Source organism: Stenella coeruleoalba, assembly GCF_951394435.1.
Source record: "Stenella coeruleoalba genome assembly, chromosome: 14".
Taxonomy (NCBI): Eukaryota; Metazoa; Chordata; class Mammalia; order Artiodactyla; family Delphinidae; genus Stenella; species Stenella coeruleoalba.
The window spans coordinates 66,381,032-66,523,373 of record NC_137160.1 but is presented as its reverse complement, the minus strand read 5'-3'; the positions used below and the strand labels follow the sequence as shown (position 1 = coordinate 66,523,373).

Sequence of the window (142,342 nt, the reverse complement as noted above, 5' to 3'; positions counted from 1 at the left end):
GCATGGTTTGCCTTTTTCCTCTCAGCATTTTGTGTTTAAGCACAGTTTCTTATTTCTGCAAAGTCATCACATATATACTGTGTGGTTCCAAATGGTTCCGTGATATTCCGTGAAGTTGATGAGTTAAGCATTCACCTGCCTTTAGGCTCCTCGGCTGCTTCTAGGGTTTTGCAACAAATGGCATTGGATGCAGAGCCTTGTTCTCCTTTCCCCTTGTTCACACTGGGTGGGAGGTGTAGACGTGCTTGTGGTTCTTATAGACCACGGCCACGTGCCCCTCCCCTCCAGTGCCTCACGCCAGTTTCTGGGCGCCTGTTCCTCTATTGCCTTCAGTACTGGGATGAGCAACAGTTGCACCCACCCACCAACACACACGGATACATGTGTATGGATTTTAGTTGAGTGTGTGTGCACCATATTATTGAGCAAAGGAGGAAACATGTCAGAACTTGAGTCTGATGAACAGTGTTCCAGTAGCAAGAGGAAGTGGGGAGGCTGGCTTCTAAGACTTGCCGCTGCCACCCGGGTGGGATGTGATGAGGTAAGTGGTCACCATCAATGTGAGAGCAAACCAAACACTTTATTTATTTACTTATTTTTTTAATATTTATTTATTTGGCTGCACCAGGTCTTAGTTGCAGCACGCAGGATCTTTGTTGCAGTATGCGGGATCTTTTAGTTGCAGCATGAGGGATCTAGTTCCCTGACCAGGGATAGAACCTGGGCCCCCTGCATTGGGAGCGTGGAGTTTTAACCACTGGATCACCAGGGAAGTCCCAAATCAAAGTCTTTAAAGTGACCAGATAAACTGGTCTTGATATGGGGTCGGATAGAGCTTAGAGGGAAGGTTGCAGCTGCCTCCAAGGGTTGCCAGCACAGGGTATTTGGGGTGAGTGGACCTCAGGAAGGTCACAGAGTTAGTGGCTTGGTTTTAGAAGGTCACATTTGCGTGTTGGGGACCATACATCTGGAGCTGTTCAGGAGATGCCCTCAATGGGTGAAGTGCAGAGCTGGGGTTCAGCCTCACCTGCACGTGGTCAGGAGGGAAACTTGTCTGGGGCCCAGGGTGGCCAGCAGAATGGATGGAATTACCCACCGGTCATCGTTTGCTTGGTGTCTTGGCCTTCTCACTGCTGGGTCAACTAAGACTTTTCAGCTAATTTATTTCCTTCTTTAAGGACAAATTGGCACCCTCTGAGTACTTGTGAAGCTAGGCTGTAGATTTTTAAGTATTTCACATGAGCAGAATCTGGTCATTGTTTGATGTGACTTACAGTGTAAAAGAACTATGTAGAAAGGAGAAATAGTGCATGTGTTTGCCTTGGTAGGAGTGCATGATTTTCTTCTGTATTTTCCTTTACTATTTTAGTTTCCTCCCCGGGTATGCTTTGTTCCCTATCTTCTCCTGTCGGCCAGGCATGGCTTTAGGTGAGGGTGGGTGGACAAAGCAAACAGGGTCACTGACCCCAGTACTCACTCGCTGTGAAGGCAACGCGAGGTCCTCAGCCCCTCTGCCTCCCCCTTTCTCAGCTCTGAGACAGAGGGCATGGCTCTGCATTTGAAAGATTCTTCCAGCTTCCAGAGTCTGGTTCAATATCCTGGGTTTACTGCACATGCCCATCCTATAAAAGTCACCTGTATGTTCATGATGCTCCTGTCTCACCTCATCTTTCCTCATGAGGCCCCTGGGGACCAGGAGCAGCATTCTGCTTAAGGGACCCCGCAGAGCACAGTTCAGGGTGTGGCCTCCAAGGTCAGCCAGAACAGGTCGGCTCCAAGCATGTTGATCCTGCACAAGTCATGGTATGTCAGAGCCTTAGTTTCCGCATCTGTAAAAAGGGTGTTTGAGGAACCTATCCTTGGGGCTTAAATGCAGAAACTCAAGGAATGCAGGTAAAGCTGACAGCCCAGCGCTTGGCACTGGTCAGCACTCTGTCACAGGTGGCCATTTGCACCATTGTTATGCTCTTCATTTTGTAGCCCCAAAACCAAGGCCCAGAGTGGCTAAATGTCTTATCCTCCCCAGGCCAGTGAATCTGACACCATCGCTAAGGATTTATTCTTTAGGTGGAAGAAGTACCAGTTGCTTCAAAGGTCCAGAAGGGAAGTGTAATGACCCCGCACCACCTTCCCTGAGTCTATTGTATGTTATAACAGGAACTTTGTTGTATATTTGAAAACCTTTAAATTGGTGAAAATTGATTGATTTGGTTTCAGTAAATTACACTTGATAAATTCCATGGACTGAGCTCCCAAGAGGTGGCAGTGTTGAGGAGGGCTTGGTTGGGGGTGGGGGAAAATGGTTAGAAAGCAGTCCTAGGGCTTAGTCCAATGGGAGAAACAAGACGGTAGGGCACAGTGAGGTTGGGGCAGAGGCCAACGAGTGGGGCTGGTCGCAGCTTGGACTGCTTTACTGTGTGTTCAAGCCAAGATGTCAGTGTTGCCGGAGCAGAGGGAGGGAGGGGAACTGGATGGGCCTGCTTGGGGACTTGGAGACCTCTGAGGGGAAGAGTGACAGAGTCTGACATATATTGGAATAGGTGTTCTTGGGATGTTACGCTGAGCATAGACGGTGGAGGCAGAGTGGAAGTGGGAGACCCTCTGGGAGGCTCTGGAAGAGTCCACAGGCAGGATGAGGGTAAGTTAGGCCCAGGTGGCAGCAGCGTGGTGGTGAGAAGGGACAGGATCCTGGCTGTAATCTAAGGGTAGAGTTGTGGGGATGTGCTGACCACGTGGAGGTGGGTCTAAGGTACAGAGGAGTCAAGGATGACTCCAGGGTGTCTGTCCAGAGCAGCTAGGAGGATGGTGCTGTCACTAGCTGAGGTGGGGAGATGGGGAAGGGTGGAGGCACAGGTCTAAGAGTGCCATGGGGAGCTCAGATTTGGACAATTAGGTTTATAATGCCCATCAGACATCGCATGGAGAGGTCCTGCAGGCAGCTGGACAGGCGAGTTGTGTTCAGAGAGGTCTGGGTGGAGACATTTATTTGTCCCCAGATACCCACAGCCCTGTGGTAGTAGCGCCAAGGGGGCCGGGCTCCCTGGGGCCCCGCCTGTTGCGTTCCTCCCTGACACTAGACAGGTGGCTGCAGGTGGCGGGATACAGGTGCGCCAGCCTCCACAGCAGGTCTTAGAGGTGACCCCGATTTCCTAGAATCACCATCAGGCCCTGGGCGGGTCATCCCCATTTCCGACTTGCCCCTTGTCTCTCAAGGGCATCTTTACCTTTGAAATAAAGCAACGCCGAGCCCGCTGCTGCAGGGGGCGGCACCTTCGCTCGGGTGTTTGTATTAGAATAGGACGTTTAAATGGGGGGCCTGCCCGGCGCCTAGGTCCTAGGTGTCCTGGGAAGGTCGCACGGGCGAACAGGCGGCGTGCGGGCGGAGACCGCGCTCCCGGGGGAGGAGAGGGGGCGGCCCTCGCACTGCTCGCGCTGTGTCCGGCTCCCGCGGCGTCTATGGGGTTAACGGGCTCAGCGGGCTCGTGCACCGGGCGGCGGTCGGGCGGCAGTGGTGCATTGTGGTAACGCGCAGCCCGGACCTGTGAGCGTCCGCCGCCTCCGCCGGGCGGCCCGCCGAGCTGTGCGCGCGTCCCTGCGAACTCCCAGGGCGCGGCGCCATGTAGCGCCCGGCTGCTCGGAGGCCGCCCTGCCGCGGGGATGAAGGGACGCGGCTGCTGGGAGACGGCCTCCGTGCGCTCCTTCTGCAGCTCCGGCTGCCTGAATAAATTTAAGAAGGGTTAGTGCTGCCCGGCTTCCGCCCGGAGGCCCGGCTCCCCGCTCACGCCCGCCAGGCGCCCGGCTTGCTGCATGATCAGTCCACGCGAGCCTCTGAAGTCACTCCCTCGCGGCGTGGGGAGCGCGGGGAACCCCAGTCCCCGTACGCCGCCGGCGTGAGCTCCGAACTCGCTTTACGCGCGGGGTATTTTGGAGACGGGGCTTCGGCTAGAGACCTGTCCGTCTGATTAATCTCTGCAAAAACGAACCAAAATATAATCCAGAGCTTTCTGGAAAAAAGGGGGAAGTGGCGGCCTTGTTTAATCCTCCCACCTACCTCTCCTTCTCCAGGGTCGGCTTGGGGTCCGCATGCCCTGGCGCCTAGGCAGAATTGCTGCTTTGCCCGCAAGGGCTTCTTCCCTTCCAGGGGCCACCCTGGGTGTTGGCTATGCTCAGTGCATGACCCAACCCCCTCCCCTTTGCCCTCTGAGCAAGCTGCAACAGATGAGGCGAGTCACTGTAAGTGGCCGCCTAGGTTTGAGCAAGCACGAGCCCTGAAGCTGCTGCCCCCAGGGATGGTGGTCCTGAATGACAGCTCCAGGCTGTGCAGGCGCAACCGCCTGAGAGCCCTTTGTCAGCAGTGGGGGAAAAAATCTTAGCTGTCTTATAGGCTAAAGCCTTGCAAACTCGTTAAGCTCCTTTGTGCAGTTTCTGATGCTTGAACATCATTATTGGAGATTTTGTGTGAGTGAAACTTGCTGCGTTTTCCTTAATGAAAGTTTATGTTATAATTTGAAACTGGAGAAAAATTAGGATTTTTTGTCCCTGTAGACCTGAAAGACACAGATGGAGTTAATTTCACTTAACACCAATTTATTAGAAACTGGCTCCTTTTAGGAATTAACACCCTCTGATCTGTAATAAACCTTGTCATTAACTTTGCCTGCTGACTGGTCACACTAATGGCTTCCGAAGGCCCTGGCCCAGCACCGACTCCAAGCCTCAGTGCCTGAGCCACATTTAACATTGCAGGCTCACCTGAAAACAGCATCAAAGTCGTTGTACACGTTTTAAATTTATTTCATCGGGAACTGATACTACAGCTCTGTCCTAAGGATCCTTTAAAGAAACTTGCAAGTGAACTTTGTCCAAAATATGTCTTCTGGTTTTAGAAGATTGGTCTTAATTTCCAGTTTTTATTTTGGCTATAGTGTCATTTGTAATGCAATTATGTTCTTTATGCAAAGTTTAAATGATGTTCCTGTTATCAATTTGGATGGATTTATTCTGAGGGTGAATTTTGGAGTTAGGAAAAAAACAGAAAAAGTTAGGTGTTAAAATTGTATTTCGTCTACCGGCCTGCCTGATGGTCTTCTTGGTTGCTGTTCTCCAGAAGATTTGCTGCTAACTGGAGCACTGGGCCTGGTATCCACTTGCTTTTTGCTTGGTTGTAGGAGGGATGTTCATCTTTGTCTGGAAGCTCAGGTGACCAGAGCAGCTGTACTTCGAGAGTGGTGACAAGGTAGCCTCTTTGGTTGCCAGAGCCCTGCAGGCCAGGCCTTCCTACTCCTCCTGTCAGTGATTCACTCTGCACGGTGGGTCTGGGGAAGAGGAACTCAGCAGGTGGTGTGTCTGGTACAGTGCTTAGAACAGAGCCTGGAGCAGGACTCGCTGTGCTGGCCAGAGGAGGCCCAGGAGCCCACAGAGCACGCAAGAGCAGCCAGGACTCAGCCCAGCATCAGAGGCCCCATGGGCAGACTGCAGAGTGTCTCCCTTGGGCACCCTGTGTGAAGGTGGGCCTAGGAAGGCCAGAATGGAGTTTTCAGGAGAAACTGGATATCTCTCAGTTTTAAAATATTGGCCAAAAAACGTTTTTACATACTCTTCAAAGCCAAGCGGTATTTCTGTAGGCAGGAAAATGCCTGTGAACCTTGCTGGCTAAAGAGAGAGGAGCAAGGAGGCAGAGATGGGGGCATTGGGAGGCCTGGTTAGCTGTCAGTCCTGGGAGGTGGGAGCCTCCTGGCCCCTCACACCGTGCGCATGGCAGACACAGGCAGAGGCCCCTCATCCCCAGCTTGCAGACAGGGTGAGACTGGTCTCGCGCCTCCTTTCAGACACATTGAAGGATACTGAAATGAGAGGTCACTCCAGACAAATTTCCGCTACAAAAGGGTTCCAGTGAAATTGCGTCCCTTCCCTGAGCCCATCTTTGTGCAAGTTGAAGGGGAACTGGGCTTGCTGCCTGCCCCGGGGGACTAGGGACTGAGGTCCAAGCAATGATCACTTCAGTGGCAGGACAGCATCTGGGCTTATGGAGGTTTTTCACATGGGTTGTTGTTCTAGGGGTCCCACAGTGTAGCCGGGGGGCCAGGGGACCTGGGTTATTGTCCTGACTCTGCTGCTGGGCTTTGTGACCACAGGCAAGTGCCTGCCCCTCTGTGAGCCTCAGTTGTCCCCACCCCTGTCAATGACAGCAGGAGTGGGTTGACAAGGACCTGGGCGTGGGAGGAGGAGCCCGAGAGTCCGTTGACAAGAGGCTGCTCGTCAGCAGGCAGTGTCGTGTTCAAACCCCACCGCTTGCCTGACCTTCAACTAGCTTCTGAGCTGTTTTGATTCTCAATTTCTTCATCTAAAGGATGGCATTAAACTGACTTACCTGGCAAGGTGGCCGGGAGGTTGAAATGAGGTAATATGTGTCTATACCTACTAATCGGTCAGTCTGTCTATTTATCTGTGTCCCTCTCTCTGTGCTTCAAACAGAGCCAGGTGCCTCAAATGCGGAAATGCCCTTTCAGGATCTTTCGTAACATCTGAATTCAGCCCTTGGCGGCTTACTTCTTTGCCTTTGCGTGTGTACGTGTGTGTGTGCAGATGTGTGTAGGATTTCTGCATCTCTTCTGGTTGGAACGCAAAGCTCTGACATTGCAGAAAACAGGGACACCTCGCCCTGGCAAGGTAGACTTAGCAGAGGTCAGGGCCAGGTGGCCTTGTGCGGCCCTGCTCATGACACTGCTGAGGGGGCCCCACTTTCTCAATTGGGACCTCAGGGAGCCCCTGGGTGCCCACCAGCCAGCCTCCATCTTCTGATCGGCCACACTTTTTGCAGAAAGCTGAACTGAGCTTGGCAAAGACTGGCTGATGTGTCAGGGAAACAGGAAGGGATCACGGATGAGTGCCAGATACTATAGACAGAGAATCTGGACTCCCCAAGAACCTGGCTTGAGTGGAGGCTGCAGCAGGTGGGGCTGGGGGCTCAAGTTCTGGGGCAGAACCCGGTGATTGTAGAATGTGGTGATTTGGGGGGATTCCTTCTTGAAAGAGGCTAAATGCCAGGGGGAAGTTCCAAATGTGTGGTTGCTTTTGAGTCAGAGTGAAGAGCAGTAAACGGTAAGAGAAAACAGAAGCATTTGTCTTTTCTATTTAGCAGAAAATCTGGCCAGTCTTTCACTCTGTGCGAAGAAATGGCCCAGCAGCTGTGCAGGACCCACAGTGTCCACAGCCAGGCGACAGGAGTTGAGCCCGGAGGGGCTGGGCATGCTGGAACCCAGCCAGCGTCCTTCTGATCCCTCACACCCGTGCCCCCCCCAGGAAGGGACAGACGGTGGGGGACAGCCCTGGCTGGCCAAACTCAGCACAGGAGGAGCCGGAATGCCGTGTAGAGGAGATCTGAGCATATTCACACAGGCTGAGGCACACAGGAGTCCTTGGGCTCTGAGGGAAGGTGCTGTTGGGGGCAGAGAGGTGGGCAGGGCACCCAGCACAGAAGGCCCTCTGTGGGCAGGTAGCTAAGGGGTGGGCTGCATGCAGGCTGGCCCTGGGTGGAGGGAGCATAAGTGTTTGATTCTCTCCTGTTTGGGGGAGAATCAAACACTTGTGCATGTGCGTGTCACTGTGTTGCGGGCGCAGGCCGACAGGTACAGAGGGTGGAGAGCTACTGGCAGGGGGAGGGGAGGAGAGGAGGGAAGGGTAGGGAAGGCTATGCCAGGCTGTGAGGGCTCTAGAGGAAAGAGGGCCACGATCTGGAGTGCCTCTGCCTTGGGGAGGCAGAGAGTAGGAGCTGGTCGTCCGCTTGCGGCCGTTCCCTTGGGTAGCAGGCTGCCAGCGAGGAGGACATTGGCAGCGTGGGGATGACAAGGCTGTGACAGGCCCCAAGCTGCCCCGGCCAGCGTTCTGTTGCCATCGGTGGCCCCGTGGAATCTGGGGGATGACGTTTTCTCTCCGGGGAGCTGGTTTGTTTGTCGTTCATGGGTGGGTGTGCAGGGCTGTGATGGCCCACTTGGTGCCCATCTTTAGAAAAAGGCACCGTTTTTTCCTCAAGACCTTTTGCTTCTATGTATCCTGAGATATGTGGAAGAATCAGAATATGTTGTCATATTCTGATTTATCAGAGCAATACTCTTTTCTTTAATTTGCTGGATGTGTGTTATAATAAAAACAAATTCCCAGTGTCTGTGGTGAATGATGCCTCCTAGAGTTGTGCAGTGCACAACCTGCTCAACCATATGCAACAGCTCTGTTTATATAAACATGTATTAGGAGCAATGTTTGGCTGGTTCTGAGGATAACACAGTGACCTTTGTCGCCAGGCGAAGAGAGAATGAATGGGCTGCCCGGGTGCCAGGCCAAGCCAGGTGACCCTGCATGAGGCCTGGAGGAGGCCAAAGTGGGAGCCAGACTCAGAGTGGCCCTCGGAAGCTGAGTGGGGAGCAAAATGGCGAGAGGGGCCTCCAAGCCACTGTGGAGAGAGGGGCAGCCTGAGACTGGCCGCACGGGGTCAGGCTTGAGCCCCAAGGCCCCTCCTGCCCAAGACTGAGAGGTCTGCTGTGGGTACATCGTCCTCTGACCTCATCCAGGAGCGTCCTAAATCTTGCAGCACTGCCCTCTGTGGACACGAGTCAGTCCCCCGACACCTGGTTTTCCTGTAAAGTGCCAGTCAGCTTAGACCGGCAGCTGCATCTGATCAAATAGATGAGCAGTATGAATAAAGATGAAGTTGTGGGCCTCGGGCTGCCAAAGATAAATTTCCTTTTTTGTCCTGTTTCCCTCTGACGTGTGTGTTGATTTATGCCTGACGCACATCTTCAGGAATAGTAGTTGCTTAGGCTAGGCGATGTGGCAAGGCCGGAGGATGGAACCCCACCTGGGCAGCCCTCTGCGTCCTGGCCTGGCGTGCCCTGCATCCTTGTGGCCATAGGTGGGAGCTGGTTAGAGGACAAATGTTTTTCCTCAGAGGGCAGAACTAACAGCCGGCCAAGCCCCCGGGTACATTCCTCCGCCTGGGATATTTTTACATTAGAAGCAGCACAGTTCCCATGGGGTGGGGTCCCTGGAGCTTGACTCTTAGCTTGTTAACCATCTGGCAGCTGCTTTGCTGCTTCATGAACTCCCCTCCCCAACCTCACCTCCCCCCGCCCCCAACACACACACACTTTGTTCTTTGCCAAACTCTGAGTTTCATCTGGGCCTGTCCTCTGCATCCTGTACATTCAGTGTTTTTAAGGGTTATTTACCGTTAAGGCAGCAATTCCAGATGTTCAAGATCATGGTGTTTCCATAACTTCATTACCCCTCATGTCACTGTTTTTAGGTCTCTATTTTTAGTCAGTGTTTTTCCTTTATGTGAACATCCTTTTTATATCATTGAGATACAAAAACATCACTGTTGTCACATGGCTGTACATCATAAGCTCTTTCCCATGTTATCACAGACTTAATGTGTGTCCGCTGAATGGCTGTGGAAAGGCTTTTCCTTCTGTTAGATGTTTTGGTTCTTCCCAGATTGTAACCAGAGCCAAGCTGCCGCCTGAGAGTCTTGTGGCATGTGAACATTTTCTCTGCTGTTTCTTTCCGGACACACACCCAGGAGTGCGATCGCTGAGGCAAGGGGTGTGACTGCTTCCCTCTGGCACCCCATCACCCTCAGCCAAAGTGTTCTGGTCCATGATGTTCTCAGGGCTGGGTGTAGAGATCTGCTTCTCTCCACCTCCCCTGCATTCGTATTTTTCTGAGAGTATTTTTTGACCAGGCATAAAATTGTGCCTTGTTAGTCTTTTAATTTGCAATGGACTAACCGAAAAAGGATGAATTTTCCCCACAAGTTTGGTTATTATTTGTTTCTACCCCCCTGCGACTTGCCACCTGCATCTTCTCCTGCCCTTGTGTGGAAACCCAAAGGGAAGCATCGTAAATCTTGTTGGTTTATGTCGGATATAAACCTGTCTGGCTGGAACCCAAGCCAGACAGGACTTCTTGGGACCCTTGCACTGCTCTGCTTTCTTTGGTGGGTGGGATTCAGAAAAATGGTCCCTGGAACTGTCATCCTCTAGCAGGCTCTGCTGTGTAACCAATGGGGCCCCTGTTCAAAAATTAAGTTTCAGGACGGAGACAGCTGAGCATTAAACCAAGGGAGGGGCCCTTCTGACTTGGGGCCTTATTGTGACTGCACAGGTCATATGCCTGTGACGGCTACCCTGCCCCATGCTCTGGAGTCATCTAGTTGGAAGTGGACAGAGTTTGGAAGTGGCTTGCTTGACTGAGCTGAATCCACCTGTTAGGTTTCCCAAGGGCCACTCCAGACGCAGATCCAGGTATGGGTGGGCTCCTGACATGGGGCCACTTGTGGCCACCTGCAGCCCCTGCTCCTGACCGACACTGGCCATGCACCCCTCCACCCCCTGGCCCCATTCTGGTCTAGTTAGCCCTGGAGTTAGTTGTCCTTTTCTCTGTGGTCATTTCTTTTCTTTTCTTTTTAATTAATTAATTAGGCTGTGTTGGGTCTTCATTGCTGCGTGCGGGCTTTCTCTAGTTGTGGCAAGCGGGAGCTACTCTTTGCTGCAGCGCGTGGGCTTCTCATTGCGGCGGCTTCTCTTGTTGTGGGTTCGAATGGGCTCTAGGGCGCACAGGCTTCAGTAGTTGTGGTTCACGGGCTCTAGAGCGCAGGCTTGGTAGTTGTGGTGCATGGGCTTAGTTGCTCCACGGCGTGTGGGATCTTCCCGTGCCAGGGCTTGAACCTGGGTCCCCCGCATTGGCAGGCAGGTTCCCAACCACTGTGCCACCAGGAAAGGCCTCTGTGGTCATTTTTGTGCCGACTTTCACCTCACCCTGACCCCTGGCGGCTCTTTCTGGTGGAGAGCTGGCCCTTCTGCTCACCTTTGCCTGCTTTGGTCATCTCACTGCCCTGAATATTTAACAGTTCCTGCTGTTTTTCCAGCTAGAGCTTTCACTTCTGCCTTACCCACTTCTCTCTTACCTTACCTCCGAAGCCTTCTCCTTGCCATCCTGGGGCTAGGAGGAGCTGCTGCTTATATAGTGAGAAACTGGTAATCCCTGTGGCTGCAGATAACTGCTGATAATCAGTGAGGCTGGTTGCACTTGCTGTTAATTGGAAATGCCAGGCTGTCCCCCAGATCACAGTCCTCATGCTCCCTCCCAAAGAGCAGCAGTTCCTCGGTGGGTGTTAACTCTGCAGGGGACGCTGGGTCTCCATAGGAGGGGAAATGATCCTGTGGGTCATCTGGGAAGTGGCATTCCTTGGGCGACGGGCACCTGGGGCTGGCTGCCCAGCCGGCTGCAGCAGCAGAAGTATCACTCCAGGAGTTACTCCCCCATGAATTGCATAGAGTTTGGAGCTTTCTTAAATGACCCTTGGCTTGATTTAGCTCTTACTCTCGTGGGAAATGTGGCCTTATACTTGTGGGTTTTTTCCACATTTTTCAATGATTGAATCAGGAAGGTGTCGATGTGAGAGTTCTCACATTGAGCTGAGAAACATTCAGTTACCCACACAAAGGAAAATCATGTAGCCATAGAATCCCTGACTGTCACAGTTGGATGAGATTATTGCCATTTGGTGGTTAAAATAATTTTTGACCTTTTTCCCAGATTACAAAGATAATTCATCCTCATTGCAGAAAATTTAGTAAAGAAAAAGCATTTAGAATAAAATTAAAAGTGCCTGTAATTCCATTGCATAAAAATAACCTCAAATGACAACCACGGCGCATTGAGAACCTGTGCCATATGCCCACGTGTCTGGGTGATCTTCTCTGTCAGTCTCTTTGGTCTCTTTCACCCAGAGCCCCAGGTGGCTTGAGATCCCCCCGCACCCCAGTTTTGCAAGTGTGAGAGCTGAGACCCAGAGACAGACAGAATTTGCCTGGTCACACAGCCTTAGTAAATACTCAAACCCAGTGCTAGTCTCACCACACACCCGCATCAGCATTTAATAGCATTTTGAAACCTGCTGAGAATTGGAAATGGCATCTCATTCTTTAATGGGCATATCTTTGATTTCTAAGGGGGTTGAATCTTTTTCATCAATTTATTAGCCTCTTGCAAGTCAATGACTTCTTTGTCATGCACTAGTTTTGTCTAGTGTTGCATCTGAACCACATTGATATGATTATTATAGTTGGAAAGTATGTTTCCTGTGGTAGGTCGAGTCTTCCCTTATCAGTGTTTCCCCCCACCAACACTTTATTATGAAAAATTGCAAACATAGAGGAAGGTTGAAAGAATTGTGTAGTCAATACCTATACTCCCACTACCTAGATTCTACCATTAACATTCTATTATATTTACTTTATCACCTATGTATCCTTCTGTCCATCCCTCTATCCATCAGCCCATCTTAGTTTTTTAAATGCTTTTCAAAGTAAATTGCAGACATCAGTACTCTTTCCCCTCCCAAACACTTCAGCATGTATATCATTAATCAGAGTTCAATATTTCATATCGTGGATTGCACTAATCATCGTTTGAGTTCTGATAAGTGTGTGCACGCACCTTTGCAACCCAGAAGCTGTCAAGATACAGGACGTGTCCGTCACCCCAGGGTTTCCTCAGGCCCCTTCCCAGGCAGTCCACACCCCACTGCCAGAAGTACTGCTGTTCTGATTGATTTTACCACGGATTCATTTGGCCTGTCTTAGAACTTCACATAAATTGAATTATGCAATATGTACTCTTCTATGCAAGGCTTCTTTCACTCAGCTTAATGTTTGTGAGGTTCATCCATGTTGTCATGTGCATCATAAGTTTGCTCTTTTTCATTGCTTAGTATATTTATTTTACTGTATGAATATACCATAGTTGATCCATACTCCCGTTGATGGCCACTTGAGCTCTTTCCAGTTTGTGAGCTGTTACAAACATCTCTTAACACTAGAACTTGTCACCATCCCTCATGTGACACCAAGCTGTCCAGTTTAGACAGTCCCAGGAACAGCCTCATGCAGAGCCAGAGCACTCAGTGTGGTCCTCAGTTGTGGCACAAGGGGACTGAAAGGTTAAAGTGCCTCTCTTCTAACTTGTATTCCAGTGTTAGGGGTCCCTGGGGGTGTGATCATAAAACACTGAATTCCCTGAGAATAAGAATTAGGTCTGACTCACATCTACAGAATAATTGAAAAATATAGCAAAACATGAGGAAATAAAAAGGCATAAACCCACAAATATACATTTTGATGTACATTAAGTGTAAGTTTTTTGCAGATCTCTTATCATGTTGGGGAAATTCCCTTTTATTCCTAGTTTGCTGAGAAATTTTATGATGAATGGATGTTGAATTCTGTCAAATACTTTTCCTGCATCTGTTGAAATTATCATCACATGGATTTTTTTTCAGTCTGTTAATGTGATGAATTATATTGGTTTTTTATATTTTGGCCCTCCCCCCAGATTCTTCTGATTCAGTAGGTCCGGGGTAGGGCTTGAAGATTTGCATTTCTAACAAGTTCTCAGATGTTGTAGCATGTATCAGTACTTTATTCCTTTTTGTTGCCAAATAATAATTTCATTGCATGCATATATGGACATTTGGGTTATTTTCACTTCGGGGCCACTAGGAATAATGCTGCTGTGCTATGAACATTCATGTGCAAGTTTTTGTATGGACATATGTTTTCATTTTTCTTGGGTGTATACCCAGGATGGGATTGCTGGGTTATATAATAACTGCCAAACTGTTTTCTAAAGCAGCTGTATCATTTTTTATTCCCATCAGTAGGAAGGTTCCAGTTTTTCTTCATCCTTACCAACATATTATTTTCTGCTTTTTTTTTTTTTTTGGCTGCATTGGGTCTTAGTTGTGGCACGCAGGATCTTCGTTGCAGTGCGCGGGCTTCTCTCTAGTTGTGGCATGAGGGTTTTTCTCTCTCTAGTTGCGGCGTGCAGGCTCCAGAGCGTCTGGGCTCTGTAGTTTGTGGCACGTGGGCTCTCTAGTTGAGGCACAGTCTTAGTAGTTGTGGCGTGCGGGCTCAGTAGTTGTGGTGTGTGGGCCTAGTTGCCCTGCGGCATGTGGAATCTTGGTTCCTCAACCAGGGATCAAACCTGCGTCCTCTGCGTTGGAAGGTGGATTCTTTATCACTGGATCACCGGGGAAGTCCCTATTTTCTGCTTTTTTTTTTTTTTAAGGACTAATTATACTAAGCATTTTTTCATGTGCTTATTGGCCATCTGTATATCTTCTTTGGAGGAATGTCTATTCAAATCCCATTTTTTAATTGGGTTGTCTTTCATTGATTGATATTTAAATGTTGAGCCAGCCTTGCATTTCTGGGATAAACTTCACTTACAAGATGTATTACCCTTTTTATGTACTGCTGGATTATATTAATACCTTTCTGAGGATTTTTATGTCTCTGTTCATGAAAGATATTGGTCTATAGTTTTTGTTGTTGTTTTGTTTTTTTGTAATGTCCTAGTCTGGTTCTGTTATCAAATAATACTGGCCTCATAAAATGAATTGGAAAGTATTCCCTCCTCTTTAATTTTCTGACAGAGTCTATGTAGGATCGGTATTGCTTCTTCTTTAAATGTTTGGTAGAATTTGTCAGCAGAGCTGCTTTTTTAAAAAAAATTTATTTATTTATTATTTTTGGCTGTGTTGGGTCTTCATTTCTGTGCGAGGGCTTTCTCCACTTGCGGCGAGCGGGGGCCACTTTTCATCATGGTGCGCGGGCCTCTCACTGTCGCAGCTTCTTGGTTGCAGAGCATGGCTCCAGACGCGCAGGCTCAGTAGTTGTGGCTCACGGGCCCAGTTGCTCCGCGGCATGTGGGATCCTCCCAGACCAGGGCTCGAACCCGTGTCCCCTGCATCGGCAGGCAGACTCTCAACCACTGCGCCACCAGGGAAGCCCTGCTTTTTTTTTTTTTAATTGAAGTATAGCTGATTTACAATGTTGTATTAGTTTCTGGTGTACATCAAAGTGATTCAGTTATACACACACACACGTATATTCTTCTTCATTTTTCTTTTCCGTTATAGGTTATTACAAGATACTGAATACAGTTCCCTGCGCTATGCAGTAGGACCTTGTTGTTTATTTTATATATAGTAGTTTGTATCTGCTAATCCCAAACTGCTAATTTATCCTCCACCGCCCCCCCCCCCACTTCCCCCTTTGGTAACCATAAGTTTGTTTTCTACATCTGTGAGTCTGTTTCTGTTTTGTGAATAAGTTCATTTGTATCATATTTTAGATTCCACATATAAGTGATATCATATGATAATTGTCTTTCTCTGACTTATTTCACTTAATATGATAATCTCTAAATCAATCCATATTGCTGCAAATGGCATTATTTCATTCATTTTTATGGCTGTATTTTATTTATTTATTTATTTTTCAGTACGCGGGCCTCTCACTGTTGTGGCCTCTCCCGTTGCGGAGCACAGGCTCCGGACGCACAGGCTCAGTGGCCATGGCTCACGGGCCTAGCCGCTCCGCGGCATGTGGGATTTTCCCGGACCAGGGCACAAACCCGCGTCCCCTGCATCGGCAGGCGGACTCTCAACAACTGTGCCACCAGGGAAGCCCCTTATGGCTGCATTTTTATGGTAATATTCCATTGTATACATATACCACATCTTTATCGATTTATCTGTCAATGGACGTTTAGGTTGCTTCCATGTCTTGGCTGTTGTAAATGGTTGTCAGCAGAGCTTCTGAGCCCTAAGTTTTCTTCTTTGTGAGATTTTTAACTAAAAAAGTCAATTTTTTAATAGACCACTCAGGTTATTTATTTTTTTTTTTTTTTTGCGGTACACGGGCCTCTCACAGTTGCAGCCTCTCCCGTTGCGGAGCACAGGCTCCGGACGCGCAGGCTCAGCGGCCATGGCTCACGGGCCCAGCCGCTCCGCGGCATGTGGGATCCTCCCGGACCGGGTCACGAACCCGTGTCCTCTGCATCGGCAGGCAGACTCGCAACCACTGCGCCACCAGGGAAGCCCTCAGGTTATTTTTGTTCACTGAATGAGTTGGGGTAGTTTTGTATTTCAAGAATTTATTTCCTCTAAGTTATCAAGTTTGTGAGCACAAAGTTTTTAGTGATATTTTCTTATTATCCTTTAATGTCTGTAAGATCTGTAGTGATGTCCCCTCTTTCACTGATGTTATTGGCTATTGATCATATTGATATTTTCAAAGAATCAGATTTTGGTTTTATTGGTTTTATCTACTGTTTTTCTTATCTGCTCTTTAAAAACATATGTAATATAGATATCCTTCAAAAGGCAAATTGAATCATACTGTACATACTGTCGAACTTTTTCATTGACTTTTTCATTGACTATGTCTTAAATTTTTTTTCATATCACACAGAAGTCACATATCTGCGTGTCAGTAGGATACATTACTAGAACTGAATCAGTAGATGGTTATTCTTTTTTCTTTTAAAATCAACTTTATGTATAATTTTAATTTGATAAAATGAACTGATTTTAACTGTTCTGTGAGTTTTTACAAATGTATAGACCTGTATATCCACCAATCCAAATAAGATATAGAACATTTTTATCATCCCCAAAAGTTTCATCGTGCCCCTTTTCAGTCAGTGCCCCCCATACCTAGCCCCAGACAACCACTGATCTCCTTTTGGCACTATAGTTTTAATTGTTCTAGAATTTCATATAATGGAATCAAACAGTAGTATGTGTGGCTTTTTCATTCAGTATAATGTTTCCAAGTTTCCTTCTTGTTGTGTGAATACATAATTTGTTCCTTTTTATTGCTGACTTTTTTCCATAGTGTGAATATGCCACAAGTATTCATTCACTCGTTAATGGACATTTGGGCTGTTTCCAATTTGGGGCTACTATGAGCTGTGAAGCTGCTGTGAACATTTAAAATTAATGTATTTTTGTGGCCATAAGTTTTTATTTCTCTTAGGTATACCTAGAAGTGGAATTGTAGGTCGTGTCGTGTTGCAAGTGTATGTTTATCTTTATAAGAAACTGCCAAACGGTTTTCCAGAGTGGCTTTACCATACTACATCCCACCAGCAATGTCTGAGAGTTTGTTGCCCCACATCCTGTCAACCCTTGCTATTGTTAGCCTTTTAAAATTCCTCTATTCTTCTGGGCATGTAATAGTATCTCATTGTAGTTTTAATTTATACTTTTCTAATTACTAATGATGTTGAGCATCTTTTCATGTACTTATTAGCCATTTGTATATATTCTTTTGTAAAGTGCCTTTTCAAATCCTTTTCCTATTTGGTGTAGGGGTAGGAGGTGTATTGTTTACCTTATTAATGAGTTTCAAGTGTTCTTTATATGTTCTGAATACAAGTTCTTTTTCAAGAATATGTATTGAGAAAAAATTCTCCTAATCTGTGGTTTACCTTTTCATTTTTTTCAATTAATTTATTTTATTTTATTTTATTTTTTTGGCTGTGTTGGGTCTTTGTTTCTGTGTGAGGGCTTTCTCTAGTTGTGGCAAGCGGGGGTCGCTCTTCATCACGGTGCACGGGCCTCTCATTATCGCGGCCTTTTGTTGCGGAGCACAGGCTCCAGATGTGCAGGCTCAGTAGTTGTGGCTCACGGGCCTAGTAGCTCCGTGGCATGTGGGATCTTCCCAGACCAGGGCTCGAACCCGTGTCCCCTGCATTGGCAGGCAGATTCTCAACCACTGCGCCACCAGGGAAGCCCTACCTTTTCATTTTTAATGGCATCTTTTTAAGAGCATATAATTTTAATTTCGATTAGATCTCTTATTAAGTTCTTCTATGATTAGTGTTTTCTATGTTCTAAGACATTTTTGGCCACCTTAGGATAGTGCTGATTTCTTCTAGATGTTTTATAGTTTTAGCTTTTACATTTAGATTTAAGATCCATTTTCAGTTAATTTTGTGTATGGTGTGAGGTAGTTGTCAAGGTTTTTTTTTTCTCCATGTGGATATTCAGTTGTTTAAGCACCATTTTCTTAAAAAAATAAAGTTTTTCCCTTATTGACTTACCTTGACACCTTTGTTGAAAATCAGTTGATCATACATGTCAGGTCTGTTTCTGAATTCTCTATTATGTTTCATTATAAATCTATACTTATGCCAACACTATACTGTCTTGATTATTATAGCTGTATGGTAGATCATGATAACAGGTTGTATAAGTCCTCCAGCTTTATTATTCTTTTCCAGAACTGTTTGGCTTGCTTTTCCATATAAAATTTAGAACTGGTTTGTCAGTTCCTACAAAAATGTCTGCTGGGATATTGGCAGGATTGCATTGAATCTATAGATCAATTTGTGGAGAATTGATAGCTTAACAGTACTGAAGTTTCCAATCCATGAATATGGTTATTTATTTTTGTTTAATTTCTCTTAGCTATGTGTTTTCATGCACATATTTTACTAAATTTACCTGACAGTATTTACTGGTTTTGATGCTATTTTAAATGGTATTACTTTAAAAAATTTTTATTTTCTAGTTGTTCATTGCTAATATTACAGAAATACAGTTGATTGTTGTATACAACCTTTTATCTTGATATATTCACTTGCTAGTTCTAGTGGCTTTTCTTTAGATTCCTTAGGATTTTCTGTATTTGCTATCATGTTGTCTATAAATAAAGGCTTTTTCCTTCTTCCTTTTAACTTGTGTGCTTTTGATTTCTTTTTCTTGGCTTGTTGCACTGGCTAGGACCTCCAGTATAATAATGAATAGAAGTGGTGAGAGCAGACATGCCTTCTTCCTGATATTAGGGCAAAAAGTTCAACTTTTCATTGTTAAGTATGAAGATAGCTGTAGGATTTTTTTTTGGCTGCGTTGGGTCTTTGTTGCTGTGCACAGGCTTTCTCTAGTTGCAGCGAGCAGGGGCTACTCTTTGTTGCGGTGTGTGGGCTTCTCATTGCGGTGGCTTCTCTTGTTGTGGAGCATGGGCTCTAGGTGCGCGGGCTGCAGTAGTTGCAGCACACAGGGTCAGTAGTTGCAGTATGTGGGCCCTAGAGTGCGTGGGCTTCAATAGTTGTGGCATGCAGACTCTAGAGTGCAGGCTCAGTAGTTGTGGTGCGTAGGCTTAGTTGCTCTGCAGAATGTGGGATCTTCCCGGACCAGGGATCGAACCTGTGTCCCCTGCATTGGCAGGCAGATTCTTAGCCACTGAGCCATCAGGGAAGTCTCTAGGATTTTTATAGATGCGTTTTATAATAACGAGAAAGGTCCTTTTCTTCCACATTTTCTGAGTTTTTATCTTGAATGGGTTTTGAGTTTTGTCAAATGCTTTTTCAGTACTTATTGAGTTGATTATATTTTTTCTTTATACTGTTAATATGAATTGTATTAATTTCAAATGTTAAACCTTGTATTCCTGAGATAAACCCCATTTGTTCATGATGTATTATCCTTTTTAGCTGAATTTTATTGGCTAATAGTTTTTCAAGGCATTTTGCATCTATATTTATGAGTGATCTTGGACTATAGTTTTGTTTTCTTGTAATGTCTTTGCCTGCTTTTGTTATCAGTGTAATACTGGTACGTCTTATGATGAGATAATACTGCCTCATAAGATGATTGTGAATTGTTTCCCCTTCTTCTATTTTTTGACAAAGTTTGTATAACAATTGTGTTATTTCTTCCCTAAATATTTGGTAGAATTCACCAGTGCAGACATTTTTACCTGACCATCTTCTTTGAGGAAAAGGTCTTTAATTTTAAATTCACTTTCATTATAAAGCACTTTTTTTTTTCTTGTGTAATTTTTGGTAATTTGTTCTTTCAAGGAGTGTTCCAGTTCATCAAAGGTGTCAAACTTATTGGCATAACATTGTACATAATATTTTTTAAATATCCCTTTAATGTCTGGGGCTTCCCTGGTGGCGCAGTGGTTGAGAGTCCTCCTGCCAATGCAGGCGACACGGGTTCGTGCCCCAGTCCTGGAAGATCCCACATGCCGCGGAGCGGCTGGGCCTGTGAGCCATGGCCACTGAGCCTGCGCGTCCGGAGCCTGTGTTCCGCAACGGGAGAGGCCACGACAGTGAGAGGCCCACGTACCACAAAATAAATAAATAAATAAATAAATAAATAAATATCCCTTTAATGTCAATAGAGCTGTATGATGTTCCTTTCATTCCTATTATTGGTAATTTGTATTTTCTTTATTTCTTGATTATTCTAGCTAGACGCTTATCAATTTCATTGATCTTTTCAAAGAAAATCTTTTCAAAGCTTTTAGTTTAATTTTCCCATTGTTACTCTTCTCTATTTCATTGGTTTTTGCTCTTTTTTTAAACCATTTTATTCCTTCTACTCACTTTGATTATAATTTGCTCTTCTTTTTCTATTTTCTTAATGTGGAAGCTTAGATCACTCATTTTAAACCTCTCTTCTTTTTCATAATAAGCTTTAAAGCTATGCATTTCCCTCCAAGCACTGCTTTAGCTGCATCATATAAATTTTTGATATGTTGTATCATTCATTTTAAAATATTTTCTAATTTTCCTTGTGATTTTTATTTGACCCATTAGTTATTTTAAAGTGTGTTAAATTTTCATGTATTTGGGTGTTTTCCAGGTACCTTTTTGTTATTGCTTTCTAATTTAATTCTGTAGTAGCCAGAGAACATATGCTTTATCATTTTAAATTTGAGACTTGTTTTATGGCATAGCATTGCTGTGTCTTGGTGAATACTTCATGTACTGTTTTAAAGAATGCGTATTCTACCATTGTAGGATGTGGTGTTCTGTAAATGTCATTTAGGTCAAGTTGATTGATAAAGGGTACTTGAAGATTCACATGTTCTAAATCTTTGTTTTGTCTCTACCTTCTAGCAATTGCTAAGAGAGTAGTATTGAATCTCTAACTATAATTGTAGATTCCATTTCTGGCTTTGCTTCATATACTTTCAAGCTCTCTCATGAGGTACATGCACAATCAGGGTTTGTATCTTCTTAATGAATTGACTTCTTTTGTTGTTATGAAATTTCCCTCTTTATCTCTGTCCTCAAGCCTCTTTTCAGATGTTATTAAGGCCATACAGTTTTCTTGTAATTGCTGTTTGCCTGGTGTTTCTTTTTCTAGTATCTTACTTTTAGCCCATCAATGTCTTTACATTTAAAGTGCGTTTCTTATAGAAAGCATATGGTTGTTTATTTTATCTATGGCTTTATATTGAAAGGGGTTTTATATAGATAGCATATAATGAGTCTCGCTTTTTTATCCAGTCTGATAAAGCCTCTGACTTTTAGAGTGTTAAGACCGTTTTAATTTAATGTAGTTATTGGTATGGTTGGGCTTAAATCTACTATTTTGCTGTTTGTTTGGTCTCATCTATTTTGTTCTTTTTCTCTCTTTCCCTGCCATCTGTGGTATTTTTTTTTTTTTTTTTTTTTTTTTTGCGGTACATGGGCCTCTCACTGTTGTGGCCTCTCCCGTTGCGGGGCACAGGCTCTGAACGCGCAGGCTCAGCAGCCATGGCTCACGGGCCCAGCCGCTCTGCGGCATGTGGGATCTTCCCGGACTGGGGCACGAACCTGCGTCCCATGCATCGGCAGGCGGACTCTCAACGACTACGCCACCAGGGAAGCCCCTGTGGTATTATTTTTAGTATTCATTTTTTTCCTTTTATTAGCTCACAGCTGTACATCTATCTTCTCAGTGGCCACTCTAGGGTTTACATTATGCACATTTAACTTATCACAGTCTTCCTTCAAATCATATACCATTTCAGCTATAAGTAAGAACCTTGCAACAATATATTTACTTCTATGGCCCCCACCCTTTCTGCTGTGTCCCATTTTACTTTTGAAGATACACTTTTTTTACTTGCTCTATACAGTTACCTTTAAATGAAATTTTAAAATGAGAAAACCAGCATCTTTTATGTTCACTCACATACTTATTTTTTCTGTTACCAAACCGAACTTGGGTCCACTCACCCACCACACAGCAAAGCCAATCTACTGACACTGGTTTGTGGTGAAGGAAAGTTTGGTGCTTATTTGCAGGGCACCAAGCAAGGAGAACAGTGGCTTATGCTCAAAGACCCAAACAAGAGACAGATGGCTTTCAGGGAATGGTTTTAATTTAAAGGCAACGTTTGGGGTGAGGGCTGCAGGGTGCATGACCTTCTTCGGATTGGTTGGTGGTGAAGTAACAAGGTGATGTTTCCAGAATCTTAATCATCAACCTCCTGGTTCCAACCATTCTGGGGTCTGCATCCTTGTGTTCAGCATATAGCTACCATCCTCCACCTGGGTGAGGGTCACCATCCTGCAGAACTCAAAGATATGTGTCAGATTGTTATGTATATCCCTTGAGGAGAAACTAGGACTCTGTTTTTTTTTTTCTTTTTCCTTAAATTTATTTTTATATTTGGCTGCATTTGGGTCTTTGTTGCTGCATGCAGGCTTTCTCTAGTTGCAGTGAGTGGGGGCCACTCCTCACTGTGGTGCTCGGGTTTCTCATTGCGGTGGCTTCTCTTATTGCGGAGCATGGGCTCTAGGTGCACAGGCTTCAGTAGTTGTTGCACGTGGGCTCAGTAGTTGTGGCTCACGGGCTCTAAAGCGCAGGCTCAGTAGTTGTGGTGCATGGGCTTAGTTGCTCCACGGCGTGTGGGATCTTCCCGGACCAGGGCTCGAACCCATGTCCCCTGCATTGGCAGGCAGATTCTTAACCACTGCACCACCAGGGAAGTCCCAGGGCTCTGTTTATGCTGAATATTGTCATTACTTTTCTTGCTTAACTGCTTTTCCTTTGTTTTTACATTCCCCCACCTCCCTAACTAGTAAACGCTTGTGCCTGCTCTTTGGAACTTAAGGAAGTTCTGGGGAACGAAAGCCTTTTTCCTACAAACAAGACTTGGAGGGGCTTTTGTACCTGGAAGTCCCCGCAGGGTCCTGCCTGGTGTCATTTCTAGCCCTCTTCACTCCTTTTTCTGGATCTGAGTTTCCATTTGGTATCATTTCCTCTCAGCTTGAAGAACTTCCTTTAACATTTATTGTAGGTCAGGGAGCCACAAATTCTCTCAGGTTTTATTTGTCTGAACATATCTTTACTTCATCTTTATTTTTGGAGGACATTTTTATGAACTATAAAATTCTAGGTTTTTTTATTTCTCTCTCAGCTCTGTAAGGAAGCTGTTCCTTCTTTGTCTTCTGGCTCATGTGCCCACTGCCCTGGCACATCCCCGTTCATGGCCCCAGCATCCAAATCCCAGAATCAAGCTGCCCATCAGATGACTGGGGGCAGCACCTCGCCTCACAGATCCCCAGCACCCCTGGCACTTAAGGAGGCCAGAAGTGGAGCCCACAGCACAGGGGTGTGGTGACCCGAGTTGGGGCTGCCCGGCAGAGTACTTCGTGAACTGCGGAGTGACTTTGTGTGGCCAGCAAGCAGTGACCCTCTGTTGTTGCCTGAGTCTCTGCCTCAGGCTCACCTGCTCCAGAAAAGGGGTCTTTTGTAGGACACAGCCATTCCATGGCCCCAAGTCCTCCGGCCCTAAACGGCCTGAATATTCCTCAGCTCAGCACAGCCCAAAGGCCTCACGGCCCCCCACTACCTGTTCCATCAGTCCCTCCCCCTTCCAGCCAGGGTGGGCCTAGGACAAGGACACCAGAAAGTTGTCAGCCACAGTGACCTATTTAAGGGGAGCCCCGCCAGGCCAACGTGGAGCCAATCGGAAATGGGTCTCGGGTGGAAACTTGGCCCAAAGATGTTGGATCTCTGCAGACCGTCTGGTTGTAATTCAAGCCCGCCTGGCTGTGGGGTTTCAGACTGTGCAGGACTGTGTTCTGATGCCCTTGCAGACTGCGTGGTACCTTTGGGTGGGTCCAGGTTTCTCCCTCAGCCCCGTGGCCTAAGTGAGAAGCCCCTGGGCTCTGCAGTTGAGGGGAAGGTCTCAGCCAGGCTCTGGGGACCTTGCGTTGCCCGGGCTGTGAGGAGCCTCCCTGCAGGCTCAGGGAGCAGCTGCTGAGCAGGGGTCCCTAGGACTCAGGTAGAGAGCCCGCCGGCACAGCCCCAGGTGGGCAGGTGGCCCTCCTCTAGGGCTTTGCTCTGAGACAAGGTTCTTCCTTCCCCGCTCCCTCACCCTCTTCCCTTGTCTCTGCTGGATTTTCCCTCGCCTGGCCTCACAGTGGCTGTCACTTCCACCATCTCACCCTCCCCACAGTTCCCTGTGGCAGTATTCCCTGCTCCTAGTCACAAAGACTTGGCAGTTGGAAACAGCTCCCTTCTATTTTTAGGGACAATCACTTGCAGTTTCTTTGCAAACACCATCACACGTTGGAATTTCTAATTTCCATTTCTTTTAGAAAACAGAAAACCAATTTCTTGATTTACAGTAAGCAGTGTATCAGCCAAGAGCCTGAGAATGATGCTTGCTGGCCCGGAAGAAAATAGTTCTCCCCTGACAGAGGCTGGGCAAGCAGATGGTCAGAGCCAGGGGCCGTTGGGGAGGCGGGGGCCATGGCTTCATCCCTGCCCTCGGGAGCAAATGGCCAGCAAATCCCACCTCGTCTGTCTTTGGCCAAGCTCCTCGCAAGCAGGTTCCTCCCGAATGTGAATTTTTCTGGGGCCTCACTATTTTCAGATTGATTTTCCTCCTTAGCAATCACTGCTCAAGTAGCTTTTCCCCCTGAGCCAAGCCTTGGAAGCCACCTGCCCACAGTGGTGTCTGCACGGTCCTGCTGGTAGGGCCCCTCGGAGCTGTGAGGGGTGGCTGCCCTCCTTGTCCAGCAGGTGCGGGAACAGGGCTGGGGAGGCGACGGTGGACCTGGGCAGGGGCACAGCTGACTAATGGAGGAACAAGCCGTGCAGAGGGCAGGGGCACTGGTGACCGACACTCTCGAACCTTTTCCACTTCAGGCCTTTCCTCAGCCCTGTTTCCTTCCCCCGCCTCTGGGTCTGAGCCCCGCTTCTGACTCCCAGATCTGGGCTCTGCCTGCCTGGCTGGGATGCAGTTACTCTCACAATTAGCATTCTGCTCCATCTCACGGTGGCAGGGCCTCCACGGATCCTGGCCTCTGGCCTGGCTCCCAGGGCTTCTTCATAAATGACCAGTTCTGCTGAATCATCACATCCGGAGTGGGGTTGGGGTAGCTTGCTTCGTCACAGGGTTGTTTCTTTCTCCTCCCCATCCCAGAGCACAACTAGCAGAGAAGCCCCCAGGCCCAGGGTCAAATGCACGTACGCATTAAATTCTGCATTAACCATAGCTGGTGGACCTTCTCCGCAGAGCAGTGTGGGTCTGCCCGGTAGAGGCCCTTCCTTTCAGGAGCAAACACTGGGGCCCAGAGAAGGGAGAGACCTGCTCAAAATCACACAGTCTGTTGGTGGCCGAACCAACACTTAAGCTGAGGACCTGCCCACCCACCAGCCTCCCGAGCGACCTGGGAACATAGGAAACACAAAACAGAAGGCTAGACTGGGAATTGGAAAGCGTTGATGTCTTCCGGGTACAGGAATGCCTTCTTCGGCCGCACTGACCCTCATCCCCAGCCTTCCCCTGTCAGTTCTGGGTCGGGGCTCCCAAGGATGTGGGTCATGAAGAGGACTGTCCACTGCCCTCCGTGTCCTCCAGGAGGAATGTTCAGATGCCTGCGAACACAGGGCCTGTGCCAGGCTCCTAGCTGCATGGACAGTGACCCAGAACGAGGAGAGGAACAAAAGGGCCTTTGGAGGAGCCAGACGGCCTCCAAAAATGTCCCTACCTCCTGCCCCTTTCTCTCGGCCTCACTCTGAGCCGGGTCACTTTAAACACATTCTGCCAAGTGTACTCTTCTGGTGTTGCCATCAGAGACTGGCGGCCTTCCCTTCAGGTGACCCTTCAGGTGGCTGCCTCTGCCCACCTGGACCTCAGACTGGCAGGGAGCAGGCAGTCATGGTAACCTGGCTCCAGGTGTGCCTGGATCGCAGGGCACACGCCTTTCAAGTGACGGGAGTTCCCATCCACCCTCCTGGCCCCTGAGAGTTCCCTTGCTTGGGTGTTCTTGGTCGCCGGCAGTCATGGAATTGGAACAAGGGACAGTCCCCATTATGGGTAGCATGTGGGAGCGGGCGGGAAGAGATGCCACTGGCATCAGACAGGTTGATGAGGTTATCTTGAGGAGGATTGCTGGTGATTGTTTCTTTGCTACTTTATGCTTTTCTCTACAGGGCTTTTTGACTTTTCTACCTTCAGTGTGGCTCTTTTTTATAGCCAGGTAATAATGGCTGATGTTCGTGGCCTCACTGTGGCAGACACTGTGTTAAGCACATTACAGGCATTGACCCATTTTACAGATGAGGAACTGAAGGTAAAGAAGTTAAGTAGCTGCAAGGTCTCAGGGGTGATAAATAGCAAACTGGGACTTGCAGGTCTGCTTGACTCCTAAAGGGGAGAGCGTCTTACATGGGCATTTAAATGAAAGGGGTGGCTCTGTTCCCTTTCTGTTTAAGACACAACTTGGCCTGTCCACCCTGCATGGAGCAGACTATGAGATTCTACCACCCAGGCAGGGCCTGTGGGTCTCCTCCTCACCCTCCCCACAGAGCTTGGCCCAGGGCCAGGCCTCCACTCACCACCCACAGCAAGAAGCAGCGGGAGGGCACTCTGAGGTCTGCAGGGCGAGAAAGAGGAACTTTGCAGGGACTGGGCAGCCAAAGGGGGTGGGTCATACGGTGAGTGGGTTGTGATTGCTGCCTTCTCTCAAGAGCCAGGGGAAAACCCTGAACCCATCACCGCTCACCTGCACACTGCCCTGGGGTTCACAAAACGCTTCCCACCATCGTCCCTTGTGGCATCCATTCATTCAACAGGTTTCTGTTTGGCACCTCCTGCATGCAGGCCCAGGAGGTGGAGATCAGCCAGGCAGATGCAGCCCCTGCCCCTCCAGGGCCCGTCGGGCTCCTAGGTGGCGGGACCCCTCTCCCAGCCCTGCCCCACCCCACCCCGCCTCCTCCCCGACCCAGTCACTCTCTGTCATTGACGCCTAGAGGTGGCCACACATGGAAAGCTTGTTAGCATGATTACGTGGGCGTCCGATGATTTCCAAGGATAAGCAGCTGTGGCTGTCTTCGAGCCAGGAAAATGTAATCTGGCAGTTTCCAGCAAGTGGCTCAACTATGCTGGCGCCGCTGGGGGTGGATCAGTGGGTTCTCGTGTGGGTCGGCAGACCTCGCTTCAGTTCAGTCCCACTTGCTTTGGCTGTGAGACAGGTGTTTGTGCTGAGCAAGATTAAACACTCCCACAGGTGGGGCTCCTTGTTGTTCATTAAATGATCCTTCTCATTGGTCAGGGATCTCTGGACCCACAACGGGAAGCGGAGGGGGTGGGACCGTGGGGTGGGCGCCCTTCTCTGGTGGGGAGAAGTGTGAGGTGGGCTCAGTGGCCTCCGGGGAGCTGTGCTCACGGTTGGGCCAAGGGCAGTGCTTCCCCCTTGCCTACGAGGGCAGAAAGAAGCCGTTCCATGGTGTTCCCGCCACGGCCCCAGCAGCCAGTGCCATGGGGAGGCCACGGCTCGTAACCTGATGGGATCTGGGGCAGCTGCTAACAAGTAACGCCGTCGTGAAGAAACAGGACCAGAGGTGAGACAGCAACACCCAAACTGAAATTGTGTTCTGTGGACAAAGGCTGGATTTCAACATGGAAACAAGGGCGTTGTTTAATTTCCTAAGCTGGCAAGCCAAGAGAACTTTTTTCCTTTTCTTTGGTTACCCAGAAGGCAGTGTAGGGCCCCGGAGAGAGGGAGCCCCAGGAGCCAGATGCCTGGAGGCCACGTGAGCCCCTCGGCCTTGGTTCCTCAGTCTGCAGAGCTGGGAGGCAGCACCTGGAGGTGGGGTGCAGGGTGTGGGGGACAGATATGGAGCGCTGAGGAAACATGTGGCTGAAGCCTCGGATTATGAGGTGTTAAAGCTTGGTGAGGCCTCGCCAGCATCTAACCCAGCAGTTCTCACCCGGCTGCGGTGTGAAATCTCCTGGAGAAACTTTTAAAAAATACTGATGCCCTTCCCGCCACCAAGGCACCAGGCGGTCCCCCTGACCTGGAGGCTGGGCCTGCAGGGGGCTTTCTGTGAGCCAGGAGTGAGCAGACAGGTGGGATGGAGTTTAGAGGCTTGCAGTGGAGGCTGGGGGAGCATGGCAGCCCCCTGAGGAGGCTCACTGTTGTCTAGGTGAGGCGGGTGCCTCGGGGAGGAGCCACCGTGCTGAGACGCAGGTGGGTTCCTGTCTCGACATCAGCAGGTCGGAGGAAGAGGAGCGTCCGTGCTCCAGCTGCCTCTCTCGTGCCCCTTAAACAAGGGCTCAGGTGAGAGCAGCGGCGCCTCGCCCCCAGTCAGCTGGTACCGGCAGGGGGTGGGCTGCAGCGTCTCCGCCCAAACCCAGCTGGCGTGGGGTCCAGCCCTCACGCACCTGCCTCAGGTTGGCAGAGGGGCAGCCCACCTCTGCACCTTGGGACCTTGGGGCAAGACTCAAACCAGGACGGGGCAGATGAGTGAGTCTGGAGGGGGGGGGATGCGTAGGACGCCAGCTCCCTGCAGTGCTGGATCTGGGACGGCACCCCATTCCTTTAGGAGACCCCGTGGAAACCCTGGTTAGGGTGGAAGCTCTGGGTGGGCTGGGCGCTCTGCGGGCTGGAGGGGGCTGTGGGTGGCAGGTTGGCTTCAGCATCTCAGAAGATGCCATAATTGGAGCCTGCGCCTCTATTTTTAGGCTCCATCTCTGCACCAGTGTTTATTTCCCTGGAGTTGGGCCCTGCTCCCAGAGCCGTCCATCATCCTGAGGATGCTGTGTGGCCCCAGGTCACAGCCCTCTGCTGAGGAGGAAGGCACCTGGTTCTGCGGGCGTCCTAGCCGTCGTTTGCATACACTTATTTTTCACCCATCATGTGGCTCGTGGCTCTGACCCTGCGCCCTAGCCCCTTCCAGTGAGAGGAAAGGGGGTTTGTTTCTTTGCTCTCTGAGGTTTTCGCCCAGCCTTCCGCTGCTTTCTGGCCTCTACAGCCAGCCCAGGGGTCCCTGGGGGTGTTTTTCCCTGAGAAGATCAGAGATTCAGTCACCACAGATACTGGCCTACAGATTCGTGTTTGTGGGATGAGGTTCCTGCCTCTGCATCCCCTGTGGACTGGAAGCAAAGCCCGACTTTTGTGTCAGCCCAGGGCACCCATCCCTGGGGCCCCACCTCAGCCTTGTTGATAGCTGTCCAGGTTGGGGTGCCACCCCTGCACCCCTCTCCAGTGGAAGCTGCTGGAGAGCCTGAATGTGGTCTCACCCGGTTCCTGGTGCCCTCAACACACCCCATGCTGATCGCCAGAGAGAGAGGAGGGGCGATGGGCAACAGAGGGCCCACAAAGGTCATATGATGCCGGTGCTCTGGCTTGTGTTTTCCATCTGCCTACCAGGGTTTCACGATTTATTATTTATTATTATCTGATTTTTCCATCAGATTAGATTCCTCCATGCCTTCCGGTATCCTCAAGGCCAAGCTTCTCAGAGCTTTCAGTCACCTGCCTCCTTGGCTGGGAAGGACGTCATTCATCCTATTTTTGGAAGTTTTTTTTTTAAAATCACTGGTTCCTTTTTCTGCAGAACCCCCTGCAGGACTAGTGTCCCACAGAATGTACTTTGGGAAAGACAGATCTGCTTTCCTTCTGGATTTCCCAGTCAGGAAGGACTGGCAGTACCTTGGTGGGGGGGCACTCCCGTTCCCAGGGGCCCCCAGTGGCTCCCTGTCTCGTCTGACCTGGTTCCCGTGCTTCACTCTCCAGCGCTGAGGCCTCCGACCTGCCTCAGGGACTGCACTTCAGGGGTGCTCCTCCTCAGGGCTCTGGCCCCGTGCTCCTGGACCTCATCCCCCTGGAGCAGCACCTCCTCCTGTGTCACCCCTTGCAGGGTGTGCCTGTAAGGCAGTCACCTCCTCCCAAGGCCTCTTGGGACCCCACCCCGGGGCTCCTGTCTGAGCCCTTCTCTGTCAAGACTAGGAGACCTCTCAGCCTCCCTCTCCCCATTGCCTGAGTGGGGCCCTCCTCCAGGGCAAAGGACCACAGGAGCAGCGTCACCCCAGGCAGGGCTCACCTCCCCACTCGCCCAGTCCAGGCCAGGTGGTCACTGGCCAGTGCAGGCTTCATCTCGGGCTGGGTGGAGTGAGCTGCTGCAGTCTCTCAGCCTCAGGGCCGTGGGAGTGGCAGGGGCCATCAGACTCTTTGTAAAGACCACTCTGCCAATCCCAGCTCCACCACTCAGGAGCCTTGGGTCTTGGGCACAGTCCATAACTCTCCACGCCACCCATTCCTCTCCTGGGTGTGGTTCATGCAGCAAACTGTGTCATAACATGGCGAAGTCATGACCCAAGGAAGCACAGGATAGGCTGTCACTGAGCAACAGGGCTGTAGGGTCTCAGAGCCACCAAAGTCACTTGACCTCGTGGACCTGCCTCAAGGCCTGTTTCTGTTGTCAGCATCCAGCTGATTGGATTCTGCAATTGAATTTGGGCAGCTTAACAAACCTCCCGAAATCTAAATAACAGTCAGCAAACCTGCTGTAATTGAATTTTTGAGATGCTAACACTGCAAATTGGAAGTGGCTGTTTTCTGCCGAGAGTGCAGGGCCCCATGGTTCTCACTTGAAACCAACGCCCGCTGGCTGTGCTTGTCTTCTCAGAGGCCCTGCGGTGGGGGTCTCTGCACAGCCAGACTGCAGGAAAGCGGGAGGCACTCCCTGCTCAAAGTTCTTAGTGTTCAGGCGAGATGAAAGCCCCCCATGGGGTCCTGGGGGCCCCAGGGAGGTGTGGCCACTCAGGGTCCCAGACCATGGCTGGAAGGCTGCAGGGCTCGGGGGTTAGGCCTTGTCCCCTCCCTGTCCTGCGGAGAGGGAGGGGAGCAGCGCCTGTCCCCATTAATCCATTTACCATGCTGCTGGGTCAGGGAGCACTGCTGGGTCAGGGCATGATGTCAGCATCGTCAGCTGCCGTTCTAAGTTGGGTCTCAGGCTACGGGCACAGCGGGGCCCACGCTGCACTGATGCAGGCTCCCTGCCATGGTGGAGCAGGGAGCAGGGATCCTTCCCCACCCTCCCTGTGCCCTCTCTTCTGTGGAGTGGCAGGGGGCTGGGACGGGGCCAGCCTGGGGTGAGCAGGCACTCAGACAGCATGTGTCCTGTCCCCCCGCCCCTTCCCCACACCAGCTAGTGGCACTCCTTGGCTGTCTGCTGGCCTCCACCTGCCTTGCGCCACCCACCCATGGATGGCTGTGGGTCCCCTTTTGTGGCTGCCTCCTCCCGTGACTCCTGGCCAATGGGACAAGGCTTCTCTCTTATTCCCCTGACCCCCTCTGGGCCCTGCCCGGTCAGTGGCCTAGTGCCTGGCTAGCAAGTTTTGTACCTTGTCATCCAAGAAGCCATCACCTTCTTTTTACATTTTTGAATGTTACTCCCATCAGCCGGGGGCAGGTCCAGGGGCAAGTGCTGGGGAGCCCGAGGGCTCAGGGCAGTGCTCAGGTGAAACGATGGGTACTGGGCCTTGGGGAGCAGCCATCTTTTTTTAAAAAATAAATTTATTTTATTTATTTATTATTTTTGGTGGTGTTGGGTCTTCGTTGCTGCGTGTGAGTGGGGGCTACTACTCATTGCGGTGCGCGGGCTTCTCATTGCAGTGGTTTCTCTTGTTGCGGAGCACAGGCTCTAGGTGCGCGGGCTTCAGTAGTTGTGGCGTGTGGGCTTAGTTACTCTGCGGCATGTGGGATCTTCCTGGATCAGGGCTCGAACCCGTGTCCCCTGCATTGGCAGGCGGATTCTTAACCACTGGGCCACCAGGGAAGCCCCGGGAGCAGCCATCTGCAGACGGAGGAGAGGAGGAAAGAAATTTGGAGAGTGGCAAGGAGGTGGGAAAGCCACGGGGTCTCCCTGGCACTAGATGGGCTGAAGAGCCAAGAGGAAGCAAGGGCATGGAGCGCAGGCAGAGCATGGCCTGGCTGGGCGAGGGCGGGGGTCCCTGGCTTCCTGGCACCTAGAGGTGGATGAGCCATCTGAATATCCCTCCCTGTTCAGAACCCTGCTGGTGTCCCTGAACTTGTCTCCTCACCTCCATAGGCCTGTCCCCTTCCGCTGCAGTTCTGTCCCTCTGCCAGGACCCATCTAAGCACCACCTCCCCCCAAACCTTGTCCTGCCCAGCGCTGGGTGGAGGTGCAGAGGGAGGCGTGAGTGCTGGGCTTCCCCAGCCTTCACCTCACCTGTCCTGAGGCCCCTCCTCAGCCAGTGCTGCTGTCACTCATCTCCAGCCACAGTGTGTGAGGGGAGGGGGGCCCTGGTCATCCTGTGCCTTGACCCCGAGGAGCTTGTGGGCAGGCGAGGGCAAAGCCAGATTCCCCAGAGAAACAAGCAAGAGACAATGCAAAATGGGGCAGCCACAGGGCCCCTGGCTTCCATGTCCCCACCATGTCACCTCCCCCACCTTCCAGACCAATCTGTGCAGCCTTTTGGTTACTTGGTTTCAAAAAGCTGCCTCCCCACCCAGAAACTTGATCCATTTTCCTCAAAGATGGGGGGAAAAAAGCTCCACTTCTAAAAATAGCCCACCTGGCTCTGCTCTGCTGGCTGTTTCCATGGCAACCCACTCCTTCCCAGGAGTTCCAGGTGAAAGAGGGTCCCAGCCCTGGTGCGGGTGCCCAGTGGCTCCTCAGCTGCAGCCGGCTACTGAAGGGTTCAAGGAGACCCCCAAGCGGGGGTGGGGGCACAGCAGAAACACCGGGGCTCCCTCTGGCTCCAAGCCTCTATGATTTGAAGTAAACTCAAGACTGGTTATGTGCAAAAAGTGAGCTGTGCTGATGAGGGTGACAGGGATATTGGTGGGTGGGGGGCCAGGAAGTCCCAGCTCTGCCCTGGCTGCACGCTGGGGACTTAAATCCTTTTCCAGAGGAGGTATGAATATCCCCAGAGTATGGACAAGCACCCTTAGCCAAGGCCACGTGGGGTTGAAGCAGGACTGCCTGGCCCAGAACCGGGCTCCTCCGCTGTCCCAGGCCACCTCCCTGAGCAGTCAGGGAGGCATGTGTGCCAGGCTTGAGGGGAGAACAGAGAGACCTGTGAGGTCTCTGTGCCCAGGTGGGAGTCTCAGTGCTTATCTAGGGAGCATCCAGGGACCACCCCTCAGGGCAGTAAGTCAGAGTACTGATCAGCTTCTGGTGTTGCTGGCAGTCCTTGGCTTGCAGATGCTTCACTCCAGTCTCTGTGTCATCACGAGTGTTTCTGTGTCTTTGCTTCTCTTCCTGTAAGGAGGTCAGTCATATTAGATTAAGGACCCGCCCTATTCCAATATGACTCATCTTAACTAATTATACCTGCATCAGCCCAAATAAGGTCACATTCTGAAGTTCCAGGAAGGGCATGATTTTGGGGGGACACTAGCCAACCCAGGATAAGGGTTGGAAACTCATGCACTTGGGAAGCTTGCCATAGATGGAAGGCCACTGCCGTACTCTGCTGGCCTGGCCGGGATGGACAGAGAAGTTGTGACTGCTGCCTTGTAAACACGTTGGTAACCCGAGTTTTATGGATTTATTCTCATCTAACAAAAAGGAGAATTCATTCTTGCATTTAGCTGGTGAAAATCAGTGGGTATTTCAGGAGTCGGTGCTTTTCTAGAAATGGTTGTGTCTGAGAACAGGCTTGAGCCCTTTATTCCACGGTCATTTGCTGCATGTGATCCCGCCATCCCCAGAGCTGCCTGCACCTTACCTTGAACCCCGCCCCTGGCTTGGAGACTGGGTTGATTGTTCTTTACATGTTCCACAGTCTGGAGCTGCTGTTTGCTTTTGTCACTTTAGCCAGGGAGGCTCGGGGTGCCACTGGCTGAGGAATGTCAGGCCTGAGTTCCCCAGGAAGTCTTTCTCATTAGAAGGTGCAGGCTCGTTGGTGCAGAGTTGCCTGGGGAAGAAGAGCAGAGTCACCTTCCCCATCTGCCAGGCCCGCTTCCTGGTCTCAGAAGCCACAGTCTTTGCAGCTGGTGGAGCAACTCACTGGGCTCCTGCTGAGTCGCTTTTCTGTGAAGGTTTGATCTGAACGTTAGAAGCACACCCAGAGCAGCAGCGCAAGACAGGCAGGCAGAGCAAGGCCTGGGGAAGCAGGGGTTCAGCACGATGGCCCTGGCAGCTGCGGCTGGGAGGATGGGAGGGCAGAAGCCCCTGCCGCCTGCCCCCTGCCTGGGCCTCCCCTTTGCCCCCTCCAGCTCTCCAGTCCTTCTTCCAGTTTGGCTCCCTGGGGTCACTGTCCTTGGAGGCTGGCCATGCAGGGATGTGGGCTTCTGTTCTCTGGCTGCTGGTGGTCTTGGCCAGATGCTTCCTGCCCTGAACCTCAGCCCTCCCGCTGAGATGAGGGTGTGGGTGGCAGGGTCTGCAGTCCCGCCGCCACCCCCAGTACAGACATTCTGGCTCTGTCCTCTTCCTGGTGAGGCTAACAGTCTCGGGAGGGGTGGGGGAGGAGGGTGAGATGATGTACGCTAGCAGGGAGAGGGCAGGGTGAGATGCCCCTGTTAGTGACCCCCTCAGTGTGGCCTGTGCTGAGAGACCAGGGGAGGGACCCCAGCCCCACCACTTACTCTCTGTAGGACCCGTCCTGCTCTGATCCTCTGCTTTCTCACCTGTAAAATGAGGGTGCTAAGGGTGCAAAGATTAAGTGAGTTATTTGTCCAGTGCTTTAAGAAGTGCCGGCACCTTGTGTATGCCCTGGCCACTACTGCCACTGTCCATTGCTGCCACCGTCCATTGCTGTGGCTGTTTGCTGCCGGATGCCGCCTTCCCACCCAGCCCTTCACGGCTGAGCAGTAGGAAGCTGCCTCTTCCAGAGCTTGCTTCCCGAGCTGCTGAGACTGGGCTGGGTCTGAGTGCAACTCACGCAGCATTTCCCGGGGCTCACCAGCTGGTGCAGAGCCAGCCAGAGGCCAGCATGAGTGGAGCAAGGCAACTGACCGCAGGGAGCTCGGTGGGGGTGGGTGAGGGGCCCTGCAGGCCAGCGTGTCCCGGGGAGAGCGGGAGAGACGGGCCTTGTGCTCAGGGGTTGAGATTCGGCGTGGAGGATGGCAAACGATCTTCACCAGGCAGAGGGCAGGTGCCATGTGCACTTTGGGCTCCCCTAACCGGCCCCTTGCTCACACCTACTGCCCGGTGAAGGGGATCTCCTGTCCAGTCCTGCCTCCTCCACCCTCGGCCCTGTGCTGGCACCTCCCCACTGCGCAGGGACCGCAGGCTCCTCATGTCAGCGGCTGGGGCAGACGTGTGAGCGCCCCCGCCTGGGGAGGTGCCCCGGAGCTCAAGCCTCTGCTCTCCGACCACCTGATTTTTCCTACACCAGGGGCAGCCTGGAAGCTCCTCCACATAGCTGCTCTGTGCTGAGTTCTGGCCTTCACATGAGCTTTGAGGCAGGCCAGGGCTCCACCGTGGGTGGATGTGTGGCTTCGATGTGGTCCTAGATTCCAGTTGCTGCTATTCTTGTATTTATATAGTTGCAGAATTCCTGTAGGATTTTTAAGTCCATGGATAGTTCAGTGTCTGCTGTGTTATTGAGATGTGGATTGTTACTTTGTTCCTCTCAGATGCTCACTGTGCCTGAGTTTTATTCCCAGTGGGAGTGGGGACAGTGAAGATGTGTGGGGTCAGAAAAGCCTGAGAACCCCCAAGGCCACAAGCTTGAGAACCACAGCCTAAGCGACTTTGCACGTATGAGTGTTTTCCTTCCTTGGACGACATGCACCACCAGCAGAGCTCCCGTCCGGGGGGCAGGTGGGGGTGTGGGGGGGGGCAGTGGAAGCCGAGGAGCCCTTTTCATGGCTCTAGATGGGTAACTGCCAGTTCATCCTTCAGAAAGCACAAGATGAGTTAATGCCATCTATTCTTTTTGCTACTTTGAGGAACGTCACATTGAGTGGTTTCATTTGCATCTCTGATGTTGAGCTTCATCTGTGTGTCCCACATGGATTTACTCCTTGCAAAGACCCCTGACCCTGAACTGAGACCTGGGACTCAGCCTGGCCACAGTTCACCATTTGGGGGCCAGGGTCCCCTTCATTGTTCAGCTTTGCCCTTCAGTCTGTCACCAGCCTCCTCTCATCCATGGACCTCTGCTCAAATGCCCACATACTCCGTTTTGCCAAGGGATGAAGGCCCAGGCTCCTTAGCTGTGCCCTCTCCAGCTAGCTCCTCTGTGCTACTACTCACATCCTTCTCCAGACCCTGCCCTTCCGTGTGTGACCTGCCGCTTCCATGCAGGCCTCCTGGGATGCACCCAAGATCATTCATCCAGTCACTCCTCCTCTCGCCCCTCCCCCCCCCCATTCTGATCTCACTGTCCCTCTGAGAGGTACTTTGCCTGCGCATCCCCATAGAACAGACTTTGCTGGTCAGGTGTCTTCCCATCCCTCCCCTAGCAACACAGCCAGCAACTTGGGAGCAGAACAAGCACTTTCCTGTGTCCCTGGCAGCTGGACCTGAACTTGGACCCTAAGAACTGCTTGCTAAGGTGCGATTACCCACCCTCTGCCCGTCCCGCAGGAAGATGCTCCGAGTTAGGTTGGTCAGTTCTTTCTCAGAGCACAGGGGGTCACTTTCAGGCTGACCCACAGTCAGCATGCCCCCGTGTGCCCCTCCCAGTGCCCAGCAGCAGCTGTGCTGACTGGTTGGTGGCCATTCTGGTTGTTTGACACGTTGAACCTGGAAAGTGAGAGGAGGTTGCGTTGTAACTAAGAGCCTAGGCTCTGAAGCCGGACAGGCCTGGAGGCTCCAGAATTTCCCCGCCTGTGGCCCTGGGCAATTTCAAAGCACCTGTCTGCCCCCTCAAACCTACCTCACTGGGTCATCAACGTGCATTAACCAAGGCAGCGCCCTGCCCAGTGCCTGGCACCCAGGAAGGCAAGATACGCGTCAGCCATTGGAGCCTTTCTAAGGTGATCCAGAGAGAGGAAACAATTCCGTGCAGATCCCCCTGGGTTCAGATCCAGCACTGCCCCCTTGATAACAGGCCCTAAACCGGTGGCTTGGTGTCTCAGAAGCTGCGTTTTCACGCCTGCACTGCTGGTCACTGAGGTTCGGCGTTCACACTGGTCAAGCGAGTGGCCCAGGGCCTGGCCCGGCACGTGTGGTCTCCAGACACTGGGTCATTTCGGGGCTGCAGTTGGGCTGGATGGGGTGGGCGAGCCCTGCCCCCAGCCTGGATGCTGCCCACTGCCACCTCCTCGCTCCAGGCACCCCTCCGAGGCTGGCCAGGCCCTGCCTCCAGCTTAGGGCGTGTGCGGAGCAGTGTCTCAGCTGTGGCCACCCCCATGCACCCTGTCTGCCATGGGAGGAAATCTGTTCTCTCACAATGCGTCCTTTTTTCAAAAATTTCTATCTTGGGTTACAGATTTCCTTCACCAAAAAAAAAAAAGTTGTTAATTATTTCTAAATCAAGGCATCTCAGACACCGCTCAGCAATTACAGCCTCTGGTACTCACAGGCCAGTGTCGAAGTAGCAGCAGGGCCCAGGCCAGCTCCCCACACCACCCCACTCGCCGCAGAGCACCCCGGAGGCTCCCATAGCCCCGCGCCCCTTTGGACACAAGCTGGGCTGGCAGTGGGCCAGGCTCCAAGGTACCTCAGACTCCCAGGAAGGGGTGCCGAGGGCACCTGGGGTCGAGTAAACAGGGAGGGGGTGGGGCGTGAGCACCTGCCTGGCTCCTCATGGAGGCCCCCAGGCGTGAAGAGGGTGGCTCTGGAGGCAGACACACTAGCCAGGGGGCCTGGGCCAGGGCTTCACCTACCTGAGCTTCATCACCTGTCTGTCCCCTGGGAGTGGTACAGTCCCTACCCTGACAAGGCCATTGAGAGGCCACAGCCAGTGTCTCCACACAAGAGACGCCCATAGGTGAGCATGGCCTTGCTCCTCAGGAGAGACCTGCGGGAGGGGGTCACCGGTCGCAGCGGGGAGGGAGCTGTGACTGTGGCCTGGGGGGTCTTCAGGCCGGCTCTGAAGATGGGGCGGCATTGGGCTGGGCAGGGGTGAGACCTCTGAGGAGCTGGGGGTGGTGAGGAGGTTCCAGGCAGTGGGAACACAGTGGGGATACAGTGGGGACACAGAGGGAAAGGCCCGAAGCACGAGCACTCATTGTTTGCAGGGACCGGGGGTGGGCGGACAGCGGAGAGCAAGGTCAGGTTGGCGGGGGAGGCATGGGTCAGCCCGAGCTGGGCCTGTGACGTGGCGACAGTGCCCGGGCTTCATTCAGGGTCTGCGGGGTCTGGGATGGGAGCCGCTTCCACACAGCCATCTCCACCTCTTCACCCGGACAGCCCACCCCTGCCTGCACATCAGCTTGGGGGGTGCTGGTGCCCCCTGCAAAGCACAGCCCAGGCCCTGTCATTCAAGCTGGTCCCCTCTTCCATCCCCCGCACTGACTCCAGAGGGGCTGTGCAGACATCTCGCCCTGGCCAGGAGCCGGCACCTCCCGGGCCTCTGGGTGTGTGTTGCTCCGTAAGAACCATGGCGACCCCGCGTGTCTCCACAGATGACTCTGGGGACGACGAGGACGAGACTGCCTCCCCAGCTGATAAGAGCGAGCTACACGACACCATCAAGAAGCTCTCCCTGAAGCTGGACGACCTCAGCACGTGCAATGAGCTCGTGGCCAAGCACGGCGTGGCACTGCAGCGCTCCCTGAGCGAGCTGGACGGCCTCAGGATCCCCTGTGAGAGTGGCGAGAAGCTGAAGGCGGTCAGCGAGCGGGCCACCCTTTTCCGCATCACTTCAAATGCTATGATCAATGTGAGTGCCGCCGGCCCGGCCCAGGGCCCCAAGGGGGAGGTGGCTCCCCAGTCCCCCAGTGGGTGGCCAGGGTGAGGGACAGGCCAGGGCTCCCTCTTGCTCTCGTCATCCTCCGTGTCATCTCATCCACGCGTCGTCACGGGGTGAGGACACTGCTTTTCATTGTTGGGTGGAGCTTGGAGTTGGGTGTGAGATCCGGCTAAGCCCGCAGGTGCTTCAGGCCTGGGTGAGGAAGGGAGCGCCCGACCTAAGCAGCCGGCTCAGCACACACAGTCGGGACGCGGCTGCCGCATTTTTCAGCAACAGCTGCTGCTGCTCTTTCCCCCAGTACGTGGCCCAGATGCAGCAGGATTGGGACCTGTAACCATGGGGGGCTTGCATGTGTGGTGGGGGTCCCTCAGTCAGAAGAGCTTTCGAGTTGAGGCCACCACAGCCGTGCCAACCTGATAGTAAGTAGCTGAACGAGGACCCACAGACGTGGACTGAGGGGTTCAGCCCCAGGAGTTCCCCCTTTCCACGGGTTCTGGGAGCCACACAGCTGTGACCGCGAACCGGGAGGGTCTCTCCGTGGTGGCAGAGAGTTCAAGGCTGAACCGAGCTTCTGGGTCCTTCCTCTTTCTGCCTGATGAGTGTTCCCCAGAGGTGCATGTGCTCCCTCTGGACACAGGTCTGATGTGTCAGAGGAGGCCACAGCCTCCTCCCAAGGACAGCCCCCAGGATGAGCACATCCCAGCTAGGATGGCACCGTGGGAGCTGGGGGCCAGAGCACAGAGGTGTGGGGAGATGGAGGCCGCCTCAGAGGAGGTGGGTCCAGAGAACGCGGTTCAGGCAGGCTGGCCGCAGAGACAGTGGGCAGTACCAGTGCCCAGGTGAGCCCCAGCTGGGGGATTCAGCCTCCAAAGCAGGGGGTCAGAGCAGAGACTAGGCTCTCTGTCCAACACCAGGAAACCTGAGGGCAGGGTGGGAAGGTGGAGGCTGGAGCCCACTGCAGGCCAAGACCCTATACCCTCTTCCCAGACTCCAGGGAAACACGCACAGGTGCCCGCAGGTGTGGACTTTGTCCATGGCGTTCAGGGGTGCAGTGGCGCCCACGTGCAGAGAGGCTGCTGGACTGCAGCTCTGTGGCCACCCTGCTGTTTGGCCCTGTCACTGGTCTTCTCTCTCCTTTTCCCGTGTTCACCCTCTGGCCTCCTTACAGCCCCCAGACTCTAGGGGCCTCTGTCACTGTCCTTCTTCCGGTGACAGTCACCGATATCGAGCATTTAAGGCATAATGATGCATTTGTGCTTCCCCGCGGTTTCCCTGGCATGGCCTCCCCACATGCGGAGACTAAAGCCGCATCGTCTTGAGTAAGTGGTTTTGGTTTTTCCCAGATAATGTGCTGCTCAGCTGGCGTCTCTAGCGAAAGTATTTTATCAGGCATCAGAGGCTCATCTGTGTTTAGGAAGCCATAAAAACAGCTCGCTACCTAAGTGCGTAATGAATTGTTTGATGGGAAGCTCAGGCCCCTGGGGATGATTAGCAAGCCTGTTAGCAGTTCTGGCACCTGGAGTGCTGGACCCAAGTGACGAGCCTGCACCCTGGGCTGGGATCTGCGCCCCCTGCAAACATGAACCTGACGTGAGGGCCTCTCCCATCCATCTCCACTGTGGGGGCACAGAAGTGAGGTGCTGGGAGCCCAGCCTAGTGCAGAGTCCTGCATTTATTCCAGGGACCCTTCCTGACAGCTGCTTCTCACCTGGCAAGAGCCGGCTCAGTTCTGGGAGGCTGTCAGACCCTGAACGCCCAAACCCCCGCTGTGTGCAGAGGGGCCACCTAGGCAAAGCGTCCCCACTCCTGGCCAGGCTTTGGCCTCCACCCCTGTTACTAGGAGGGGTTTGGACCAGGGAGCTGTAACTAAGGCATCCATGTGGCTCCCACCCCCGAGCCCCGAGGGGAGCCCACTCCCATCCAGGACCCCTTAGCCCTCCCCACAGCTTCGTTAGTACCGCTAATATCCACGTGGAGACAGAGGCACAGAGAACTCCCTGAGCTGCCCAGGGTCACCAGCTGCTAAGTGGCCAAACTGGACGCAAACCCAAGTCTGTGTAGCGCGCTGCGGGAGTCATGGCCCTCGTGACGGTGAGGGTGAGACCCTCAAGGGCTGCAGAGGCCCCCTTCCACTCTGAGGTCAGCACATGGAGGGTGGCCTCGCATCCACCTGGGGCAAACCCCCATTCTCAGGGACCTGAGTCCCTGGTGTGCCTTTTACCTTTAGGCTGCAGCCCTACCAGGGTCTTTCCTGGGAAGGTGGGGACCCAGGATGGGTGGAAGCCACCCCCAGCTGTCCCCAGAAGGCACAAATCCTCATCCCTCAGATCCGCCCAGATCTCAGTGTAATAAGAGGAAGCTGCTTCCCCCACACTGGCTTCCTACTGCCTCTCCACCATCCCCTCCCTGCCCCCTGCCCTGACTGACGGGAGCCCCTACTGGGGAACTCAGGGAATCTCTCCTCCCACCAGCCGCACAGCCAGGGCAGCCCCCTCCTGTGGATGGTGAATGGCTCTGGGTTTTCCACCTCGTGGGCTCCGATTAAGCCTGGGTCATGGAAATGGAGCAGAAAATGGGGGACGGCAGGCCACACAAAGCCCGCAGGCAAACACATCCTGTGGAGGGCCCTGGGCAGGCTGCACTTTCCCCACACAGGGAGATGCGCTGCTGCTTCTTCACCTTCCCCCAAGACGGCCAAGAGTCTGGGGTTGTTCAGCCTTCAGGAGAGAAGTAGAGGGAGATTTCTAAACCTTCAGATTCAGGAGAAGGCATCACTATCATTAGCCTTTAGATCCTGAACTCCCAGCAGGGCAGGGAGGGAGGCTCTCTGGACAGTTTCCAAGATCCCAGGAACCGTGGCTACTGAGGCAGGCCTGTCCCTGTGGCCCTGCTCCCCAAGGGGGCATCTGGCCCTCACCTTGAGGCTGGCCCCTTTTGTACGTGTTTCAGGGAACAGGATGTCTGGGGGAGGTTCTGGATCAGGAATACTGAACTGTATTGCCGTTGCCTGCACTGTACCCTCTAGAATACCCCTTCCCCACCCTTCAGATGCCTGGCAGATCCCTTTTTATCCTTCAGAACCCCACATGGACGTCACCACGGCCGGGAGGCTCTCCGAGTTCCCCATCAGGAAGCCGTTCCTCCTGGTTAGATCCCCCAGTGGTCCCAGCCCACCGAGCAGTGTTTAGCCCATTATTTCAACGTCTGATCCCCCACCAGGCTTTGTGCCCCTTGAGGTCAAGCTCAGGTCTTACTCACCTGTGGCCCCAATAGTAGCCCAGTGGGAGTGCCCGATACACTCTGTCTCAATCAAAGTGGGTCTTGTATCTCAGGGGTAAAAGTTCTAAGTGGCCCACATCTCACTTACCTGCTAAGTGACCATTTACAAAGCCATTCTAGCCCCATTTCCTCACCTGGACGAGGTCAGTGAGAAAGTGCAGGCTCTGAGCAGGGTGCAGAGCTGCTGGTCACTACCCCTCGCCACCCTGGTCACCTGGCCTTGCAGAGAAATGACCCAGCTTGGTTGCTAAGACACAGGAACAGAGCTTTATGAAATCAAGTCATAAACGTGTTTTTTTTTTTTCCACGGGAACGTGGTACTGAGCCCTGGCCTCCTTCCCTCCTATTGTGGTTTCGGTTGGCAGGGTTCTTTCTAGCAGGCCTGCGAGGGTGGTGCCTGGTGGGCCTTCAGGAGGCCTCGGGGGGCAGCAGCTGAGCAGGTCAGCGGCCCCATAGTGAACTTGGGGCTCAAGCAGTTAGGAAAGTCCTGCCTGATGGGATTTGAACCCAGACCTGAGTGGCTTCCCACTGATCCTGCCCTGGGCCTTTGCCAGGTAGGGACTCAGCGAGGACCAGGCAGACCCATCCGGCCCCTGAGGATCCAGGGGTCCCAGGGATGGTCCAGGGATCTTCCTTGTGATGCTGAGTCTCACGTGGGCTCAGCAGTACAGCCTTTGGGAGGAGTAGCTAAGCAGGGCAGCAGCTCACACACCCACTGGTGAAGGCCAAGTGTGTAGAGGGCCATGGAAGGGCTGGGGAGTGACCCTCAGTGGCAGGGCGGGGCCTGCAGAGGGAGAGGTAGTGGCCACAGAGTGGGGCCGGAAAGGGTCAGGAGGATTTCTCCCAGGCAGGGAAGGAAAACACTAGCTGTGGACACTTGCTGTGCGCAGGGGGTGCCGAGCTTTTTACACATGGTTCCCTGTAAGCGTTGTGCTGGGACGGCACCCACGCCATCAGGCTCTAAAGCTCCCCCACCCTTTTACCCTTCCTGGGCCTCTGCGGACAGTTCCCCAGTTGTGGTGGCCCCTTGGGCAGGACCTGGTCTTTGGGCGAAGCTCGCTGGCTGTGTGGATGACGGCCTTACCACCCGCTGCCCTGGAAATGAGAGCAGACACATCTCCTTCCCACCTGGGAGGAACAGGTGTGGGGTTCACATGACCCCCGACTGTCCCCGGGGGCCCAGCAGCCCCTCCCAGCCTCCTCTCCCACCTGTTCCCCGTCTGCCTCCCGTCCCCTGCCAGAGTTGGCCACTCACCTAACCTGAGGAGGCCACAGCCTCTCAGACCCTCCCCACCTATCGCCCCTCAGATGTACATTACCTCTCCTGGGAAGCCCACCCGCAAGCCCACGGCTACTCCCAGGGCCCATCTCACAGTCCACCTGGCTGGGTCGGCCCTGGGTGCCAGGGGCTGGTGGGGCCCTGGCCAGCAGGGAGCCAGGACAGGAGAGAGAATCAACTACCCATGGTCACGTCGCCTGCAAGGCGTTCTGCATGCACCATCTCCCCCCGACCCACTCAGCCGCTTATAGTGGGGAAACTGAGGCAGCTGCTAAGGATAGGAGCCCAGGTCTTCAGGCTCCAGAGCCTTGTGCCTCATAGGAGGGAAATAAACCCATCCCTCCCTTGAGCGGGGGAAGGAGGGTCAGGAACCCCTCCTCTGCCCACCTTTAACCCACTCCCAGCTCCGCATCCCCGCCCCACTCTGCTGACTGTCGCCCTGTCTGCAGGTCCACGAGTCTCGTGGGCTTTTCTTTCTTTCTTTCTTTTTTAAATAACTTATTTAATTGAAGTATAGTTGACTTACAACGTGGTGTTAATTTCTGCTGTACAGCAGAGTGACTCAGTTATACACATGTATACATTCCTTTTTATATTCTTTTCCATTATGGTTTATCCCAGGATGTTGAGTATAGTTCCCTGTGCTATACAGTAGGACCTTGTTGTTTCATGGGCTTTTCTACCGCAGCAGTGTGCAGACAGGACACGGTCTCCCTGGTGATGCTGGGAGCCCTGGAGCTTCCATGCCTGGCACAGTGTCCAGCATATGGGAGTGAATAAGAGAGAGGAGTTGGTTGTGAAAGAACGTGGGAGCGACTGAGTGAATTGCTTAGTGTCTGGCAAAATTCCCTAGTGGGTGATTTTGTGAGTCTGATCAACGGCAGTGCGGCGGGTCCATGCTTGGATCACCGTCTGGGTAACTGCGTTTGATGCCATTTAGAAGGAACTTCACAGCGCAGTGATCAGCCGTGGTTCAGAGACTGAGACTCGAAGCACTGCACGTGTGCAGGGCTCCCCCGGCCCTGGTGTGGGGACCGCAAGCGGCACCTCCCTCCCCAAGAACCAGGACGCATGCGGTGTTACAGCATTGGCTCCATCACGAGGTTTGAGGTAGAGAATGGCAGAATTAATACATGTTACCAGCTCAGGCTTTGGGTATTTGTTTCCATAAAGTGAAAAGAACAAAGTCCCATTTTCTTCTTTTTTCCCGCAAGTTTATCTTTGTGGGAAAGCAGAGCGCTTGGAGGCAGGCCTCTGGGATGGTGGCAGTGTGATAGCAGGCGCCCGCCCCAGTTTCCTCCCGTTACTTTGCTTCTCACAACGGCCACGTGAGGTTGGTGTCATTACAGCTTCCTTGTCATCGCTGTCGTTTGTATTATTCACGTGCCACCCCCGAGGCCCAGAGCGGTCATTTTGCCCAAGGGTGGCAGGCCCGGCGGCTACATGAGCACAGAGGGTCACAGCCATTGGTCCTGGGCCATCCCCATTGCTGGCTGCGGGGCTCTGTGCAGAAGGCCAGGGCTGTGTTACCTGTCACTAGGCCCAGCACACCTGGGCTCCCCTGTGGGTTGGCCTTGGGCCCCTGCCCTGGGCAGAAGAGCCCCACAGTGGTGCCACGGTCATTCTGGGGCGAGCCTGCCCTGGGCTGGTAGGGTGCACGCTCCCCTCCCTGTGGGGGAAATAGGGTCTGTCCACCTGCCAGGCGGTGGAGCCTGGCAGGGAGAGAGCCGCTTCTGTGACTCTCAGGCAGGCCCGGAGGCAGCCACAGTACCAGCGTGAAGGCGCTGAGCCCCTCCGTCAGCTGGCAGCCTCGGGGCTTGCTCCCCACTTCTGCTTCTGCAGGCCCCCTCCTGACATGGCCCCTACACCTGAGTTGTGAGAGGCCCCTCAGAGTTGGGGGGCCCTTGACCTCAGGAATAGGTTTTGGGCAGCCAGTGGGCAAGCAGAGCTGGATGGTAGGCGAGCCCCACAAAAGACCAAAGACAGTCGAGGTGCAGAAAGCCAGGGGGTGTGTGCTGGCCAACAGAGGGTGGTGCCCACCAGGCCCCCCTCCAAGGGCCCAGTGGGATGGACCCGGCATGCTTTTACCAAGGAAGGTAGTGGCCCACGAGGGACACACCCTGGTGCCCGCAATAGAGCTGGCCGGGTGGGATGGGGCGCAGATCCTGACGGCAGGGGCATGGGGAAGTGGCGGAGGACGCATGCCCAGGACAGCTGGGCCTGGAGGGAGGGGGCTTCAGCTCCAGTTGGAGGAGCTGTGAGAGCATGATGAGGGGGGAGCAGAGGCACTGGGGGCTGGGGGAGGCGGCCGGTGGGAGTGGGAACAGGGGCGCAGGTGAGGATATGTGGGGGAGGTGGGGGGTACATAGACGCAGAGGCAGCAACTCAGGGCACTTGGCCAGGACCTTGGATTTGTGGCATCATAGAAACGGACCAGATCAGAAGGGGCTGTTTACCGCTGGAAATGCTCTGAGGCTTCACTGAGCCCTGTTTGGAGATCATGAGGGGCTCCTCGCACCCACCCAAGCAGAGTGGTGGTGAGAGGCCCCAGAGCCGCCCTCCTCGTCCTTCCGGGGCCCGTGGGCAGGTTGCTGTCCAGCTGACCTCTGTTCTGCCCCTGACAGCTTGCTCACTTCAGGCTTGGGGAGATGAGTAAAAATAGATTCCAGGACGGTCTAAAATCAGTTGGCAAACTGGCAGCCAGATGGTGCTGGTTCCTGTGCACGAGGGGTAAACTATTTTGAATGTGGAAAGGGCTATTTTAAAGTTTGAACTGAAGTGAGAAGCTGACTCCCCAGTGCTGTGAGTGAGTCACATTAAGAAGAAGCCGTGACCATCCCCTCCGTGTCCGAGAGGGGCCGGCCCCTGTATGCGGGGCAACCCGAGCCGAGGGCCACGTGAGAAGGGGGCCCAGCCCTGGGAGCTGCCCAGCCTCCAGGGGCCGGGAGGGTGGTGGATACGGAGCATGGCGGCGTGGCTGAGACTGAGCCAGATGGACCCCCGGGAGAGCCTGGCACCCCCATCGCAGCTCCTGGGGGACCCGCTCTTGGTCTTGGAGCATGAGATGGCTGTGTTTCATCCAGCATGGCTGCCTCCAAGCCAGACAGTCCCAGCCTGAATCTCAGCCCTTTCCCACCTTCGGGAGGTAATGTGCTGAGGCCAGCCTGTTGCTCCTCAGTGGGAGGGGAAGGAGAGACTGTGTTGACCCTGATGTGTCCCTAGTGTGAGCTGCTGGCCATGCAGAGGGGCTCAGGGAACCCGTGATTCTGCACGTTTTTCTTCTGTTCGCCACCTTTATTATTACTACAGACCATTGAGAGGTGGGTCCTAGTGACCTGGCCATGTGAGGATCGATGTGGTGGGGTAGATGGTGGGGCAGCCTCGGCCCTGGCCACCCACTGACCTGGCAGCCCTGCGCCTGAGAGCCACGGCAGGCCAGTCATGTGGCTGTCAGCCCCAGGGCAGGTCCTGGCTGGCTGCAGGTGGAAACGTGGCCCTTTCTCCCTTCCTCCCTGCAAGCAGGGTTATCAGAACCTGCTGTGTGCAGACAGCTGGGGACAGTCACCGAGCTGGCCCTGTCGGCCCAGGGCACCCGCCCAGCCTGGAACCACCAGGCATTTGGCCCTTGTCCCCACCTCCTCTGTGGCTCCGAGGGCTGCCCACCCGACATCCAGCGACTCTCCGGCACCCTCCTCATGGCCCGGCTAGGACGGCAGTGACCGTGCAGGAGACTGATGGTTTCCACGTGGCCACTGAAGGCTGGGCCCGAGCGGGGTCCCGGCTCTGCAGACTCTCCTAGAGCTTGAGAGGCTCCTCAGGCCATACACAGGGTGGGCAGGAGACCCAGGCCACTGCCCACATGCCCTGCTCGCCCGCCCGCATTTGAGGAGCAGCAAGGTTGTGGTCGGGATTAGGATTAGGAACAGCAAAAGCGATTAGCGTTCGTCCTCCTTCCTCCTGGGCACAGCTGGGCAAGGTTTCCGGCTCAGACACTCTGCATCTGTCCTGTGCGACACCTGTCGGGGTGACTGGTAGCCACTCCCATTGGGCCCCGACACGCTTCCCCGGGCAGACAGCCCTCATAGCCCCCTTCACGGGCCCGGCTTCTGGGAAGGGAGAGTCCCCGGTGGGTGCCTCCGTGCAGGGGCATGGGGGAGGTGCCGCCATTTCCTTTCTGGGCTTTTGGTTCTCACTCTGCTTTGGGCGTGTCAACAGGCCCCCTGCCTTCCCCACAGAGGTAGAATCGCATTGCCCACAGGACCCTGCACCTCTTCATCTCAGGGACACTCTCGACAGCCATGGGGGTGGGAGGAAGGGGCAGGCCTGGGAGACTGGAACCCAGTTCCCGTCCAGAGGACGATCACCCAGTGGGTCACAGAATCGGGGACTCTGCAGGAGTCCTGGGGTTCAGCCCTCTGTTCACGAGAATACTGAGGTCCAGGAGGTTATGGGCCTGCCCCAGAGTAGGCAGTGAGGTGATGCCGTGAGGGGCCTGGATGCTGGCCCAGTGTGTCTGAGTCGGGGGCTTTGGGGTGGCCTGTGGCTCTGCTCCTGGTCAGGGCGGCGTGTGAGCTCTGAGAGTTGTGGCGGGGCCTCAGGGGAAGTGTGACCGTGTTCAGGGCCAGGGTCAGCCAGGCCCTTCCTGGGCCCCTGGGAGCCACCCCCAGTCACCCGCCCATCGCCGGGCCCCAGGCCTAATCCAGCTTAGCGAGCACACAGCGCACAGCCCAGCTCAGCATTCCAGGGCGGCGGGGCCAGACCGGCACCTGCCTCTGTTCGCGGCTGGCTGGGATGGGGCCTGGAGAAGGTCGGCAGCATCAGAGGAAACCGGCGCAGTTGGGGATGGACACCAGGTAGGCACCTCAGGGCAGAGGGGGCAGGCGGGCTCTCCACAGCCTGCAGGGTGACCAGAGCAGCTCATCAGCTGCAGATGACCCCCGCACCCTGGAGTCAGTGGAAAAGGCCCTGGTCCAGCCACATGAGCCCCTCGATATTGGGGTACAGCAGCCTCCGCCGTGCCCCCCTCTTCAGGCAACTCTGACACGCTCTAATCTTCATCGCCCAGCCCAGCTGCATGTGGCCCCGATGAGGCCCCCGCTGTCCTGGGGATTTGACTTCCTGCCCCTCTGCTGCTCCATATCAGCCTGTCCTGCAGGGACAGCAAGGTGGAGGGCACCCAGGTTATCAGCTGGCAGCCCTGGCTGTGTGGGCAACAGCTTCTGCTGCAGGGACCAGGCATGGCTGGATCCTGTTGCTTGAACAGGGTTATTCCCCAACATCCTTGTTAGCGAGCATCTCCAGGAGCCCAGCCCCACTCTGGGATGGCCCTGGGACCCCACATCGCCTCAAGGGGCATCCGGATGGGGGTAAGGATCCAGCTTGACAAAATAAACAGTGACAGTGCTGGTTCCACGCCCTGGGAGACTTGGACCCTGGCCCTACACGCATGGCCTGTGGCCTTGATCAAGTCCCTTGGTCTCCCTGAGCCTCCATGTCTTCCTCGGTCACGCTGTTAAAGCAGCCACCTCAGTGCTTGTGAGAGTGCGCCTCCCCTCCTGGCACCGGCACTGACAGCCCTGACCCACAGGGGATGGTGGGTCTGAGGGAGGTGGGGCCAGAGAAAGGGAGGAAGGCACGTGGTCACACAGGAGGGAGAGCGTGGGGCAGGACGGGGCCCCAGGAGCTGAGTGTGGAGAGGGTCTGGGACCAGGTCTGTGAGAGGCTGTCAGCTGTCTCAGAAAATGAAACCAACACTGTTTTCCCTTCCATATCATTCCTATAGTGTTGAGAGCGTCACGAACATCAAGGGCAGGAGGAAGGGAGCCTAATTCATCTTTGCAGCACAATCATCTTTCCCTCTTTGCTTTTTAAAATTTAATTTTATTTTTTATTGAAGTTGATTTACAATGTTGTGTTAGTTTCAGGTGTACAGCAAAGTGATTCAGTTATTTATTCTTCAGATTCTTTTTCCTTATAGGTTATTACAAGATACTGAGTATAGTTCCCTGTGCTATACAGGGAACTATAAACTTGTTATCTTTCCTTCTTTGCTTTTGCTGCTAGGAAGGTCAGAGGCCATGTAGAGCTCTCTGACATGAGTTTGTAGAATTATTTACCATGACATTTGGCTATTTTATACTGTTATTTGTGGCTCTTTTATAAGCCTTGTTTTATTTTTTTTTTATATAAATTAATGTATTTATTTTTGGCTGCATTGGTCTTTGTTGCTGAGTGTGGGCTTTCTCTAGTTGCGGCGAGCGGGGGCTACTCTTCATTGCAGTGCGCGGGCTTCTCATTGCGGTGGCTTTTCTTGTTGCAGAGCATGGGGCTCTAAGGCACGCGGGCTTCAGTAGTTGCGACTCATGGGCTGTAGAGCGCAGGCTCAGTAGTTGTGGCGTACGGGTTTAGTTTTTCCACAGAATGTGAGATCTTCCCAGACCAGGGATTGAACCTGTGTCCCCTGCACTGACAGGCGGATTCTTAACCACTGTGCCAACAAGGAAACCCAATAAGCCTTGTTTTAAATGCTGTGAATTATATGAAAGGAAAGTGTCCATCTGTGTTAAAACTCAGCGAGATGACTGCAGGAGCTGTAGAGGGTTGGTGGGGAGTGACAGCGGCAGGTACGACGGAGCAGCGCTAAGGAAAGGCGAGGGCAGAGTCCAGAGGCTCTTGTGCAGCTGCCAAGCTAGTCTGATGGGGCAGGCAACCTGCCACCAGGCAGGGCACCCACAGACCCTAAGAACCAGAAAACGTGAAGCACCCATCGTGTGTCTCACCTGTAACAAGGCTCCATGCATGACACAGCCCAGGCCCCTGCACCTTCTCCCCAAGACAGCCAGGCAAGGGGACCGTGCCTCATGTGGCCTGGGGTCCTGTCCTGTTCGCCCATTGTTGACCTGGGCAGCCCCTCCTCCCTGGGCCTCAGTCTCAGGGGGACAGGAGGATCCAGCAAGGGGCTTCCCTGAAGCGGTGGACCCGGCGCTGCCCAGGTAGACAAGGGCACCCCCACACACACCCGCCAGAGCCAGTCCTCTGGGATGTGTTTCTGACAGCACCGCGCACCTGGCTCGGTGGTCTGAGAGCTGCTGGGGCAGCGGCAGAGTGACGGCGCCCCTGCAGTTAGGACTCCTTCCTTGGTCAGCAAATGGGTGGCTGGAGCCCAGACTAACCTGACTAGGCACTGGGGCCGAGCTTAGGGTCAAGGGAAGCAAGGATGAAGTGGACACAGGCCACTCAGGAGCCCACCTTGGGGGTCCCCAAATTGCATGGTAGTCACTGACTGCAGCTCTGCACCAGTGGGCAAGCATTATAGATCCAGAATAGCCCCAGACCTGCAACAGCCCTGGATGCAGCGTCTCTCACCTCCAGAGCCTGCTAAGTGCATAAGGAGATTTCTTTCCTTCCCCACTAAAGTCTCTCCCTCCCCCTAACCTGTGCCAGGACACCTGTCAGCACAAATCCCTGCCCCTTCTGGAGAAGCGGGTTACAGTGGCATGTGGCTGGGCAGGGACCAGACCTGCAAGGGAGGGCGGGAGGCCCTTGAAGTGCTCCCTCCCCAGAGCCTTGCTGGGGAGCTGCTGGGAACTAAGCCTCAGTTTCCTCATCTGTCAAATAGGGACAATCCCCCTCCTCCCACCTCAAGGATTTTGCTGAATGAGCTGAGATGGGGCGGGGGGGCTGCAAATGCAGGGTCTGTGGGGCTTTACCATTGTGGCTTATGGACAGGACATGGGCTCAGTGGGGCTGAGTGACCCATGTGGGAACTGGGCCTTCCCAGTCCTGATCATGCGACCTTTTCCACTAGACTTTGCTGGTTGCCTTGGGCCTCCGTTTCCACATCTTCAGAAAGGTGGGGTGGCGAGCCCCTGCCCTGCCCACTCTGCATGGTACTGGGGGTGAGATGAGATGGGATGACAGAGGGAAGGTGCCCGGGGAGGGCTTGTTAAGGAGTGACGTGCGGGGCCAGATGAGTGGCCAGCCTTCTGGAGCCCCACGCTGGGGCCCTTTCTACCAGCCAGGCCGCCACTGGGGCTTGGCTCCTTATGGGGCTGGAGAGCCAGCCGAGCCCAGGCAGGGTGAAGGCATGTGCTCGGGCGCCAGCCGTGATGAAGGGGGTGTCCATTGAGTGCCCCTTGGCCCTGAGCTCTGCGTCACCTCCCTGGCTCCTCCTGACAGCCCTTCAGGTAGTGCTGTGCGGTCCCTGTCACAGAGAAGAGGCACCGTGCCTCTCTCCCTCCAGGAATCAAGTCTCTAACCCTCAGCATCAGACCTCATGTGATGTGCGTGGAGCCCAGTGGCCGGTGGTAAGGGGGTGGTGGGGAGTGGCAGCCTGAGATCACTGATGCAGGTTGGGCCGGGAACCATGTCCCTTCCGACCACGTTAGAGGAGTCCAGGAAGGGCAAGTCCAGTGGTGCCCGGCTGGGACCTTGCTGCCCTCCAGGGACAGCTGAAGCCCAGACCCTCTTCTCTACTGTGATGACAGGGGCAAAACAACCATCCCGTTTCCTAAGAGTGTGCTAGAACCACTTATGGACCCGGGAAGCTGAAAAGAATCTGGATGTCATAGTAGGCCACAAGTTTGAAGGAGGAACCTTAAAAGCAGAGTTTATGTGATACAGACTTTGAGGTAACTTGGTAGAAAGTTCGACAAGACCCTTTAGCTCTGAGCCAGGCGGTGTAGCAGAAAGGTGGCTTTCCTTCCTTCTGTGCCAAAGCCAGGGTCTGGCCTGAGCTGCTGTGTTGGTTCCAGTGGGGACAGGGGTTATGACAAACCTAGGCCCAGACCACAGTGAGGATGCAGCAGCTGAGAGCTGGGGCCCCTGCCACCAGGAACACGCAGCACCCCAGCTGATAACTGGTGAGGCAGCATGACCAGCAACACCGGGTTTAGTGCTCTCGAATGGCATCTTGACTGTGGGGCACCAACCAGGGCAGATGCCAGGCTGGTTCAGAGAAAGCCAGGGTCCCCATGACCCCACGGAAGCCACAGGGGGCAGCAAAGATGTTTCTGACCCACCTGCGATGGGAGGGGGAGGGGCCACGGCACCCCCGGGCATTCCTCTCTGCCCTGCCTGGCTCACAGGCCACGCCCCCTCGCAGGCCTGCAGGGACTTCCTGGAACTAGCGGAGACGCACAGCCGGAAATGGCAGCGGGCTCTGCAGTATGAGCAGGAGCAGCGCGTCCATCTGGAGGAGACCATCGAGCAGCTGGCCAAGCAGCACAACAGCCTCGAGCGCGCTTTCCGCAGTACCCCCGGCCGGGCCACCAACCCCACCAAGAGCTTCAGCGAGGGTGAGTGGGCGTCAGTCCATCCATCCAGTCCACCGTCAGTGTCCCCTTTGCCAGCTGGCTCAGCTTACACAGCCCCCCCAGGTTACATACCCCTCAACGCACCTACGTCTGGGCCCGCTTGGCCGGCTCTGGTGCCTGTGTGCCTCTGTATCCCCCACGCCCTCACAGTGGGCACAGTCTCCCCGTGTCTAGTCTCCCAATCTCCAGAGAAGAGCTCAGTGAGTCCAACTGTCCCCTCTGTGGCAGGGCTGCCCGGGTGCCAGGTGGCTGCCCACCTAACCTGGGGCTCAGGGTCACGGGTGCCCTGGGAAGGGGGTCCATCAGAAAGGGAAGCTGGGCCACAGAGAGACTGACCAGCATGTTTAGAGATCAGGGAAAGCTTCCGGAAGGAGGGAGTCTCTGAGCAAGAGGGTGAAAGTGCGTTCCAGGAAAGGGAGCGCGGGCACCACAGCGGGGTGACAGAGGTGGGGAGGGGCCGTGGGCTCTAGACCTCCCTGGGCAGGCGCGACTGTTGAAGTCACAAACTGAGGCAGTGGCTCTGTGTGTCTCTAGGAAGCCTCTTAACCACCAAAGGCGAGGACAGTGAGGAAGATGAAGATACCGAGTACTTCGACGCCATGGAAGACTCCACATCCTTCATCACAGTGATCACTGAGCCCAAGGAGGACAGGTGGGCTCGGGGCTGGGCGGCCACCTGGAAGAAACCTCTCCCGGGTCAGCCGTGCCGGCCTGTTCTCGTGCTCCACCTGTTCTTCGCACTTGGGGTTTTCTTTAAGTCTTGCTCCAGACGGTATTTTTGCTTAGATTGGTTCTGTTCTTCCTTAAATCAAAAATACCCAAATAGAGTTTGTATTGGGATTTCATTTTAAATGGACAACAGGTCATTGGCTGCATCCAGTTCCTGCCCCAGAGCCGCACAAGTTCCCAGCCACTCCACCACTGTGTCAGCATTCCAGAGCAGACTGGAGACACAGAAAGCCTCTTTTATTTTCTATTTCAAAGTCTTTGTTTCATTTTTCATAAAAGCTTGCTCTTTCAGGATCTTTCTAAATACACATTAATAGTAAATGAGACAGTTACTAGCACTGAAAGCCACATTGCCACACTCCCTGGGACCCTCGGGAAGCGCCTGTGCTTGTGGACCGAGCTGGCAGGACACATGCGGAGGGAAGCACGTGAGATGGGGTGGGCGGCAGGGCTGTGGTCAGGGGAGCATGCGGGGCTTGAGCACAGATTTTAATATGGTTCGGGGCTCAGTCCTCACCAGGGTTGCTCATTCTTGTCGGGTTGCCTTAGGTCCTGACCCTAGAAGGGTTGGTGTATATGGCAGTGTTTGGGGACATAAAAGTGGCCGATGAGCCCCACAGGGGAAAGAACTGACTGCAGCCTGTGCTGCCCACTGACACCCTCATAACAAGGTGTGTCAGGACCATGTGCTCCCCTGCTCGCCCTCAGGAACTGCATACTTCTCAGCGGCCTCACTCCTACATGTATGCTGTGGCCTGCCCACCCCATGCTGCCTTCCCTGACCCCCCCTGAAGCCCAGCCTGGCCGGGAGGAGGCCGGCAAAAACCTGTGCCTGCTCCTTTTTTGCCTCTGTGGACCAGCATGTTTCACCACTTCCCTGTCCTGGTTTCTTCCAGGGAAAAGGCATGGTTTGGATTCCTCTTACCCCTCAGGGAGTTTCTGGTCCTATCAGTGGTATATTTCCATTTCCCAATCATATTTTTAATACATATATTTATTTATTTTATTTATTTATTATCATCATCATTTTTGGTTGCATTGCGTCAAGCGGGGGCTACTCTTTTTTTTTTTTTCTGGTACGCGGGCCTCTCACTGTTGTGGCGTCTCCTGTTGCGGTGCACAGGCTCCAGACGTGCAGGCTCAGCGGCCATGGCTCACGGGCCTAGCCGCTCCGCGGCATGTGGGATCTTCCCGGACCAGGGCACGAACCCATGTCCCCTGCATCGGCAGGCGGACTCTCAACCACTGCGCCACCAGGGAAGCCTGGGGCTACTCTTTGTTGCGGAGCACAGGCTTCTCATAGCGGTGGCTTCTCGTTGCGGAGCACGGGCTCTAGGCATGCGGGCTTCAGTAGTTGTGGTGCATGGGCTTAGCTGCTCTGTGGCATGTGGGATCTTCCTGGACTAGGGATCGAACCCGTGTCCCCCGCACTCGCAGGCGGATTCTTAACCACTGTGCCACCAGGAAAGTCCCCCAATAATATTTTTAAAAATTTTTTAATTGAAGTATAGTTGACTTACAATGTTGTGTTAGTTTCTGGTGTACAGCAAAGTGATTCAGTTTTACATACATACATATATATATATATATACACACACATGGCCAAAAAGTTCGTTCAGGTTTTTCTGTAACATCTTTTTGGCCAACCCAATACATATATTCTTTTCCATTATGGTTTACTACAGGATATTGAATATAGTTCCCTGTGCGATACAATAGGACCTTGTTATCTGTTTTATATATAGTAGTTTATATCTGCTAATCCAAAACTGCTAATTTATCCCTCTTCCCCCTTTCATAACCATAAGTTTGTCTTTTGTGTCTGTGAGTCTGTTTCATAAACAAGTTCATTTGTGTCATATTTTAGATTCCACATATAAGTGATATCATATGATACTTGTCTTTCTCTGACTTACTTCACTTAGTATGATAATCTCTAGGTCCATCCACGTTGCTGCAAATGGCAATATTTCATTCTTTTTCATGGCTGAGTAATATTCCATTGTATATATGTACCACATCTTCTTTATCCATTCCTCTGTCAGTGGACACTTAGGTTGCTTCCATGTCTTGGCTATTGTAAATAGTGCTGCTGTGAATGCTGCATTTCCCAATAATATTTAAAAATCGCTTATATTGCTCTCAAAATTAGCACAGCTTAGCTGTTCTGAAATTCCATTATCACCTGGTAGTGGCACCCTTTGGGCTCTGAGGCCAGGGGGGTCCTGCTCAGGTTCCCTCTGGCTCCCTGTCCACTCCCCTATACCTGGAGCCCCCAGGGCCTGGGCTTGCCTCCCGCATGCCCCGCCCTGGCCTCCTTCCATACCTCAGCAACAGCCCAGGCCCCTCTGCTCCCACCCAACCAGCAAGCAGGTGACCCTGTGCTCAGTACTCTTCATTGGCTCCCCAGGCTCCTGGCACAGCCCCCAGTGCTCACGCAGCCCCCCAACTCGTGCTGCAGCTGCACTGGGCAGTGGGCAGATACTCTGCCAGGTGCCCCCTTGTCTGCAGTGCCTTCCCCCTCTCCCCAGGGACCTGGGTGGGTTCTTCCCATCCAAGGCCCTAACTGCCTAGTGCCTGTCCCCTGACCAGGCTGGCCCAGGTCACCCCTCCTGGGAGCTCCCTCAGAGCCTGGGCCCCTCAGCCAGAATGCCCCCTGCTGCTCTGGCCACCATCTCACCACAAGTATTCCTAGGCACAGAGATCCATCCGACCCACTTCCTTCCCTTCCTGAACCCAAGTCGAATGCGGTAATCAGACCAGCACAGTGAGGACACAATGGGGTTTGTCCATGCCAGAGGGGACCCACGGGGCTCCCGGGGGCTCTCCCAGAGGTGCCCATCCCTTGGCTTCTCTGGGTCTTGGTCAGCCAGTCCCCAGGAGGGGCCTGTGTGCAGGGACCCCTGGTGAGAACTTGGCTGGGCGGCTGCTGCCACAGGGCACCAGTGGGTGGGAACCCCTCCAAACTGCTGCCCCAGGTCCCTCAGCCCCACCTGAGTCCTGAACTGGAGACGCTCCCCTTGGAGATGCAAGCTGCCCCTCGGACCTCACTGAGGGGACTGGATAGAAGGGGGCTGGGTCCCCAGGAGGCCTCAGAATTTGTAAATAACTTGCCTTCCCTTTTGTGTTTCCTGCAGAAAAGCCGAGGGTGGGACTACAGGCTCCGTGGAATGGACCTCAGACAATGTGAGTGAGGTGGGACCCCGAAGGGGGGGTGAAGTGGGGAGGCCAGCACTTTGAACTCGGGGCCCCCAGGGGCGGGCCCTGTGCCTGGTGCCTTCATCTGAGCTCAGGCAGAGCCTTCCCCTCCCGCCAGCAACGTCCCAGCTCGGGCCTGGTCCTCAGACCACCCTGGGCCAGAAGCGAGGGCGAGGCCTGGGGGCCGAGGCGACCAGGCCTCTGCTGACGGGCGCACTCTGCTTCTCTGGTAGGTGCTAGACAGCACCTCACTTGTGCGCCAGGGCCCCCCCAAAGTCAAGAGGCGTGTCCGCATCCCTGACAAGCCCAACTACAGTCTTAATCTTTGGAGCATCATGAAGAACTGCATCGGCCGGGAGCTCTCCAAGATCCCCATGCCGGTAGGGGCCGGGCAGAGCGGCCAGGGGTCCCTGGGGGCTGTTTTCTTGTGCATGGATGGGAAGTAATGGCCTTTGGAAGTATACGCAGCCCTGGGTGTCATTTTCTTAATGACACTTGAGGAGCATATAACGTGTTATTGAATCGTGTTCTATCCTCACTGCTGAAATTCCCCCAGGGCAGAGGTCTCACGCTTGGAGGTAAGGAGCCAGGAAGGGGCTCTGCATTGATCAGACAAGGGGCCCTCAAAGTGCCTCCCACCCTGGCAGATGGGGAGTGGTAACATTGGGCTGTGTATGGGGCCGGGTGAACCCTCCTCCTCCATGCTGGGCTGCCCCTGGTCCCCACCCCAGCGAGGTCACCAGCAGGCAAAGGGCAGGGCTGGCGCTCTCGTGCTGCTAGATCACAGTGGCATCTCCATGGAGCGGGAGCTGGGGCTGCTCCAGGCCAGACTTGGTTTCCCTCTGTGACCCAGGACAGAAGACTTGCATAATAGCTCAGAATACAAGGTAGACCCACTTCATCCATTCATTCACCTATTCATTCATTCACTCACTCATTCACTGATTTCTATGATTCACTGCCCTGGCATTTACATCCTAGGAGGGGAGACTGACAGTAAATGTAACAGAATTCTGCCAGATGCAGCAGGTCAGAACGTGGTGAGGGCTATGGAGAAAACAGGCAGGAGGGGCGGGGAGGCAGGCCAGTGAGTGGGGCTGTGGCTTTAGACAGGTCCTCAGATGAGCCTCTCTGTGAAGGTGGTCTGAGCAGTGATGTCCCTGAACATCTGAGAAAAGCAAGGCTGCTGTGCCGACAACCGCAGGTCTGTGCTGGGAGCAGTGGACGGTCTGTGCAGACCTCCGACCTGACACCCCGCCCGCAGGTCAACTTTAACGAGCCCCTGTCCATGCTCCAGCGGCTGACGGAGGACCTGGAGTACCACCACCTGCTGGACAAGGCCGTGCACTGCACCAGCTCCGTGGAGCAGATGTGCCTGGTGGCGGCCTTCTCCGTGTCCTCCTACTCCACCACCGTGCACCGCATCGCCAAGCCCTTCAACCCCATGCTGGGTGAGACCTTCGAGCTGGACCGTCTCGATGACATGGGCCTGCGCTCCCTCTGCGAGCAGGTGAGGCCCGCGCACGCTTCAGCCAGGCCTGGGGGTCAGAGCCAGACAAACGGGACACGGCCTCTGACCGAAGGGGCCATCAAGCCAAGGTCCGGTCAGGTACGGTCAGGTAGCTGGGCCTCATGCGGCGGGGACAGGTCAGGGGCGCCCCACGGAGCAGGCCTCCTGGGGACAGTGTGGGCCACGTGGGAGGAGAGCTGGGTGAGGACAGTCAGGTCTGGTGGGGGAGGGGAGGACGCCTCTCTCAGCCAGAAGGCATGGAGCAGTGGGGGAGGGGTGTTTGCTGGACACCATCAGGGATTCGGGTGGGCTAGAGCGTGGGGTCACCACTGAGCTGAAAGGGAGCAGCCCGCGCCCCACGGGGCCGCAGTCAGTGATGGTAGAGGCCGTGAGTGTGAGGGGCCAGAGCTCAGCTCTCCTCCATCCTCTCCATCGCTTCTGCAGGCCTTCCCTGCAGGTACTGGTCTCCCCAAGGCGTGGAACCAAAACTGGGCCCCTCGGGCACCTCAGCCCAGCTCTGGTATCCTTGTCTGAAGGGGGTCGATTCTGTTGGTGCTTCACTGAGTGCCAGGAGGACCCAGGCAGGGGCTACATGAAGGCGCCCAGGATAGATTCGGGTCGGGCTGCCGCTGAGTATCTACCATGTGCCAGCCGCTGCTGTGGGCCCAGGGGTTGAGCTCAGAAAGCAGACAGTTTGCAATCCAGTGGCTGGTTTTAAAGGTGTGCTCTGCCTGCTGTGCAGGCCTGTAGGAGGCCAGACCAGGGGAGGTAGGAGGTTGAGCACAGGCACCTTTAAAAAGCAGAGCTAGGGATTTGCCTGGGGAAGGCGGCAAGGATGACCCAGGGTTCCTGGCCTGAACTACTACTGAGTACATTTCTTCGTTGAACATTGCTGATCAAGTAACCCCCTCAGGAGTTGAGGGTGCAGCCAGCTGGGAAGTGGCCTGTTCTCGTGGGCCGGGGGGTGGGGAGCAGGTACTGTGGATGTGGATGGTTCTGACTCTTTTAGGAAGGCCCGGGAGCGGTTTGGCAACAGAGTGAGGGAGAGAGAAGGAGCCGAGGTCAGAGAGAAGGAGGCAGGTGGCAGAAGGCTCTTCTCTGTGTGGGAAGAGTCACGGGAGGGCAGAGGAGGCAGCTTTATGAGGAACCGCCCGTCACTGGCTGCTGTGGGGAGAGTGCAGCGCAGGGATAAGGGTGGAGCAGGGAGGCTGGGGAGGCTGGAGGCGGCGTAGGGGAAGGGCAGATTCTGGATGCTGTTTTGAAGAAAGAACAGCCAGGATTTGCTAAGGATTTAGATGGGGAACATGAGAAAGTGGGGCCAGCCATGACTCTAGAGCATTTGGTGTGAGCAGCTGGACCGACTGGATCGTCTGCCCGAGAAGGTGGTGCTGACACTGAGCTCCAGGGCCAGGTCTCTGGGGTCACGTCCCTGAATTTGCTGATGGGTGGGCTTCAGTGGGGGCCCTGGCCACAGGCATCGGGCAGGCTCGGGGACGGCTCACTCATCACCCAGTTGCTGGCAGGTTTGGCCGGTGCCTCTGAGACGTAGGAAGGATGAGGGTGCCTCCTATGGGGACTGTCGGGAGCTCTGGGCCGTCTGCACGGAGGGGTGCAGGGAGGCTGGAGCCCACGGCTGCAGTTCCGGGGCGAGGCTGCGAGACGGGAGGCTGGGAGAGGCTTTGCCCTAACCCTGTGACCAAAGGAGCCACAGAAATGAGGAGGGACAGATGAGGAAAAGTTGATGGCAGTGTCCTGGTGGTGAGACTGTGGTCAGGGTGCCCAGTGCTGGAGAGGACAGGGCGGAGGCACCGGGTGGGCAGAGCAGGCTGCACCGCCATCCAGGCTGGGACAGGACACCAGCTGGACTCCAGCTCTGGAGCCGGGCTGGCCGGGAGGCTTCCCATCCTGGGCCTCCTCAGTGCAATACAGCACAACAGATGCAGCCCCTGCAGGCGATGGGCAGGTTAACTAGAAAGTAGGCCCGAAGCCCCTGGTAGAGCCTAACGCCCTCACTTTATTCACCCTCAGCACAGCTTGTCACAATGTCATCACCCTCATTCCACAGCCCAAGTCAGGCGTGAAAACGCCCCGGCCACTGGCTCAGGCCCACAGTAGTTGGGGTGCCCCAGCCCTGCCCCCGTCCAGTGCCACCCAGGCTGCTCCCCTGGGCATTCCCGTGCTTTCCCACTGGAGCACTGTCCTTTCTGGGGGGCCTAGGCCCTGCCGTGTGTCCTGGTTCCCAGGGCCACAGAGCCATTCATACTGGGCACGGGGCAGGCTGTCCCCCGGCCGGTTGGGGGCAGGCCCAGGCCACGTCCAGCAGACGCTCACGGCCTGTGGGTCTGGTCTCAGGTGAGCCACCACCCGCCATCGGCCGCACACTATGTGTTCTCCAAACACGGCTGGAGCCTCTGGCAGGAGATCACCATCTCCAGCAAGTTCCGGGGGAAATACCTCTCCATCATGCCGCTAGGTGAGCGGGGGCAGAAGGACACTCTGGATGAGGGGGAGGGTTTGCCAACCCAGAAGCCAGCTTGGTGCCTCCAGGGGTGACGTCAGTCCCCCTGCAGACTTCCTGGATGCCCCCCTGACCTGTACCCTATCCCCAGTCTGCACAAATACTGCTTCTGGTTCTTAGGACCCTGGGACCTCGGGAGGGTGGGTCAGGCTGGCTGGGACCCAGCATGGCAGGCCATGACCTCTGACCCTATATCTGGCCTCCAGGTGCCATCCACTTAGAATTCCAGGCCAGCGGGAATCACTACGTGTGGAGGAAAAGCACCTCGACTGTGCATAACATCATCGTGGGCAAGCTCTGGATCGACCAGGTCAGGGGATGCTCTCAGGGAGGGGCCGTGTGGCCCAGGGATCGGCCGCTGACCACTCCCCTCCCTTACCAGACAGGGGACGTCGAGATTGTGAACCACAAGACAAAGGACCGGTGCCAGCTAAAGTTTTTACCCTACAGCTATTTCTCCAAAGAGGTGGCCCGGAAGGTAAGCAAGGCCACCTCTCGGAGCCTGTCAGGGGGGAACCCCGGAGAGGGGCGTGTGCCTACGCTGGCCCTGCCAATGTCCCCAGGTGACAGGAGTGGTGAGTGACAGCCAGGGCAAGGCCCACTACGTGCTGTCAGGCTCGTGGGATGAACAGATGGAGTGCGCCAAGATCGTGCAAAGCAGCCCCAGCAGCCCCAGCTTGGACGGGAAGCAGAAAACGGTGTACCAGACACTACCGGCCAAGCTGATGTGGAAGAAGTACCCGCTGCCGTGAGTGGGGCTGCGGGGCGAAGAACAGGCAGGGAGCGGGGAGGGGACAAGCCAGACAGGAAGCGAGCGGCGGGCACGGGAGGGTTCAGGCCACGCCTGAGGGGAGCCAGACACCCGGCTGTAAATAAGCGTTGACACCATCAGGTGGCAGCACGTCCTGTGCAGAGACTTTAAACAGGCTGATTGATGGGACAAGTCCGCATAGTCCAAGGAATGAAAACCAAACATGAAAATAAGTGCAGGAAACTATAAAAAGTGGCACAGCTGATTCCAAAGAGAATGAAACAGAAATTCTACAAAGGAAACATAAAGTAACTGAAATTGAGAACTCCATGGGAAGGTTTAATAGAGAGAACCCATTGACTGAATATAGGTCAGAAGAAATAATCAAAATCTTCAGATAAACAGACAAAACCTGGAAAAGCCAAGCACCTAGAGAGAGAAGGCTGGCCACCTGGTGACCCAGAGTGAGTCCCTGGAGCAGCCCCACAGGCATCCCCGGAGCCTGGGAGGGTGCAGCGTCAGGACGTGTAGGGCACGTTGAGTTTGAGAGCAGGGTCCAGCAGGCTTCTGGTCAGAGTCCAGAAGCAAGAGACCATCTCAGGAGTCTTATCTGAGGAGAAAACAGCAGAGATTTTCCACATCTAAATCTATACAGTGAAACTGTTGAAACTAGATCAGAGAAAATATTAAGCAGCCAGATTTTTAAAAAGATGTACTTTCTGAGGAACGGCAGACTGACAACCTTCTCCTCATCAGCAATAACGGGAGCTTGAAGACAGATGAAATCTTACACATGCAGAAAGACTCACTGACAGGTGAGGATTAATTACACACCCAGCAAGAACATCTTTACAGAGTAAAGTTGAAATAGACATTTTCAAGCCACTCATTTTGCCACCAGCAGACCAGCACTAAGGATAGAGCTCCCAGATAGAAGAACCAAGATGTGTGAAATGAGGAACAAAACCTATGTGAACAGTGAGTAAATAAGAACAATAATGTCTTGTGGGGTTTAAAATCTAAACATTAAGTGCAACTGCACAATCAGGTAAGTCAGAAAACTGGAAACTTTTCAAAGGCCCTTGTGCTACCCAAGAGGAGGGTCAAGATGCACACTAATTTCTGACTATGTGAACTGTGCATATTGTAATTCCTAGAGTAGCTACTAAATTAATATGTTTAATTGGAACCCCGAAAGGAAAGGAAAGAAAGAAAAATAGAAAAGAGAGAGAAATAGTTAAAGAAATGATGGAAATAAATTTCCCCAAACAAACAGATGAAAGACCTTGGGTTGAAAGGGCCCGTTGGAGTTCCAGAGACAGGAAACAAAGAAAAACTTCTGCCTAGACCACAATATACTGAAAATTAAGGACACCAAGGAGAAAATTCTAATAGCTTCCAGAAAGAAAAGATTTCAGTAGAGAATGAAGAATCAGATGGACATCAGATTTTTGGAATAATATTTTCAAAGTAATGAAGAAAATGAAATTAGAAGGTAAAAGTTTCAGTCCAGGGCTTCCCTGGTGGCGCAGTGGTTAAGAATCCGCCTGCCAAAGCAGAGGACATGGGTTCTAACCCTGGTCCGGGAAGATCCCACATGCCGCGGAGCAACTAAGCCCGAGCGCCACAACTACTGAGCCTGCGCTCTAGAGCCCGCGAGCCACAACTACTGAGCACACGTGCCACAACTACTGAAGCCCGCGCGCCTAGAGCCTGTGCTCTGCAACAGGAGAAGCCACCGCAATGAGAAGCCCATGCACCGCAACGAAGAGTAGCCCCCGCTCGCCCCAACTAGAGAAAGCCCGCGTGCAGCAACGAAGGCCCAACACAGCCAAAAATAAATTAAAAAAAAAAAGTTTCTGTCCAGCTGAGATATCGTTCAAATATGAGGCTGTGATAAAAAAACAAAATGTTCTCAGGTGAACAGCCTCAGAAGGTTTGCCACACAAAAACCCACAATGAAAACAGTAGTCTAAAAGGGGGAGGGAAAGAATCCAGAAGGTGCTACAGTAGTTATATGAAATAAAAGGTTGTGTGTGGGAGGGATTTTCAAAATAATTACTAAGACCAAAGAAAAGCAGAAAATGTTCCCACAACAGTCCAAAATTAAAAGTGTAGATGATGTTAACACAATGGAGTCTAGGGAGACAGAGGACACCAAGGGATGTGAAGGTAGAGACCAACAGAAGATTTTTAAATCAGTAAAAAATATTAAAAAGACAAATAAAAACAGCAAGTTAACACAGTAGAAATAAGTCCAGGCATAATAACATAGTTAAAAAAGCAAAATATTGGGTTGGCCCAAAAGTTTGTTCGGGTTTTCCCTACCATTTATGGAAAAACCTGAACGATCTTTTTGGCCAACCCAATACTAACTGACTGGATTTTTAAAAATCCAGATGCATGCACCTTCTAAGAAAGATCCAAAGCATAATGATGGGCAAAGGTTGAAAGTAAAAGATAGACATATCATGAAAATACTAACCAAAAACCTATAACAGCTATATTAATATAAGGTAAAAACAGACTTTAGGACAAAAGCATTATTAGGGATGGAAGAGTTGCTACATGATAAAACGTTGAGTTCTTCGAGAAGATATGAACCGTATGCATGACACAGACATTATGCATGTAGTGAAAGAGCCTCAAAAATACACAAAGCACACATATTGAGAGTAAAGGGAGAAATGGATAAATCCATCACCACACTGGAAGACAGAGATTTCAACACACCCTTCTCACTTGTTGAGAGTCAAATGGGGAAAAGCAACCCAGCAAGATGGAGAGCAAAAAACACGGGATATACATATACTTATGGTTGCAACAGAGAACAGGCTTTTTCTCAAGTATACGTGGAATTTATGCAAAAATCAATCGTGTACTAAACCCTAAAGAAAGCCTCAACAAATGTACAGAGGGTAGCACACAGACCACAGCCTATGATAAGACAAATTAGAAGTTATGAACAAGATGTCAAAAAGTCCCCACATATTTGGGAAAAAATTTAAGTTGCTAAATAATTCATGGACAAAATAATAAGTTAGAATGGAAATTTTAAAATGCCTAGAACTGAATGAGAAGAAAAAGATATCAAAACTGGCTGGATATACCAAAGGCAAAGCTTCAAAGGAAATGTATTGCCTTAAATAGGTATATAAGCTTATTAAAGCTTTTTCATTCTAAGAAATTAGAGAAAGTGCAGCATACAAACTGAAAGAAAGAAGAAAATATACCTTAAAAATAAAAGCAGAGGGACTTTCCTAGTGGCGCAGTGGTTAAGAATCCACCTGCCAATGCAGGGGGCACGGGTTCGAGCCCTGGTCCGGGAAGATCCCACATGCCGCCGAGCAACTAAGCCCATGCGCCACAACTACTGAGCCTGTGCTCTAGAGCCCATGAGCCACAACTACTGAAGCCCATGCACCTAGAGGCCGTGCTCCGCAACAAGAGAAGCCACTGCAGTGAGAAGCCCATGCACTGCAACGAAGAGTAGCCCCCGCTCGCCACATCTAGAGAAAGCCCGTGCACAGCAACGAAGACCCAACACAGCCAAAAATAAATAAAATAAATTTATTTTAAAAAAAAAACAAGTTTAAAAAGAAGTTGATCTTTGAGGGAAAAAAACAAACAGAAAACTACTGGCAAGACTGATCAAGAGAGAATATAGAAATAAATATTATTAATGTTTTCATTATGTTTATTATATTTAAAGTATAAGATTATTAAAATTCTCATTGGAAGGACAAATTTTTAGAAAAATATAACTTACAAGAACTGAGTCTAGAAGAAAAAAAAAAAGCATGACTAATCCTATAATTAAAGATACTGAAGCAGTAGTTTAAAAATTTCCACAGGGAAAACACAAAGCCCAGGTAGTTTTATAGGTGAATTCTACCAAGTTGTCAAGAAACATATACCTCAATTTTATAGAAAATCTACCAGACCATAGAAAAAGAAATACTTTCCTTTCTTATACTGTGAGGCCAGTATAAGATACCTAATACCAAACCAGGCTAAAAGAGTAGTAGGAAAATAAAAGTTCTACCCTCTTTCACTCATGGATAATCACAATTCCAAAACAAGACATCAGAAAATCCAACAGTATATGAAAAAGATAACATTCTTCAGTCATGTTGAGTTTATCCTGGGTACGCAAGGATGAGTCTGTACTAGAAAATCCATAAATTTGTTACATTAACAGATCTGAACAAAAGGCATCTTAGGTGCCTCAATATAAGATTAATATGCAAAAGTCAGTTGCATTTCTATACACTAAAAGAAAACAACTAGAAAATACAGTTTAAGAGAAGACACCAATTATCATATCAGAGAATATCAAGGACCTTGTAACAAATCTTATAATATATACAAGACCTCTATAGAGAAAATTATAAAACTTTGCTGAGATATCAAGGAAGAGCTAAATGAATGGAGAAAGATACCACGTTCGTGGGTAGAAAGACTAAGTACTATTAATATGTCATGATCTAAAGAGTCGGTAAACCAAACAAAATCCCAATAGTGATTTTCATGGAACTTGATATTATGATTTCTTAATTTATATTGAAGAATAAAGGGCCAGGATATTTCTAAAAAAAAGAGGACTTGCCCTATTAGATACTTATTTTGAAGCTATAGTGAAATAGAATAGTAAGCCTGGAAACTATGCCCTGGATGTGTATATATCTATGGTATATAACATCATAGCACATGGAAAGATGGCACCATCCACTAAAAGGATCTCGGGAAAATGGTTATCCATATAGAAAAACATTAAGTGAATCGTTCCCTTACATTATTATAACAAAAATCAACTCCAAATAAAGGTCTTACAGTAAGTATTAAGTTTGACTTACTGTTAAACAGTAAGTTAAACTCTAAGTAGAGGGACTTCCCTGGTGGCGCAATGGTTAAGAATCCGCTTGCCAGCACAGGGGACAGGGGTTCAATCCTTGGTCCGGGAAGATCCCACATGCTGCAGAGCAGCTAAGACACAACTACTGAGCCTGTGCTCTAGAGCCCACGAGCCACAACTACTGAGCCTATGTGCCACAACTACTGAAGCCTGTGCGCCTAGAGCCCGTGCTCCACAACGAGAGAAGCCACCACAATGAGAAGCCCATGCACCGCAATGAAGAGTAGCCCCCACTTGCCGCTACTAGAGAAAGCCCACACGCAGCAACAAAGACCCAATGCAGCCAATAAATAAATAAATAATGTTCCTTTAAAAAATAAATAAAAAATAAATTCTAGTCTTTCTGTATCCACATACTATTAAAAAGAAACAAAAAACCTCTAAGTAGAAAATATAGATGAGTATCATCTATAACTTACGGAAATATATCTTAAATAAGACAAAAACACTGATGTATTCAATTATATTAAAATGCTTCTGTTCATTAAAAGAAATTTTTCTGGGGCTTCCCTCGTGGCTCAGTGGTTAAGAATCCACCTGCCAATGCAGGGAACATGGCTTCAATCCCTGGTTCGGGAAGATCCCACATGCTGCAGAGCAACTAAGCCCGTGCGCCACAACTACTGAGCCCACGTGCCACACTACTGAAGCCCGAGCGCCTAAAGCCCATGCTATGCAACAAGAGAAGCCACCGCAATGAGCAGAATGAGAAGCCCACGCACTGCAACAAACAGTAGCCCCTGCTCGCTGCAACTAGATAAAGCCCGTGCACAGCAACGAAGACCCAACGCAGCCAAAAACAGATAAATAAATAGGAACAAAAAGAATAACAGACCTTCTAATGAATAAATAAAGCAAAAACAATCCAATGGGAAAGTGCAAGTCATGAACAAGAATTTCACACAAGAAGAAACATGGCCAATCACCATACGAAAATGATAACATCATTGGTAATCAGGGAAATGCAAATCAGAACCACAATAAGATGCAGTTTTACCTTCATTTGATTTGAAAAAATGAACAGTCTGGTAATATCAAGTGTTGAAGAAGATATGGATCCACAGTATCCCTTATACATCACTGGTGGGAACGTGAGCTGGTATGACCATGCTGGAAAGCAGTGTGGCCTTACCTTCTAAAGAAGAACATCACAGACTCTGCAGCCCAGTAATCCCACTTCTAGGTGTATACTCAAGAGAAACTCCTATAAATGTACAACAGGAAACATGAATAAGATTACTCAAAGCAAAACTTGAAAACAACTCAAACTTATTGGATGAAATAATTAGTGTATTCACACAGAGCAATATTTACAGTAGTTGAAACAAATGAACCACAGCAACATACAATACAGATAAATCTTAGTAATATAATATTAAGTTTAAAAAAAGCAAGTCCGAGAAGGTTACATACATATTCTTTTTATACAGTTAAAAACAAGTATGTCTGACATACACACACACTTAAGACATACACACACACTTAAGACATACACACACACTTAAGACATACACACACACTTAAGACTACACACACACTTAAGACTACTTAAAGATGCAATAAAATTATATTAAAAGGAAAGCAAAGGACTGATGAACTCAGGAGTCCTGCCAGTGGCTACCTGAGAGGAGGATGGATTGGTGAGTTTTCCTTATGGTCAGATGTAGGTTTTGTCAGGATTCTACCTTTGGTTTAGGTGGCAAGGTCGCATTAATACAAGCAGGCCGGGGCTTCCCTCGTGTCGCAGTGGTTAAGAATCCACCTGACAATGCAGGGGACATGGGTTCGAGCCCTGGCCCAGGAAGATCCCACATGCCACTGAGCAACTAAGCCCATGCGCCACAACTACTGAGCCTGTGCTCTAGAGCCTGCGAGCCACAACTACTGAAGCCTGTGTGCCACAACTAGTGAAGCCCACATGCCTAGAGCCAGTGCTCCGCAACAAGAGAAGCCACCACAATGAGAAGCCCATGCACGGCAACGAAGAGTAGCCCCCACTCCCCGCAACTAAAGAAAGCCTTGCGTAGCAACAAAGGCCCAATGCAGCCCAAAATAATTAATTAATTGATTGAAAAAAAATACAAGCAGGCCATGTAAGGACCAACATACCAAGTATTATGACTAATTCAAAACTTTCACAGTATCAAAGCAGTATAAAAAGAAAAAAACGAAATAAGATAGATTTAAATCCAACATATTAGTAATTACATTAACTTCCCATAAGCTTTCAGACAAATTTTTAAAAATCAAACTTTATGTGGTTTACAAAAAATACATCTAAATAAAATAAAGACTGGAATAAAAGGATGGAAAAAGATATGTATACATAGAAATACTAACCAAACAAAAGCTGCCTTCAGCTATAGTAATATCACAAAACAGACATTAAAACAAAAGGTCAAAGAGGGACAAAATGATAAAGGTTCAATTTGCCAGGAAGATTTTAAATTTGAATATACCCTGTACCTAATAACAGCCCCAAAATGTATACAGCAAAAGTTGATAGAAATATAAGGAAAAATGGACTAGTTTACAACCAAAGTGGGAGATTTTAACATACTTCTTTTAGTAATGGATAGCAGAAGAAAATGTCTGGAGGACAAGTTTGAACAATAGAACCTTCAGGACAGCTGTAGAACATTGCACTCAACAACTGTGGAAAATGCAATCTCTTTGATTACATGTGGAACGTTTGCAAAAACTGACCATATACTGGGTCATAAAACAAATTTCAAAGAGATGAAATTATACGAAGTATACTGTCTGACTCCAAAGTGAGTGTGCTAGAAACAAAGATGACTAGAAAAATTACCATATATTTATAAACTTAAGAAATGTACTTCCAACTAATCCATAGGACAAAGAAAGTATAATGAAAGTTAGAAAGTATAACTGCATGATAATGAAAATAATACATAACAAAAATGGTAGAATGCAGCTAAAGCAGTAATTGGAGTGAAATGTGTAGCCTTGAAATGCACATATTAGAAAAGAAGAGACATGGGAAAATATTGAGCTAAGCATCCATCCCAGGAAGTTAGAAAAGGAGCAGCAAAAGAAATCCCAACAAAGTAGTAGGAAGACTATACAAGCAAAATCAGTAAAGCAGAAAAACCTAAAATAGGATCAACAAAGTTTCATCTTCCACCAATGAAGAAAACGGACAAACCTCTGACATGACTGGGTAGAGAGAAGGTGCACAGCATCAACATTACAGACGCGAAAGAAGACACTGCTGTCACACACATTAAACGAATAATAATGAGGACATTATGAAACACTTCAGGCTGATATATATGAAAAATTGGACAAGGTGGGCAAGTTCCCAGAGAGGTATAATGTGGCAAAACATGCAGGTCGGTGGAGCCTGCAAGGTGCAGGGAGGAAAGGGCGAGGTGGACACAAGGCCAGGTTTGGGGGGTTCAGGGGGTGGACATGCAGGAGGGGAAGCAGAGAGGGGGCCGAGTGTGTCCCGGCAGCTCACCCCATGGGGCCCCGCAGGGACAACGCGGAGAACATGTACTACTTCTCGGAGCTGGCCCTGACCCTCAACGAGCACGAGGAGGGCGTGGCGCCCACCGACAGCCGCTTGCGGCCCGACCAGCGGCTGATGGAGAAGGGACACTGGGATGAGGCCAACACGGAGAAGCAGCGGCTGGAGGAGAAGCAGCGCGTGAATCGGCGCCGGAGGCTGGAGGCCTGCTCGCGGGGCTGCGGTGCAGAGGAAGGTGAGGCCAGTGGGGAGGGGGGCCCCCGGGAGTGAGGCCAGCGGGAGAGGGCATGGGGGTCTCCCAGGAACTGGGAGGAGATGAGGGGACTGGAAGAAGCTGAGGGGGAGAGAGGGGATTCCCTGGGGGCAGGGAGGGGTGCTGGAGAAGGGGGCACCCCAGGAGCAAGGAGGAGGGCCAGCAGGAGAGGGGACAGGGAGTGGTTTTCTGGGGCGCTGGGAGGAGGCAGGCTGCCCGCCCGCCTGCCCACTGTGCCGCCCAGCAGAGAAGGAGGCCGAAGTGTACGTGCCGCTGTGGTTTGAGAAGAGGCTGGACCCGGTGACTGGGGAGACGGCCTGCGTGTACAAGGGTGGCTACTGGGAGGCCAAGGAGAAGCAGGACTGGCACATGTGCCCCAACATCTTCTGAGCACCACCCTCCTCCTGCAAATACAGGCGGCTGCACAGCCTGGTCCACCTTCTATTTAATGCACTCAATTTAGTACTCAACTGACCTCCCCACCTTTTCCTTCTTATGTTTTTTAATAACACTTTTTTGGGGCTCCCACCTTGGAAGGAGGAAGTGCTGACCCGGGTTCTTTCCAGCCCCCAGGTGCCCCGGGTCTCCTGTGACCCTTCATCATGGACTTGAGCCCCATCAGGCCCCCCAGCTCCAGTTTCCACACCTCAGGCAGGCTGGCCCGGGCCCTTGGCTGCTCCAGTCACCAGCCCCCCAGGGAGGAACTGGCCCCCTCCCAGGGAGCCACTTTTGACTTTTTTAGAAAAAAAAAAGATCTCCATTTCTTTCCAGCCAAGGTATTTAGTAAATATTTTTAGTACAGCACTTGGTGGACAACTTTCTAAGTGTGCTTTCTTGCCACAGAAGTGTCCTGGCAAGAGCCCCTTCTTTTTAAGACATTGGGAAGCCAGATGGACCCCTTTGAGTCGGGAGCATTTTGTAGCTCAAACAGCAAGGCCATGTGTATGTGAGCTGCCCACCCCCCAGGAGCCCAGGACCCCCCAGAGAAGGGAACCAAGGGCCGCCGGGCCCAGGAGAGCACAAGTCAGTTGTCTCTGGAGCCAGAGCCCCACGCATGGTGGGGAAGGGGACACTGAGGGACCGCCATGTGGATTTGAGGGCAACAGCCCCTGCCTAGCCCTGGCCATGCTGGGGCTGCTCCCCAGCCCCACAGAGGCCGGGCCTGCAGGCGCTCCTGCCACAGAACCCAGCCCCAAATCAGCAATAAGACCCAACCCTCGGCTCAGCCTGGGTTGGTATCCTGGGCACCAGAGAACCCAGAGTCCCATCTCTGGGGTGTCCCATCTCAGCACCCCTGAACTCTTTATTTGCCATATATATATATATATATATATATATATATATATATGATATATGATATATAAATATATATAAAATAGCTATTTTGCTTAAATTTTTATGATATGTAGAAGTGAAAAAATGATGACGACAGGGTGCTCCTGTCTGAGTTTGGCCCTCCTGTCAGCTGTGCCCTGCCCTCTCCTCAGATTCCCTTCCAGTGGCTTCTGCCAACTGTGGGGCGGGGGGGGGCCTGGGCCACTGTGGCCACTGTCCCAGCCCCTCAGAACTCCTACTCAACCTTTCACACTTCAATTTGGTCCTGAAAGTTCATCACAGGGTTTTACTTTCTACTCCAGGACTGGTTTTGTTTTTATAAAAAAAAAAAAAAAAGTGAAAACACCAACGTGTGAAATGCCTTAGGGTGCCCACTGGAGGGCGGGTGGGCAGGCATGCAGGCAGCCCCATGAGGCCTGCGGCAGAGCTGTTCAATGTTCCTTTTCTCAGAACTATGAGTGAGCACCTTCTGACCAGTAATAAAAAATCTTGGAGTTTTCCACGGCCCCATTCCTGAGTCTGTGACTGGGTGGAGCAGGGCTGACACGGGAGAGCAGGCGACAGACAGCCCGCAGGTGGCATGGGGGAGGGGTGTGGGGCGCTATTCTGCTCAGCGCCAGAAGCAGGCAGTGGGAGGTTGCTCTGGATGGGGAGGGGCGGGGATGGAAGACCTGGTGGGACAGGGTCTGGGCCAGGAAAGCTGCAGAGGGCTGAGGTGGCACCTACTGGAGGGTCACAGTTTGGCCTGAGGCCAGGCCAAGGCCCTCACCACTCTCCACAGGGAACCCTGGCCCTGGTGAGGTCTAGGGTTGCTCAGTGACCATGACCTGACCTCAAGCAACTTGGATCACTAGCTCCCGGGACCCGAGCAAGGGTGGCTGATCTGGCCCAGTGGGTCCTCCTCCCACTGCCAGCACTTCCAGGTGACAGGATGGAGTGGGGCAGGGCACCACAGGGGCATCAGAGCCAGGCTCTAGCCACCTGTCCCAACACCCCAATGCTGTGGGATCCAAGGCTGGTACCGTACAACTCCTTCCAAGGCCTTAACTTTCCCATCTGTGGGGAGGCAGGCACTGGTGAGTCCCTGCCGAGGTGCTGGAGGGACAGCCCTCACTGGAGAGAAGGGTGTGGGGTGAGGCAACCCCAGGATAGCCCTGACCCAGGAGGCAGTGGAGGATCTGCCAGGGGAGGGAATGGAATATAAGAATAGAATTTTCATATATCCAAATATGACAACAGCAAATAGAATCCAGCCACATACAAAAAACTGATACCCCAAATTGGTAAACATATGCCCAAGCTGGTTTTACACAGTAATGCAAGAATGGGTCAAAATCGGGAAGCTTTTAGTTGTAAATCATTCATTGTACCAACTAGTTCAAGAGGGACTTCTTCTGGATGGTAGACTAAATGCCTGGATTATCCTTCTTTGTGGAAAACTAGACATGTTGGATAAAATTTTAAAACACCTTAAATGCATCCATGTGCTGTAATGGATATAAGGAATCCTCAGGCCAAAAATTAAGTGGATGTGGAAACCTGGGGAGATAAGAGCTCTGAAGTCTGCTTCTCACTGGCATTTACTGAGCCCACTGAGCCTAAGTTTTCACTGCCTCAAATGACCTGCCTGATATAGGGCATCCAGTTTGAGATAATCTCCCTCAAGCTGGGCCCCCAAAGGGCTATACCTTCAATATACCTTCAATATACCTTCAATATACCTTCAATATAATGGTGAATCAAGAATAATACAAGGAAAATTGCTTGTCTTAAAGGTTAGTCATAAGCAGAGCAGAAAAAAAAAAAAATCCCCTAAGAATTTGTAATCAGGAGCAGACCCTCACTTGGCTTCACAGCCCAAATACATGCTATCAGGATGATCCAATAAAACCTCTAGTAGAGAATACAGCACGGTCCCAAATTGGCAATGTCCCCCGTCACATGAGAGAAACAAATCCTCTCTAGAGGTTCTCCCCTTCATTCCAGACCTTATGGAACCCCAGATGTGAAGATGAAAGGAAAACAAGCAGCTCACAGTATAACATCTCCAAACACACAAGGAAATACAACATACACTGGCATAAGCAATGGCCGACAGAAATAACAGCAGAATCAGACATAACAAAACTACTCAATATAGTAAAATTAACAGACACATATAAAATAAGCATGTTTAATATATTTCTAGGAACAGAAAGGTGGCTTGAAAATGAGTAAAAAGCATTCAAAAATACTAAAGAACTTGCAGAAATTGAAAAAAATCACTAAAAACAATGAATAATTTTATAGCAGATTACACACGAAGAGAGTATTGGTGACATGGAAGTGAGATCTGTGGAAATTATCCAGAAAGCAACACAGACACACAAAGAGGTGAAAAGTGTAAAAATGAAATTAAGAGACATGGAGGATAAAGTGAGAAGATCCCACATGTGTCCAATCAAAATGGAACAGAAGCAATCTTTTAAGAGTTAATGACTAAAAAATTAACTTTTGACAAGAAACACCAATATACAGAGTCAATTCCAACAAATCCTTGTCAGGGTAAATAAAAAGACATCCACAGCTAAATACAATATAGTGAAATTGCAAGACCTTTAAAACAACAAAATTTTAAAAGGAGCCAAACTTGGGTGGGGGATACCTTGAAAGAGCATTGATTAGAGAGTTCACTGTCTTCTGACCACCAAAGAAAGTCAGAAGACAATGAAGTGATATCTCCAAAGTAGAAGAGAAAATGTTAGTATTCCTAGTGAAAATATCTTTCAGGAACCAAAGGAAAATACGACATTAACAAAATGTCTTATTAAAACAATACTGGGACTTCCCTGGTGGTCCAGTGGCTAAGACTCCATGCTCCCAATGCAGTGGGCCTGGGTTTGATCCCTGGGCAGGGAAGTAGATCCCACATGCATGCCGCAACTAAGAGTCCACAGGCTGCAACTAAGAGACCACATGCCGCAACTAAGAGGCCGCCTGCCACAACCAAAAGATCCCACATGCCGCAACGAAGATCCTGCACACAGCAACGAAGATCCCACGTGCCGCAACTAAGACCTGGCACAGCCAAACAAATAAATATTTAAAAAAATTAAATGGCTTATGGAGTTAGACTTTGATAAGTATTGGACTGGTCATTCGGATTTTCCCACATCTTACTGAAAAACCCAAACGAACTTTTTGGCCAACCCAATATTATGTAAAACATATAGAGGAATAAGAATACTAAATTTCAAAAACTGAGGAAAAACACCGTATGTGGGAGAGAAATTTTCAGTCAATCTAAAAGAAAGCAGGAAAGGAGAGGAAAAAGGAATGCAGATAAGCTGGAATAAAAATTTAAAAATAAGAAGATGGAAATAAGTTAACCAATATATCAATAATTACACAAAATTTAAACAAATGCTTTGGGTAAGAACAAAAAATATCAAATAAAAACAAAATCCCACTATATGCTAGTTACAAGAAAACACCTAAAACATAAGTACACAGACAAGACAGACATTGAGACAAAAAATATCACCAGATGTCAACTTTCAGAAAATAAAAAAAGCAATCACTTCTTGGCCTTTTGGCTATGATCAAGGGTAGAAAATTTAAAAAGCCACTTTATAATGATAAAAAGTAAAATTCATAGAGTTCTAAAACTCACAGGCACCTAGTAATATCTCAAAATAAAGTAAAATGGACACAATCAGAAGGAGAAATAGATAAATCCACAATCATAATGGAAGATTTTAACATCTCTCTCCCAGTAATGAGAGCTCAGACAGACCAAAAATATCAGCAAGGGTTCAAACAACACAATTAACATCTGGTAACAGGCACATACAGGGAATTACACATAACTGCAAAATACATATTTTTGAAATGCACACAGAACATTTATGAATATTAGCCACATACTTGGGCCAGTTGTCAAGCCTCAGCAAATTTCAAAGGACTGGCATACAGACCACATTCTCAGATCACAATGAAAGTTCAAAATCAATAACGAAAAGATAATTAGAAAAAGCAACCACGTTTGAACATTAAGAAATATGCTTTTAGGGCTTCCCTGGTGGCACAATGGTTGAGAGTCCGCCTACCAATGCAGGGGACATGGGTTCGTGCCCTGGTCCAGGAGGATCCCACATGCCACGGAGCAGCTGGGCCCGTGAGCCATAGCTGCTGAGCCTGCACGTCCGGAGCCTCTGCTCTGCAGCAGGAGAGGCCACAATGGTGAGAGGCCCGCGTAACGCACAAAAAAAAAAAGATATATGCTTTTAAAATAACTCATGGATCAAAGAAGAAATCAAAAATCAGAAAATACAATTAAAAATTAAAATATTATATACCTAAACTTATAGGACATAGATAAAGCTGTACTTAGAAGGAAATTTATAGCCTAAAAGCTCATGTTGTAAAAGAATAAAGGCTAAATAATGAGCTAAACATCCAATTTGAGTAGGAAAATGAATATTAGGATAAACCCAAAGGACACATAAGGAAATGAAGATCAGAAATTAATGAAAGAGAAAACAAACATAATAGAAAGGACCAAGAAAGCTGAGGTTGATTCTTGGAAAAACTAAAACTGACAAACTTTAATGATAAGGAAAATGGAAGGAGGAAATGGATGAACCCAAAAAACAATATTTGGAATGAAAAGAGGACATAGAGATGCTACAGATATTTTAAGGGTATTGTGAATAACTCTGTAACAACATCTTTGAAAACTGAGATAAAATTCTAGAAAAATAAAACTTAAAACTGACTCAAAAATTAGAAAAACCTGAATAGTATTATAACCTTTTAAAAATTCAGTCAGTTAAAAAATCTCCCCACACATATACACACAAAACTCCAGACACAACTGACCAAGGACTAACCAACCTTACAGAAACTATCACAAGAGGGATACTCCCCAACTCATTTCTTGAGGCTAGTATAACCTGGTCACCAAAACCTAACAAGGACAGTATAAGAAAGGAAAATCACAAACTAGTGTCACTCACATGCTGGTACAATTCAAAACAAAATATTAACGAATTAGCAATATAGAAAAATTATAATCACTCCAGAAGTGCAAGGTTTAGCCTATGAAAAACTAACCAATGTAATTCACCATGTTAACAAATTAAAGGAGAACACTGAATGGTCATCTCAATGGATGCAGAAAACACTTGAGAAAAAATTCAACATGCATCAATGATATTTAAAAGGAAAAAAATGCTTAAAAATAGGAATAGAAAGAAACTTCCTTAATCTGATGAATGATATCTACCAAAGGGGAAAAAAGCTTTCTCTGTGAGATAGAGAACAAAAGATACCCATTTTTACCCTTTACATTCAACACTGTATTGGCAGTCCTAGCCAATGCAACAAGGCAAAAAAAATATATGAGGTATGAGAACTGGCAAAATTATCATTGCTCCCAGATGATGTATCATAGAAAATCCAAAAGAATCTAAAGATAAAATAGAATCATCAATATATAAAAATCAATTACATCTTTATTTACTAGCAACAAACTGTGAGGAAATAAAGTTTTAAAAACTATTATTTACAGTAGCATCAAAAATCATCAGATACCTAGGATATACCATAGGTACATACATAGTAACAAAGGATATACAAGACTTCTGAAGGGAAAATCACAATACTTTCTTGAAAGACACTAAAGAAAGATCTAAATTAATGGAGAGTTATACCATCTTCATGGTTTGGAAGGCTTATAAAGATATCAATTCTTCTCAAACTGATGACATACAATCAATTCCAATGAAACCCCTATAGCTTTTCTCATGGAGCTTGATAAAATGATTCTAAAATTTATATGGAAATGCAAAGGACCAAGAATAGTCAAGACACTCTTGAAGCAGAAAAAGTGGCAAGACCAGCTCTATTAGATATCAAAACTTATTGTAAAACTATAATAAATAAATCAGTGTGGTATTGGCATAGAGAAACAACAAATGTAACTGAATAAAAATTCAGAAACAGATTCATACATATATGAACATTCGATATACAAGTGAGGTTGCACTGTAGATTAATGAGAAAGGTAAGACTTTTCAATAAGGGGTGTAAGGACAATCAGGAAGGAACTGGAGCTCTACCTCATACCATACACAAAAGGCAATTTCAGGTGGATTAAAGGTCTATATGTGAAAGACAAAACTATAAACACTTTAGAAGACAATACAAAACAGTATCGTCATGACCTCAGGATAGGGAAGGATTTCTTAAATAAGTTACAAAAAATGCAAACAGTAAAAGACTGATAAATTAGTCTATATTAAAATTAAGAGGGACTTCCCTGGTGGCACAGTGGATAAGATTCTGTGCTCCGGGGGCCCATGTTCGATCCCTGCTCGGGGAACTAGATCCCACATGCATGCTGAACCTAAGAGTTTGCATGCCACAACTAAGGAGCCAGTGAGCCTCAACTAAGGAGCCCATGTGTCACAACTAAGGAGCCCACATGCTACAGCTAAGGAGCCTACAAGCTGCAACTAATGAACCCACGTGCCACAACTAAGGAGCCCGCCTGCCACAACTAAGGAGCTCACCTGCCACAACTAAGAGACCTCATTCAAGAAAATTTAAAAAAAAAATTAAGAACGTCTCATCAAAAGACTATAAAAAGAGAGTTAAAAAAAAGTATGCCAAAGAGTGGAAGATTTTTGCAACACAGATAACTTACAAGGATCTTGTATCTAGAATATACAAAAATACAAATCAATAAAAAGACGAGTAGAAAAATGGGAAAAAGTATTGAACAAACACTTTATCAAAGAAGAAATTCAAACAGTCAATAGACATGAAAAGATGCTCAACCACATTAGACATCAGGTTAATGCAAATTAAACCATAATGAGATAACACTACACACCCTTCAGACTGGCAAAAAACAAACCAAGTCTAGCAATATCAAGTGTAGGTGAGGAAGTAGAGGAATGAAGCACTTAGTGCCAATGGGCATGTAAATTGATACAACTGCTTCTGAAAAGAATTTGGCATTATCTAGTAAAGTTGAAATGGGCATGGCCTATGATGCAGCAAGTCTCCAAGGATTATGCATGTAACAGGAGACATAAACATGAATGTCCACAGATGTACTGTAATAGCAAAAAGCTAGAAACAACCCAAATGCCAGTTAGAGACATGGATTTTTAAAACTGTGGTATGTTCCATTGTAGGTGTAATTTGTTTTTATTACTGTATAATATTCAGCACTACGATACACTAGTGAAGATGAATAAATTACAGCTACACTCAACAACATGAGTAAATTTCTGGAACATAATATTGAAAAGAAAACAAATTGCAGAATAGTAAATAAAATGTTATGTCCGGGACTTCCTGGTGGCAGAGTGGTAACGAATCCGCCTGCCAATGCAGGCGACACGGGTTGGAGCCCTGGTCCGGGAAGATTCCACATGCCACAGAGCAACTAAGCCCGTGCGCCACAACTTCCGAACCTGTGCTCTAGAGCTCGCGAACCACAACTACTGAGCCCCTGCGTGCCACAACTATTGAAGCCTGCGTGCCTAGAGCCTGTGCTCCACAACAAAGACAAGCCATCGCCATGAGAAGCCCACTCACCGCAACTAGAGAAAGCCCGCGTGCAACAACAAAGACGCAACGCAGCCAAAACTAAATAAATAATGTATTTTTTAAAAAAAGTTATGTCCATTTAAGTTCAAAAACAGGGCTTCCCTGGTGGCGTAGTGGTTGAGAGTCCGCCTGCCGATGCAGGGGACACGGGTTCGTGCCCCAGTCCGGAAAGATCCCACATGCCGCGGAGCGGCTGGGCCCGTGAGCCATGGCCACTGAGCCTGCGTGTACGGAGCCTGTGCTCCGCGACAGGAGAGGCCACAGCAGTGAGAGGCCCGCGTGCTGGGGAAAAAAAAAAAAAAAACAGGCAAAACAAAGCAATTATTTAGAAATACAAACCAACATGGTAAAAGTGTAAGAAGAGCAAAGAAAAGATAAACACAGAATTCAGGTTTGTGGTTACCGCTGAGCAAGGAAGAAAGGGGAAAGGACCCAGGAGGGGCACACAGGGATTATAAACTAATAATAATGTGTTTTCTTAAACCAGGTGATGGATGTACACTGCATATTTTTCTTACCATATATATATATATATATATATATATATATATTTTTTTTTTTTTTTTTTTTTTTTTTTTTTGCGGTACGCAGGCCTCTCACTGCTGTGGCCTCTCCCGTTGCGGAGCACAGGCTCCGGACGCGCAGGCTCAGCGGCCATGGCTCACGGGTCCAGCCGATCCAGCTCCGCGTCATGTGGGATCTTCCCGGACCGGGGCACGAACCCGTGTCCCCTGCATCAGCAGGTGGACTCTCAACCACTGCGCCACCAGGGGAGCCCCCTTATAAATATTTTATACAGTATTCTTTTGTAGCTGCTCAATGCCTAATAAGAATAATCGCTAAAACAGTAGCTTAAAGGAGAAAAACCCCATATGATTTTATCAATAGATGCTGAAAGGCATTTGACGATGGGAGATGGGGATGGGGGCCTCACAACCCACATTTCATTCTGTGTAACTGGTGCCCCCTGGTGCTCAACTCAGACAAGACTGGCAGCCACGGCTTCATCCCAGAAGCCCCAAGTTTAAAAAACAAGACAACAGCATCAACAAAAACAGAAAAAACTCTTTCCACACTTTAAAGACCAGTCACGAAAACCAACAGACAATATTCTGCTCAACCCTAACATGTGGATTTCCATCCTCATCAGAAAAAAGACCTGGATAATTAATTACTCAACACTGTTTCAGAGGTTCGGCAATTAAAACTAGCATACTGGCAAATTTGCACATTTTATCTAAAAATACAAGTTTATTTTGAAAACTACCAGAGTTTATAAGATAGAAAATAAATTATATTAAACAATTTGCTTTTCTATATATTAATAATCAGGAATAGAGATGGGGGGAAAATTCCATTCACAATAGTGACAAATAACATAAAACAGGAATAAAATGAGAAAGTTACATAACCCATATGAAGAAATAAAATCTTATTAGAAGATCTAAAAGGAGTCAAACAAATGGAAAACCATTTTGTATCGTCTAGGGAGATTTAAAATCATAAAAATGTCAACTCTCCCATAACTTACATCTAAATTTAATGCAATTATAATTTAAATCCCAATGGAACTTGTTGTGGAGGCGGGCAGGGACAGGAGAGAATTGGATTACGTGATTTTAAATTTCATGAGAGAAGAAATTCTAAGAATAGCCTGGAAAACTATTTTAATAAGAAAAACAGCGAGGGAGATTGATCCATCTAGATGCTAATGACGCCCCCAAAGTAGTTTCAGCTAGGACCTCACCCCTCGCGTCGGAATCGCCTGTCCAGCTGGTAACAGACTGTCTCCCTTGACATATGAAGGGTCATCTCAAGCCCAACAGGTCCAAAACCAAATAGAATGAATATAAATAATGACCTAGGTGGTTCGTTTAAGAAACGGAGGTGGCATAAGTGAATTTCCATCTGGAAAAACCAAAACCAAAGTCTGACTCCTGCCTAACCGCAGATACTAAAATATTTCCCACAGGGAGTGGAGGTTGACACAAAAAACTTTAATACAGTGCAACAAAATGCAAGAGAATGTTTGCAGGTGAGTAGAGGGGGAAGGACTTTCTTAAACATGATAGGAAACCCCAAAACCTTTCAAGAAACACCATAAACCAGGCCAAGGACAGACAAACCAGCAGAAAAGCAAGTTGTGAGCCGAGGTCGTGAAACGCAAGAGGCCTCAGGTCCCGAGAGTCAGCGGTCTGGACCCTCAGGGGAAATTACCTGGAAAGGGTATTTCAAAATGTAAATCATGCAGCTTCGGGCTTCCCTGGTGGCGCAATGGTTGAGAGTCCGCCTGCCGATGCAGGGGATACGGGTTTGTGCCCCGGTCCGGGAGGATCCCACATGCCGCGGAGCAGCTGGGCCCGTGAGCCATGGCCGCTGAGCCTGCGCTTCTGGAGCCTGTGCTCCGCAATGCGAGAGGCCACAGCTGTGAGAGGCCCGCGTACCGCAAAAAAAAAACAAAAAACAAAAAAACACATGCAGCTTCCTTCCCAGGTCCTCTATCTTGCAGACGTAAAAGCACCACACCATCAAGGACATCTATACCAAAAAGTCTCCTGTAGTGACCACAAAAAGTTGGAAAACTACCGGGTAAAAGGTTTCACCTGTGCCCGGGCTTAATACGCAGACTCCAGCGGAAAAAATTCCTCACTTCTCTGCTTGGGGTCTGAGCCGGACACTGGATCCCCTAGGCCTTCCCTCCGCTGGCCCTAGGATGTGGGACCCTCGAGGCCTCCGTCCCCAAGCGGGGCCCCGGGCGGGCCTTGTACAGCCGGATTTGCTCACAACTCCCTACCCTCACGCCGTCTGAGGCTCGGACGCCCGCCCACCCGGGCTCGGGCACGTAGGCAGGCTCGTGACGTTCCCAGGCGCATGCGCTGGGCGCAGAACACGTGCCAGGCCGCTGCACCGCGCAGGCGCCATTGAGCGCCTGCCTTGAGAGTCTGGAGGAGGGTGGGAGGGGTGCTCTCCGCCTCCCGCAACCGTTGGCGACCTGGGAGAAGGCAGGCGCCCGGATGGGACTGAGCGTTGGACACCCCCAGAGCCTCCGGAGAGAGAGGGCCGAGGGCCGGGTCCTGGACGTGTCCTCTGGGCCAGGTGAGAGTTTGCAGCCAGTCCCCGGGCTTGTGCTGTGTTATGGTAGCTGATGATTTAGCGTAAGGAACTCAAAACTCTTCCTTCTGACAATTAGGGGTTCTCGCATCGCAGCGCCCCCAAACCCGGCTAGTGCCAGACTGGCTTAAATGGTGGGGAACTGGGTAGGGGAGTGAGAACCCAGAGCTTAAACAGAGTAAGAAGTGGGGAAGAAAGGACCGTAAATTCAAAGTTGTGGGTTACAGCTGCCCACAGCTTCCCGAGAACTGCAGTTGCTCGGGCAGGAAGTGGCCCCAGAGAGTCCCGTGGAAGCATCTCAGCAGAGTCCAGAGGGGACAAGAAAGGAGGGATGTGTCTGTCAGACCCTTCCCCTGTCCCTGGTCCAGGTTGGCCTCAGTGGCATGGGCTCCCCTATCTCCAGGCCCTGGCTGGAAGCTGAGAAAGCCCGAGCCCCAAGAAGTAGCAGGGGCAACCTGCTTTGCGGACCGAAGATGGCTGGATGGAAGACCCGCCCTCCTCACCTCGGAGGCCAAAAGGCCATAGGGTAACACCCCACAAGGGCCAATGAGTAGGTCGTGGAAGGCCTACAGGCAGCAGGTGGGGCCAGTGAATCTTGTAAGCAAAGATAAGGGGTCAGGGCAGCAAGGGCTTTGGGGCCCCATTCCAACCGTCTATATGGGCCTCTGGATAAATTTCTGGTGGAGAACTACAACTTAGTAAGCCAGAAAACCTCTACTGTCATCCAGCGCCTTTATTTTAGAGGAAGAAAAGGGGACCCAGGATGGGCAGTGATTTGTCTGAAGCCTTGTGAGCTGAAAAAAGGAAATTTATGCAGGATCCACCAGGGGTCCTAGTTGGGCCTGGCACATTCCAAGTTACTGCCATGAAAACTGCCAGACTGAAAAACAGGCTTGGCAACATTTGGGCTCATTCCTGAGTGGGATTGTCCCTCGCCAGGCCCTTCCTCTGTCCAGTCTGTGTCTTGCTCACTATGGAGAGGGTGCCCCCAGCAGTGCTGAGGACAGTTGGAGGCCTCAAACATGGCAGCAGAGAACGCATGTTCTTTTGTAGCTCTGCCTCCCGTGGCCAAGCTGGCTGTCCACCTTCTCAGGAACCAAGAGCAATGTGGCCATTCCAAAGGAAGCCTCAGAGGTTCCATCTCCAGCAAAGGGCAGAATCCTCCACTGGAATTTTGAGGATGTTTCAGGCATCTAGGCAACTGCCAGCGGGTCCCTTACAGCCTGGCCCAGATGCAGGACAGCCTTACATCGGGGACGAGTAGCCAGTGGAGGCATGGCCCGCTCAGACCAAATCTTGTGTTCTGTGTAAAAGGGAAAGAAGTTTGAGCTCTATCAGTCTTAACACAGATTGGTCTGTAGAGCTGTGAGTGCTTGCCCAGTGCTGCTTGAACCACGGGTCTAAAAGACAGTCATGTCTTTCAAGGGGAACTAGACCCAACAAGAGGAGCCAAAAAGCAGTGCCACTCACAGGAGGAAGCAGAGAAGTTTCTCTCAGCCTATTAACCTATGCCTTCCTTTGGTAAACAATGTCAAACCCTTGTCCTGACCTAGTAATACACTAATGATGTGGGGTTCGTAATGCTAAATCCATGGGACACTTAGGGGCTGAGGGGTGATATAAGGTGAACATTTCCCTGAGGACTTGCCCCTTGTTTTTCATCTGATTTACAAAGTCCCTACCCCAAGACTCAGAACTACAGCTGTGTCCCAGAGAGAAACACAACCGGCCAACAAAGATGTTCAATCTCACGTAAATTAATTCAAACCAACTCAAAAATCCATCACTTTTCACCTTTCAGATTAGTAAACAGTTCAGATGGAAGAGACTACAGCCAGGCAAGTGGGGGTGGGGGGCAAGGAATATACTGTTGGTGGGAGTTGAAATTGGGAAGTCTTTTCTGGAATGTATCTTAGAATTTTTAATGCATCCACCATCTAACAGCCGTTTCTCTCTTTGGATCTTAACCCTGTATAAACCCAGATCTGAGTTAACGATTAAGTACACATGTATACCCACACACACTCATCACAGCACTTTTCATAAACATTAAAAACCAAAATCTCTATAAATGGGACCACTAAATGACAGTACATCCAAGACGATGAAATGCTATGTGGTTGTTCAGGAGAATAAAGTAGATCCATGTGAGCGCTTCAGAAACAAGTCCCAAGATTTACTAAGTGAGAAACAGGCAGAAACAGACAGTAGATGTGTAAGTGTGCTCAGGACGGATACTCCTTCCAGGGAAAGTGAGCATTGGGGGTGGGGGGGTGGGAAGGAGGGAGCCTTGCTTTTCATGGTCCAGCCTTTCGTACTGTTTGAATTTTTACCATATGCATGTATCACTTGGAGAAAAAAAACAAAACACGAAAGTCCCCATCCCTCCCACTCCTTAAAAACAAGGGTCGCTGCACTCATTCACCTTCTTGCCGCCTTGAACTCAGGACCTTCCTGCCACAGCCCCACCAGACCATCTTCTTCTCCCAAGTTTTAGACAATTTCAAGCAGGTTAGTTATCCAGGACAAGGAAGGGGGAGGAACCCCTGCATCTTATCTTCCCACCCAGAATGGAAGGAGCTCTGCCTGGAAGCAGGCTGCATTCAGCACAGCTGTGGTTGGATTTAAACAGCAAAGTGGGAACGCCCAGAAGTTGAAGCTAAAATGTTTAAGAAATTCAGTATTTCAGTTTCTATGGGTGTCCAGGAGAGTGAAGACATAAGACAAGGTGGTGGAGATGAGGAAGAATCTGAAGACAGTTTAAAGCCACAGTGGTGGAAAGAATGAAGAGGAGGAAGGTGCTGGATTTTACTAAGAGAAGAAAACAGACAGTTCAGGAGTCTCACCAGTGAAAGTTTATAGTATTGCATTTCGATTACAGGTATGTAAATAAAAAACTTGAGTATTACCCTCTAGTAAAAATGCAGAACCAGCTTGCACTTAGATTAAAACAGCAGGTTTGGGGACAAAAATGGACCATATGCTGCCTGTGATGAAAAGAGCGAGCTGGACAGGAGAGGAACCACCAGCTCAAGAAGCCCTAAGACTCTTCGCGAATCTTCAGAGGAAGAGGTCAGGGCCTCTCTGAGTGGTATTTCCCCCAAAGAGTCCTTGCCCAGGGATGTGGTTTGGAGAAGTCCCAAACCCACAAGTCACAGGTGCTTCTGGCCACGTGCACAAGTGGGTAAAGACCTCCGATTCCCATGGGGCCTGCCTCCCTCGCCAGCACTTCCCAGGCTACTGGAGTCTTCACAGGGCAGCATGTGGCCACTGCTGACCAGAGGTGGGTAGATGCTGGAAACACACCGAGAGGTCTGAATTGCAGACCAGTGGCACAAGACCATAGTTCTTGTGCCTTCAGAAAACCCAGTCCCCAAATAAAGGGGGATGAAGAGAGTTGGGAGAAATCAAACCAGAATTTTTCCAATGGCCATTAAAGAGAAAATTCAGCAACTCTTGCCTTTGTCTTTGACCCTGAGAAGTTGAGGGACACAGCTGTATGAGGCTGTGACCAGGCGGGAAGGAAGACATGGTGTGCTTCCTGCAGAGCCACCTCTGGAGTCCCTGTGGCTCAGTGACCCCCTCCTCCCATCTGCCCCAAAGCAGGGACCTTGACTGGGCCTGGTGGGGCCAGACAGGGGGGATGCAGTAAGAGAAAAAGCAGCGCCAGGCTCTCCAGATGGCCGGGACCATTGAGGAAGGTGTGCTCCCTAGGACCCTGCCACACCCACAGACGAGGCCGCCACCAACCAGCACAGGGGCTCCTTCACACACATGGTCCTTTCGTAAAAGGAATCCTTTGGAATTCAAACATTCAGTGTGTTACCCGGGTCAGCAGTCTGACCAGAGTCGGATCTGTCCACTCAAGTTTTTGAGGCAGGAAACCTCATTGTCCACTGTTAGTTCTCCAGCAGGGAGAACTTAGGTGGTGGATGGGGAAGTTGAACAGGAGGATCTTTCTTCCCCAAGCTGTCTGGACGGTGCCACAGCCAAGACGGACCACTTGGGCCACCACTCACATCCCCAACCTGAAGGAGCAGCCACGAGACAGGGAGCTGCTCAGCGCTGAGCCTCCTCCTGACCATGGCCCTGTGGGGATCCCCTGGATTGGAGATCCTGGGGGAGCACCAGCCTGGGGGGCCCTGCCCCTCCCCCAGTCTTGCCCCTGGAGCCTCCCCAACTTCCAAACAGCACTGGATTCACCACATCTTGAGGAGCCAGGAGCCAAGAGAAGCAGCTCAGACTTGGCATCCTGCTTCTGTTCTCTGCCCAAGAGTCACCAAAAAAAATGTATGGTCTCACAGCAGGCACAGCATCTTGTTTCTTTTAAAAAATAAATATTTATAAACGTAGGGAGGAAGATTCAAAGAATCAGAGTCTCTTTCCCTCCAAAAGCACAAATATCCCATGTGAGTCAAACCAAGGTAAGTCCATCAACCCATAAATGAAACTCCACCCCCAGGAGCTCTGCCTTGAGGGGCAGGGGAGCTGATCTCTGGCTCCAGGCCTCTTAGTCCCCCTTGGTGATCAGGTCCTCGATGTAGGCATCCAGCTCGTCATCTGTGTTAATGTCTATATCCTGGAACAGAGCAGTGCAGGGTCAGCCGGGGGCCACAAGGTGGTGGGGGGCCCGCCTCCCCATCCTTTTTGCAGCCCGTGCCCCTTCCTCTCGCCCCTCCACCCTGGCTGTCAGGCCTTGTCCCTTCTTATCATCCGCCCACTCCCTCCTCTGTGCACAGATGACGCCCAGATTTCTTGCTCCTACCCTGCCTCTACCCCAAGTTCCCGGCTTGCCTTAGCCATGCTGCAGGCTTCTCAGACTCAAAACATCCAACAGCTCAACGGCACCACCGACCCCGAGTTGCTCCATCTTGGTACAGGCCACCACCGCCTCCCCTCCACCCAGGGGCTCAGACAAACCACAACCATCACCCTTGTTTCCTCCCCTTCCCTCAAGACGTTACAACAAATCTGCCCACTTCTCTCCCTCCTTACTGTCACCATCCAAGGTTCAGGCTGCCAGAATCTCTCACCCAGACAACTGTGGGAACCTCCTCACTGGAGTCCCGGATTCTAACCTCCGCCCCCTCCAGGCCCTCCTACAACCAACCAGAGTAAATGTCTTAGATTGCAAACGTCTTAGTGCCACACCCTCCAGAGACTTCCCACCTGGTACAGGGCCCTGCTTCTTCTATCGCCCACATCTCCCTGCCTTGGGCCTCAGGCCCTGCTCTTCCCTCTCCCCAGAGCTCTCACATCCCACTCCTGTGTGACTGGTTCTGCCCTCAGCTCAAGTACCTCCTCAGAGAGGCTTCCCCTGCACACCCTAGTAAAGCGGCATCCCTGTTTTCTGTCTCTCTCATATTTACTTCACAGCACTTCCCGCCAACAGTAGTTCTGTCTCCTCCACTTGTTGGGCTATGAGAGCAGGACCCCTATCTTGCCTGTCTGCTTCACCAAAGGTCCCCAGGACAGGCACAGAGCAGTTGTCCTCAATGTTTACTGCCTGGATAAAGGGCTGAGACCCTACAGGGCACTCCCTGCTTCTGGGCTACCTAATCCCATCTGGGCGTCATCTGGAAAATTGAGAATGTTTTTCTGGTTTATGACTTGGAGGGTTCTCAAACCAGGTTGTATATCAGAATGTCTAAACAAGGGCAAAAGTCTGATACCGTGGGTCTGGCTGGGATGAGGCCCAGGCAGCCGCACCACCTCCAGCCCTCCTGGTCAGGATGCTGTGCAGCCAGGGTTGGAACCACAGATTCCTGTGAGTGGGGAGAAGGGAGCAGGAGGTGCCCAAGCCCCCACCCCGAGACACCAGGTGGTCCGCTACAATGAGAGGGCTGCCTGGCTCACCTCCTGCACCTTTTGCAGGAGCGCCACGATGTTGGTCCTCAGCTTCTGCAGCTTCTCCTCTGTCTCGCGGAGCTTTCTCTCGGAGGTACGCAGGCTCTCCTCGGAGGCCTTGGCCCGCGAGTCGGCGCGGCTCTGGTAGGAATGGCACAGGTTCTGGAGCCCCACTTCATACTGCTTGAAGTACTCTTTCTGTTGGGAGAGGAGCTGGTGGGTGAGTGCATGAGCTCACGAGGGTCCCCAGTGCCCTTCTAGATGGGCACTGGTGTCCCCAACTGGCTCAGCACAAGGAAGCTCAGTCTGAAGGGATGCCGGACCCAGAAGCAAGTGATCTCTCTAGCTCCAGAGAAGAAAGACCTCGACGTCCACCTCACAGGGCTGCCACGAGGACGAAGACAGGATCACACATGAAGCACGTACCAAAGTGCTCTGGCAGACTGCCAGCCGTTGAGTAAATGTGAGGGATGATTCTCACCATTCACCTTTCTAAGTGCACAACAGCACTTTGAGCAAACCACTTCCAAGTCACAACCAACAATGTCAAGATCAAAAGTTCTCTTCCACAAGATTTTATCAAGCACCTATCAACAACAGATTCCTCCAGGTTTGTGTAGTATGTTTATACAGCATCAGAGCTTTTCACCATCTTCCCTGAGTACCTGAAACTTCCCGGGGGTGGGGCAGTAATGTTAACTAGCACTTTCTCTAGACATGGGGCTTTATCAAACTTTTAGAAAGTAGCAGAACACTTGTTTCAAATGAAAGTTACATGGAATCTCAGTATAAAAAACAATCTGGGTAATAACTCTTTATGTTTAATTTCAAAGTTATAACATTATGATTTACTCATAAATCACCAACGTGAATGATGAGGCCATGCTGATGAACACAAACCCATGACCAGCAGGTCCTGGCTAACAACTGCAGTCTCGCCAACTCTAGCATTTATTTACTTCTGTGAAGATGTATGAACTACCTAGCACTGAACGGCTAAAAACTGCTGTTTTTAAAACGTGTTAGAACTATTTAATTGTTTACAATCTAGAATACTATCCCAGTAAATCAAGATGGCAACAGAAACTTCAAATTCTGCACAAAAAATAATTATCACTTGGCACCGCAAAAATAAATGTTCAAGCAGGTGCCAAAAGTATTAAAATGTAATACACAATGTCTTAAGCCTAACTATGATTTGTATTCATTTTAATTTTTTTTCCACTTTTAGGCCATTAAAGATTCACAGGCAGTTACGTTACTTTTAAAGTGTGTATATATATATATATATATATTTTTTTTTTTTTTTTTTTTTTTAATCTAGTATTTGCAGGACCCCTGACGGTCTGGAACTCCTAGTCCAGCATGATGAGCAAAAGGACGGTCATTTACAAACTGACAAGGATACAATGAACATTAGACTCTTGTTGTGTCCCGAACGTTAAAAAAAATTAAAGTTTGAGTTATTTTAGGCATTTCACTTAGGTGGCTATTAAAATGATGCATTAGTGGTACACCTCCCTTTACAGGCATAAGCCAACAGACTATTTTAGGCTCAGATGCTCCTACTGACTGTGCTTTGGTCTGAGCGGTCAGGGCCACTGCAAAGATCCCACTGCACCCAGGCTTTACTCTGACTTTGGCAACAACTTTAAGCCAAAAGCAACAAACATACCAGGCCGATCAGCTGTTTGTTCCTGGGATCTGCAGAGGATGCCTGCAGTCTGAACAAGGGTAAGCGCTGAGGTGTAGCAGCTTTCTGTGAAGCCACCATGAGTTCTGCACCTTCTAGCTTCCCCAGGGTGCAGTGCCCCCTCATCTCGCAGGGGAGCAAGACCCTTGGCCTAACAAGTTGTTCTGGGTTCAAATCTGGGCTCTATTAAGACAGACTGTTCACCTCTCTGCCCCTGGGTTTCTTCAGCTCCTAGCCTCATTTCCCTTTTTTAAAGTAGAATGGAGACAAAACTCCATGTTTTCCTCTCTGGCAAACTTTATCAAGCATACAACTGCCCACGAGGGCCTGCCATCTTAAACATATTAACCCTGCAGTTTCAATTCCAGTTGTCCTCTCCAGAAACTCCTCCCTAGAAAACTTAAGCTATTCCTACAGCAGAAACATCCTCTTGATGTGGATGACTCCCAATCCCCATCTCCAGCCCTGCCCTTCCCGCCCCTCCCAAGTGCCAGCCCCAATCTCCAGTGTCCTATCCACTGGACATCACCAGAAATGAAGTGCTGGTACTTCCAGCCCAAGTCAAATCACAACTCGTCTTCCTCACCCTCACCCTGCTTCTCTCCCAGTTAACAGCTTTGTCATCAACCTCCAATTCCCACAGGCCTGAGAGACAGGGAAGCACATGACCTCTGCCTCCTCACCATCACCTGCCTTCAGTCAAAGAAGGACCCCTGACACGGCCCCTTCACCTGTCAGAGCTCCCATCCCCCCTCCCTGACCTATTACCATTAGACCAGCTTCCCTGTCCCTGTGTCTCCCATCCACCCTCCTTCCCAGAACCAGAGTTACCCTCTTAGGGGCAGGGTCAACAGACTACTCACTGCCTGTGACCAAATCAGCCTGCCACCTGTTTTTGTAAACAAAGCATTATTAGACCTCAGCCACGTCCATTCCTTTGCATATGGTCTTATGGCAGCTTCCACACTGTAACGGCAGAGCTGAATAGTTGCCACAGAGACCTTACAGCCCATAAAGCTGAAAATACTTGCTAACTGGCCTCTACAGAATAAGCCTCTTGACCCCTGCCCCAGACATGGTTCAAGTCGACAATTCCATCCGCTCAAACCTTTAGCTGGGCCTCCATTTCATACAAAGTTTAAGCCACTGCACCTCAGGGGGGTGCCCCCGATGCCTCCTATCCTGGCTCTGAGGGCCCTTCTCCCTGAGTGCTCACCACAGAGACCACTGCCCTGGCCCCCACCTGCCCTTGCATCCCTGAGCCTTTGTTCACAACAGTCCCTCTGCCTCAAACACTTCCCGTCACTTCTACAAACACTCGCCCAAACCCACATTTTCTTTAGCCCTGGTCACTCTCTCCCCCTCCCAGAGGCTGCCCCAGCCTTCCCACCCACCTTGCAGAGCACTTACTGCTCTCAGCCTCATGTCTAGGTACCTGCTAAAAATTCAGTCTCTACTGACTCTTAAGCCACTTGGAGGCTCCAGCACTGAGGCACTGCATCTGCATTTGCTAAATAAGATCCCACGCTTATCTCCACACACCACGAGCTTCCCTATACCTCGGAGCTTCCCTATACCTCCGAGAGTCACGTTTCCGGCACTTTGAACCTAAGCTCTTTACTGTTTCCTGCCTTGACAGAGGAAAAGGGACATACTCCACACAAGTCACACCGGGCCTGTCCCTAAGCGAGGATTCCACTCCACCCCAGCATCTCACCAGCTGCACACCAGTCTTCCGGCTGAGCAGCTTCTTTTTCCACAATGTAAAGTCCCCTCTTCCCTTCCCTCAGCAGATGAAAGGGAAGCTGGCCAAGCGGGGAAGGGCGCACACAGCTGAGAGCTGACAATCACAACAAGCACCAAGGGGGGCGTGCAGAGTCAAAGCCCAAAGGCTGGGCAGACTCACCAGAGGAAACGATATTAGCTCATCTGAATTCATAGCACTCAGCTCCTTCTTAGAGATGGGGAAACTCGGAGGCAGGAAGTACCGTAAACAATTCCTAAACAAGAAAGAAGGTGGAGACTGGAAATCAGAATGGCACAGAGCTAGTGAGAACCAGCGCTGACCCCGGAGCAGGACGACAACGCACCGAAGGATCTGGACGAGGAGGTCAATGGTCTCGTGGTTGGTGCTCGGGGCGGTGGTGTCGGGCTCAATGCGAATGCAGTCTGAGGTGGAGGGTTCTGCCATGGCTACAGCCTGCTGAGCCACTGCCGCCTCCTCCTCCTCCTCCCCGCCCTCCTGCTGCGTGTCCGGGCTCTGATACTCCGGGGAAGGGGGCTTCATCAACCGCACATCCTCACTGCCTTTCTCCACCCTAGGGAGGACCCAGTGTTTGTGTCACGTGTCCCAGGCTCCCAGGATGGGCTGCCTGCCCCGCCCAACTCTGTCAACCCAGCCTCCTAGAAGGGGCATTACCAGCGGTCTCTTGGTGTCGTGTCCGTGGGCACATAGTCAAACTTCACCTTCCACCGCACCACGTTCTTGCCCAACTCCACGGCTGTGACACGGCCTGTGTACCACTCCCTGTTCACACGCACCTCCACGTGCAGCCCTTTATCTGAGAGTGCAGATGGAGTTAGAAAACTAGACTAGAGCCCCCGACCCAGCCAGGGCCACCTTGAGAAAGGTCATCCCAGGTTCACAGGGACAAGAACCCCTAGGAGCTTGACGCCACTATGCCAGGGACATGGAGCCCAGCCACTCTGGTCTCCTTCCCCAACTGTCATGAGAGTGCCGCAGAGCAGCATGGTAACTGCCAGCGGTGAACACCAAGGAACTGATACTAAAAATAAACACGAGGGCGTGCTAGCCTCAGCATTCTTCTCAGAATTAGACTTGAAACCACTGTTGCTTGAGAGCCAGGAGCCAGGAAAGCCTCCATGGGCCTTCGGAATACGGTGCTGCTGGCAAGGGGCCCCCTTCCCACTTCCCCACAGGCTCTGGGCACCTCCCTAAACTCACCTTTCTGAGCGCTCTTGAGGTCAGCTGGGTCCTCTTCCCCAGCACTGTCTGAGAGCTGCAAGAACAGAGTCTGTGAGAGGCACCGCCAGTGCCCCTAAAGAACAGACTGTCCACCCAGGGTCATAAGCCATCATCTCATGTCGTCTTGTGCGGCTGTTTAAATCCCCAGGCCTCACTGAGAGCCACTCTCTCAACCATTATCTCAGTACGTACACACCTGCCTCCAAAAACGTCAGAAAACAAGAGAGCAGGCATAGGGGCAGAATGTCACAGACACGGAAGTACATCTGTGTCGGTGTCACCTCAAGCCTGTGAGTAGAGCCACAAGCCAGTCTCACTCAAGATCCTACCAGGTACCGTGTTTCTAGTCGTCTGTGTGACTGAGTGTCCTTCAGAGATGGACTAGGCTTCTGAAAGGCTCGTGTCACAGACTGCAGGTGGCGGGTGGAGACCCTGGGGAGGGAGAATGCTGAGAACCTACCTCATTCAAGTCCTTTTTTTCCTCCTTCACGGCAAACTTGCCCCGCTTGGACCTCTCTTTCCTCCTCTCAGCCTCTTCCTCGGCTTCTTCCTCATCAGAGACCCCAAGACTCCGCTTCCGACCAGGAGTGGCCTACAGCAAGAGGAGCGGGAACATGAGGGACCCTGGCAGACCCTCAGGTGCTGGAAGATCCCATCTGGCCTAAAGGATCCATTCAGAAAGGGGTCTGTGGGTCTCAGTCCCCGCCAGGGCTGGGCTCCCAACAGTACTAGGGACACAGCAACCCCCGGCCTCTACGCCCACGAGGACCTTTGCTCAGAGCTGTCACAGGGGAGCCTCTCAGTTCATTCCCCACTGAACCACGCCAACCACTGCTGCAGCCCACCAAGGCTGTCACCAGATTGCAACCTCTGCCCACCGCGTGAGAAGCCAGTGAAGGCGACTCAAGTCTGTGGAGGACCAAACCTTGGTGGGGGCACCAAAGAGCTCCCTGGACAGGGAACCAGCAAGCTCTGTGCCCCCCATGAGTGCCTTCAGCTATCAGACTCCTCCTCTGCAGGGGCAGCACGGAAGGCTGATCTCCACTGAGGCTTCTCCACCCCCCACCGCCCCCCATGCAGTCAACGCTGCCCCCTCCATTCCTATACCACTGTGGGCAGGGCTGGAGAAGGAGGAGCATCTCACCAGGGAGAGTTTACTGGGCGGCTCCGGCTTCTTGACCACTGGAGTCTTGATGGCTCGGGGGGCAGGGACCTCCCGAGGGCTCTTGGAGTTGGGCAGCAGAGATGGTGATGGTGGCTGCACGGGAGGGGCGGGCCGGGATGCAGTCTTGACTGGAGTGTTGGCAGGCTTTCGGGGCACCTCAGGAGGCTGGAGCAGCCTGGAAGTACTGGCCTCCTCCCGTGCTGTCGAGGCAGGAGGCTTTGGGACACTGCTAATAATAGGAGCCTTTCGGGGCTGGCTGGCTGGTCTGGGAGCCTGCAGGGAAGGGGGTCTGCTCGGGGCATTCCTGATCACAGCAGGTAAAGGAGGTGACCGAGGACGCTGAGGTCTACGTGCAGGTTCCTGAAAGAGGCCCAGAGAGAGTGACAACATGGATCCCAGCATGAGACACCTGAGGAAAAGCCCTGCCCCTATCCCTGGGCTTTACCTCAGTGGAAGGTCTGGTGGTCACTTCCAAGGGCAATTTCTTCAGATCAGCTTGGGAGCGGATGGGTGTGGTTTTCTGCAGGGTAAACATGATGAGGAGGTCGTTTGCGTATCTGGTACATTCAAGCAAACTCTTTTTGGAGCCCCACAGTCTGGGACAGTGGGCAAATAAAAAAGAACCCCTGGGCCACAGTCCTACTATTACAAGCCTCCCATTCTCACTGAGAAGACAAAAATTCACAAACACTAAACTACCAGCAAATTACAGGATTCTATATGATTAATCCAGCAATTGAGAGACTGGGGAAAAGTGTCAGTAGACTAAATTCCTATAAAACAAGCCAAAAAGGTTGGAGATCCCTAAAGGCCAAAGCTGGAAAGGACAGGTGGGAATTGGCAGACAGGGAGGCATGCATACAATGAGAGCATCTGCCTGTGCAGAAGTCAGAAAGGGAAAGGCTTTTGTAATAAATACGATAAACGGTTGATACCACACATATATCTAAAAAAACCTGACTAGTCAATTAAGAAAAAAATTTAAAACAACAGTAATATAAGAGAACAATAAGCAGTTCTAAAAGAAACACACGAAAAAGTTGTTCAATTTTAGAAATATGAAATTCAAATTTAAGATGTGTATCTTTGCTTATCAAATTTGCAAAAACATTTAAAAATAAATGTACTGCTAGTAAAAAACAAAACATAATACATCTTCTGGAGAATAATTTGGAAATAGTTATTTAAAGAAAACATAGAATTTTAAAAATCCTTCTACTCTTTCAAATTCACTTCTGGAAAACTAGCCCAAGAAAATAGTTATGCACTAATAAAAAAAAGTATGTGTGTGTGATATGACACAAGTAAGTCATGATCTCTATTTCTAATAAAAAATATATGTATTTATGTGTATGTAGAGGTCATAAAAAGTTGGAAGGATGTACAGTTAATGGTGGTTACCTCTAAGACAGGATATGTACTTTCTGGAGTTTCAAAACATTCTAAATGAATCGGACCTCTTTGTAATATATAAACAAAATTTTTTTTTTTAAAGAATGCTCAAGGCATGCTGGAGAACCAGTGTGCCTGGAGGTTGGGGTTGGGAAGCTTGGGCAGCACTCATGGGTGACAGAAGGATGAAACTGAGCCTGAGGGAACAGAGGAGACACTGAGGGGTCCTGCCCATGTGCCCACTGCCCATGACCCACACACCTGCAGGGCCTCCAGCTTCTCTTGCTGCTGGCGAATTTTCTCTGTCAGTTGCTTCTGCTTCTCTTCCTGTGTCTTCAGATCCTTTCTGAACGTCCCCAGGGGAACCTTCTGCTTCTGTTCAGAAGCCTCACACCTGTACAGAGAAAGTGCTAGGAAGGGTGTGGCAAGATAGCTCCAGGTAGGGCAGGGTCCTTCCTCCTCAGCCAACCCATGCTCTCTCTCACCAGAGCAACCTCAGACTTCCCAAATGCACAGAATTAATACTCATTGCAGGATACACTTCTATTATTTCCAGGCACTTATTATACACAGCAAGACAGAGATGTAAGGATATGAGCACTGACCTCAAGAAGCATAGTGGAAGAGTGGAAAAAGCACGGGGGGAGGTGGGGACGCCCACAAACTCCTTGTTAGAAAAAGTGCTCACCGGTCCTGCTCAGGATCAGGGTTCATGGAGCAAACCCAAGTGTCAGGGTAATCTTTTTCCACAGAACTCAGCTGGAAGGGGAGGGTCCGCCACTTCAGACACAAATCTGTAACACAGAACATACCCCCAACAAAACATCAGCCATGCCCACCAACAATAACCAGGCTCCTCCCAGCCAGGCCCAAGGCAGAGATGCCCCCGACTTTCTATGCAAAGATCCTCAGTCTGGCTCCAACTCTGCCTTCCTTACAGAACAGTCACTCTTCTAAGGGACAGTGATTCCAGCAACGATGGAAACTTTATACCACGGACCCTCAGCGGCCCCAACCCCTCTCCCTCCTCCAGCAAAATCCTGACTCAGTCATCACTCACACTTCTACCGATGTGGTACCAAACCTTGTGAGACCCGGCAGGGTAGATGACCTCCTGCCTCATTTAGAAGGAACAGGTGGGCACAGCACAGCCCCAAGACTGAGCTCCCAGGGCCATCACCAAACAGACTCATATCCCTAGTGGGACATACGTCCCTGAATGTCAGTGCATTCAGGAGGCCAGCACGGTGACTATGATGGAAAGGAGTCAGGAGGAGGTGCCGACCCCCAACTCACCACACTGGATGGTGGTTGGGATTTCCATAGCTCTCCGCCGTTTGTAACGCAGCTCACTGGATGGAGGCTGGTTCCAGTTGGCAGAGAGGTAGCCGAACTCATCCCAGAACTTGATGATTCCCCGCTGGGCTGGAAGACAAGCACCCACACATCGCGTGAGGAGTCAGCCCCCTGAGGCAGCGAGAGGATCTCAAGGCTGGAGGTGAAGCGAAAGGGCATTACCAATGGCGATGTCCTTCCAGTACTGCGCCAGGTGCTCCCCCATCGCCCGCAGCAGGTGCCGGTACTCCTTGGCATCAGCAAAGTCCTGCTTGTTGTGTGTAGGCTCCAGGACCAGGTAGGGCACATCTACAACCCCAACGACCCCGCCACATGCCCTGCAGGAGGAGGTAGACACGGCTCTGTCACCCCACTGACCAAACCTCTCCCGCCAACCATCCTGGGCTGAAGCTCTCCTCAGGCAGCACTCACATGCCCCCTTCCAGCTGTGGGCCCACTTTCTCATACATCTTGATCAGGCGGCTACAGTTGTAGATGAACATGCCGTCCAGGTCCCGGTGTTCGATGTTGACCCCAAAAACAAAGTTCAGTTCCTTGGGTTCTTTAAGCGCTCTGAGAAGACAAAAGATAAATTCAAACAGATCAACCCATTAACACACAAATACCATGGTGTTTAAGATGTATTAAGCTTAAGCTGAAACTTGAGACACTTAAGTTTTGCCTTTGCATTCAATATGCAACCTGTAGACTTGACAAGGATACTCACTGTGCAGTCACTCTAAGCTCCCTAATTAAAAGCATATGACTTTAGCTTTTGGTATCAAACGGGGATGTATTTAGTATGAATGGGATTCTGTGAAGCTGTTGCAAATCTCTGCTAAGATGCTTATTTAGTAGAATAAACACAAGATCATCTGCATAACCATTCCACTAATGTGACAGTAATTAATTTTAAAAAGACAAAAATTCACAAGAACAATAAACATGTGAGAGAAGAAATGATCATGGGATAAATGTCAACAAAATCGTGGAAACTGAAAAGCAGATAGATGATCAGTGGACAGACTCACGGGGCAGATACCCGAAACCTAGGCCTGTGGTGAGGAGGCCAAGAAGTAAGCAAGGACTCAGGCCCAGAGCCTGCAGAGGCTCCAGACATGGTGGGGGACATGGAGATCATGTAATGAGCCAGGACAAATGCCCAGTCTAGATTAAAAGGAACAAACTCAATCTATAGCATTATTAAGAGTACATATCACCAGGTGGGAGAAGTATAAGGGAGTTTACAGCTGTATTTCTTAAATAGTCTGTATTTTACAAGTTGTATACTACAAGCATTTTATACATCCTTTAAATGAAAAGAAAAAAAGGAAAAAGGAAAGGAAGAGGGAAAGGATGGGCAAGGTGGGGAGAGAATGGAGGAGAGAGAAAAGGGGAGAAAGGAAGGGAGGGAGCGGGGAGGGAAGGTGAGAGCGCTGCCAGTGAGGACAGGTTGGTGTTCAACTCAAGGTGCTGGCTCTGCCCACCTTGTCCTGGCTCAGGGGAGAACTGAGCTGGGTAACCTCTCCTGTGGTGGGCATGTGACAAACGTCTGGGAATCACAACATTAATGGCTTTCTCAAAGCAATCTGCATGTGACAGAATAGCAACCTTGTGGGGTGGAGAGGGATTCCTCAAGCTCTTTCTTTGTCAATAATCCATACAAAAGCTACATAATTTTAAAAGACCCAAGGCCAGCCGGGCACTCACCGCTGCTTGGCCTCCTTGATCCGCTTCTTGACATCAGCTTCTCTGCGAAGGGTAATGGCCGTGTTCTGGACCTGTCGCAACATCACCTAGAAACACACGCCAGCACCAAGTAAGGAGAGGAAGTGCTATGGGCCACAGCTGGTAATATCATTAACAACACATCTGAAACTTCTCACTTTAAATCACATGGACGCAAAAACAGACCTAGAAATTTACTTCCTTTCCACAGAAAAGGGCCCTAGCTAGGGACAAACACAAAAGCTGTGCTTCACTTGACCAGACTTGCTGACACAGAGGAGGAAACACCCCCAACTGAAACAACAGTCTGAAGAGGTGTGTGTGTCGCAGGGGAGGGGTGGAGAACTGCTGACCCTTACTGCTGTGTGTGACCTGAGGGAAGTGACCCTCTTCCATTTCTTTCTATAAACTGAGGATACTAACAGTGTCCACCTCACATGGTTGCCAAGATCCTGCCATACAGTGTGTTCAATAGTGACTATGGAAACATCATCACATCCCATTTTGCAGCTCTAGGGCAAGGGGTTCATGACTGGCGGTAGACAGAGCCAGGCGAGCTCTGGGATCCTAAGGGCAGCAACGCTGGAGAAGAGCTGCTGGGTCTGGGGCCTCACCCTGGAGTCCCGTGTCAGGTCTCCGCCCAGGCGCACTTCTAATGTCCGAGCTTTGCTCTCCGCCTCCCTTGCCTTCTCTTCAGCTGAAACCCAGAAGAAACCATGATAAGAATTCAAAAGGTCAAAACTCTTAGCTATCCCTCCTGGACCCCATAGTGCAGTCCCTGCCGTATGAGACATTCGTACACTGTCAGGGAACAGGTGAGCTGGGAGAGCAGCCTCCTTGCTTGGAAAGTCAAGGAGGTCCCAAGGAAAACAGACACCTTTTCCAACTTTACAAATGAATCAGAACAGGTCAAGCACTGCCCAAGGCAACCAGAGTTAAACCCTCAGCAGGAGCTGGAAGTTACCAACAGTCCTCAGCCAACCACTCTCCTTGAGCAGCCAAGAAGCTTTGTCAGCAAGAGAGACCTTGAGATTTTTGCCCTGGAGTCAAGAAAACCAATTTCACAAGTATTTGTGCCAGAGGACAGTGTGGGACTCTTCACTCTGGGCAGGCAAGCTTTAGATAACAGCCTGTAAATGGCTGAAGGAGTAGCCTGGAAAGAAAAATTGCTGAGGGAGAGGTGGGAGAGAAACTGGACCAGTGGTTCAGGAAAGCCCACCCCTGGGTGTTGCATGGAGCTTTTGCCTGGATCCTGCTTTTGCCGCAAGCAACATCCCCCAGACGACCCTCCTGCCCAGGGGGTCATTACCAATCCGTGCCACGTGCTCAGCTTTCTTCACCTCCTGCTCCGCGCGGGTCTTGAACCGGCTTGACGTGTACTTGTACATCCTGGGGGGGCGGGGGGCGAGTAACCAGAGGGCCTGAGCATCAGAGGTGCAGGGCAGCAACTATCTTGGCCCTCCGATGAGTCAAAGCCAAGCTTATTTTAGCAAAAAGACTCAATTCCCTACTCCACTTGCCCCCTGCCATCCTGCTCCATCTTTGAAAAGCAACCTCACTACTCTCCGAGTGTGTCATTAATCCCACAGTAGAAACCAACCTCAGCAACGAGCAGGGCCTCTGCTTCCCTGTGTACTGTCTAAAGGGCCATTGGCCCTGCAACCAGAGGCTCAGACAGCTCACCGTGTCAGGCTGAGCACCCTCCACCTCACAGAAGGCACACTCAACAAACCTCACCAGCCACCTCTGCCCCTCCCTCAGGACCCAGTAGTTTGTCTGCAGTTAATCAAGCAGCTTAAAGACCCAAACGCAGTCAACACTGTCAGAGCCGCTGATCCACCATCACTTCAAAGATGCCCCAGAGACACATGGCCAGGCCCCATTCTTGGCCCAAAGGAAACAGCAGGCCAGGGTGGGCAGGCCCCTACCTGGGCTTGTAGAGGCAGCAGGAAAGCCTCTTGGTCTGCACCTTGTGCCCGTGGATGAAGATCCGCATCCGAGGATCAATGTAGAGCACAGCAGCATAGGCACGGAAGGAGCGGCGCTCTGGCTTCCTGGAGGCAGCAGAATGGAGGGTGCTGTCACCCTCCCACCACCAGCCCAACCGAAGGCCTGGGTGGACAGCCTCTCTGCAGGCTCTCCACCTTTCCACCTCCCATCTCGGCTTCTCTTGCTGCCCTGAGGGGTGCTTCCTCTGTGTGGGCACCACATCCCACCTCCTCTCACGTCCCTGGCACAGACACCGAAACTGGCCCCACCATCCCAGCACGGACCTGGCAATTCCTCTCCCCTCTCTAGGCCTCGGTCTCTTTCTCATTCAAGTTAAGGAGCTGGGGCAAGGATCTGGATTAGCTGAGGACCTGCTGTCCTTCTATTCATCCCTTCTGCCTTGTGGCAGGAAGACATTGAGTTCTCAGCTTTACCAACTCTAAAACTGGGGAATTCAGGGAACAAGCTCACCCCTCTCAACCTCAAGTCACCTCCCTTTTCCTCCCTACCCAGCCACACTCACGTGCCCTCCGGAGAAGTCTCTGCCATCTGGATATCTCTTGGATTTGAGATTATGTCCAGCTCTGGCTCTCCGTTATCCATGAGTTTGAGATTGAAGATGATCACCAGCGTTCCTAGGGAATAGAAATCCTGTTGTTCTACCAGGCACCCCCAGCCAATCCCCATACTGCTCCTGGCTCTGGAGCTCCCTGATGCTAGAGGCCGCAGGCCTACTTACCACTGTCCCCAGGAATCTTCATGAACTGAGTCATCACTTCCTCTTCATTGCGGAAGGGAGAATACTTATAGATGAGTTCCGTCTCGATGGCAAACTTCTCCACGTTGTCTGTAACAGGTTCCCGGGTCCGAGCATTCCAGGTGGGCAATGGGACTATCACCTTTGGAGGAAGCACAAGCAGACGCTTGAAGGAAGCCCCAGAACAGCCTTCCCCCCGCAAATGTGCATCCATCTTTTCCCTCCCCACAGCAGCTCCACACTGCCCCAAGGGGAGGCCCAAGCCCCCCAGCCTGGCACCAGTGGCTCTAGCTTCTGCCCCTTCCCAAGACTCTGCCTCACACTGCTAGGTCCTCTGGGGTATGCTGCCTTATGGCCTGGGGGTCTTTGCATGAGCAGTTCCCTGCTTGGGATATCCCTGGTCATTTTCCCTATCTGGTAATAAGTTATTATTTCCACTAAGCAAAACATATTTGCGATGACCTAGTGAATCTAAAGACACACACAAACATAACTTATAACTCAGCAATTCTACTCCCAGGTATATATCCTAGGAGAAATAAAATCTAAAAACAAAACGCTATAGTATGAGTCCATTTATATAAAATTCATAAATAAGCAAAAAATAAACTATTATTCAAGAATGCATACACAGGTGACAAAATTATAAAGAAAAACAAGGAAATGACTGATCATCACCAAGGCAGTTCCTTAAGAGGTGCGATAAAGAATATGATTGGTGAGGGACACATGGGGACTTCTAGCATCAGTCTACGGTGGTGGCTACGTGGGTATTTGCTTTATAATTACTCTCAACTGTACGTAGGTTATTTTTTTTAATTTTATTGAAGTCTAGTTGATTTACAATGTTGTGTTAATTTCTGCTGTACAGCAAAGTGATTCAGTTATACATATATATATACATAGATTTTAATACACTCTTCCATATGTGTAAAATTTAATCTTACATCTACGTAATCTTCTAGAAAATCCTACCCTTGTCGATTATACCTCAATAAAGCTGGGAGAAAAATCCTACTCATTCTTCAAAAACCCTACTAAAACGCCACTTCCCCGGAGACATCAACATGCATCTCTCCCCCACGCCCCCACCCCTCTCCCAGGTGCCGGGGAGCCCTGTAGCCTGGGATTCCCTCTGCAGAGCAAACCACTCCAGGCACCTCAGAGGTTCAAAATGGCTGGCTGGCCCACCCTGCAGAAAAGGGGATTCTGTATTTTAACAAGCTCTGTGGTGATAAACTGTTAAGAGTTCTGAGGCACTTTACTGGTTTCTAAGAAGCTACAGTATTCAGCCCTGGGGCTGGTCTGGACACATTCCCACCCAGCTAAAAGTGATCTTATTTTGAAATCTTGGCTGAGTTCACACTAGAGTACAATCCAAAACAGTGACCTTCTAGCTCCAAGTAAGGAAAAAATTTCAACCTAGCTTTTTCACCGGGGGAATTGAATTCCATGTGTGTTCTGAGAATTGGTACCTCCTTTACACCTCCCAATCTTCACAGCAGTCCCAGGTGACAACGGCATTACTTTAACCTCTGGGCACTCACCTCATTTGACACCCACCCACCATTGGAATATTCCTCCTTTACTTTCAGGGTCACCACTCACCTGGCTTTCCTCCTACCCCTCTGGCCGCTCCTGCCTCCTTTGCTGCTTTCCCCTTCTCCTTGGCCTTTACATGTGGGTGGGCATGCCTAAGACCCCAGGCCCTCTTCTCCAACACGCTCTTTTAGGTGAGCCCATTCACTACGAAGATTCCTTGGAGTCTAAGCCTCCCCCCGAGCTCCAGACCCAGACTTAACTTCGCGTGTCCAGGACAAAACGTACACGCTTCCCCTCCAAACTGCCCCTCTTCCATCCTTCCCCAGCTCCAGACAGCCCACCCCCAAGTGCCACACCAGGACCTCAGCCATCTACAACCCCCCCTTCCCATTTCCCCTTTCCAACTGATTAAACACCAAATCTGCGGCCACTCCTATTTCTCTCACCTCCCTGCTGGAGTCCTGTAGACAGCCAGGGCCTCTGACACCAACACCCCAATCTTTCCAATCCAGGCACCACACAATAACCAAACTGATCATTTCAAAGAGGATCTAATACATTGCTTAGATTCCCTTTCCTGGATGCTTTTAATAAAGTCCCACACACTCCCCAAGGCCCAGAGGTCAGGCCGACCTACCCTCTCTGCTCTCCAGAGGCCACCACCTCTCGTCAGGTGGCCCCTTTGCCCTTCCCACAGCCCCCACCAGCTCTCAGGCCAGGAACAGACCGTTTCTATTGACGCGCAGCCCCTGCTCGCACCACCCTCAGTCCACCAGGAAGCAGTCCTGAAAAGCCCAGCCGGGGCCAAATCCTCCTGCCCCACCTTTCCCGGGAGTGCTTGCCAGCTGCAGCACTTCTCTCACTCACCAAAAAGGCAAACAAACCCAGTGGCTCACGAAGTAAAGACGGCAGAAAAAGAGCCTTTCGTTCCCAGCATGAACTGATTTGCTATGATTTAGGCTCACATCTAAACAAGGCCAGTACCAATTTACTCACAGCCAACCAACACAGATGAGTTAGACTGACACTGACCGCATTTCACCTGTTTAAGTGACAGGAGTGGATTTCTCTCTGCAGACCCTCTTGGCCCCCTCTCAAGCTCTGGTCTCCATTTCTCACACAGGAAAGGAGTTAAGAGTCCAGTCTGAGGCTAGGCAGGCCAAGGCCTTCCCTGATCCTCCCATGAGCGGGAGCAGACCTCACCAAACCAGCTCTGCAGATATGAGCCACCAGGCCCAAAGAGAATCAGCTGTGCATGTGTTTAACTTACACAGTTAATTACCAAAAGGTTTCAAAATCAGAATATTCTAGAGTCATTAGGCCTTCCTTCCAGCATAACAATAATCAGCTGAGGCTGTGTGTCAGCTGCCACTTACTGAAAAACTTAAATGACTTTCCATGTGTTCACCTGCTTCACTACCTGTCCAGGCCCTGCAGGTATCAGACTTGTTTGTAGCTTCTGATATAAATGGTTAGAGTAACACATTTCCTCAAAAGGAAAATGCACTCACAGCACATTCCACAAAATCACCATCATATGGGAAAGACAGTGCTGTTCCTATTATTATCACCAGCTGTGGTCTCCACCCATAGTCAGGGAAGCCCCAAATACTCCCCCTGATAAAACAGCTCTCCCCAGTGACAACCCCTACCCCAGGACTGAATTCAAGCTGCAGATCTACGAGACCTACAAATCCAACTCTTGGTTCCTGACACTTGAAGGCCTCATTCTCAGAACCGGGACATCTCTTCTCTGAAGCTGTGAGATTTTACTTCCTCTCCCATTAAGACACCTGCCTTGGGCTTCCCTGGTGGCGTGGTGGTTGGGAGTCCGCCTGCCGATGCAGGGGACGTGGGTTCGTGCCCCGGTCTGGGAGGATCCCGCGTGCCGCGGAGCGCCTGGACCCATGGGCCATGGCCGCTGGGCCTGCGCGTCCGGAGCCTGTGCTCTACGGTGGGAGAGGCCACGTCAGTGAGAGGCCCGCGTACAGGAAAAAAAAAAAAAAAAGACACCTGCCTTAACCCCTCAACCAGTTCATCCAACCAACCAGCTAATCCCCTAACAGGGGATGTGGCTGCAATCCTGCAACGCCAATAAGCCCAGCATGCAAATGACCTATGAAAACAGCCTGGGCAGAACTAGGAAGTAGAATGGTGACTGGGAGAACGAGGATGGGACCTACTTCATCAATGCCTTCCTCCTCGTGAAAGGTACGCGACAGGAAGAGACAGGTCATGGTCTCTTCCTTCTTGGTGAAGAGGATAAAATCCTTCCCAATGCGCATTGAGCCCCTGAAAGGGAAGCAGAAATGGGTTATTCTCCTAGGGATTCAAAAGCTCATCTGAAGAAGGAGCAAATCCCCCCTCTGGACGTGATGAGACTGCCTTTGGAGGGCTCCCCTAAAGGCCTCCCTGGGACCCAGGACCCTGAGCTGAGCTCCACAGCCCTCGCTCCCTCTCCTCCCCGCCCCCCACCTCCCGACACTCCTCCTCCTGCTCTTCCGTGGGCCTCAGTTTCTCCTCATCACCTTCTCAACCACATTTTCCCAGCATGCAGGGTTCTCTCACCACCAAGCATCAGCCCCAGGGGAGTCTCACCCCAGCTTGTCACTGCCTGTGCTCTGGTTTCTTCCCAGCCACACAGGGCTGCTGTGGCCTAACTGTGAGCCACCAGGTTTCACTCCAGTAACACCTCCAACACACACATCATCTTCCACACTGAGCACATCCAGGTCTCACCCTGTCCTTCCTTCACTGACACAAACTCCCCTCCCATCCACTCATCAAACAGCAGCACCATCAAGGGAAGAGCCCACTGCCTATGCTCACAAGTCCTCAAAAAACCAGGATGGCCCCAAGGCTCAGCCAAACACAGGGCTAACCAAAGTATCACTGCTGAACACAGTTCCAAGGAGGCCTACAATTGGCTCATGTCCTGTAACCACAACCATCTTGTGTCTTGAATTGTTTTGTCACCTCATTAAGCCACAGGTCCCTGCTTTAGGAAGCAACTGGTTTCTGAAAAATGTGCCTCCAGGCTGACTTCCACAAGGCAAAAGTCTGAACGGAATCAACTGCTCCTTCCTCTATTTGGCTGAGTTAATCCTTCTGAGGAGCAGGCAAGGACAGGCCTTTCCGGGAAACACTGAACAGGGCAAAAGCGTGAAGCACCAGTGGGAACAGGACCCACTGATCTGTCTTCTGAGCAGCTTCTGGCTTTATGGCTATTACCTCATTAGTCCTCCTAATACCCCAGGGAGGTGACAGCGGCGGGAAGCCTTATTACTCCCTTCTATGTAAATACAAATACAAACTGGGCCAGTGTGCCAAGTATGCAAATGAACGCCATGCCCCATTTCCCCGAATGTTCAGGAAAACTCCAGGACACTATCCAGAGATGCCCCGGTGGCTGCCAAGTTGTTTTTCTCCTCCTCCAGTTCCCGAGGTGCTGGCAATGCTCCCTCCCCAGACAATCTCACAGTCCTCCTCCTGCCTCCCTGAAACTTACCGGTGGCAAAACAAGGCAAATTAGCTTACCTTCTGCCAAAGCTTGCTCTTACCCTAATTTTGCAAAACCTCTCACTTTGTGCCTCTTCCCTGTCTTTGATCCTGACCTTGGAGGGTAAATAGCAACAACCCAGAAACGCCACTTCTCTGCTGGCTTCTCTGCTTCACAGCCCTATTCTCACCACAAATCACTTCCTCCTGAAACTCTTTCAACTTCTACACTGGTTTCAAAATGAATTCACTCTGAACACTAGAGGGCTCCTTCTCAATGGCGCCTTCTCAAAAGTCGTTCTACCAGAATATGCTGATGGCAACACTCTCAACTTCGGTATGCTTTCCTTCCTGGTCTTCTAAGCACTTCCAGAATCACATTTCATTTGCTCCTGAAGCTTCCTCAGTAAGGAAGAATGTCAGCATTTAGAAGCCCATTTTCTACAGTAGGAAACAGATACTCAGAGAAGGTGAAATGGCTTGTCTGAAGTCACAGAGCTGATAAAACCAGGAAGGGGTTTTATCTATAATCCAGAAGGGAAGTCAGGGTTTCTTACATCTGACTCTAGGAGAACTCAGTTGTTGGAAACTTAGATCACCACACCAGAATCACCTGGGCCCTACCCCAGGCCCACCAAATCAGGCCCAAAATCTACCATGGAAAGATCAAAGGAGAGATGAAGTAAGAAGGGAGAAACTAGGCTAGGGCTCTCACAGTAATGATAGATTCTTAACCTACTCATATGTGTTATAATCTCAATTTACAAAGGAGGAGGCTGAGGCTCACAGAAGCAATTAAGCGGCTGATGTCAGATTTGAACTTTGGTTTGACTGAAGTGAGATGGACAGCAGCTCCGGCCTTGCAGTCAGAAAGACGTGGTGCATATCTCAGCTCTACACTTGGGCATTTTCACACCTTTGGGCAAGTCACATCACCCCTATAAACCTCAATTTTCTCATCTGAAGATGAGAATCATAGTACATATACCTCACAGGGCTATGGTGAGGATTAAACGAAATCATCCAAGTAAAGTTTTTAGCACAGTGCCCAGCACATGGTAAGTGCTTGTTATTGAGAGACAAGTGGGAGATCCAGGTACCAGGTCCTTGCCATCATGGGAAGCACTCTCTCTCTTCCCCATACATCCAAGCTGGTTGCATGGAGGGACAACTGATGCTGCTGCCCAACCAAACACCACCCTCAAATAAAACAACACATTTCCATAGCAAGACTAGAAACATGACTCAGAATTCCATTTGTAGAAACTCCAATCCCACTAAATCTTATTCCATCCAAAGGTATGTAGAACTGGAAGTGAGCATTTCAGAAATAGAAATCTTTCTCTTGGGGCTTCACTCAAAACCAGAACACCACATTCCAAATGCCAAACAAGTGGGAACCAAGGGCTGAGAAAGAAGTCTCAAGGGATGGGGAGACATTAGGTAGGTCCCTGCTACAGGGCCTGGCAGGACATGTGAGTAGCAACCAGGTCCTTTGGTGGTGTTGTGGGGGGGTGTTTTGGGTCTCTCACTAACTCACCCTGGATCCCCAGTGCCTGGCACAAAGTGTGACAGGTGCTCAGGGGACACACGGCACCACGGAGTGACCCCCTCACCATCTCATAAGCAACCCAAGCCCACAAAACAGCCACTTGCATCTTCAACCACAAGGTAAAAATAAGAATTTTCAGTAGGAGGAGAGGTGCTGTTCCAGAGCACAGTGCCAAGAGAAACCTACAGCTTCTCCCACCTCAATGATTTTGGATGTTCATACTCTTTGATCTGTGACGTAGGCTGGACATCAGCTGCTAAGTCCCCAAACCACAACTCCTTCCCGACTCTCCTCCTGTTCCAGAATTACAGTGATGGACGGACAAGGACGAGGAACATTTTCATTGGACAGAAGCAGGAGGGCATTGCTCGATTTTGTTTTGAGTCCTGGGACAGGCTTCTACTATACTTACGATTTTAACCCATTCCCGTACTGCCCAATCTGGGTGGACTCAGGCGTTCGCTTGGCTGACTTCCCAAACTGGATCACGCTAGCAGCATCACCTGAAGTGGCGGACACAAGACAAAGTGAAAAGTTTGCTTTTCTTTCCCAGACTCTCAAAAATCAAAGGTCTGAGCCTTGTTAAATCCAAGCAGGGCTGTCTGTCTACTGAAAACCTCTGTCCAAGGAAATTCACAACCATGAGGCAAATGGAGGAAACCTCTGACTGGCCTGTCAGTACTGCCATCACTGGGCCCTTGTTCTGTTACCAGAACGTGGTAATAAGGCTGGGGGAGGCCACCACAGTTCCAGCTCCAGGATGTTACACAAGCTGATAAATACAATGTCAAGAGACAGGTAATCTGACGGACTTCAGGCTGCCATTCAGATCCTATCTCCCATGCTAGAATAAAACCCAGCAAATCTGTGAGTGGAATTAAGCCTGAGATGTTGCAAGAGACCTCCCTCTCCCTTCTAGTCACAAGAGTGAGGCAGAAAAACAAGTTAACACAATAAGCATTTTGTAAAAATGGTTACTTCCTCCCCAAAAGAAGCAATCAGCCCAACACTTACTTGGATCCATTCCTGCTCCATCATCCAAAAAACAAAGCATAAATCCTCCGCGAAGGTCCTCTCGCCTTTCTGTAAAAGAAGGAGCTGCCATTACTGGGCAGTTACCCACCAGAGGGCGGCAACCTGTTTGTGATCGGAAGGTGGATCAATGTGAAGCTTAGTCCAAAAAGGCCTTCTCCTTCTAACAGTCCTAGCTAGTGTGAGTTAAATGTCAGGGCCCTTGATGGTAGGAATTTCCATCAAAGGCTCTCCAATGCATTCTAGTCCACAACAAAGCATAAGAGAATGTATAAGGAAGGGACAGAGAATACCTAGTCCAGCATCTAGCCACAGCCAGGGCCACTGAACATGCACGGATTTCATACACACCTCAACCATCCTTCTGCCTCTCTGCACCTGGATTTTTTCCACCTCTGCCTTCTGCTGTGGACACTAAAGTACTCCAACTACTACATGCTGTACCTTATCAACAGTGCTCAAATTCAACAGGGCACCTCGTTTGTGGGTTAAGTTCGGGGTAGCCTTCAGATAAAGTGATGGAGCCAGACGTGCTATGGACACAGTGGTAGCAGCTGCTATCTAGAAGGTGAATTACTAAGTCAGTATGTGACTAGCCCCAGGCCAACCATAGTTTCTGGGCCATCAGTATTCATCATCACATCCCCTCCTTGCTATGGGTCCTTCAAATAGCTCCCCATCCCAGAAGTGAGATGGCACAGAGTATAGTGAGAGCTGCCTGGTTTCCAACTGGACCTGCTCGACTGGAGAGAGGAACAGTCCTTCGACAATAAGAGACAGAGCAGCTGTGGCAGGGCGTCCTGACCGACAGGAAAGAAATGTATGAGACTAAGGCTGCCATTCCAGTGGCTAGAAGAACCCCTTCCTTCAGCAGCTGTCTCTACAGCAGCAAGTGGTCACTCAGAGCAGTCTGGGTCCAAGCACATCAGAGACACTGGAGAAGAGATTCCCAAACAGGGAAGGGAACCACACTAGAGTTTCCAAGGTGCCTTTTGACCCCAGTGATGAGGACGAGGCAGGCAAAGGAGGAACGGCACAGGCCTTGGAATCAGGAGAGCATTTGTACTAAAAAGGAAGAAGGTCAGTTTAAGGTACTACAGGGATAAGCCCAAGGCTGCCTTGGAGTCTATTCCCTAATTGAGGACATTTTTGTCTCCCCCAAGCTGCAGTTCACCAACTTCACCCAACTATCTAAGCAGTGGAACCTCAGTTTAAAATGCTCTTTGTCCTCCCCTCAAGTTAAATACTCAAGTCATAACCACCTCTGTTACATGGACTAGTTAATGTAATTTAAAATGCTATTTCAGAAGTACTATAAGCCACAGAGATTTTCAAGTATCATTCGATGTTCAGGAAGCTGAACTCTGCTGAAACATTAATCACAGGTGCTTCCTGAAAGTTCGAGAATAAGGACCTTCTTGGAAGTACTACTGGTAGATAAGAAAATTTTTCCTGTGGCAGTGCCTTTTATCAGTCTGGAGAACCCAAATGAGATCTAGTAAGCAGAAGCAAGGGCAAAAAAGGTGCAAAAATTCCTCAAAGTTTCCTTCTGGAGGAAGCAAAGTGTCATATGGAGACTCAAACTGGGTCAGGAACAGAGCGTGGTAAAGAAAGTGTTCTAAATCTAGCCAAGAGCCATTTGCTGTATGCTTTAGCCATAAAATGTACACGAAGACTCTGCTTTGGGATCTAGAAATTGGTTCAAGCCAAGTGTATCTGAAAAACCTCCAAGGATTGATTACTGGCATTTCTTGAACACTACCTAGGAATTACTTCTAGGTCCTTATGTTTGGTAGAACAGGACTCACGGGCCGTTTTCTTTTTTTTTAATTTTGATGCTTTTTAAAAAAAATTTATTCATGTCTGGCTGCGTTGGGTCTTCGTTGCTGCGCGCGGGCTTTCTCTAGTTGCAGCAAGCGGGGGTTACTCTTCGCTGCCGTGCGCAGGCTTCTCATTGCAGTGGCTTCTCTTATTGTGGAGCATGAGCTCAAGGCGCACGGGCTTCAGTAGTTGTGGCACACAGGCTCGGTAGTTGTGGCTCGCGGGCTCTAGAGCACAGGCTCAGTAGTTGTGGCGCACGGGCTTAGTTGCTCCACACACAGCATGTGGGATCTTCCCGGACCAGAGCTTGAACCCGTGTGCCCTGCATTTGCAGGCGGATTCTTAACCACTGCGCCACCAGGGAAGTCCACACAGGCTGTTTTAACACACAATTATCACTTAACAGTGGGTCTGAGATCCCTTTCTTGCCCAAGGACTTCATTTTAAAGCTTTTTCATATGTTTATGAGAGTAAGAGACCCACCTATGGAGGGTCCTCCTGGCCACACAGTGACCAACAGTAAGTAAGCAGCTAGCAGTGCTCAGGTCCACAGTCACGTGTGGCACTGCCTCAGGGCCAAAAGAGACTAGGTGACACAGCAGTAACTCCTTCAACTTTGTAAGGAGGCAGTATGGCATCTTCACTTGGCTAAAATGCTTATCCCTATCACTCAGTTATTCAATGTGCCTGGCTCTGTGATGAAGATAATAGCCGAGAATAATGCGGATGTGATCACTGCCTTCAGGGAGCTTACAATTCATAGGATAGCTACTCCCTGTAGCAGATCAGTAAGCAGGAGGGTTTAAGCAGAAGGAGACTGAGAAGAGTGTCAGCTAGAGCAAAGGCAGTGTGCATAAGGATCACCTGAAGAGCCTGTTAAAATACAGATTCGGGGCTCCACCCTGCAGAGTCTAGTAGTGTGGGTCGGAGGTGGTACCTGAGAATGTGCATTTCTAACAAGCTCCCAGGTGATGCCAATACTGTCCACCACTGGTCCACTCTTTGAGAAGCAGAGAGCTAGAGCTAGCAAGAACTAGAAGGCCTCTCTGCTTGAACCTATCTCCCCAGACATTCCAGCAGTTAGAGATACATTCCTAGCACATTCTATTCACTTTAGTCAGTCAACTGAGTGCTATCTAAAGCCTCTAAGCAAAGGATTTTTATGAAGATGGGGGAGTTCTGGACAGAAGGGAGTCTAGGCAGCTGGAGGTTGTCTGCTCCCCGTCCCAACATACATCTCAGAAACAAGACAAGGAGGGCAAAGCCAAACTACCTTCTTTGCAGTTGTGCTTCAGGCCCTGGTAGCAGCTATGTACAATCACAGACCCAGTGTGGAAGGCTGCACATCTAAGTTTCCCCCAACGTGACCAAGTCTGGCCTCTCCAAGTTAGCCCAACGTTCCTCCATCCAACTCCCATTGGGGAGAACAGGAAAAAGAAAGAAGCTGGAAAGGAGATGTGAAATGGAGCTATAAGTCAAAAGTCAGAGGCGACAAAATGATGTTGTCCTCAGCGGAGGCTGTAACAGAACAACACTCAAGTTCCTCGTACTTTGCAATGTGTTTGAGCAGTATTTGTTTCAGCTACATTTGCTCTAATTTTCCATTTACTAACCATTGACCTGGCATCACAAAAGGGATCTTTCTTTGAGGCATGGCAGTCCCTATCCAAGGAAGTCCAGAAGATCAATAAAAATACACTCTACTTCTGACAGGCACGTTATGGTCTGGCCCCACCTAACAGGAATGCTTTGGGTACGGGAGTCTGATTCCTTTCTCACCCTTCTTTAAATTACAATGTGAATGTGTGGCGAATTCAAACTACATCTGATGTTGGGGGAGATTTCCGAGTTCAGTTATCAATCTAGTTTCAGAATGGGAGACAGGAAGATACTTTCCCCAATATAGTAAGAACAAAAACTTTATATTACTAATTCTATTATTCTACTTGTAAAATGAGGTTGCTTTTATTCCTCCTGTTGAATGTGTTAATACGGCACTGAAGTAGAAAAGTGTGAAGTTAGGGGCACCTCAGTCAAGATTCCCAATCTCAAGGTACTTGAGAGTAAATCAAGTCTTCCTCCAAAATGCTATAGTGCTTAGCGCTTCTATCACACCATTTAATCCTTAACTACCTTGACAGTTCCCTCAAGATCAAGTTATTGTTCTCTAATCATCTGTAGAGTGCTGTCTCTCCAATTAGTGACTAAGCTGTCTAATGAGAATTTAGCAAAGGCCCCATCTCATGCTCTCTCGACTCCTCCCAAAACACAACAGCAGTAACACTGAGCACAGAATGAATGCACACTGGGCCCTTTTCATTTAAAGTGAAATCCAACTGTTTGTTCTGCTGCATTCTAAGGGTAAAGCACTAAATTTCCTTGCTGAAATTCACCCACCAAAGGTAGTAAGAAGGAGCAGGGATGATCTCTTTTAAAAAGCTTCTTCCAGTAATTCCCTGGAGGTCCAGTGGTTAGGCGCTCTCACTGCTGGGGCCTCGGATTCAATCCCTGATCTGCGGACTAAACTCCCATAGGCTGCGTGGCGCAGCCAAAATAAAAAAAAAGCTTCTTCCAAATAGATTTGGCTATGATGATTTGTCCCTTCAACATCACTTGGAGTGGAGACCCATTCTGTGCTTTGCCATCTGTGCAATGATTAAAACAGCCACCATTTCTTTCAGAGGTAGCGGTTACTACTCCTCACTAAAGCACACTGAGATGTAAGACATACTGTGGCTTGGGAATGATGCCTCCATCTGGCCTGAGGGTTTAGTAACCATCTTCTAACATTCTGCTGCTATGCCCCCTTTTCTTGTTATTTTCTTCTAAAAATAAAAGTAGTCTTATTTTCACCACTTTGGCAGAGCCTTCTGAACAGAAGGCTTTAGAATTTAAGCAGTATAGCTGACTTTTAGCTGTTCTGAATATTTTCTTTGCTCCAAAGAAAGGAATAAGAAATTCGTATCTGGGGAGATTCTTTATAATTATATGGCATTGGAAATTCTAAGAATTACTTCCTATTGTGTGATTATCCCCATTTATCAAACAGGTCTGTGAAGAAAAAGAGGGATTATTTGATAACCATATATTCCCATAAAAACACTCAAGTTTTCTCAAAAGCTAGACAATGCTACCCAAATTGGATTTAAAAGCCATCTTCCTCTGTTCCACTTCCAGATTTTTAGCATTCAAACGACCAAAAAATGTGCTGGTGCAAACACTGAACAGGCAAAAAGCAAGCTATTTATCAAATAATAAATAAATAAATAAATAATAATGACTAAGATTTCTTCCACTGTTGTACCCACTCCATAAAAAAAAAAAAGGATCTTACTGCCAAAGAGCAGAGCCAATTAGGCAAAATAGTAGATGCTGTCAATATCTTTAAATTCGAAGCAAAGCAGCCCTTCTTCCTACATAACTTCTCTGCCTGAGAACATCGCTGCAGACCTCAGTGTCAACCTGGTTACACAACTGTTTTATACAACTGACACCAGCAACTCTCCAAGTTGGGACTTGTCCTCACCAAGGCTGCAGAGGGAGAAGATGGCCTTCAACAAGATCTCTCTTTGGCTGCAGGAACCACAAACCTGGTCACCTGCTAACTCCAATCAGGACAATCAGTGGTACTTGGTCATTTCACTCCCCATCACCCCCATAAATCTCCTAGCGGATTTATTTAAATAGATCTATAGATCTGGGCACCCTGTGTTAGTTCCTTTACACCAATATTCTTGATTTCTATTACATGCCTGACGAGGGCTGCCCTGTTTCTCCCTAAGACCTGTAGTAATCAGGCTGTCTACCCACGCTCCAAAAACCAGTTTTTTCCCACTCATTTCTTCTTAGGCACAGCAATAAATGCTTTCGGGAACTGGGCATTAGAAGAAAGGACTGATGTCTGTCTTACCTGCATAAATATCGATTCTGGTGGCATCAGCATCTCTGCAAAGTTAAAAGAAAAAAAAATCAAGATTCAAATGAGAATATGAAAATATCAACCATCAAGATGCACAATATTTTGAGGGGGATATGTACTATTTTGAATCTATCTTCAGGAAGTCATAAAGAAATTCTATATACATTAAAGATATACTTTTACATTTGGTAACACAATTTTCCTTACATGTCTATGAAACACTTCTGGAGCTCCAAATTATTTAAAATAATCACAGGATACACAGGACCTAGACACACTTTTTTAATAAAAATTTCACAGTGAAACATCTAAAAAGATCATTTTTTAGATGTTTAAAAACATCTAAAAAATGTTTTATCCTTTTTTAGAGGATAAAAAAGAACATTTCTTTTACACACTAGGAAATGACTCCAATCACTCATTTGATTGCAATCATAAACAATGTTCCAATAACTTGTCCATTTTTTCTTCTCACCAAGATTTGAGAAAAAAGAAAACAACAACTTGCCACAAAGCCTAAGAAAAATCAGGTCTCATGGTATACACACTATAGTCAGAAGACTGATTCATAAGCCCATAATCTGATCCTCCCTAAACTTGAAAGGAAGTTGGGACAGTCCATTAGACTCCAGCCATCAGCTGAAATAAAAGTTCAGTTATCAATGAAGTCTTCCATAAAGGCTTGAAAGTAATCTAGTCCAGTTCTGCCAACTGTAGACAAGGAAAATGAGGCACAGAGTTTCATTGGTTTTAAATGTGAAAAATCCACTCAAATCCATACAACTCTACATGTGCCTATTCTCAAAGACATAAAAACATTTTCAAAAATAAAAAAGATTGGCAAAATGTGTGCATGAGCAGGAACATACACTCCCAGACAATCTCCAGTTCACCGTATGATATACAAAACAGCAGTCTGACAAAACACATTACAGTCTCACTAAACTAACAAGTGGGAAATTCAAACACAGTTCCATTAAGCTACAACATTTTTAAATTGAATATAAAAATTATAAGTCAACCAGGATTGAAACAATTGAAAACACTGAAAATGGGAGCTTTCTAGTTAAACAACTTGTTAACCAGCACACTTCCATAAGCAGTCCAGTGAATAATAACAATAAAAGTAATAATAGTATAGGTTTATAGCATGGACATAGGTAGACATAATTATTATTATGTCATTAACTGGAGATCTGTTTAGAAAGTACTCCTGTCAACTCTTATCCTCTTCTTCCTTCATTAGTCATCAACACTTGGTCAATAAACGCCGTGTCTGAATTTTATGTTTGCATTCAGAAACAAAACTGAGATAATATTTTAGTGATATAATTATAAAAAGACTTCTGATTTGGACTTTGCTATTTATCTCTGAACCAACCCAAACTTTTCAGTCTTGCTCAGTAACATTTATAGGCTTCTTAAATAAAAGTGCTTAGCGCTTCTAAGCACAATTGCTAACAATGGAAGATGCTTTGATCAACCTGAGTCATCTGACAATAAAATACAGTCACTCCTCCGTATCTGCAGGGGATTGGTTCCAGGACCACCCAGGAATACCAAAATCTGCAGATGCTCAACTCCCTTATATAAAATAGTATAGTACTTGCATATAACCTATGCACATCCTCACGTCTACTTAAAATCATCTCTAGCTACTTATGATAACTAATACAATGTAAATGCTATGTAAATAGTTGCCAGCATGCAACAAATTCAAGTTTTACTTTTTTGGAACTTTCTGGAACTTTCAAATACTTTCGATCATGGTTCATTGAATCACAGATGCAGAACTTGCAGATACAGAGGGCTGATTATACATTTTGGGAAGACACAGAACTCTGACATAATTTTAAAGACATTAGATAGTGTACTGTCCTGGTAGCACAAATTAAAACAGAGCTTGTCTGTCCTAGTAATTAGCTAACTAAATTTTTATCTTAATTCCCTGTTTTTCACTACAATTATCTTGCTCTAATACACAAGGGAAGGTAGCTTTGGAGGTCATAAATTCACTATTTTTAGGCTGGAGCACAGCAATGAATGAATTAAGGTATCAACTAATGTGCTATTAAAAATACTTTTTGGGTAAGAGGCTTCTTAGGAATGAGTCGCATTTGCAACAGAATTGCCCTTCTCCCAAGTCTTCAGAGAGCAAAGGTTACACGACCCAAAAAGTTTTCACGCAGAGACTGTATGCTTGAAGACTACATACCTTGCATTATCAACTAGTTCAGCAAGAGCACCAAACAAGAATTCATGAGTGGTTCTGAAATGATAAATATTGAGAGTCAGGAAAAGAATTATGGAATTAAACTATGATTCCTAATAAAAAGTCAAGGTTATAAAATAAAAGTTTTTGGGAAAAAAAAACCTAAAATTGTCATTTGCATCATCAATTTACATTACTGAAGTTTAAATTTCCCCACAATTCAAGTCTTTCCAGAGCTCACTAGTAGTCCTCAAGTGTTAACCTGTCAAGTCCTGCTATCTACTCAAAAATGTTTATTCTTACTATTTTGAGTAGAGGAACCCACTCTAAAACATTCAAAGATTCCTATGTGTACTACTTCTAAAACAGTGTTTTTCACTATTCGTATTCTACCCTGAAAAATGCCTATATTTCATTTTTCATTGCCTTAACCAGCTGTCAGTTTCTGCATATCTCTTAAGAATTCTCAAAGGACAAATTGCTAGCATTCAGCTTTACCAATACCTTTGTGTGATTTACTGGTGAAAACCCATTCAGTTTTGTGCAATTTATAAGCAAAAATACTCCATTTGAAAGTGGGGAGAAAGAAAATAATCCATTTCTTGACATTCCCTGATTTTGGCCAAAAACAAAACTTTCTCCACATTAAAGAAAGGAATCCAAGACACTCTTAAACAATTCCTCCTTATCCTAAGAGGATAAGGGCTTGGTGTGGCCTCCTAGGGCCCTTGTTCAAGTTAGCCCTTTCAAGGAGGGTAGCCAATGGTCATCTCCTCCTCTAGGAGGCTGCTCAAAATGTGAGTGGGATAAGTTCACAATTACCATGTTATTCAGAACTCAATAAAGATGATGTTTATGTGTAAGATGTCTCCTTACATTTCTTCCTCCATTTATACCTTCTTTAATTTGTGCTGTTTCCCATAATAGTCCTCGTTAGATATAAAAGTAGATGTGTCTACCTAGAACCACCTAGAAACTCTGACATATTTCTTCTTTGGCCACACCTTGTGGCATGTGGGACCCTAGTTCCTTGACCAGGGATGGAACCTGTGCCCCCTGCAGTGGAAGTACGGAGACTTAACAACTGGACCTCCAGGGGAGTCCTGAAATTCTGACTTTTGATTAAAGAAAATATAAAAGCATTAACCCACATATTACCATCATCAATTTTTCAAAAATAACCATGTTATTCCAGTTGATTTTTTTGTATGTAAAGTTTCAGCCAATAGATAAAGTGAAAATTTCTAAAAATTGAGAATGAAATATATCAATACTAAATAAGCAGTGTCTAGGATCTATGAGCACTTACTATATTGTTCAAAACAAATTGTAAAACGCTTGTTTATAAAATAAATACCCAAATTTCAAGTGTCCAGGAACACTGGTTTTTCCTCAAATAAATCTTCAAATTTTTACAAATGCAAATTTTTAATTAAAACTACCAGTTCTTGGAATTTTAGGAATAACTTTTCCCCATGAGATCAGTGAATATATCTGCTGCTGATCCAAAGGCAGTACCATGATGTATTAACAAAATGTAGAAATTTTATCTCCAAGTCCCCTAACAGAGCTCAAATTCTTCTGACTAAAATCCAATTCTTAATTATTTTACATGAAAAAACCCCCCCCACAATTTTGCAAGGAAAAACACCTGCAAGAAACATCCATATCTTTATTTATTTTAAAAATGTGTCTCCAAGGGCTTCTCTGGTGGCACAGTGGTTAAGAATCCACCTGTCAGAACACTCTATGACATAAATCACAGCAAGATCCTTTTTGACCCACTTCCTACAGAAATGGAAATAAAAACAAAAATAAACAAATGGGACCTAATGAAACTCAAAAGCTTTTGCACAGCAAAGGAAACCATAAACAAGACAAAAAGACAACCCTCAGAATGGGAGAAAATATTTGCAAATGGAGCAACTGACAAAGGATTAATCTCCAAAATTTACAAGCAGCTCATGCAGCTCAGTATCAAAAAAACAAACAACCCAATCCAAAACTGGGCAGAAGACCTACATAGACATTTCTCCAAAGAAGATATACAGATTGCCAACAAACACATGAAAGGATGCTCAACATCATTAATCATTAGAGAAATGCAAATCAAAATTACAATGAGGTATCACCTCACACCAGTGAGAATGGCCATCAACCAAAAATCTACAAACAATAAATGCTGGAGAGGGTGTGGAGAAAAGGGAACACTCTTGCACTGTTGGTGGGAATGTAAATTGATACAGCCACTATGGAGAACAGTATGGAGGTTCCTTAAAAACTAAAAATAGCACTACCATACAACCCAGCAATCCGACTACTGGGCATATACCCTGAGAAAACCATAATTCAAAAGGAGTCATGTACCACAATGTTCATTGCAGCTCTATTTACAACAGCCAGGACATGGAAGCAACCTAAGTGTCCATCGACAGATGAATGGATAAAGAAGATGTGGCACATATATATGGTGGAATATTACTCAGCCATAAAAAGAAATGAAACTGAGTTATTTGTAGTGAGGTGGATGCACCTGAAGTCTGTCATACAGAGTGAAGTCAGTTAGAAAGAGAAAAACAAATACCGTATGCTAACACATATATATGGAATCTAAAAAAAAAAAAAAAAAAAAAGGTCATGAAGAACCTAGGGGCAGGACAGGAATAAAGACACAGACCTACTAGAGAATGGACTTGAGAACACGGGGAGGGGGAAGGGTAAGCTGGGACAAACTGAGGGAGTGGCATAGACATATATGCACTACCAAATGTAAAACCAATAGCTGGTGGGAAGCAGCTGCATAGCACAGGGAGATCAGCTCAGTGCTTTGTGACCACCTAGAGGGGTGGGATAGGGAGGGTGGGAGGGAGGGAGACGCAAGAGGGAAGAGATATGGGGATATATGTATATGTATAGCTGATTCACTCTGTTATACAGCAGAAACTAACACACCACTGTAAAGCAATTATACTCCAATAAAGATGCTAAAAAACAGATAAATTTTAAAATAATTTTTAAAATATTAAAAAAAAAACAGAATCCACCTGCCAATGCAGGGGACACGGGTTCAAGCCCTGGTCCAGGAAGATGCCACATGTCACGGAGCAAATAAGCCCATGCGCCACAACTACTGAGCCTGCACTCTAGAGCCCACAAGCCACAACTACTGAAACCCACGTGCCTAGAATCCTTGCTCCACAACAAGAGAAGCCACTGCAATGAGAAACCCGCGCACCACAACCAGGAGTAACCACAGCTCGCCACAACTAGAGAAAGCCTGTAGGCAGCAATGAAGACCCAACACAGCCAAAAATAAATTAATTAATTTAAATAAATAAATAAAAGACAAACTCATTAAAAAAAAATTTGTCTCTAAAATCATCACCTTAAATTCTTCAAATTATCAATTGAAGAAACAAAAAAATATTCTGATTACTTCAACTAATTAAATAGGGAAAATAAGCTGGAAAATTAAAGTGATTTGATGATGGTAATATAAGTTAAAAGTAAATCTTTGTTTTCAAGCTTTCAACCAATCATTTTCCTGTCTGACTAAGCAATGACTAAGAAACTTATAAGGTGAATTAGTTTTCTATACTCTAAGTTTTCTTTTTAATTTTATTTTTTTTTTTTGCGGTACGCGGGCCTCTCACTGTTGTGGCCTCTCCCGCAGCGGAGCACAGGCTCCAGACGCGCAGGCTCAGCGGCCATGGCTCACGGGCCCAGCCTCTCTGCCGCATGTGGGATCTTCCCGGACCAGGGCACGAACCCGTGTCCCCTGCATTGGCAGGTGGACTCAACCACTGCGCCACCAGGGAAGCCCCCTAAATTTTCTTTTTAATTTTGAAGGCTAAAATGTAAAGTAACAAATTCTACTGCAATATTTCTCATTTCAAAAAGAATTTGTACTTGAAGTCAAGGAATATCAGAAATATAGCTCCTGGAAAAAAAACAAGAGTACAATCTTAGTAAGAATGAGACTACAATTTGTATGTAGAAATCTTTGGGATTATCTGGCCTTTGGTAGTGACAATGGTGAATATCAATAATCTGGAAAACTAATTCTGATACCTTTGCCATCAGGGCAAAGAAATCAAAAACAGAAACAGCAATTGCTTCTCACCAATACATATTTCTGATTGTTTCACATGAAAATTAAAGACATTTAGAATTCAATAATATCTCAAAAGGGCAAGCACAAAGAGCACTTCTGGCTAAGTTTTTACTGCTTTCTACACAATGCTTAGAAAAGTGTCTTGTACATTTAGAATCTAAAGAAAACATTCCAAATGTCTTCGTTGTTCCGCACAGTATCAATGCTGTTCCACAATACATATTTCAGATAAGTTAACAGATACTTTAAAATGTAGCTAAGGGGTGCTTTTGTGATGTGTGCTGACACATCATAAAAGGAGCCTTTTGTGACAACTGTTGGTAAGGTCAGAGACAACACTCGGATTCTTCTCCAAACCTCCAAGTGAATAACTGATCCTACTAACAAATGCTAAAGCCAAAGTTCTAAGTATCTCTTAAATTCATAAGAACCAAAAACGTACCAACTGTGTAAGCTCTCCCCTTTTTTTCAAATAACATTCAAAGAGGTGTACTCATTGCTAGCTGGCAGTTGAGATAGAGATATCTGTATAAGTATCAAAGGAAATTATTTTCTTCACAGACCTAAAGATTCTTTGCATGTGATCCAAGAAAGATCAACCATCTGGAAAAAGACAAAGATTTTTAACAACCTCTTTCACTTTCAACTGATTGTGGCTTTTATACCATTTGTGCTACGATCAAAATAACTTTGCAGCTCAGCATTTCCAGTGACAAATTCAAGTGTAAATCTACTCATTATGTAAGGAAAATGGTCTATTTATATTCAGCCTGAATTTAAAGCCATAGATTATCCATAACCCCATCACACAGTGATAGCTTCTGCTGAATTCTTGGATATGCTGTTAAGAGTTAATTGCCTTAACTGCTAGAAAATAAAGATAAAAATTCTAGAGCAACCATTTTACATTCTAATGGCTTTAACATAGTCAGAGTGTGAACCCACATTTCAACAGGATTATAAATTATAAGATATATGGTCTCTAGAGATGAAAGGTTCCTTTACATTCACTTCACATACCAAGAAAACAACCCAAAAATATATGGCCAAGATAATAAGTTATTAAATGTGCAGACACGAAGAGACATAGAAAACAGGCATCTTATACTTAAGCACCCTGCTCTATCAGAGCACTTAGCAATACTGCATACAGAGTGATTTAAGATACGCCCCTTATGCCAAAGGAACATCACTACCATCGCTACATCTGGTATCTGGCCCTTGACTACTCATGAACATTTTAGTAGCAGTCACAAAATCCATCACCAAAGAGCAGTAACAGCATAAAACTACATTTAGTAGTTCATTGACTGAAGTTAATTGTAACTTCAATCATTTCATATGAGCAACATGCAATATTAAAGCAAATTAGCCTAAGACCTTCATGTTAGAATTTCCCAGGCCTGCTTCAAACCTTAATGCTGATATAATCAAGAGAATAACCATCAACAGTTACTGTAGACCTAACACAAAAAAAATTTTTTAATTTAAGGCAGGGGTTTATCATCTCCAACAGATGCTCCAGAATTTACTAAAAATTAATCTGCCTAATGACTACCACCAAACAGCAAGTAGCTACCACACTGACCAACTTTTGGTTTATATGAGGTAATATTATAAATAAAACAAATAACTGTCACCATTTATTCAATATTTACTGTGAACCATATGGGAACTAATTACCTTATAAACATTATTTTACATAATTCTCATAAACATTGTCAGATTAGCCCCATTTTGTACATGAAGAAACTGAGGCTCAGATAAGTTCACCTACCCAAGGGCACAGCCAGGAAGCAGTCAAACATAAGTTTGGCTGGCTCCCAAGCCCATGCTCTTTTTACTGCACCACACTGATTTCTATCCTGGACTCTGCTAAATGGGAGATAAAGGGTCACTTTTTTCACAATTCAATATGGCAATATTGTAGATGTCAGACACCCTAAAATGGTCTTGTTTTTTTTTTTTTTAATTAGAATAAAGCAGAAGGCAAGTCCTCCCTTCTCCAAAGGTAACACTGCATCATTTAACCCAGAGGAGATATATCTACCTTCATTACGATTAACAAGTCACATTTTATGAAAATTAAAAATCTGTTTCCTCTAGAAATGAACTTCCAGTCAAGTCACAATAAAGAAAGGTCCTGAAATTGGCTACAAACCAAAAACTTATCTAGGTGTTCGGGGGTTCATATTTTCTTCTGGCAGGACTGGACACATTCAGAAGTAACCAACTTCTAAGGTGTGATCCAGGTAATAAATTCCAGAGCTTCCAAAATGATACATCCAACCCTCAAAATGCTTATGCAAGCAAGTGGTTCCAATTCAACACGATAAGTCAAATTCCCAGAAAATTCTCCAATTTCAAACAAGTGACTCAACTGAGGTTCAATTCTTTGCCTTTGCTCTGTTCTATTAACAAACTATAAAATAGCAAAAGAAATACAGAGAAATATCCCAGAATCCTCAAATAAAAGGTTCGAGATAAACTAAAATTGAAGACTTTTAAAGTGGTAAGTAAACCCTCTGCTGTATAGACAAGGAAACAAAGTAAAACTGACTACAGTAGGAGGTCTTGCCTAATGGTTAAAAGCACTAACCATGTGGCCAGATAAATCTTACTGCCTTCAATCTTGGTGCCTTACATCTGCCGCTTAGCAGCTGTGTAACCTTTCGCATGTAACTTAATCTCTTTGAGCCTCAGTCTCCTCAAATGCAAAATAGGAATAACCCTTATTCCAGTAGGGCTGCTATAAAGATTACTTTAGACCATGTTTAAAAGTGACTGGCATGAAGCAATTAACTGTTGTTACTATCATTTTATTATCAAATAAAGTCTTTGGGGAAGCTGGAACAACCTAGTTTCTGAACTCTCGTTATGGTCTTCCAAGAATATCAGTGTTTTGGCCCCTCATTCCAAAATTCACAACTGAATTTAACAAACACAAGCATCTGTGAACATCTAAGTGGCCTTCCACTACTTGTTCTTAACGTGGCAGTTCAAATACACAAAAGGATACTAAAGGATACTGCCCTTGGCTATACTATGAGCTAGATGGGTATAACCTTTGATCAGAGACCTTATCTAGCTGGATTTCAGATTCATTATCCACAGCTTGAGAATTCACCTAGGTGACTCTGCAATACCTACTTAAACACTCTAGTTCAGTAAGAATCTTCCTAAACAAAACAAAACCAGGTTCTCATTTGGCAACTCGCTTCACTACTCAGAAAATTTTGATTTCCTCTATAGGAAAAACAGCAAACAAAAAAATTACAGACGTCCTTTCCAACAGTGATGGCCTCCCCACAAGATCATGCCTCTCACAAAGGATCTCCTTCATCCCTCTCCAGAAAAGAGGAAACACAAGACGAAGCACCTGGTGCAGAGCCTCAATTCCTATTTCATGGACGTGAAATGCCCAGGATGCTATAAAATCACCACCATCTTTAGCCATGCACAAACAGTAGTTTTGTGTGTCGGCTACTCTACTGTCCTCTGTCAGCCTTCAGGAGGAAAAGCAAGGCTTACGGAAGAATGCTCCTTCAGACGGAAGCGGCACTAAAAGCCCCCAGAATCAAGATGAATGGGAAACCATCCCAATAAACATATTTTGGATTAAAAAAAAAATTACAGACGTTATCACAAATATGTGGTTCTTTCCCGTAAAAGGCTAAGTTATTGTACTATTACTAGATAACTGAAGTCTATGTTCTCAACCCTGAAGGTGGTTCTTCTGAACTCTGGGCCATTCATTTAGCTGCTCGCCACCTCTCCAGGTACCAAAATGAGAAAATACTTACCTTCATCTCAAAAGTGCCAAATGAATGTACTAAAGGACTAAATAGTTATACCCCCCACTGCATCACTTCCAAAAGAGTGGGCATAAGGATTAACCCTAAAACATTCCAGACCAATGTGGAGTGATGGTAATCTCCTCACAAACTCAAGAACTATGAACACAGTATGTGTCCAATGATTTGCATACATTTTGGGGAAAGGCTATTTAAATCACGGGTTTAACCAAGTGATCACTTCCTGCTTAGCATAAAAAACTACAGTGGATGAGGATGAATTTCCCAGAAAAATAAAACCAACTGTTTTCTGGGGAAAAAATTTCTTCTCACAAGTTGCCATTTAAACGTCTTCATTCCTTTTTTTTTTCTTTTTTCCTTCTTAGAAAGAAAAGACTTGTTAGAAGCCAACTGTTTTGGCTGTTGTCACCAAAGAGAAGAAGGAGTTGATACTAGAATAGTCCAACTTTTGGCGATCCAAAGAACAGTACTTGTTGGATTCCTATCAAACACTTGAATGAAACAACTCAATATACTGACTTCAAGGAGCTAGCTTGCATTTGATCAAATAAATTTTGATCCAATAAAGGAAGATCATATTCTTCTGGATTAGCAACAAACATTTCACTGATCTCAGTTCTTCCATAGAGTTCAAGACTCATCCAGTGACACATCCCAAAAAGTAAAAATGCAAAATTTTCTGGGAAAAGGATTTCCATATTAATATCAAGCAACGAGTTATCAGTGATCTCAGTGGCACCTATAGGATACTTACGAATTTGTGTGTAGATAGTCAAACGTTAGCTGAGCTCGATTCAGACTGCTGTAATTTGTGAAAGCCATGAGTGCAATGAGGTCTCCAGTTCTTTACCCACTAACTGGGAACTATAAGCTTACAATGGAACAAATTTTTCAGGATTCCTTCCAGTAAAGGTTTGGTAAATCTGTGCTCCTTAGTTAAACAAGGTTACCTAGTATTTAACCAAGATATATTCAAAAAGATGTCTAAAACAAAAATCGATTTCTCCTTTACATTTTTTTTAATCTTCTCAATGACTATGATGTAATATCTTGGAACTACGTCATAAACGTGTAGTCTTAAGGAGCTTCAGCGTTAATTTGCGACAGTTCACGGAGTGGAATGTGGTTGGTCCTTGAGTAGATGATACTGGAGTTGGTGTTTCAATTACTGCTCCATCTTCATGTTCTTCGAGCCTTTTTTGTTGTTGTTCCTCTAAATTTCCTGTGAGGAAATTTACCAATCCGGAAATTTAGCAACTTCAGTCATAAAACTGGACAACCACCCATGTCTTCGCCATCAATGATCCCAGGATCCTTAAATTAGCCCCAGACTGGTGACCACGATGTTGATGAAGTGCATATGGCGTTAGTTCCGGCTTCACCACCTCCTAACTGAAAGATCTCCTAAGCGCTGAAGACCGATTTCTGTTTTCAAAGCCCGGACCAAACCTAGCTTGCTGTGTGCCCCAATTTCGTCAGGGTAGTGGGTCAAATTACCTCACAATGACCCACTAAGTAGCCACAGAATTGACCCGCCCAAATTAACTAAGGCGGGCCGCGCCCCTCCCCCACTTCCCTCAGACACCGGCCTCAGCCTCTAAGGCCCTGACTGGGCCTCGGTCCCGTGGTTTCCTCCTCACGGAGGAGTTAGTCCCAGCTTTCAAGGCCCGGATCGAGGACAGTGGCGAGCGCACCACCCGACCGGGCGTTGCCCGGCGCTCACAGCTGCCTTTGTCCCTCCCCACGGAATTGGAACCCAACAACCGCAGCGCGCTCTTGGAACCATGTGCTGCCGCCGCCTCCGCCTCCGCCGCTGCCGCCGCCGCCGCGAAACCAGCCGCCCGCGCGCCGCTTTGGATGAGATGGTGATTGGACTCAGCACCACAAACTTCGGCGTTTAGGGCTGCTCCGCCGCCGCTGCCGCTGCCGCCTCTGCCACCTCAGCCACCGCTTTGTCTCCGCCAGTGCACACAACCCGGGCCGCCTCGCGCACTCCCCGACGCCCCAAGCCCCCGAGGCCTCCGCGGCGCACTCGGCCAATCACAGAGCCGCCCCTCCTCCCGCCCCCGCCCTGATGCGAAGCCTCCTGATTGGTGGGTAGCGTGTCTCCACGTGACCGGATTTTGTTAGCCGGGCACTCCCCTGTCACGTGAGTGCGCGCGCCTCTCTTCCTGCTTTCTTGACCCTCTCCGCCATTTAAAGAAACAGTACCGGGGGCGGGCCGAGCGACGCAGCCGGGACGGCAGCTGCGGCGCGGACCGGAGGAGCCATCTTGTCTCGTCGCCGGGGAGTCAGGCCCCTAACTCGAAGAAGCCCTGGCGCGCCCTCCCCCCCTTCCCGGTCTGGTAGGGCGAAGGAGCGGGCGCGCGGTCGATCGAGCGATCGGTTGGCGGCTCTTTCTCCTGCTCTGGCATCCAGCTCTTGGGGCGCAGGCCCGGCCGCCGCGGCGCGCGCCCGGTGGCCGTTGGCGCTCGCGCCGCGTCTTTCTTCTTGTACGCAGAACTCGGGCGGCGGCCTATGCGTTTGCGATTCGACGAGGAGTCGTCCGGGTGGTCGGCGGTGGCGGGCAGCTGCTCCGCCCCGCTCCCGGGGAGGCGGCGGGATTTGGCGCGGCCGGGGAAGCTGGGGTGGCCGGGGCCGGCCTGGAGGCCTGGCGCCACCCTTCGGGGCCTGCAAGGACCCAGTTGGGCGGGCAGGAGGGGGCCGGGGGATGGTTGGTGGTGGGCTTCCTACTTTGCCTTTTTCTCCTTATGCCGCCTTAGTGAGGGGCGGGAGCTCTGGCGGCAGCTCCGGGGTGGAGAGACAAGCTCCGGAGTCGGAAGAGCTGGGTTTGCTTCCGGGCCTAGCCACCAGCTGGCCGAGTGACCTTAGGCAAGTCACTTGGTAATTTGTCTGCGCCTCAGTTTCCTCCTCTATCAACGTTTGTGGGGTTGAAAGCGCTTTGTAAACTATAAAGCGTCGGTGAATGTAAGGGATGATTATTGTTCGTAATGGTTGGCTTTTTTGTTTGTTTGTTTTGAGTTGTAAGAAAACTTAGCAATTGTCCAATCCTTGGATTTTGAACCTGGGAACCTTGGATTGGAGTTGGATATTCCCAAATTCCCTGAAATCGTGTGCAAAAATTAGTGGGAATATGTATTTTAGGGGAATGAGGATCCATCGGCAGCAAGTTTTCAGAGGGGGCTGTGACCCAGAAGAGTTAAGAACCACAATTCACTTGCCACAAGGAGGAAACTGAGGCCTAGATGTCATTCGGGACCCGTCACAACCAATTTGAAGCCCCTGTTGAATCCCTGGGATATGTGAGCTGTTCTATGCATAGTGGGTATTCGGGGTTAGAACACTCCACTGCTTGGCTTCTATTCTGAGTCTTTTCACCATGGGTTGCCTGAAAGGTGGCTGACGCATATGGTACAGTGGCACCCAATATAAAGCAGCTAAAAGTAGGAGTGGATGTGTTCTCTAGTATCAAGAAGCCTGTTTAATCTTTGGCCCAACAACTTTTTATTTTCTGGTGCCTGACTACCTTTCTGTTTCATTGACCATTTTCCATGACCATGGCTGCCATCCGTTACTTGCTCCTATTTTATATTCTTAGTTTGTGTGGTTGGTAGTGAGCAGGCTTATTTTTAAATGGTGCTGCCAAGTCCAGCTAATTAATGGTGCAGGTGGATTTTTAGCAAGCTGGCTGACTGGAGCAAACTGAACCAGGCATGGAATTCCTGAAGATGTTTGGGGGTTTGTCTTTATTAATTGAAGGTTAACATTCTCTGAAAAGTTTTGTTAGAACGTCTGCTGAACCTCAAAATCAGTAGATTGCAAGTGTTTCAAACCTACCTTTCCCCCCTGCTTCCGGCCTGCTTTGTATTCTCTTTGCTTGCAAGTGTGTTACTAAGATGGCCAAAATGCCAGTTTTTGCTTCTTTGTTAATTGTCAGCTGCTTTTATCAAATTCCAGGCCATTATCCAGCAAACACTATAGAAATGTTTGAACACTTGGATTTCAAACATTTTCAATTTGTGGAGTGGTGCTTACCAGTGGTACAGTTCTAAGCAAGCAAACAGAAACCCACTTAAGTGTTTTGTTTGTTAGGTGTTAGCCGGTTCTGCTATTTAATACAAACATCTGGGAAAAAAATCAATTGACTATTACCTTTACCTAGAGGGCAGAGACAAAGGATCTCAATTGCAGAGGAGTGACTGTTTTGGAGAAAGATGTGTTGGTCTTTTAGCTCTTTTGTAATTAAATCTGGATGTACCTCAAAAGAATCTTAAGACTGTGGTGATAAGATGCTTTCCTCAGGAGAAAGGAGGAAAAAAACAACTGGAACTCAAAGCTTGAAATTCTGTGACAAAACATGAGCTGTCCAGGATAGGAGGTTGAAAGTGTTTCACTACAGCGTTCTGCTCTCGCTGGAACAGATGTCCTTCGGTGTAGTCACGGCGTGGACTCCAGATTTCCAGATTTTCAAGAACTGGATCTGGGACCTGGAAGAGATTATCAAGATGTGACAGGAACTTGGGAGCTGGATTTTTTTATTTTTGAATTTGGGGACTGTTTTCCTCGCTTAGAGAAAAGAGACAATGACTGAGCAAACACTGCCACCAGCGCTATTACTGGGAATTCGGAGACCTGAATTTTCGCCACACTCTCAGTGCAAACTGTGGCGATGCTCCACCCACAGTGAACTACGGTACTTGCCATTTTCCAAAATGCCTTATTCTTTACCATCTCTGCACTTTTGTTTGTGCTCTCTTCTCTACCCTGGAATGCCTTCCTCTGCTTCTTCACCTATCAAAACTGCCATTTATTCAGTATCCAACTCAGATGCTCTTTCCTTCATGAATTTCCTAACTTTAGGCAGAAATGATCTTTTTTAAGTTTTATAATGTGCTGTTATATATCTTTTATCTATATTTGTATACAAGTAGCTTATAAAGTCCTTTCTTGCATGCATTAGCTCTCTCCAGATAGCAAGCCCCATGAAAGCAAGGGCTTTGTCTTGGGAATCTTTGCCCAGACATTACCACATATGATGAAGCATTAGTAAAAAGAAGGAATTTAGAGAACAGGCGATCTCAGAATAAGCACTCAATAAATGTTTGCTTAGTTGCTGTGTGATAACCTAATTACTCCTGATTAGGGAAAAAGTCACTAGTTTTGGGCCATGTCTCTTCCTTTATTTCATACTTTATTATTTTTTAATTCTAACTTTAAAAAGACTTAGGGAGGGGCTTCCCTGGTGGCGCGGTGGTTGGGAGTCCGCCTGCCAATGCAGGGGACACGGGTTCGTGCCCCAGTCCAGGAAGATCCCACATGCCACGAAGCAGCTGGGCCTGTGAGCCATGGCCGCTGAGCCTGCATGTCCAGAGCCTGTGCTTCGCAATGGGAGAGGCCACAACAGTGAGAGGCCCGTGTACCGCAAAAAAAAAAAAAAAAAAAAAAAAAAGACTTAGGGAGCCCTCAAATATAAAGAGAAACTGCTCTGCTGCATAGGGTATTACAGAGGGGTGCAAGGGCCAGGGCCTTATTCCCTGTGTACCTTATTCTCTTGCACTCAAGATGGAATCTTATGAAAATGTAATTAAGGATAGCTTTTACAAATACAAGACCATAAGACAATTTGTGAAAGGCATTGGAAAGGAAGAACAACAGTATCTCCTTTGCTTTGCTTTGCTTTGCTTTGGTGTTGGTATATAAAATTAAACCCAGTTCTCATACCACCTTTGGAGCCACTTCTTTCTCCACCAACCACTGCCCAGCAACCTGAATACAATCAAATTACTACCCCAAAGTATGAGACTTGGGGCAGTTCCTATTTGCTGCTTCCCAAGACAGTTTGTCCTCAAGAGTCAGGAAACAGTCTTTACCAGAGAACTCTTTCTGTTCTTATCATCACTGATCGTTAATCATAAGGCTTTTTCCCCCCATTTATCATCTGTCAGCTTCTAAGCCATGCTTGTCAAGAATTAGTATCCGTCAAGCAGCTGATGTGCTGACAGCAGCCCCACCCCAGTGTTAGAGTCCTTTCTTTGTAATTCCAAGCATTTGTTATCTTATATGTTTTGTCCCTCTCCCCTCCAGTCCTGTGCCTCCTGGTTGCCGAGTGTTCACCTGGACCGTCTGACCACCTTTGTGCTATTCCATCAGCCTACAGATCTGGTACCTGGATTTTTGCCCATGGTGATTCTACCACCTTACTACTGAAGAAGACATCATTCCAGTGGACCACTGTGACCCAGGAGGCATCCAGCAAATCATCATGATGTGGCCTTCACCTCACTCCTGTCCTGTTCTACCGAGATTCAACACAGCCCTTTGTAGTGAAGTCAAACTCCTCAAGCCAAATAGCTGAAGCTATTTTATCACAACAAAGGCTGTTTGTTCCATGAGTGTGCATTTCGTTTCTTCAGTTAAAGCCTTCAGAGACACATAAGAAATTTGGACCAGGGGATTTTTAGTTATCAGCACTGTCTGAAGAATGGCAACATCTTTTTGAGAACCACATTGGACCATGCCCCACTATCTTAAATGATTGAAATTCAGGAAGTATCTAATCTGGACCCCATTCTTTTTCCATGTCAAATCTGTAGTAACCTACTGAATGAGCAAGCAGATATTCTGACCCATTGGGATTAAAACAAAGGCACAGTGAACTCACAGCATCTTCTTTGGGATTACTCAGGAACCAGAACTTTTCACACAAATGTAAGAAATTCTACCAAGGAATCCCTTTACCTAACAGCATCTCACAAAGCTCCAATCAGATTCCAGAAAAGGCCTCTTGATACATCCAGGTAGAACCTATATGGTAATCCCTTATGTTTATATAGCACTTTACAGTTTCAAAGCACTTTTACATGCATTAATCTCAATTATCAAATAACACAAATTATAATCCCTTTTTGCAAATGAGGAAATGGAAATTTAAAAGGTTATCCAAGGTGACACAGCTACAAAGTGGTAGAGGCCAGGCCTTCTGACTCCTAGTCCAGTTCTCTCCTTGGAATTAACTTAGCCTCTGTTTTACCCAGTGTTAAAATAACTGGAGAGTGGGAACCCCAGAAAAGTTTCCAACTTCCTGATCTGGTGCCCTCAGTCAGTCAGGATGTCATATATGTAATCTTGTGATAGCTGTACCTAGACCAGAATTCCAATACAGCATCTCTGACGTTTAGGAGTAGACTGTTTCCATGGTGGTAGACTGTCCAGTCAACAAAGAAAATGTTTATTTGGCAGCAAGATTACCCATTATGAAACAGAGGTGCTTTTGGATCTTTCATCCATCTTCATGGTCTTCCCAAAGATGGCCTAGTTGATTGGAGATCCCTGTTTATATCATGTCTTTTTTTTTTTTTTTAATTCTTACTAATATTCCTGGACACCAAGATCTACCTGTGGTCCTCTATCCCCAAACTAATATTTACATAGAATGAGCCATCAATTTTTTTAGAACAGTACTGTTCATATATATGTGTGTGTGTATGTATATATTTGATATACACATATAATATATATCATAGAGCTTCTGTAGTCCAGTAAGGTGGTAAAATACTGTAAATGTGTCCCCTTCCCTGATTCATAATGCAGTGTAGTGTATTAAAGGATCTCAGAAGGCTTGCTGTAAAGAGCCTCATTTAGCTGTTTGGTCCAGTGTGTCCTAAGTTTCATCAAGCACAGAAAGTTATTTTTGCAGCATTCCTTTTAGTGGAATGGGAAAACTGCTCTAAAGCAGTATAGCCAGTGCTTCCTGATTGCCAACAGATTACCCTGGAGACCCAGGAATAAACAGCATCTTTGAACCCCCCCCCCTTTTTATGCCTTGTCAATAACTACTTGAATTAGTATGTCTTCCTCATCTGAGAGCCCCACATCTTGACAGTTACCTTTATTTTCTGTCAAAGAAACCTCTAGAAGATTTGTGGGGATACATGGGATGGGGATGAGGGAGTTAATTCTGCCACAAAATTAGATGAATTCCATGACATTTAGCAATATACTTTTCTGTCCTTAGAATTGTGCTGTAAATCTAGTTTAAGGGAATTGCATCTCAGGTGGGTGAGGAGACTGGGAAGGGAAGGGAGGAGGAGAATAGAGAAAAGGGGGAGGAGGGGTGAGAAGGAGATATTTTCTTAGGATTTGAGTGTGGCCCACTGAGATCTTATTAATACTTGAAGAGAAGTCATCCAGCCAGGGAATTTTTGAAATAATATTAACAAAGAAATGAATGCATTTTGCAGCTGTATGCTGACTGCAAAACCCCCAGCACTATTGTCACTTAAAACCAATAGCCTTGTTCTCTGATAGTCACTTACAAGCCCAATTTCAGGCAATCTGAATTTGTAGCAGACTTGAATGTTAACTTCATTTTGTAATGTGGCCCACATTAGGGAAAGAATAAATAGGAAAACACCTTGGCTTACCACAGGCTTTGCTCACACAGTTTCTGGTTTCTGTGACCTATTTTTTGTATTTCAGCATTTTGTGAACAACTTATTCTTAGATCATTCGTTTTCCAATGGCTTTGTGGCCATGAAGCCCTTTGAATGAAAACTTTATGGAAGCCCAGAGTAAAAGTGAAGCTGCTCTGGAGGAAGCAGAAGTGGGGGGCCTGAAACCTGCCACAAGCATCTTACTTTACCACCATGGTGACACCTAAGGAGACTTCTTTACAACAACTAGAATTCTTCAGAACACAGTTTGAAAACCACTGCCCTAGACAACAGTATGTTCAACCTGAATGGCATTCTGTTCTGTACCTCTACCCAACACCATCCATGTTCAGTTGATGCTGAACATTCTTAGGAATACTACCGTGGGCAAACTCAGAAAAGTACAAGAAGATGGGCATATCTTTGCCCCCCAGAGTAGTCATATGGGCCGAAAGTGGTATCAAATGGACCTAGAGTAATAGCCCTCTACCTACAGATGGACTTCCAGTGATTCCTGGATTTGATATAGCCAGAGAGCAATTCATACATACTCTACACTGACAAACCCCCTTACCCAGCTTCTTTCACAAACACCAGATGCTCTAGTGGTACTTGAAATACATGACCTTGAAGTCTTGATCCTCCTTGGATACATGAATCGCCAGGTATTGAAGCTGATGCTGAAGTTGATGTCTCATTGAGGCCATATTAGAGCAACTGTACATTGGACCGCCCATCCTCAGCCATGGTACTCTACTTCATGTGCAAGGGATAACTATAAACTGAAAGCAGAATTCAAAGACTGGCAACATTACCTAAAAGGGTACCTGGTTATTATTCATCTTCTCAGACTATGTCACTATCACTCAGCCAGTGGCAGTTACACTACTTCTTGGTTTTTATTCAGTTTAACTGCTCTTTCCAGGATAAATGAGCTAATAACCTTTGAAAAATCGCTAAAACAATTCCTCAGTCACTGGCACATCTGCCTAGCCTCCAAAATTAAGAATGCTCAGCTCTAACTACATGTAATATCTGATCCACAAGGGACAATCTCTGAACATCCTTTCTCATCTGTGTGATTTAAAATGTGACCATTTTGAAAATTTTCTTCCAGCCAAGAGAGATTTTAAGATGGGTGTTTTGATGTCTGGTACCATCAGCTGTTGATGCTAATGATGTGTGGAGGTAGGCCTTTTGACCAGGCCATGATAGCTTACTTGGTGGGCATCTCAAATTGCATATCATCTACCTTTTGCTGGAAATGTAGACTGACTTGAAATCTCCAAAGCCTGCAGCTAAAGATTTTATCAATAGACTCAAGAGCTTCCTGCTGCTTCTTCCTAATGTCACAAGACCACAGTCCCCTGTCCTTGTGGATGTTTTCATGGAATTTCATCTGTCTCAGTACTATTGTTTTACACTGAATCAGAGTGGCTGACTTCATTCCTTGTCATGAAATACTCTCAGGTATTAAGACAACTTACCTGTTCAGGAGGGATTTGATTCATGAACTCCTCCCAGACCAGATCATGTAGAACAAGTAGACTTTGATTTGTGCCATGAGAAAAGTCTCATTTCTTCAGAGTCAACTTAAGGGCCCGCTGTCCTCAGCTACTTTAACGAATGCACTGGTTAAATGTTGGAAATGTTTCTTTATATCTTTTGTCTCTTATCCTCTAGACTAATTGTGATTATGAGTCAGTCTACAAATCATCAAACAAGGCCTAAGTCTGGTTACTCTATACTGCTCACCCTCAACAAATAAAATCTGATGACTGGCCTGCTTGTATATACAACTGTTATCTGTAAAGAAGAAATTATCTACAAGCTTAGATTTTCTATTGCCTTCAAAATGTCAGCTCGATTTTCTTTTTCTCCTGTACTTGACCGAAAAAGACATTGATCTACACTGGCAGTCATTCCCTTTAATCCTGTCAAAATGAGGGACCAAAGGTAAAGATGATCATCTGTTCAAGAGTCTGATGTACACTGTGTATAAGAATTGATGGTGGAAAAAGCGTAAAACTCAAACCTAGTATCTTACTATCTCCATGCCTCAGATCTCATCTTTCAGCAGTACCATTCAACCAGTCTGAGGCCTTGACTTGTTGATAAGATGATTCTCAGAGATGGGCTGAGTTACAGAAGATGGAGACTTGATTACCAAAGAAAGTAGGGCCAACCTTGATGAACCTGGCTCTCCCAACCCTATCACTCCCAGATGTAGCATAGACTCCTAAACAGAACCTCAAGTCTGGATTAAGGAGATAGCCTTCTCCTGAGCTGAAAGTTCTTGGGCAGATGAGCAGGAAAATGAAAGTTGCTGTACCTGACTGGCCCTTTAAGATCAGAAAATTGTATCCAGAATAAATGCTGTGGATTAACCCTGGAATACTCAGGGTTAAAACTAATGTACAGAGTTTTGATATTAAACTGCCTGTTCTTCTAGATCATAGCCTGGCTATTGATATGGCTGGCCCTGCTGAAAGTACCTTACTTGCCTATTTACCTGACACAGCCCTTGCCTGCTTTTTTGACATATTGCTGCAATCAGACTGGCTGTCCTTGAGAAGACTATAGCTGATCTCGGTCTACCTTATACCCAGTTCCACCAAGAGGTTTTGAACAGAAGCAGCCTGCACCTCACCCACCAGGACTTAATGTTCACAACAGGAAGGACCATGCTGTATACTCTTTGACCAGCAGCTTTTTTTTTTTTTTTAACTGCAGAGTCAGCCTCTATGCCTATATATATTAGCTCATTTTCAGCACTTGGGACCCTTTCTACCAGATCTGAAAGAGCAGAGCAGATTGAAGTCACTGTCCATTGCTCTGTTCTACGGTAATACAGAGATGAATCTGATTTGCCGGTACTCACAGAAATGTACCAGTTCAACCTGGCAAAAGACTTAGAGGAACATAAGAACACTTTTCCACTGAGCTTAAAATTTACCACTGACTTGATGAGCGTCACAGAACTATTTGCCAGTGGGAGGCTGGTTGTCCTGCTTCATGTCAGCAAGACAGTTGGGCTCTCAAACTCACGACCACTGAGTTTACTTACATTGAAACTCTATTGTATCATCCAGAGTGTGCTATTGGACATGATTATTCCATTCAAATGGATTACAAGCCTCCTGAGTAGAAGACAAACTTACTCCTCATGATTTTTAGAAGACAAACTTACTCCTCATGATTTTTTCCAGAATACATTTATTGTCAAGGAAGGAACAATGCCAGCTGTTACCATACAATTTTATGAGCAGAGATTAAACTTTTTCAGTATCTGGTCTTACTATTGACATCAGTTGTTTTTGATTGACCAGCATCAATTCCATCCCTTTGCAACAACTCCCTGATGTTTCTTGGAACCTCCTCTCCTTCTTTTCAGTCCATGTGGTTCAATCTGACCTAATCTTAGGTTTCATGGGTGGACATGTAATTCAGACCTGATCAATCAGCACAGTCCATCTCCTTGGCCATAGTGATTGGTTCAGGAATGGTCGTTTGATTCAAGCTGGTCCAGTGATACCCAACCCTAAGAGTTTAGTGAACTGTGGAGGAGAAGCTCAGAAGCTCTACTGAGGTTGCTTAGCTCTGTAGGATGAAAAGCTCAGACCAACAGGGCCCACCATATCAAATGAGCCAGTCAAAGAATGAAGCCAGTACAGAGGAAAGCAGAGCCAAATGTTGGAGAGACTTGAGTCCTGATGACAATGTTTGTGCCCCTGGATCCAACCGTGCCTGAAGCAAGTATATCCCCTGGACTTTTCAGTTATGTGAACCAATAAATGCCCTTCTTTGCTTAAGTTACTTTGAGTTGGGTTTCTATTACTTGAAATTGAGTCCTAATATTACTACTATCTACCAATAGCAAAACTTGACAGATCAAAATGCTAAACTACAGGTCAAGGCCACACTGAAATTATTTTCCAATCCAGAATATAAAATGGAACAGGAACTGACAATGTTTAGGTTATTACAGAAGCATAAAAATTTAATTACATGGTAGAAAAATATACAAAAAAAAACTATCAGCAAAGAATTGATTACATAATACATGGTTCAGCCATATAAGAAAATCTACATGTCTGTTAAAATAAATAAAATACATTTATTGTGTATGGGCATGGAAAAATGGCCATGATTTACTAAGTGAAACAAACCATTGCTAGAAAAATGTGTACTATGAACTCATTTTAAAATTTATGTGTTTATGTTCATAATGCATAGAAAAATCTATTAATGGCTTTCTTTAAACAGTGTAGATTACATGAGACTTTATACATTTCTGTATTTGAATATTTTACACTACTCACATTAAACTTTATTTTAAACTTTATTTTAAAATAAAGAGTTTTAAAAATTAAATTTAGTGCTTACTGTTTGACCTTGGCAAGTTACTCAACACTGAGCCTGTTTTGTTAAATAATTTTAAAGACCTGCCTTTATATTTGTGAATATTTAGATAAATATATTCATCCAGTACTCAAACTGATAGACTGTTGCATCTTTCAGAGCTCAGTAATTTTTCCTTAATTTTTAATGTCTGAGCATATTTGGCTTATGAACTTTATAGTTTCAGTGTTCATGAAAGATTTTTCCAGTTCTCAACCAACATTAATCTCTTTAAGACCTCTACTGCAGGTTCACACTAGGCAGAGAGAAGGAAAAAGTCTCATTTTCTTTGAAATCTTTGAGTATTCTGATCTCGCTGCAGTCAAGGTCAATAGTGGCCTTTTATTGTTAAGTCCATTACATAAACATCATATCTGAACTTTCAGCAGCACAAACAACTGCCACCAGCATCTTGGCATACTCTTCAAGTGTAATTTTCTTCCTACCTTCCTGGCTGTTGCTCCATTGTAGGTTTAGTTCTTCTCATTTAAATATTGGCATAGCAGACATCCATTGATTTTTGTCTCCCCCCCAAAATCATTTCCCCATTTTTTTAGTGATAGATCTCCACTTTTCCTTTGGAATGCTACTCCTTCCCATTCTGTGGGAATACCATAAATGACAGTATTCTTGCATCATGCTCCCTGGCTGACAGGTTGGATTGTGTGATCCAAGCTTGTACAGTCTAAATTCCCCTCCCACCAGGACTTTGAGTCTTGAGAGAGGTGACACAAAATTATAGGAGCTGAGTCCTTCTGATGGTAGTGTCCCAAGGAAACCATATAAGAGTTCATGCAATGACATCCCCAAAGGTGCCCTAGTTTCTGTTGTCAAGGCCTAGTTATCCAGATTTTCCTTTGTTTCTCAGACCACCATATATCTTCGTTGTGTTCCCTTTTTATTTGTCAGCCAAAGTGGGTTTCTCTTGCTTGCAACCAAATGACTGGTTTCTGTTGCTTTAACAGTTAAATAGTAGGCGTCAAACCCTCAGGAACATGGGGGATCTGGAATTGATTACTGCACTGAGACTGAAAGGCAGCAGGAACACTTCCTCTGTGTGGGGGTAGGAGGACAATGAGCAATTTGCAATGGCAAAACAGCTAGTAAAGATGCTCCCCCTGTCATTTGGAATCATGTACCTATTGAGGCAACATTTGGATAACCAGTTAGCTGTTGACAATAGGACAATTTGAAGTGGATAAGGAAGGCCAAGACCATTGAGTTAGGAATGTATAATTGTAAATTATTGCAATAGAACTTGGAGATTGATTCCACAAGTTGCAGAATTATGATGCTGATTGAATTTGCTGCATTGGTAAGATCTTTTGTGAAAATTAAGGCAATCAGAAAAGAGACTGACTTATGGAGCACTGATATCTGGGAAGATTCAAAAGACTTGGAAAATTTCAACCCCCAAATACTTTAGGAATAAAAGTTTGGGTGTTCCCATTAGTCAAATACCTTTGGCTAAAGAAGACATATAGTGTATAGTGAAGGAGAAAGAGATAAGCACAGTCGGCTCTCCATAACCACAGGTTCTGCACCTGGATTCAACCAACGTGGATCAAAATCCATAGCTGAATCTGGGGATGTGGAACTCACAGATAAAGGGGGCCAACTGTGGTATGCCATTTTATATAAGGGACTTAAGCATCCTCAGATTTCGGTGTCCACTGGGGTCCTAAAACCAGTCCCCCATGCATACCAAGGGACAACTACCAGCTCCAGCCCTGTGACTTGTGGAAATAAGATCTATATAGCCTCTACCCATATTTCCTAGCTTACCTTTTTATCCCTCTCCTTTCTCTCCATTTCAGTACTTTACCGCTCATATTTCCTGGCTGAAGTTTGAGCATGATCCAAGTTAGCCCAGTCAGACTTCCCCTCCATTGGAACTGAGCTATTCTGCTGGCAGTGTCCCCAGACTAATATATATGGGTGTGTTGGTAAATCCAACAGTAAATCCATAAGTTGTAGATTGTCAAGACAGGGGGTTAAGATCTAGAGAAGAATGACTATCACCCAGAAATCTAGACTTGACACTGGAAATTATTTTAGGTTATCTCCCCTGGGGAGAAGATGAATTCATTTTCTACAGTATGTTGAATGGAGTCATTTATAAAATTGTTCTTAAAGAATGCATGTACTGGGCAGCCAAGGGATAGAACAGCAGACAGCTGCATTTACCTACTCTATTTTTCCCCCTTTTTTGAGAGTAGCACCTCACCTTTCCTTCAGAAAGCTAGCCCTCTCCCATGCTGCCAGAAGGTAATACATAAGAGGCGTGTAAGTTCCTGTTACTGAGATTTCCTCAGTTGCCCAGGTTCCTGATTTTCTTGAATGTTAAGCTTCTCTAATTTTTGTGAACTTCCTCATATCCTTCCAATAAATTACTTACGGCTGCACAAGGTATCCCCTGTACAACCATATGCAGAGGCCCAGTAGCCAAAGTTGATTTTTTTTTGCTTACAGTCAGAGCACCCCAACGGAATCAGTATCCCTCCTATGTCTTAGGCCTTCTTGCCCTATAGATGCTCTGAAAAATCTCATCCAGTTCCATGGCTTTGTGGTTTCCAACTGTATGTTGATAACTTCCAGATTCCTATCTTAAGCCCAGGCATATATCCTGAGCTCCAGATCTGAATGACCACCTGTTATCTGGATATTCCCCCACTTAATTAACACAGATAACTTACACTAACCCCACCATTTTCCCCTCAAAATCTGCTCTTCTTCCACTGTTTCCTTTTCTTGATAAATGGCACTATCCTCCACCCTGTTTCTCAAACCAGAACATGGGCGTTATTCTTGACATTTCCCTCTCTTCTTTCTCACCCCAGACATCTCTATTAGTCATTAAATTCTCTTGGTGTGTCATGTAAATATACCCCAAAACCATCTCCATTTCTGTCACCCTTGTCCAAGGGAACAGTATCTGTTGCTAGGACTTGTGTGATGCCCGTCATACTTCAGTCCATTCTTTGCAGAGCTGATTGTGTCACTCCTCTGTCTAAAATCTTTTAATTGTTCCCCCCATTATTTCAGAATAAAATCTAAACTTTTATTATAAAACTTTATCCTTGTTTACAAGGCTCTTCATTATCTTACTCAACTTTGTTACTTTGTTATCTTTCACCATGTCAAACAGTAATAGCCAATTTTGTATGTTGGAGTTTCCTGTAATATTTCATGTGAAAAAAGAAGGGGAAGAGTCCATTAAGAGAAAAAAAAAATCCATTAATATTTAGAACTACCCAATTACTTACTGCTATAAATACTATATTTTCTTCCAAATTTCTCTTTTCATGAAGTTTCTAAATTAAATCTGATGTGTAACTACTACGTAAATAGAGCTCCAGTAAGGTGCATGGAGAACAATCAAATCCCTACCTCACATCATACACACACACACACACACACACACACACACACACACACACACACACACACAAAATACCAGAAGAACTACAAATTTAAATGTTAAAATGAAATACTTGAAGAATTTTTAGGAGACTATTTTTATAATATTGTGATGGGAGATCATAAGCAAAACAGGAAACCTATAAACTCTAAAGGAAATTACAGACATATTTGACTACATAAACAGAAATTTTGGGAAAACAAATCTTGTATCTATAAAAGACGCATGATAGATGGAGGAAATATTTCCAACATAAGTGACAGATTGAGATTAATATGGCTAATATACAAAGAGTTCCCACAAACTGCTCACTACAAAACAATCACACCAGTAGAGAACACCCAATAGGTAAGAAATCTAAAAGATCAACAGTAATAGTCACTAACCATTTATTTAGTACTTGATATGTGCTGGATAGAGTTTCGGGTACTTTACAAGTATTATGTCTTTTAATCCTCACAACTTACCCTATGAAATAGATAATATCCCTGTTTTTCAGCTAAGGAAACGGGCTCAGAGGAATGAAGTAACTTGCCCAAGTCATACAATAGGTGGTCACACATCTTGAGCCAGGACACAAACTCAGATGGAATGACTCCAGAGTCTTTAAACCATTATGCTTTTCTGCTTTTCAATAAGCATATGAAAGAAGATCATGTGTACATGTGGTCAGTAAGATGTAAATCAAAGCAACAAGATACCATTGGTCAACTATCAATCAGACAGCAATGACGTATCAGAAGAGTAATGACCTTTGGTACTGGCAAGAATTAGGGTAAATGAAAACTTTCATACATTGTGGGTGGGAAAGTGGATTGTTCCAATCTTTTTTAGAAGCTAATCTGGCCATATTGATTACAAATTTTAAATGTACCTTTTAACCCAACAGTCCTACTTCAAAGACCCCATCTCAAAGAACTAAGAGCACTGAGATATAAGGACATCAGTACAAGAGGTTTACTGCAACATGGCCTGTGGTCACAGAAAAATGGAAATGACTTGCGAGCCCATTAAAGGGAATGGCCAAATAATTTATATAACAGCTATACTCTGGAGCATTGTGCAGCTGTTAACAAGAATGAGTCAGATCTCTAGCTCTTAACCCTTGGCATGTCCATGATGTATTTCTTAAGCAAAAAGAAAAATTTTCAGAGTAATGTATATCATGAGAACCCATTTTTGTGAAAACAAACAAAACATACAAATGTGTCTAAATGATCATGAAAGAAAGATAGAAGGCATGCAGCAGGCTGTTATGGTTTAAAATGAGGAGTTTGGAGAAAGTACTTTATACATATTGGCACTGTTTCACTACTTACGGGAAACACATGCTTTTTTTTTTAAGAGAAAGCATACTCATTTCTAAGAAAAATAATTTATAATTTGAAGAAGAAGCAATTAAATTGCAACTGGATGTTTTCAAATTAGAATATGCTAATAGAGTGATGATAAAAAAGAGGGCAACAAAGATTAGCAGTTGCTTACATCTTACATATTTAGGGTTGCCTTTGAAAGATGCTTGGGTTCCAGGTAACTGGTCTTCAACCATTAGTTAGGCCAGTCTGTAGCCTAGAAGGGGCTGTCTGTTAGGGTGCCCTTCTGACAAAGACCTGTGGTCTCCCTGTATCTGTTCTTCCCAGAATAAACACATTTCCTAGCCTCCCTTGCAGATAGGTATAACCTGCTGACTAAA

General features: G+C 48.4%; 4 protein-coding genes across 8 annotated transcripts; 3 read left to right on the top strand and 1 right to left on the bottom strand.

Annotated features, from left to right (window-relative positions):
- Nucleotides 1-38,497: 38,497 nt before the first annotated feature.
- Nucleotides 38,498-71,873, top strand: OSBP2 (oxysterol binding protein 2). Of its 2 annotated transcripts, XM_079941743.1 has the most exons (12): nucleotides 38,498-38,681; nucleotides 52,373-52,565; nucleotides 53,118-53,235; nucleotides 56,450-56,498; nucleotides 56,744-56,890; nucleotides 57,775-58,020; nucleotides 60,373-60,493; nucleotides 60,745-60,848; nucleotides 60,921-61,016; nucleotides 61,102-61,286; nucleotides 69,706-69,932; nucleotides 70,198-71,873. In XM_079941743.1, exons 1-12 carry the CDS (start codon nucleotides 38,673-38,675, stop codon nucleotides 70,338-70,340), a joined length of 1,638 nt encoding a protein of 545 aa, XP_079797869.1. In that variant the 5' UTR covers nucleotides 38,498-38,672; the 3' UTR covers nucleotides 70,341-71,873. The 2 variants fall into 2 exon arrangements, with proteins under 2 accessions (XP_079797869.1, XP_079797868.1); XM_079941742.1 differs by having other exon boundaries at nucleotides 60,745-61,016.
- MORC2 (MORC family CW-type zinc finger 2) lies at nucleotides 65,607-126,347 on the bottom strand. 4 transcript variants are annotated; one of them, XR_013831187.1, is made up of 28 exons: nucleotides 125,150-126,347; nucleotides 116,470-116,523; nucleotides 114,246-114,280; nucleotides 108,497-108,565; nucleotides 107,895-107,985; nucleotides 104,616-104,724; nucleotides 100,873-101,032; nucleotides 100,657-100,768; nucleotides 100,073-100,198; nucleotides 99,454-99,533; nucleotides 98,759-98,841; nucleotides 98,127-98,212; nucleotides 96,849-96,989; nucleotides 96,600-96,754; nucleotides 96,378-96,506; nucleotides 95,770-95,875; nucleotides 95,343-95,475; nucleotides 94,135-94,209; nucleotides 93,669-94,049; nucleotides 92,985-93,116; nucleotides 92,504-92,558; nucleotides 91,958-92,099; nucleotides 91,629-91,856; nucleotides 91,445-91,538; nucleotides 87,855-88,043; nucleotides 87,671-87,763; nucleotides 81,105-86,577; nucleotides 65,607-67,408 (listed from the first exon to the last, which is right to left on the bottom strand). XR_013831187.1 is itself a non-coding variant. In XM_079941739.1 (27 exons), the coding sequence occupies exons 1-27, from the start codon at nucleotides 125,215-125,217 to the stop codon at nucleotides 86,509-86,511; spliced, it is 3,195 nt and encodes a 1,064-aa protein (XP_079797865.1). In that variant the 5' UTR covers nucleotides 125,218-126,347; the 3' UTR covers nucleotides 80,208-86,508. The 4 variants fall into 4 exon arrangements, 3 of the variants coding, with proteins under 3 accessions (XP_079797865.1, XP_079797866.1, XP_079797867.1); XM_079941739.1 differs by lacking the exon at nucleotides 65,607-67,408 and having other exon boundaries at nucleotides 80,208-86,577; XM_079941740.1 differs by lacking the exons at nucleotides 65,607-67,408; nucleotides 87,671-87,763 and having other exon boundaries at nucleotides 80,208-86,577.
- LOC307196634 (small ribosomal subunit protein eS27-like) lies at nucleotides 121,211-125,104 on the top strand. The gene has a single exon (XM_079941744.1). It carries the CDS (start codon nucleotides 123,897-123,899, stop codon nucleotides 124,143-124,145), a length of 249 nt encoding a protein of 82 aa, XP_079797870.1. The 5' UTR covers nucleotides 121,211-123,896; the 3' UTR covers nucleotides 124,146-125,104.
- Nucleotides 125,739-137,104, top strand: TUG1 (taurine up-regulated 1; the record flags this gene model as incomplete). The annotated part of the gene is made up of 5 exons (XM_079943047.1): nucleotides 125,739-125,760; nucleotides 125,990-126,260; nucleotides 126,361-126,488; nucleotides 126,697-129,088; nucleotides 130,480-137,104. The coding sequence occupies 4 exons, from the start codon at nucleotides 125,739-125,741 to the stop codon at nucleotides 127,155-127,157; spliced, it is 882 nt and encodes a 293-aa protein (XP_079799173.1). The 3' UTR covers nucleotides 127,158-129,088; nucleotides 130,480-137,104.
- Nucleotides 137,105-142,342: the final 5,238 nt, after the last annotated feature.

What these genes read in the sequence shown, in the direction of transcription:
- OSBP2 (XM_079941742.1), top strand. An exon ending in ACTGAGCCCAAGGAGGACAG is followed by an intron (nt 53,236 to 56,449) that starts GTGGGCTCGGGG and finishes TGTTTCCTGCAG; the next exon opens with AAAAGCCGAGGGTGGGACTA. An exon ending in CCAAAGAGGTGGCCCGGAAG is followed by an intron (nt 61,017 to 61,101) that starts GTAAGCAAGGCC and finishes CAATGTCCCCAG; the next exon opens with GTGACAGGAGTGGTGAGTGA.
- MORC2 (XM_079941739.1), bottom strand. Translation starts at nt 125,217, where the DNA reads ATGGCTTTCACAAATTACAGCAGTCTGAATCGAGCTCAGCTAACGTTT. An exon ending in CCACCAGACCTTCCACTGAG is followed by an intron (nt 94,050 to 94,134) that starts GTAAAGCCCAGG and finishes GGCCTCTTTCAG; the next exon opens with GAACCTGCACGTAGACCTCA. An exon ending in CGCCCAGTAAACTCTCCCTG is followed by an intron (nt 93,117 to 93,668) that starts GTGAGATGCTCC and finishes CTCTTGCTGTAG; the next exon opens with GCCACTCCTGGTCGGAAGCG.
- LOC307196634 (XM_079941744.1), top strand. Translation starts at nt 123,897, where the DNA reads ATGCCTCTCACAAAGGATCTCCTTCATCCCTCTCCAGAAAAGAGGAAA.